Here is a 142,870-nt window from a genome sequence, read left to right as displayed (position 1 = left end):
GATTGGTACCTGATTTCCCGATTTTTCGATTGGTACCCGATTTTTTTGACACCCCTACCACAGTCATACATGTAGGAAAAACACCAACTACCATGGATTAGGACTCATCCAAAATGCCTCCCCATCATCGTTATTGTGTACCGCCCCACATTTTATCCTAACCAAGCCACCAGTACCAAACCATACGATTCGGAACTCGGAGTGGGGTGATAGCATATTTAGCTTTGGACGACGACGTTTCAACGTGTATATTTTCAAAAAAACTGCTTTCCTTAGAGAAAGGAATGTTTGAGCCTGGGTTCGAAATTGAAATCTTAGACTAACTTGATAACCTAGTAACCAACTGCACCACACAAACTCCTGAAATCTGAGACTAACTTGATAACCAAGTAACCAACTGCACCACACAGGCTCCACGCCATTTGGCTTGCCTAGTGACAGACTCCACGCCAGCCAACTGACAACAAGGATTATATAAAACATAATATTCTTTAATTTTGTTTTGAATCCTACAACAGAACCACCCCTCTCGAGCACTTTGATTTTCAAAATTGGTTACTAGCAATTTTAGAGAAACTGCCCTAGATCCTGATTCCTGCCGTCATTCGCAGCCAAATTCGGAGACCCATCGCAACTCCTCTTATCCTCCATCATGGATGACTCCTTAAAAAAGCCCACAGAGATAGAGTGCGCCATTTTCGATATTGGAATCTTGTGAAAAGGTTGGTGAATAATATGAAATGTTTATTAGGAATTTTTCTGAGTACTCATAAAACTTTTTGGTTAGTGGATTCAGTCTAGGTTTATATTTCTTATGAACACTGGGACATCTTTATTGAAACAATGAGGTATCTGCTACTGGGTTGGATTTTGTTTGTCATATGTTGAGATGTTTGTTGATAGATGCATGTTTTTTTGTTTCTTCTCTTCTTTTCCTTTCCTTTTTTTGTATGTGTTTCATGTGTGCAAGTGTGCAATATGTGCTATAAATATTACATATATCACAGCTCGAACCCAAATCTAATGTAATTCACACAACTATTTAGAAACTGATGGCTAATAGTTTGGCTCGTGTTACGTTGATATTGTACGAATTTAAGGTATTCTGCCCGCATTATCGTCGAGGTAGAGCACACGTGAAGAGATCCTTCCCATTCAGCTGGAGCGGTAGTCCTTGAGACGAATGTAAATCTGTAAAGTTGAATTTGGTGAGATGTATTTGGATATTATACTAAGCTTTTATTGCAGAAAGTTGTGATTGGAACAATGCCTATTATGTTACGGTGTTCCTACTGTATCCTAAATGGAAAAGATGAAGCTGTACTTGCAAAACTTGGTTGTTCGCACAAGATTCAAATATCAGACTCTTTCTTGATATCTTATAACCATTCTCTCTTGAGATCTTTTAATAGCCATTATCTCTTGAAATCTTGTAACCATTGTCTATTGAGCTATTGAAACCATTCTCTTGATATCTTTTTTTTTAAAAAAAAAAAATCTAAAGATAATTCTACCTATAGCTAGTAAAGTATGTCCTAGATGGTGTTGTTATTCTAATTATCCTAGTAACGTCTAGCTAAATCACTTTTTGAACGGTTGTGTGAAGTGTCTTGTGGTACAGATTTAAAATTTTTATTTTTCTCTAGCATTCATATAAAATCAGAATACGATTTAGGCGTTCTAACACTAGAATCCGAATCTAAGTTTTTGTGATGTAAGATGACTCTTCCATTTAGGAATCAGGGCTTCTTTCATCAAAATAGATGGGCAAAATTTTCAAGATATTAAAGCTTTCATCAAAATAGATTTAATATTTTTATTTTTCCCCTAGTTGAGTGTCTCTCATGTATTTGAGTTGTCTCTTTGCACTGTTTAATAAGATTGAATTAGTTATAATAATAAAATTTATTTTTTTTTAAAAAAAAAAAATGTATGATGGTGGGTGAGCAAAGTCTGGTTGTTGCGTACAAAAAAATAAAAAAATGCAATCTCACACTCGAACTAAGTTGAACCAAAATTACAAAAATATTATTGTTATTAATTTGTTTTCCTAGTCTATGGAGGCTGAGCTGAAGGTTCATCTAAAAATTATGACAGGGCCTTATTGTGGAAGGGAAGCCACATTGACTTTACAGATCCTTAGGGTTCCATTCCAAATCATTATCATATTATTTTGTTAGAATATTCCTTGATTTGAAAATATTTCATGTATTTTCATTTCTCTTTTTTTTTTTTCTCACATATGTAGATACGGGATGATGATGGAATTGCTACACCAAAGGAAATTATTAGGCTAAGTGACATATATATAATGGAAACTTGTCGCCTCTGAACTTCTATCACTTTTGCAATTACCTCCTAAAGTTTAAAAACTCTCAATTTAGTGTATTAAACTTCTGCCACCCTTCAGTTAGGGTTTTTTCGTTAAATTGAGAGTTTTTCAAACTTTATGAGATAAATTGCAAAAGTGGTGGAAGTTTAAAAGCGTTAAGGCAAGTTCCCCTTAAATATATGTCACCTCGCCTACTAATTTCAGTGTAACAATCCCATCATCATCTTGTATATATCTACTTATGTGTGAAACACATATATCCCATCATCATCTCGTATGTATCTACTTAAGTGAGAAACACATATGTAGATAGATACGGGATGATGATGGGATTGCTACACCAAAGGAAATTATTAGGCAATGTGACATATATATAAGGAAAACTTGCCTTAACGCCCTTGAACTTCCATGACTATTGCAATTTTCTTGAGTATAACTACGATAGTACGTGCATATACTGCATAGGAAAAACGGTGTTCTCTCAAGTTCAATTAAGAGCATGTTAGAATGGCGTTAGAAAGCTTAAAAAGAACGTACATAAAAAGTTGTGTCAAACAAAAAGCTGACTTATTTGATAAAAAATACTTTTAAAATAACCAAAATACACTTTTGACATAAGCTTAAAAATAAAGTTTTTACCAAAAAAATTGTTTTTGACTTCAAAACTTTATTTCTCAAACGCAATCCTAAACATACTTTAAGTCATAGCCTAACTCAGTCTTAATGGAACATTAGTGACACACATGTTAGCTTACACTAGAAAATATCTACAACGGAATTCGAACAAATGCCCACTCTGAATTTTTATTTTTTGAAACTATTGAAGTACCACCCTAGATTCTAGGGTCACAAGAACCATATATTAGGTACGCCAATAACTTGTTTTAATTTTTCAACATTAGGCACCTGAAACCTAAAATCAAAGCTTCCGAATGTGCAAAGGACAGGGACACTGGAGATCAAATAGAAGGGAACAGCACTTACTTAGCTGCTTAATTCATCATGAAAACCACACAACACGGTTACCATTACTGACGGAAAGCATTAAGGGGGGAAACAAACAATTTGGATCCATGAGAAGACAACCAAGAGAAAACAGCAGCAATAGGAAGCTATACAAATGCAGCAAACCAGGCCAAGCAGATCTACTGATTCCCATTAGAAATGGCATTAAGATAAGTGTACCTATCTCACAAATTATTTAAGATAAACTTAGCATGCCTGAGCATGTAAAAGCACCATCCTAGCTACCCATTCCTCACATTCCCAATTGTTCTCCAGTCAACAATAAGTCAGCTTTACAGGTTGGAGCTCCCTTTCCTTAGAAGACTACTTGGGTCTTTAGCAGACACACTACTAAGCAATTGAACCAACTACTTAAATGGACTCTGTAGGCATACATTCTTCCACTAGGAGACAACCCACTACTTTTATCCCTTCTTTTTTTCATTTTTTTTTTTTTTTTTTTTTACAGAAGGTACTTTTAGAAAACTTAGGATACGACCATGAGAGATTAAGAGAAATCTTCTCATACTCCCAGTCAGGGAGAAACCCATTCAAAGTAATGGCAGAGGGCTCCTCTAGCAGCAGTCCAGTTCCCACACCCAAAGAAAATGCTTCCTAGCTTCGGCCCTGGTTTCCGGACCATCCCTCTGCTGCTCTGCACCCCACAGAAACAATAAGGGTGAAAGTGGAATACAGGAGCATGCATATCCTTCAGTTTCTGTGGTTGACGAGGAGAAAAGGACGGAAGCTCTGGGGACTGCTTCCACATCAATGAATGGTCAGTAGTCTGACACATCAGAGAGTTCGTAATGGAGAATTTAAAACCCTTGTGCATGAGAAGTGCAAGTAAGCGAGCAGTGTTTTTGGCATCATCCAGGCCACAGTGAGCACGGCCCTGCCATACCAAACCAGCCATCTCAACCGCCTCCTTAAGATTGCACCTCACACCACCAAATACCTCATGAAAAGGAACCTTCAAGTTGATCCATCTAAGAAAAGGAGACCGATACAGAAATTAGATTAGATCACATCCAGATGTAATAGTTCAAATTAACAATGCTTGCATTATCTGATTATGTACCGGTTAAAATAAGGGGGCTTTCTAATCTTCTTGAATCGACACTCAGATTCCAGCATAACCCGACAATCCCAATTCGACCATGTCACTACAGCGAAGTTGGTATTCTTAATCCCCTTCTTCTCAAGCCACTTATCATGCCTAAGGAGAGCCTCACTTAGAGTAACACCTCTGTCAACCTGGCACCAGACAATATTGTAAGAACAAAGTAAAACCCAACATTACCAATTGTTTAGATGACATAAAATTGAACATTAAGAGCCATAATTATAAATAATTTATAATACATTACAGTAAATAGTATTGTTCTCATCTCAAACAAGTCTTCATTTCATCCATCATTTAGTCACACATTCCATTAGTTTCAGCAGTATCCAGATACTTCTCCCAGTAATTATGACCCAAATTCAATCCAGTGTCCTTTCCTATCAGACTTGTTTAGTTACTCCTTCATATTATTTGACTAATTTACTTACAGCTGAGCCCAATCAGTTGGGAGCTAAGTTGAGTTGAGTAGTATTTCTTGTTTCGTACTTGGATTTCATAGAAAATGTTAAGTCTATATATTTGAAAATAACTTCTGAATTTGGGACAAACCAAATCATTTGTGTCCTCCAATAAGAGAATGACACATCAGAGTGGAATAATAAAAATGAGTAGACAAAAAAATCATATCTTTACCTATTCTCTATCACTCACTATTGTCATCCACTAAACCTATTCTCTATCACTCTCTTATTTTCTGAGAACACCGAAGCATCAGTGAGGGAAACAGCCCACATCTGAGGAACTTTAGAACAGTTGAGCCAACAGCTCCAGTGGGACTGCTAAAAAAAGAAAAAAGAAAAACAAGTCTCAGCTGAATTCAACACGCGCACACACAACTCTTCAATGTTCTTATGGAATAACAAATCTCAACTTTGGTCATGAAGTCTCTTTATCTTCCTCCATTATCTAATTATAGACCAACAAATAAAGATTTAATTCACATATCATGAGCTATATCATTATTGGAAAAATATCATAACCTAAAGTTGGTACCACCAATATTGGCTGCTCAGGTGGTCTGATCATTCATCTTTAACTCAAAGTACCAAAAACAGTAAATGGAAAGTAAAGGACAGGGATCTAAAACATAAATAACCACTTCCAATAAGAATGTTTTCCTCAGGACTCTAACATGGGTTTAACTATCTGTCATATCTCCAGATTTCAAAAATCCACAACTCGGAGACAAACAAACATAGCTGTACCAGTTTGAAGTAGAAATTTCCTTCAGCAAGTAAAATTGACAATATCAAAGATTGCTCATGTCACAGAAATATCGACCAACATCCTAATTAGGATAACTAGAAATGTATGAGTTGCTGAAATTAAAAAAATAAATAAAAATAAAGGTCTCTCAAAGCAAAGCATATGCTTGTCTATCCTGTTGTTTCCACAGAACAAGTCTTCATAGGGAAGAAGTTGGAGCCCACTTCTTGACTACGATTACGACATCAGTGGCATACTGCAACTGGCCACCCCACATTTAACATCTCCTTTCTACGAGTATAGGTAAACCGAGTTCTGAACAAACCTGAATTTGCTGGATACCAGTAAGACCCTTGCAGAAATCACTCAGGAGCTGATTGCATGTTGGCCGCACATATGTCTGAAAACACGCTTCCAGCTGGCCAGTTACACTACTCACAATAACAGATGGAAACTCGATTATCTCTTGTGGGTTGGGAGTTCTATCCTTCTCGCAGGTAGCCTCAAAGTCTATGACCACAAAATACTGAAAATCTTGAAATTGGAAATCATACGGATGACCTTGAGCAACCATATTAAATGGAACATATTGAAACCGATGCTCCACAGGAAATGGATAAAGCTGGCTCTCAAAAGCATTTATTTGGCACTGCTGCACCTTTTGAGGGTCAAAATGGAAAGTCGACCAGGTGCCAAAATCATGTTGGTAGGTGGTTTTGTTGTAAAAATCATTAGGTGGCTCAGGAAACTCACTACCCAATGGTCGGTCTGGTTCAACATCCCCGCCATGGTGAGTACTTATTTCATCTTTCAGCTCTGTAAAGCCATCTATAGAATTCCCATTACACTGCAGATTGTAAGGCACTCCCTGGCTCTGGAGGCATTTAAAGGATGCCTCACAGTTCCTTTGCATAGTTTCTGCAGTAAAATTGAGAAGCGACAAACACATTATTCATTGAATGTTAATTTTTCATGAGCACCATCCATAACTAACCCATTTTTTATATAATTACAAATATAAAAGTGTTACCAGATCAAACTTTTCCTGTAAGAAAAATTAGCAAAGCACAAACGAGGAACTCAAAACTTTATGTCAACTTTTCCATCGAAAATGCTAGAAAAGCATGTAGTACCATGACAAAAAGGATGCTAAAAATGAATTCAAGATATCTGGCAAGCAAAAGAAAAGGACCCTTTTATGCAATCTTTCCTCTTTTCCCAATTTTATAAACTCATTACATTTCAAATTTCCTCTAAACTTGGCTTTTCTCTTGTATACTTCTCGTGTTACATGAGTTCCACACCCTTATCTCTCAATAAATTTCTTATTGAAAGAAAAAAAGAAATTAAAAAAAAAAAAAAAGAGAGAAAAAATAAGCGAAAATAAAATGTATAAAAGCAAATCCCTCTAGTAAAAGCTTCAAAAGGGATCACTAGATCAATAATTTGGCACATATTGAATCTGTCCATCAGCTAAACTGAACTCAACAGAACACGATCACGTATCTAAACAGTCTGAATTGGTCCATCAAAATTTCTGTTTCACTCTATCAAGGTTCAAAATCATTTCTTTAGTCATAAACCCTCATCTCAATGCGTCAAGTGTGACATTTTCCTGTCAATTTAAACTGGCACTACCAGGAGCTAACCCGAAACAAGTGCTAGATAGTTGTTATAGACCGACAATAAAAATGGCAAGGGCACAATATGTAATAGGGGCTTCACAAACTCCATACTAGAAGCAGCTTCTGCTAGCCTCATGCATGCCAATTGTTTGATTACAATGCCCTGATTTAAAAATTTTCCAAGGACACAGCACAGTGAATTGGGTACGTTTTAGGTTCGAATTTCACATTCTCGATTAACAAAAAAACTTGATACCCTATTGCTTCCACATCTCAATTCAGCATTAGAATAAACCTCTCATAGCCCACTCCAGTATACACTGAAGCTAAAAGCTTGTAACTTTAAACCCGAAACTGACTTAAATTTGCTCCTGCCACCTCAAAATTCAGAACCCATATCACAATTATTGATCACATTCCCACCATCAACAATTATTATCCCAACAGTGAAACTATGACCCATTCCTTTTCTCAAACAAATACTAATAATTCTTAAACAAAATCTATATATAAGACACAATCAAACAAAGAAGCCATGTTCATTCAAACACCATTCAACAAGAACTAAATCATACCGATCAAAAAATCAGAATAACACTGAAACGCGGGAATCGAACTAGTAACCGCCAGATCAACAACCAAAAATTAATGATAAACAAAGAAAAAAAGAAATAAAAACCTGTAATTTCAAGGGCCATCATGATCTTGTGTATAGTTGAGATCCACTGGCAAGTACATCAGATCTTCCTCTGTGAATTCCCCACCTGCACAAATCCCACACAAAAAGAAAAAATAAATATCTCACACATACAGACATATATAACACCCATATACTTATACGAATATATAAAACGACTCAGAGAAAAAGAAAGACGGAGAGAACAAGACGGAGAGAAGACCTGGTCGCTTTGGGGAGGCGCGAGAGAGAGCGAGAGAAAGATAAAAAGAGAAGGAAAGGGAGAAAGATGTAAGTTCTGCAAATAAGAAACTCTTTTTACTTTTTTTTTTTTTTTTTTTTTACAAAAAATTATAAAGTATCTCAAAATATAGATTTTGTGCTTAATTATATGATAACTTTTAATTTCCTCCAACTTCACGGATTATTTCCATTTAATTTTTCAAATTTTAGAAACTAACCTAGAAAAAATTATACATATCCCGTCAAATTACCACACCATTGTTAATGTCATCTTAAACTAATGTCACCCTCAAATTACAAGAAAATGTCAATGTCCCCTTTCCGTCTAGTAAAAAGGCAAAAAATAGCCGTAATTTTTTTTATTAAAATAAAAATACCTCTATTAATACTTTTTAAAAAAATAATCTAAAACCCATTTTATCTTATCTTTTTTTTTTAAAAAAAAAGAAAGGTAGTTTGAAAACCACCCTTAAGTGGTGGACCAGCAACCACCAAAACCCGTAAGACTAACACAGCGGGTGTTTGAGGGTGGCCCACCCTTTGTGTTGTTGATGATGTTGTTGTTGTTGTTGTTTTTTTTTTTTTTTTTTTTTTAAATGTTGATTGCTTTTTTCTTTTTCAAATTTTTATTATTTTTTATAGAACAAAAATTTTCTCCAAACTAGTATGAAGGAAATATTCTCCAGCCCATGTAAAATAATGCTAAGTGTCTATAAACATTTAATATGCACATTAAATTTAGTCTAAATTAGTAAACTGTTATTAATAAGGTTAATAATTTAATTTGCCTTTTAAATGTTTATAGATACTTAGCACTATTTTACATGGGTTGGAGAATATTTCCTCCATATTAGTTTGAAGGAAATTTGTGTCCTTTTTTATATTAAATGTATTTTTGTGATTATAGGGACATTGACACAATTTACCATTAACTTAATATTATTGTCTATTTTATCATTTTATCATTATATAAGTACAAATTATTAATATGAATGTTATGTAAAATATTTGTGCAATACCTTATAGTGAAAAGAATCTGCTATTTAAATTTTGTTTTATTACATCATTATAAATAGGTTGTCACGTTATTTTGAAATTCTTAATGATGTAACGTTATATACACTAATAAATATAATAAAATAAAATTAATAAGCCAAGTCATAAGACCACCTCTTAATTTGTTCCGGACAATGGCAGAGTTACATAGAGACCAAATCATAGACCAATGAAAGCCATTGCCCTCGCAATAACTAGGATTTACAACCTACTTATTAAAAAAAAAAAAAATTAGGATTTACGATACCATGGTGGCAAAGTGAATATTTAATTGTATTATTTTGTTATTTCCGTGACGTCATGACTTTTAAAATTATAATTTGATTAAAATTTAATAATAATTTATTTTAAATTCAACAATAATTTTAAAAATCACTTAATAAGATCGACAACTTCATGGTACACTAAACAAGTAAAAAGACAATGAATATATAGAAAGTCATAATGTCTTATAATCAACTGATAAGATGTGTTTCTACTTTTAAAAAAAAAAGAAAAGAAAAAAAGATGTGTTTCCCATGGAACCATTGTTCATTGCATCTCAAATTTTATTGCACTTGCGCCTACATTTTACCTTAATAATCTATCAATATTAGCACATATATTTTTTATAATTTGATATATATAGGCTATAGCTTTTGTGATGCTCATATTGTATTATAAAATGCTTCATTTTTATTTTGAGTTGTGTTTTTCATTCTTCGTATATATAGTAAAATATAGCATAGAAAGAGAAAAAAAAAAATCTTATCATTATATTTTGGTTCGTTCACCTCAAATATAAATTGAAGGCTGCTAGGCATCTCAACACTTTTTTCTCAAATAATCTGGACCTCATATTCATTTATATATATATATATATATATATATATATAAATCTATTTATTTATTGAATGGACGAGATCATTTTGGAGAAAGAATTTATAAAAAAGTGTTGGGATGTCTAGTATTATCCATATAATTTATTGGCTCCCCTTCTTTCAAAGAAAGAATTATTTTAGAAATTAATTCAATATTATTGTCTATCTTCTTATTATATCATTATTATTAATATAATAGATTTGTCTCTAAGGAATAGTTCAATGGCTAAAATCACACCTCACTAGTTTGAATCCATTTCTTCTTCTCTTTGTGTGGACATATAATATATATATATATATATATATATATATATATATATAATTTTATTTTTTTTCATTTATTTATTTATTATTATTATTTTTTTTTATGTATAACATTTTTATCAAAACTAATTGTCTAATATGTATTAAAAATATTAACAAAGCAGGAAAGTAATAGGGAGAAGATTTGGAGGGTACACGTGTCCAGCATGCGGTGGATCGTTACGGTTGAGGGGCAGTTGGCGCGGGTTGAGATATTTTGTTTATTTATATGTTTATTATATGAATTTGAGTAAAGATTTCCTCCATTTTTTTTAATATTAAAATATAAAATTGCAAGGATCCTGATCGACGGGTGCCTTTACCAACGCTTTCTTTTTTCTCTCACGTGTGCTTTTGTTTCCCTCTCTGAGTCTGAAGTGAAAAGCAGAGAGTGGCCTTCAGTTGAAGGGAAGCGGTTTTCCGAGAGCGGTTTTCCGAGGTATTCTTGTTTCGGAGTTCCCATTGGTTTTGATTCCAATAGTGCATATTTTGTTTTGGTTCTGTAAAATTTGGTTTTGGTGTATATTGCTGTAGATCTCAGTAGTTTTAGACCGTTGTACTCGAATCTGTTTGGATCGTTGATAGTGTTGTGTTTTGCATTTTGTCGCCCCCTTTTGCAGAAATACGAGAGAGAGAGAGAGAGAGCTCCGGAAACCGTAGGAGTCCTTCGTCCATCTCCCTCTCGCTCAGTTCGGCTGCTGCAAATTCTCCCCAACGACTTCAAATCGTCTCTCTCTCTCTCTCTCTCTCTCTCTCAATTGTTTCCGCTTTCTCTCTCTATATTTTGAAATGCTGTTAATTCTGTTTGTTTTTGCCTTTTCGTTTCTCTGTTTTTGGACTTATGTGTTTGTTTGAATTAATTGTCAAAACCTTGTCAACTTCCATGATTGGAATCTGGACTGGGTGGTTTTGGGAAAAAGAATTTCAGAAAATATTTTTCGTTTTTTTTTTGTTGGTGTTCGGTTATTCTACAAATAAGTAACAATATTGAGAAATCTTAGTTTATGTTCCTAGTTTGTGTGGGTTTTGATGAAAACCTTAAGAGGAAATATTTTCCATTTTACTTTGACAAGAATATTTGCTTTTGATTTCTTTCTAGTAATTTCCCCTTTAAGGGCAAAGAAGTATTAATACTAAAATAGATGAGCATTGTGAATGAGACCTCACATATAATCTGTTTGGTGAAGGGTAAAGTCGTGGGTTCATAATCCGTTTTGTTCATGTTCTAATGTTTTATCTGAAAAGAAATGTTTCTTTGCATAATGACATTTGTCTTTTTTTTTTTTTTTTTTGACATGTTCGCACAAGAGGGGGAGGGAGATTCGGATTAGTAACCTCCACATCATGAGGCGTGATCCCCAGCTGATTGAACTACCCATTGGGGACATAATGACATTTGTCTTGAGTACATCAAAGTTGGCATGTTTGATCCACCATTAATCAAAAAGGAAGAAGAAAAAAAAAACACAAATGGTGAATGAAGCATGTTAATTCATTGGAGATGCACGCTAGATGAACATCAGAATGTAAAAAGTATTTATCTTGTCTAACCTAGTGGCCCTTTATGTTCTAGAAATGACAATCTATCTCATCTAAATGGATCTTATGTGCTGCTCTCATTAGTTCTTTTCAGTTCATTACATGCATTATGTTCTGGTATTTCCCCTACTTGCCCTGCTGAATTTAAATGTTCTGAGGCATTTCCCCAGTGGCAGTTGTGAGCTCCAGCACTAGGAAATCTCCACAAAAACCCAGACGAACCTAAAAGGTACCAAATTCTGAGCTTTCCCCATTTCTTCCTAGAGATGATTGTATCGAATTCCATGCCTAATGCCTATAGATTTGAACTTCTCGTTCAGATTGAGCAAAGGCATGGATCCCAATGCTGCGCGAACGGCAAGGGAGTCACTAGACCTGGCATTCCACATGTCGAACGTTTTGGACACAGGGCTCGACCGCCACACCCTCTCTGTGCTCATAGCTCTCTGTGACCTGGGTCTCAACCCTGAGGCACTCACCGCTGTCGTCAAAGAACTCCGCAGAGAGCTGCAGATCTCTTCTTCACCCCCTACATCTACTGCTCCTTCTTCTCTTTCCTAAAACAGGTTCGTTCGTCGTATTTATCTTAGCCTTTTATTTTTCATGATTGTGAGCATCCCTTTACTCAATTTGGAAGTGAAATGATGAGGGTTTTAGTTGTTTGTGTGTTGTGGGTGTGTACTGTATCTGGTTGTTGAAATTCCTAGGGAAACTGTGCATAATTGCATAGTATGTGCTCCATTGTCATGGCTGAAATCAATCTCTAGATTTTTCAATGAGCTCTTCCTTCTGACAAGAGCTCAAATTTGGTAATTCTAAATGATAAACTAATGCAAAGGAACGTCCTTTTCCATGCATGGTTGCCGTTTTATTGTTCTGCAACCTATGAGCAGAGCCAACTCTCCTTGATTCTGGGAGATTACAAAAGGAATAAACAACTAAGGAAATCTGTGGTCAATGCTTTATTGAAAGATACATTTATTTGAGGGTAATTGCTATTAAAGCAAATAATCAGGGAATTAACTAAGGAGGATTTTGAGGGTGACCCATACCTTACATTTCCTTTCCATGCATGGTTGTCTTTCCATTCAAGGACTGATCTTAGGCAACAAACGGGCTGAATTTTCGGAATGTGCTGGGCATCCAAGATTGCTTGTATGATTCCAGCCTCCTCAAGCTCAACCTTGTAATTATGATTGGTAATTCGGAAACCTAGGTTATGTTTGGTAGGTAGAATGCTTATTTCATTTGGAAAAGAAAAAATAATAGCTTTTATTAATAATGGAAGAAGGTGAGATAAAATAACCTTGAAATTGCCATTCTCATTGCCCATGAGAATGGCTATTCAAAGTGTTAGAGTAACACCAAAGCTATTTTATTTTCTGTTGTTTCATTCCTTACAAAAGCTATTCGTTTTTTCTAACGGAATAAGCATTCTTTGTACCAAACATACCCTACGGCTATTCTATTCCACCTTATTTCATTCCTTATAAAAGCTATATATATATATTTTTTAATTGAATTGCTATTTCTCATACTAAACATCACCCTAGTATGCAATGAGTTCATACCTTCCTACGTGGCATCTTCCTTAGGCTTTTACAAATTACTGGACGAGCCGACACGATTTTACTCGTATAGTTTTACATTTCAAAGTTCCTCTTTACCTGGGTTTTTTCTGGGACATAACTATCTCGAGACTTATGTCTGCATGCAGGTTTCTTCCACTGATCTGTCGACCAGATCAAGAAATGGAATGGGATTCAAAAGGCAGCATAGCTGTTTCCGCTATTCTCTTACATTGTACAGTTTTTATAAAATTCTGCGAAGAATATACCTTAGCTGCCTTTTCTTTCACTTTTATTTTTTTGCAATGTGTGTGCATTAAACATTGCTATTTCAAAGACAAAAAAGTGCAATTTTAAACTAAATCGCAGAAAATTGTTCGTTTGAAATTGTGTTTTTAAAAAATTTCAATTTGAAAATCCATATTTTTTGCATTATTAAAATCCCAAGTAATGAAGCAGAGGTCACAATTTCGAATCTTCATTCTCTTTCCCTCCCTTTATGTAGACATATAAAAAAAATTGAAAAATTATGATTTCAAAGTACACATTTTAAAATTGCTATTTTAGAGTAGTAGACCCAAACGGGTCTTAATTTGTGTCATTGAAGTTTGGGAGAACTCTGTCCATCTACAATTTTTTCCTTGAGACCAACCCCTAGAACTTGCTAATGTAACAATGACAAGAAAATTTAACAAACGAAAATCAAATTGCAAATTATTAATCGCATTGGACCAGCTAGCACTACCATTAGTTTCCCTCGACAATTTTCGCTTCATGTGAGAGAGAAACTCTTGGACTTTTCTGTGTGAAAAAATGGTATATGTTATATATACTTCCTTATCTTTCATTTTATCAAAGTTTATATGGGATGATTTTTCATACCATTTAGTTCATTGATATTGATTTTTTTGTCATTTTTAATTTTTTTAAAAGGACTACGTTACTTAGGCTTTAAGGAAATGGAAATGAGGTGGTGTGTAGCATTATTCTAATGGTAAAGAATTGTGTTAGTCATGTTAAAAAACATGTGATAGCATTTTCACATGTACTTAAAAGGATGCATAATATTAATTTTATTCTACTGGGAAAAAAAAAATTCAAACCAATTTAGAAAAAAAAAAAAACTTTTGTGCGCGCATTAGCCAAATGGTAAAGCTAAGAATGATTAATAAGAGTAATTTTTTTTATTTTTTATTTCTTATTTTTTCATATTGTATATATTTTGGTTAAATTAGCATGCTCTATTCATCATTAATTGTTTTTTTTTTTTTTTTAATTAATAGTTGATTAAACATGCATGCATGCAAATGTACGCACTTTATCACGTATATGAATATGAACACATCAAAATATAAAGAAACATCTCTCTTTCACAATTATTCTTTTTTTTTTTTTTTTAAATTCGTATTCATTTATTTATTTTGTTTTAATCTTGTTCATTAATTGAAGCTTCGAGTGTCGGCTATAATTAATGACCCATGCAAACCAAATGATCCAGGGAACGAAAAAAAAAAATTCCACGAACGCCTCTTCCATGCATTGTGTTAGGAAACGTGGTCATTTTGTGATTCTAAAGTAGGAAGACAATTTCCTTTAGGAAACGTGGTCGTTTTGTGATTGTTAACAGTTAACACCTTCTCCGATTAGGTTTCGCTGTCTTCTCGGTTTGCATGCGGTGAGAATGAGATTCCTAGGGTTCCTATAAAGTTATAGAAGTAAAAATCCTTTCTTTTTCTACACGCCAGCCACCAGATTTCACCCAGAATGTCGATCTATCTGCCGGAGGAAGTGGTGTTGAATATACTCGGCAGCCTGCCACCAAAATCCCTATTCCGATTCAGGTGCGTTAGCAAAACCTGGCGAACTCTCGTCGGAAATCCTGATTTCTTTACCCCAAACTCCATCAACCAATCCATTCTCCCGGACCCCAATTGTGCTGCTGCTCCTCTTCTCCTCTTCGAAGCTAGATCCAGGTGTTCCAAATTCAATTATAAGAATATTTTTTATTTCCTCTCTGGCGACACCCTGGAGCGCCACTCTCTGGAGCTAAGTACAAATCAAGCTTTTAAGATTGTGGCTTCCTGTAATGGCTTAATCTGTCTCCACGAACACTATGAAAAAATCTATCTTTGGAACCCCGCAACTTCAGAAGCTATCAAGCCTCTCCCGCGCCTCCCACCCTGGTAGTATGAGACGGGTGCGAGAATGAAGTTTTGTGCCATTCTCATCACCGTCGGATTCGGTTTCGACCGGAGATCCAACGACTTCAAGGTGCTGAGGATTTCTAACATTGTGCGCAATAATCGCAGTTATTTGTGCTACGATATTAGAACCGAAATCGGGAAGAAGACGACCAATCGCCAGGTGGAAGTGTACAGCCTGAGCACTCGGAGATGGAGACTGATTGACGTCAGCGTGCCGTTTGATGAACTTTGCATACGCCGGCCGTTGGATGACCTATTAAATTTTCCGACCACCGCTTCAGATGGGTTTTTCTTCTGGTGGGTGGGGCCCACTAAACATCATGGCCGGTAAACTTTATGATAAGGAGGAAATTGTTGCTTTCAACTTCGGGGAAGAGATATTCCGAACGACGCCGCTTCCTCGTCGTGCACGTTTCTCACATTACTCCTCCGTTAATTTTAGAGTGTTAAATGGGTCCGTTGCTATAATGGGTTTTCGCTCAACAAAGCGAAAGCGTATGCAGAGGGAGAAAAGCAATGCATCTTTCGTTATATGGGTTTTGTTTGAATTTGGTGTGAAGGAGTCTTGGACGAAACTCGTGAATATTTCAGTTCTCCTAGACCACCCAAAAAGGCCATTGGGGTTTTGGAGAAATGGGTTGATCTTGGAGAAAGAGAAAGAGAAAGAGAAAGAGAAGGAGAAGGGGCATTTGGTGTTGTACGATATACTAACCCATACAAAGAAGGATGTTCTTCAAATTCATGGGAATAAAAGATTGTTGCAAGTTTTTTCCTATACAGGTTTGGTTTGATGAAGTACTTTGAGTGGCATTCATGAGTTGGATTGGAAGAAGTACTATGAAGTTGGTCTGCCTTGAGGAATGGCTGCATACATTCTTGTCCTTTTGTTTGTTTTTGTTGTTTCTGATTATTATGTTTGGTTTAATATTATGTTTTCTCCTAATTAAATCCATAATGAAATTTCAATTATTTGGTCTTATGGCTATCCAATCTATATGAACTTACTTTCTGCACTCCAATTTTTCATAATTATTGGTCTGCGTCTAACATTAGATCAACTCAAATTCTTGGTGAGCATAATAATGAAAAGAGAAGTGTTGCATATCCATCTTTTTTTTGCAAATTTATGTACTATTGAATTCATGAGACCTATATGTGGTGATCCCATGGATTCAAGGGTGGATTTCTCTGATGGAACCATACGAGGTTCATGAAGTCTAATAGTTTATTTCCTCAATCTTGTAAAGGAATATGTATAAGATTATTTAAAAGAAGAGGAAAGAAAGAAAGATGAAAAAGATAGTTTGTCTACTGCTAAATATATTGAGAGCAGAAATGTTAATCCTTATCGTGGTTCTTCATTTCTATTTCCTCTAAAACAAACATCATTGCTTTTTCTTCATATGTCCTAACGGTTGAAAACCTTTTTAGATTTGTGATAGAATCAAATTAATGATAATTTTAAAATAAATATCAATTTTTGGAGGACTCTGTCATTTAACATTACTCTAATTAATGCACAATACTTCTCATGATGATCTTCATTGACGTTGCATCATTTGTCCAATAGGTGCGTTAAGAGGGGTGAAGCTAAAGAGCACGCGGCGTGCCAAGCACACCGGTGCAATTTTTTTTTTTTTTGCTGCATTAAAATATTAAAAAAAAAAATTTCTACACGGCGTACTAAGCACACCGTGTGCTCTGAATCATGACTCGCGTTAAGAGTATTATTGATATCAGTATGGTGATATTTTTGTTTGATTCAGGCATAAATAAAAAGGCATCTGGAGTGCTGGTTAGAGTAGTTCGATCACAAGGTTTTTATTAAATTATTAATAAGAAGCATTTTTTTTTTTTTGCTACAAGAAGCATATTATATATCAATGTATTTTTGTTAAATAATTTATATTTTAATTAAAGTAAAGTATTTTGGTATTATTATAGATTAATTGCTAGAGTGCTTTTGATTGTGCTTCCTTTGCACTTCACTCCTTGCTATACCTTAAATCTTTGAATCTTGCAGTCGATGTTATTGTTCTTCCATTTTCTAGGCCGCCGTGCCCCTATAAAAGGAAATTGATCACTTAAACCTGCCTTGATGTAAAAGACTACGTACAAAATATGATTCCAATTTGCAACTCCAAAAAGACAATTATGAGTGGAAGACTCTCAAGTTTTTCTATTTGGGCTTCGCTTTATTTTCATGTCTTAGGGTTTAGAATGCCATAATAACTCTCTGCCAACTTTTCTCTATTTTACTCGGAAAAAAAGAAAAAAAAATTTCTATTTTGTTTTTTTTTTTTTTTTTTTTTTGAAAGGTTTTTGATTACGGGGAGCTTAATTTGAATGAAATAGGATTTTCTCTATTTCACTTGGAAATGGAGATAATTCATTTCAAAATTAAGATTTTATTTTGTTTCATATAACAGTATACAGAATGTCATGTGGTGAATGTGTTGTCACCCAAATGTCTATAACCATAAATACACAATGTATATATAGAATCCACAAGGACCCACAATGCGATAGAAGAGAATTCAAATTTTATTAGTAAAGTGATTGTCTCAATGTAAGCATTGAAGAGGTTCTAATTAATGAAGTCAAAGCAATTAGCTAGCAAAAGAGTTTTTTTTTGCGGTGAATGATATTAAATAATCCCTACATGAACTTTTTATCACTAACTTATAAATAATGTAATAATTGAAAAGTCTTCTTTTTGGAGAGAGACAAAGAAAAAGTTTAGAGCTCTTTACCAAATCCAAAGCCCACTTAAGCTCATGGATTATGCGTATTAACGACATTTAAGGGCTAGCTTTTGAATATAATCTTTATAGCAGCCAAATAAACAACTCACAAGAGCGCTTCCTTTCTTTTTTTGGGCGCAATCATGTGCGCAGCTTTTAATGTTACGATAGATAATTGGGTCCTCATGCTCTTTGACATTACGCAAGCAGTGTACAAAGCCTTTCATCACACATCGTTGATACTCCAAGTCCCCACTTTCACCTCTTTTATGCCTACAATCTTCAATTTTACTTTCAAGGCATAACTCCATTGGTCCCAAAAATTCATCATGGACCAAAACTTTCTCAACTTCATTAGCTTTTACGTTGATAAGAATAATGATAAACAACTCCATCATCACCGATACAAGTTTTATAATACAATTCTTAGCCATTGATTACACCCGACCTCCTTTGAAACTTTCTTACGTATTATGAAGTAAATTTCAGAATGATAATTATAATGCATAAACCCTTTACTCCTCTCCTTATATATACAATTGAATGATTAGACACACATGCAATCTTGAAAATTTGGTATATATATATATATAGGCTTTTCATAGATCAGTAGTATTGTAATTTGGATTATATATATTCTTATGTGACGTTATATATATATTGTGACTATTGGATAATCTCTCAGCTCATTACTTGTTGATTGGAAATTAAATGCATTATTACGAGTATACTTTACATTTGCAAAAATCAAAGGTTAACATAAAAGCTTTTTTGCAACCTTGTGGCAATTAATTGAAAAAGTTGTAGCTCGAGAATTCACAACTACTACATAATACTTTTTTGAATAAAATAATTTTAATATCAATGCTTAAGTAATATAAAAAAATAATATACATGTCATATAAAATTGCCCTAAGGAAAGTCTTGTTTAAATAGAGAGCCATTTAGGAATTGTAACTTTGATAGAATGACCAGATTGATCATTAGTCAAGTGTTCCTGAAGGGGTTATTTATTTTTAAAAGCTAGCCATAATTCCATCTTTATATATATATATATATATGAGGGGTCAAGATTTCCTACAATTTAAAAAAAATTATAAATTATCATCAAATTAGGGAATTTAGGTCGTTCCTTTCCATGCATGGTTGTCTTCGATCTTTCCATTCAATGGCTTATCTTAGCCAGGGAACAAAGGGGCTGAATTTTCGAAATGTGCCGGCATCCATGAATACTTGTATGATTCCAGCCCCGTCAAGCTCAACCTTGTTCTTATATATGGTTGGAAATTTGGAAACCTAGTTTACGGGTGCGTTTGGGAATGCGTTTTTAAAAAAATAATCTGCGATTTTAAACTAAATCGCAACTTTAGGATGTTTGGGATTGCGATTTTAAAAACACAAATTTTAAAATCGCAAAAAAATCTGCGATTTCCATAAGCTGATTAGAGGGTGCTTATTTGAAAAAGTGCGAATTTAAAACAAAATCACAATTTCTATTAAAAAGCTATTTGGTGCAATAGTTACCTTTTTTAGAACGGGAATGAAAAAAATACCAAGAATACCCACCTAAAATATATTTAAAACCTTTCTTTTCTCTTTTTTTTTTTTTTTTTTCCTGTATTGTTCATCCTTATTGGTAATTTGGTCATGAAACCGCAATTATATGGTAATGTTATCCAAACACTCAACTGATAAAAAAAAGTACTTTTTAGTATGTTTTACCAAACGCCTGTGCGATTTTAAAAAGTAGCGATTTTAAAAACGCAATTTTTAAAATCGCACTTATTGAAATCGCACTCCCAAACGGGCCCTACGTTTGGTAAGCAAAATGACGATTACATTAGAAAAAAAAAATAATAGTTTTTATTGGAGATGAAAGAATAGGAAATGAAATTGCTTTGAGAGGAATATATATTCCTCACTTTAAAGAATAGTCATTCCAAGTGTTAGATTCTTATCATATACTAAAGCTATTATTATATTTCACTTTTTTCCCTTCCTAATAAAAGTTATCCATTTTTTTTAGTGATAAATGCAAAATTGGTCTATGTGGTTGACCTAATTTACAAATTACTCCCTGTAGTATAAAAAACAATTTATAAGTCTATATGGTAGGCCAAAATAACATTTTACTCCCTAAACTTATTTCATTAAATGACTTAACGGAAAACGTTTTATTGCTACATCACACCTAATAAAAATGCGATACGTGTTTTTTTTATTTCCGATTTTAAAAAATGGCAGGTAACCTTTTCGACTCATGTCATCCTGAGGCGCCAGTACACAATCTATACATCAAATTAAATAAACCTAATCTATCTATATTCACACCTGTGCCGCCGTCGTCTTTATCTTCCCAATCGATTTACTGTCCATCTCCATGTAGCCTTTTATTTATGTGCCTCAATTTACAAATCTCTGATGCAAATTTGAACATAAATAAACAACAAATGGAGCCTTGTTCTTGGATGAGCTTTTTCTATTATAGATTCTAGTGGCTCAGGTGATGAGGTATTTCACTATGGAATAAGAAACATTATTGACAACTACAAATAATTTGTCCATCATGCCAGTAAGTTCTGGAGCCTGCAAATTGTAACATTTTCACCATAAATTGGGTTCAAACATTTGAAGTTTCAAATAAAGATATTACTCCAAAATGATATCTGATGTTCATCATTGTGCCTACCAGTGAACAACACAATTGTGCTTGCCATAGATAAAAAAAAAAAAAAAAAAAAAAAAAAAAAAAAAAATACAGAGAGAGAAGGACAGATTGTTTCCGATGCCTAGAAACAATTTTCGAAGATGCTTCAATGTCCAAAAACAAATTTGAATTTCTATAGAAAGACTGCCCAAAAACACACTAATCCAAAAACGCAGATGCCCAAAAATATCAGAGTAACTCATAGATCGAAGATGCCCAAAATCTTAAAACTAGAAGTAAAAAAGCTCCAAAGCAAGGTGGCTTATCGTCGTGACATTTTCGGCAATTCTCTAGTGGCGATTTCAATCGTGCTACGAAATCCAATAGCTTGCCTGGAGATGGATAGTGAATCGGTGGGGATATAGATGGATTAGATTTATTTAATTTGATGTAGAGTGTGTGCTGGCAATGACATAGAAAAAGTTACCTTTCATTTTTTAAAATCATAAAAAAAAAAAAAAAAAAAAACCTGTCACATTTTTATTGGGTGTGACATGGCAATGAAACGGTTTCCGTTAAGTCATTTAACGGAAAATGAGTTCAGGGAGTAAAATGTTATTTTGGCCTACCATAGGGACCTATAAATTATTTTTTATACCACAGAGAGTGATTTGAAATTAGGCCAACCATATAAACCAATTTTACATTTATCCATTTATTTATTTATTTATTTTTTTAATGAAATAGTTATTTAGTGTACAAAATGCAACTCTAGTCTTCAATGAGTTCACACCTTCCTATATGTGCCGTCTAAGACCAGTACTGTATCAATAGTTGTTCAGGTCCATCTCCCCTTTTACAAATTACCTAACAATTCGACACATTTTTACTTGCATGGTTTCTGCAGTAAAGTTGAGAGGAAAATGCTACACTTACAAAATTTTCTCCTAAAAAGTTGGTTCATAAATGATGTGTCATCATTCTACGATACTTATTATTTTGGAAAATGTGTCACCATCTCATAGAATGATAACTAATCACTTGAAAACCAACTTTTGGTAAGAAATTTTGATAAGTGTAATATTTCTCAAATTGAGAAGTGACAAACACTTTAGTAAGACATTGGATAACTTACGCAGCACAGAAGGAAAATAATAGAAAAATAAATAACAAAATAAAATAAAGATACATTCCATGTTGGATAGAGTCTCACCCGCCATTAATGGAATTTGGCCGAGTCTCACCACCAAAGGTAAAAGGAGTCACACCTCAAACAGAGATTTATTAGAGAAAAGTATCTCACTCGCAAATTATAATTCTTCATTGATTTCAAAACTGTTATAAAATGTCCCTAAGAGATGGCTCACTCGGCTGAAGACAACACCTTATGAAGCGGATGTCACTAGTTCAAATCTCCTTTCCCCCTTCCCTTTTGTGGACATGTCAAAAAACTGTTACAAAATAACATTTAAATAGACTGACAAAATCCTTAACCCTAATTTGACTGACTTTAGCCCAAATCCATTATTGAATTACAAAATAATTTAAAACTTTGGGTCAAACCCATTATTGAATTATAAATAAAACTTTGACTTATAACCTCGTAGCTTCGGTTATAATTTTATAAGAGCTTTTACTCTGTGATATAAGAGCTTTATACTCGTAATCCTTCACAATTAATGAGACCATAATGATTTTCCCTTAAAAAAATATATAGAAATAAAACTAAAATACCCAATTTTTTATTTTTCATCTTGCATCAATAACGTACACTTTTTTGTTACAATTAAAAATATAAAAAAAGTATTATGAGATTGTTAAGGATATAAATCCTTTAGAATAAATGTTGATTTTGTATTCCCTACATTAAGGGATTTAGATAATATTTGTTAATGGATATCGTTGTATTTGAAATATTTCAAATAACATGTAAAGCTCTATAAATAGAGTTGTGTACTCATATCATATAATCAAGGAAATATGTAGCCTATTAAGGATTTGATGTGTGGATGTAAGCTATATGCTTAATCACATTGTCTTTCTATCTTTCCTTTATTTCATATTATTCCGCTTTATATTTATCTTATTATATGTTTCTATATGATATCAGAGCTAACAAGCTAACGCCAATTGTTAGATCCTGGATTGCAATTTTTTTTCTTTACTTCATTTTTCTCGTCTAATTGTTTTCTCTCTGATTTTAACATGTATCAGAGAAAAAAAACTATCTATGAGATCCATTGCTTGACTACAAAAAAAAAAAAAAAAAAACAAAACAAAAACAAAAACAAAAAACAAAAAACAACAGGGGAAGGAAGTTTTTTGGTTCATAGAGAAGATGTAAAAATGACATCTCATATTCTTACTTTTGTTACATCTTCTCTATGAACCAATGATACTATCTATGAAAGTTTTGTGATCAAGTTGAAATGTTCTATTTCCTTGAAATGTCTCTTCATAATCCCTAGAATATTTCAACTTGATCACAAAACTATCAATAGTTACAACATATTATATTAACGCACTCATTTAAAAGGTTTTGAAAGAAAAATAGGGGAAACTTCACTTTGGCTTCCTGAATTTTCACCCGATTTTACAAACCTCCCATGAACTTTCAAATCTCTCATTTTGGACCCCTGAACTTTCAATTACTCTCAATTAGAACCATTAAGTTAATTTTAGCCGTTAAAAAAAAAAAAAAAAAAAAAAATCAAAATGTTCTTGATTTTCATTTAAAAAAAAATAAAAAAAACATTTTGGAAGTTAAAATTTTATACAAAAGTCAGGGGTATAAATGTCATGTAACGTTTAAAATCTGACAGAGTGGTCCACATTGAGAGTAGTTGAAAGTTCAAGAGTCCAAAATAAGAGATTTGAAAGTTCAAAGGGGGTTTGTAAAATCGAGTAGAAGTTCAAGGGGCCAAAGTGAAGTTTTCCCAAATATTAGTTTTAAAAGAGTGTTAACCTTGTCACATAGGAATATATAAATCCAAATTACTATACCACTGATTTATGAAAAGTCAATATATGTGCAAGTTACTATTCAAAATATGGCGTTTATGAGAAAGAGAAAATATAGAAGAAAATGAAGTTCTAGGGATTATGAAGAGACATTTCAAGGAAATAGAACATTTCAACTTGATCACAAAACTATCTATGACTTTGGATTGAAATAGAATAATTGATTCAATGCTTAAGCAACGTAAGATTTTATATGTTGTATAAGATTTATGTGACTTTTAAAATAATTATTAGATCTCCAATAGTGATTTTAAAAGTTACATCAATTTTGGAAGGACACAATGAGGACATGAATATTCCTTTTAACATTACTCCCATTCGAAACCAATAGATAAATCAATTAAATTGAATTGTTGAATTAGGTACAAGCAACTGATTGATGTAAAAACTATGAGAAATAGTTTCCAGCCATATTATGTGGGGCATGCAAAAAAAAGAGGCTAAAGAAACCCCTCACTACTTAGTGAAAGCGGCAATCAATCAATCCTTGAAGCAAGTAGATAGAGGAATTTCATGTATTTATTCGAAACATAATTATTAAAAAAACAAGTTGTATTTCCATGATTATTTATTCGAAATCCCTTTTCTTTTTCCTTTTTTTTTTTTTTTTTTTCTTTTCTAAGGTGTATGATTTAGAATGGGAATAAATGTATTGATTAAATGCTTAAGCGAGCCCAAATGCTATGTGGTACAATCTCTTCCTAAGAACGGTTTAAATATGGTACTTTTTGGTGGAGTAATATAATATTGTAAATTTTTTTTTTTAATTAATAATATTGTAAGTTCTTCTGTGTTTTATATTATTTTCTAAAAAATGGGTGAAAGAAATAAGGGTTATTTATTTATTTATTTTTATTTTTTTTGTTTTTTGCAAAATAATATTCACTTAAGACCATAAAAATAAAGAAGAGCACATAACATTCCCCAAAGTTAAGTGGCTTGCTTGCTTTATTTTTTACTTGATGACAGTGATTTACCTTCTTAGGGCCATTCACCTTCCAAAAACTTTATAATACAATTAATAAATATATTTTTTGTGCAAAGTGGTCTAAACTAGTAAGGGACAGTCATTTGGTGCCTTGGTGGTATGAACATTTGACAAGTTCCTGTCCAAAAGTAACGGCATATTAAATCAAACCACCATTGAAACGTTTAAGGGATCATTTCTTTTAACCTTTGGTCGTAATTCCATATTCAAACTAGGAGAATGAAACGTTATATGGTTATTTGTCGTGTTTATATTATTTTATATTTGTTGATGCATATTTTTACACGGCTAGACCATCCGGTGAGTAATTTGCAAAACTAGGAGAAGGTCACCATAAAGAAGCAGGCCCGTGGGAGACAAGGACTGCATAATGATCGTTTGTCGTCTGCCTTTTGCTGTCTATCGACCGACACCGCCCCACTACCAATGGTTGGCGAGTCGCAACTGGTAGGCAATCAAATTTTTTGATTTCGAATGTTGTCAGGTCGGTAGGTAGAATAATGTATGGAAAGTCAGGGTTATGACCCGACCCGGCCAACCTGATTCAACATTGACACAATCCTCTCTATCCCTCTCAACGCTTACTGAGCTCAACCCCCCTCTCAGTCGTAGACTCACTTAGAAAACAATTAAAACTACTTCTACTTTTATATTAAAAAGCAAAAAACATCACTCAACGAGCATTATCAAATTAGCCACAATTTCATAGAAGAGAATTCAAATTTTATTAGTAAAGTGATTGTATGAATGTAAGAGATTCTAAATTATAATGTATAAACTCGTGGGGATTACCAAAAATAAATAAATAAAGAAATAGAAAAAACATTATAAAGGTCTGATCCGAGTAGGATGCCTGATTTGGTTGTACACTTTTTTTCTGTCAATGAAGAAATTCGTAATACTATCAATATTAAATGCGAAAATAATAAAATAATAAGATATTTTATGTGGTTCGGTTTATAACTTACGTCCATAGATAAAGCTTAAAGGGCTACATTATGCTCTTATTGCTTGATTTGTTTACAATACAGATAATCCTTATTTATAGGGATGTGGAAAGAATACAGAAGGATATGATTGATAAAATCAAATCAGTATTGAATATTTCTGATTTGATTTTATCAATTACAATCAATACAAAAATATTCTCATAATATCAAATCTTACACCATATACTATAACATTCTTCTCAAACTCAAGGTGGAAGATGTTGAAACCTTGAGTTTGATTTTCTTCGACGGTAGTGGTTGGAGGCGGTCGGGGACTGTGATATGAAATGCGCCTTCAATAAAATTAGGCCAATTTTGGGCCAAAATGAAAAGCCAATTATAAGCTGAAACGAGTCTGAGTTTTAAACAATACCACAAAGCCAAAAGAGAAATAGGCCAACTATAGGCAAAAAATGAAGCCAATTGTAGACTTAAGAAAGAGACAAGTTGGCATATATCAAAAACTACACCTTGCATTTATTCTCCTAAATGGAGTAAAATTAAGCAACAAGCTAGCAAAATGGAACTCCATATGCAAAATAGTTTGTGCGGTGAATGAAAATAAATAATTTATTAATGAACCTTTTATCACTACCCCACAGATAATGTAACAATTGAAAAGTCTTCTTTTGTAAATCTAAAGCTAGACCTCACCGATTCTGCCTTTTGATATGCTTTCCATAGCACCCAAACAAACAAGTCACAAGATAATTGCTTCCTTCATGTTTTTTTCAAGCAATCATGTTTGAAAACTAATGAGCTGCATGTATCTACTCTGTAGGATTTAGCTGTCTCCAAGTTTTTATGGAGAATGTTGAGTTTAGTTTTTGACGGTTTATTATAATAATAATAATAATTTTATTATTATAAAAAGATGCATTATAAACACAAAGGAAATGCTTTTCAGCCAACTTTTACAACTCAATATAAATACACAGTGTCTAGAATCCATAGGAACCCACATTGCCATAGGAGAGAACTCAAATTTTATCAATAGAGTGTCTGTCTGAATGCAAGCATTTGAAGAGGTTCTAAATTATAACATATAGACTAGTATGGATTTCCACACAAAAAACCCTTAGACTTCATAATCTATGTTGGCATCATATCATTCTGAAGGTCTGATCCGAGTAGGATGCCTTATTTAGCTGCCCCGCTCCACTCTTTTCTGCCCACAACCAAAACAAAAAGGAAAAAAGATAGCATTTACTATTGAAAATACAATAATCAAAATGAATTATCTGAGATCAAAGAATCTTGCATGTATCAAATATTTGCTTAATCTCCTTTTAAGAATCAAGAATCTACTTAATCCTTCATCAGTAATGCTACATCTTACACTTTTATCATATTCTCATTTTGGTACGTTGATGGGAATTACCACATCAGGCCTTAGATTTTATTTTTTATTTTATTTTTTTAAACAAAGGTCAGCTAAAGCTGATGGGCACTGTAACATTAGTCCAGTAAGATGGGGTGATCGAGATGAAGTGTAGTATGTAGCATTACTTATCGCCCATTCCAAGTTTGTTAGAACCCATATTTTTATCCCACAAGTATCTTATAATACTGATGTGGTAGTCACAACCAATCATTGGATTTTTTTTGTTTATGTTTTTAACAATGATTGATCCAAGAGTTGGTTGATACTGCTACACGAGTATTGTGGGACAATCATAAAATAAAAATGTACTTGTATAATTACTTATATCAAAGGAAAATGCTATAGGCTCATAACAAAATCTACATCTTACATTTATTTTCCTAAATGAAGTCGAACCAACATGCTAGCAAAATAGAACTCCATATGCAAAATAGTTTTTTGTGGTAAATAAAAATAAATAATTCATCACAAGTCCCTAAAAAAAAGGCAGAAAATAATATTCACGTATAACAAAAAAAACATCAAGAAAATAATATATATTAAAGAGCGATAAAAGTTAGGAATTCATTACAAAATCTAAAGTTGGAGCTTGTGGATGCTGCGTATTTGGTGGCTTGTTTACGACATGCGTTTTATAGCAAAAATAAAAACAAGGCACGAGATCGCTTCCTCGATGTCTTCTCAGGCAATCATGTGTGCAACTTTTAATGTCATTGTACATAATTGGGTCCTCATGTTCTTTGACTTGAAGCAGGCAGTCTTTAACGCCGTTTATAAAACACACTTCATACTTCGACTCCCCTATTTCCTTCCTTTTTCTCATACAATTCTCAGTTTTACCTCTAAGGCACTTCTCCATTGGTCCCCTATAATTATCGAGTGCAGAAAAATCAGGAAGCAGGGCGGGAAGTGAAGACGGACCGAGAGAAGTAGGAGCAATTTCATTAGCTTGTACTTTAAGAAGAATAAGTATGAGCAATTCCATTGTCACCAATATAAGTTTTTTAATATATTTCCTACCCATTGATTCTCTCTCTACTTTGAAGCTCTCTTATTCTGAATTTCAGAATGATAATCTGTGCTTAAACCCTTTAAAATCCTCTTTATATATATGCAAATGAATGATTAGATACACTTGCAATCACGCCAATATGAATTGATTTATTATTTAAATAAGTGTTATTAAATAGTTTGGCTTTTCGACTACAATATATATATTCAATTAATTAAGTGTCACAAGGTTGCCAAAAAGCTTTTATGTTGGCCTTTGATTCTTTGAACTCGTAAATCATGCATTTAGTTTCCAATCAAGAAGTGTGAGCGGAGGATAATCCAATAGTCACAGTATACTCTATTAAAGCACCCATTTAAAAGCAATATCCCTTGTAAGGATTACGAGCTTCCAAAAACGCTATTATGTTAACTTACACTTCATTTTTTTCAAAAGATAAACTCATTTTTCAGATAAACATGTGAAGAGTTTTTATCCAAAAGTCAGAATATAATGAAATTGCCCATTTGAAAAGTTGAAGGGATCATTTATTTTTAACTGTTAGCCATAATTCCATTTTCAATTGCAAGTATATATGTAGAGCCATGTGTTGGAATATATATAGAGTCATGTATATAAATATGAAGCCAATAGATAAATCAATTGAATCACATTAAGGTGTGCGACTTTGGATGGAAACAATTAAACAAATGCATTGATTCAATGTTTAAGCGACCCCAAGTGCCTTGATTCAATGTTCAAGTAAAATGAAGAGTCGTTATTTTATGGTTTAGATTTAATATTATTGTATCTACAGTGTAAATAATGTCACGTGATAAATATGTTGACATGCTTTTTTAAAAATTTAAATGAATTTTATCATAAAATGACTCATCTCTATTTCATTAACAACATTTCCATAAGTAAATGGATTGATTCGAATTGAAACAAGGCAGGCACTTCAGGAAGAAACAATAGTATCTTGTAAAAGTAGTGAATCTAATCTTCTTAGAAAACCTTTTCTAATATAAGAAATTATTTAATCTTCATGGAATTTATCATATGCTAGGCCACAATTAAGAACTCATTTGTACAATAAACCAATGTTTCAAAAATGGGACTGCATTTTATTCAGTTAAGACCATTTACATTCCGTTCATCAAATTTTAGCTAAAGAATTACATTTTTAAATTTTAAATATTAACTTTTCTAATCACCTATATTTCACTTTCTATTTTAGGCTTATAGCTATCCACTTTCACTATTTTCAAAGATGCAAGAGAATCATATTATTTTTTTATCAGTTTGGTTATACATTTGTTGAGCTACATTGCTTAATAAATTTGCTGGATTATAGCAGCTAGCCTAAACTGCATTTTTTTTTTTTTTTTTTAAAGCTAAAATGGCTAGTAGGATGGGGTTACTTTTTTGCCCATTTTTGCTACCGGGCTAGCTAACATAACATTTGGATAGCTCAACCTAGCCAAATACGTCAAGATCCTTTCTATTTCAAGTGAAATGAGGAAGCGCCATTTAATGATCAAAATTTTATTTTATTGTATTTAACTATATACATGATATCACATCATTTGAAAATTATACACCGTTATAAAACAAAATCTTGATTATAAAATATCTCCCCTCCATTTGAATAATTAGATCAAAGGTCTATAATTCCAAACCTAATATACGTAAAAGATATTGAAGATATTAATTATAAGTACGTTAAATCACCACTTATTCTGAAAGCTTGAGCTAATACAAATAAATAAATTTAATTATTTAATCAATATTTTAACAAAGTAAACTTATATTCTCTAATGTCTATATGAATCTAAATTAATGGACCTATTACGTGGGATTCGTAGGATTTAATTTTTGAGTAATGCCATGGACCATCTTTTTATCCTTCTGACCCGATTTACTTTATGTATCCTATACGCCTATACGGTATGCCTATATGCGATGATGGGTATTGAGTACTTGGGATCTGCAGTATTCCAAAACTACAGAACAAGCTGTTTTCACTCCAGGGAAACAAAACATCCGGAGGCCAGAGCAATATCCCAGACAGTCTAGTTTGGAGGATATCTGGAGAAAAGGTATACTAATAAGTACTCTAATCTTTTGTAGCTACCCTTGGTGTAATGCACCATGAAATCTTTGCTAGGCCACTACTCTAGTCTGTCTTGACATGGTAGTCGTCCCGTCCGTTTATTTGTGCTTGTATGTACCCAAATTTTGTATCGAACGGTAGGAGCAGGATCTTGTTCAGATTGACATCTTCAAACCAGCAATTAATTGCCACCTGCTTTTATCTTCTGAGTTCAAATTAGAACTACATTTGATTTAATTGACAAATGAGTTTATCGCCTCCAGTGAAAAAATAAAGTGTAAATTGCCTTTCCCAATCATCCCATCTCTACCGTTTATTTTTTTATAAGAGATCTATAATGAACAAGCTTATAGTTATAGCTATTTGATGAGTGCGTACTCGTCTTAAAAGCATTCAACAAAGGAGAGGATACATGGCGCGGGTCGGGTCTGGTAAACCGGGCCTTTTAATAACCCTTACCGAATTTATACCCGGTGATTTCCACTGGACCCAACACGTGAAGCCCTCAACTCTTTTTTGTTTTTTTTTTTGTTTTTTTTTTTTTTGTGAGAGCTCTTATACCAAGCCACCCATCTACTTTCGTTTCTTACAAATTTTTAAGTATTTCCTCTTTCAACAGCCTGACCTGAAGTGCCAATCTCAATGTTTCTTTTTGAAAAAAAACAAAAAATGGAATGTTGATCCAAATTTGAGCCATATATGTCCCAGGCTTAGTATTTGTATTATTATTATTATTATTATTATTATTATATTTGAATGTTGGATCCTACTTGCAATAAAGCATAGTCTTCACAGTTAATTAGACAAAATTGTAAAAGAAAATGTAATATAAGAATAAGATCTCAACACAGAATATCAGTGAAATTTATGTTATGTTGATTTTGATACATGCATGGAATTAAGAAAGGAAAACTTTATGAACGCAATAAAACGTAGAATAACATAAAGGAAAGTTTTCTTCTTTTCTCTCCTCAATATGCTTCCCATTCGATATGTATGTGATTGCTATTGATGGTTGAAATTTTGGTTTACTGTCTGTTGGGTGACCCAACTGGGTACCTTGGTGTACAAGTTTCTACATCAAACCAATATAAAAAATAAAAAAATAGTCATCACTTGGCTGTAGACCACACCTCATAAAGTCGTGTCACTAGTTCGAATCCCTCCTCTTCCCTTTACAAACCTTCTTGATGTTCTCTACATCTTCAACCAGAGAAAATTGCTCGAGAGCAATCCTTGTAAAAATCTCAGTTCACTAGTTTTGTGATTCCAAAATTAATTCACAATATGCTTGAGGTGTTTTATGAAATTTCCTTCCAGAAGAGAAGAGGGAAATCAAACAAAAAAACAAAGGTGTTTGCCAAAATCATCACTCAATTGAGGACTCCTCCACACCAAATTCAAACAAAACCCATATAACCAAGAATCGGTTGGTTCTGTACACCAATATCCAATCCTTTCAAGTAGAAAACCAACCATAGCAAGTAATCGTCAAATTAACAGAGTAAAAACCCAAAAAATGAATACCATCAACAATGGGCGTAGTTCGGAATACCTCGTTGTTGAAATCGAATTCAACAAATTTCTCTTGCCTATAATTTTCCTCACAACAAATTTGGTGTCTACTAAAGCAAACAATTCCCGACAGGTACGACGGCTGGAGCTTGAAGGAGGAGCTGTAATGAATCTCTGAAGAGGTGGTGTCTTATTTAGCGTTTGTGCGTGGGGAGATCGAAACACGTGGCTTAGGGCTTTTGGTTCATCAAACCTAAACCTAATAGATGATGATGATGGGCCAATTTATAATGAGGGTCAATTTAATGGAACAGGACCCTCTGCAGTCTATTATGAACTGAAGAATATTCAGTTCATAGCTAGAATTTCATTTCAGAAATTCTATGGCCACAAATAAGACACATATCCCACTAATAAAAATAATAATAAAATATTATTTTAAATTAAAAAAATTAAGAAAAAAAAAAAAAAAAAAAAGGGGGATGGCCGGCCACCCCCATTTTGGGTAGGGGGTGGCTCAATGGCCAGCCAGGGGGTGGCCGAACCACCCCCATAAGCCATGGGGGTGGTTCGGCCACCCCCTGGCCAGCCATTGAGCCACCCCCTACCCAAAATCCACCCCCTGCTTTTTTTTTTTTTTTTTTCTTAATTTTTTTATTATTATTTTTTAAAAAAAATTTAAAATAATATTTTATTATTATTTTTATTAGTGGGATATGTGTCTCATTTATGGCCATAAGATTTCTGAGATGAAATCCTAGCTATGAACTGGATATTCTCCGGTCCATAATGGACTGGAGAGGATCTTGTTCCCAATTTAATGGCGTGAAGAATTTTTTAAGTAAAAAAAAAAAAAAAAACTGCTTTTATTATTATTATTATTTATTTCTCTCTTAGGACACCATTTATTATAATGAGATTTGGGTGATGGAGGGGGAAGTAAGGCTAAGCGTAGGTTGGTAATGTCGGTTTTGGTAAAAAAAATTTATTTTTGCCTTTCAAACCGACAATGTCATTAAAATCGGTAATTTCACTGACTTATTTTACTAAATTTTATTTTATTTCGCCTTTCGAACCGAATGGTGGTCGGTAAAGTCGGTTCGATCGGTAAAGACGGTATGTGAAAAAAATGTAAAATTTGTCGGTAGAGTTGGTTTGTATTGGTCTGTAAAGTCGGTTCAGTTAGAAAATTCTCTTTTGCCTACCACACCGAAAAATTCAGAATATAAAAAATTATGCCACCTCCTGTCTGCCATCTAGTCGATCGAAAGTCGGTCGGTTGGCCGTTAGTCAGTGAATTTGCTCAAACCTAGAGGGAAGTAACAATTTTTCTTTAGAGTGAACCTCTTTGGATATGGATAGCATCGGCAATATGTCTTTCTTCTAAATATTTATAGACAAAGTTTTCTACTTTCTCCAAGAGTTTATTCAACTAACTCGTGTAAAAATGCACGTGAAAATAAAATGTATTTTGGGCACATAATAATTTAATAGACTGAAATAGAGAAAATTCCTCAAACTCATTTGAAATAAAACTCTGTTCAATATTCCTTTGTTTACTAAACTTATTTAAGATAAGTTTTTTTTTTTTTTTTAATTGAATGAGAAAATGGTTATAAGGGAGGATCCTTCCCTTTCTTGATCCTAATAATTAAATTCTCTAATGCCATACAAAATTGAAACTTATAAATTAACTCATCAATAGCAAATCCAAATCGTACAAACTAAATTTTGTGAGTGTCACATGTAGACCAGTTCTCTTGCATGTCCAAATAACCAAGCTGATAGCAATATCTCCTGTCAACATTCCTCATGCACCTGTTGAACAAAGGATGCCAAGTCAAAGGTCATCATTAGAAATATTATAAGGATTTTATTATCCTTTCTGAAATTAAACTATTTGTTTACGAAATAGCAATGCCAAACACTAACTAAATAAAACGCCTTGCCAAGGGACCAATGTGGTGGCCATAGTTGCCAACTTACATTACCAAATACCAACCATGTGTGCAGTTTATAGTAAAGATATATATGCTCTCAAAAAGTATAAATACCCGCAAGACCTCCATGAAACCCGTTTTCTTTAGATCCCAACTTTGCTAGGTGTAGCCCCATCCCAAGGTGTAAAAAGCTTGCAATTTATCCTCATCCGTGCAGGAAAACTTCCGAAAGTGTGGTGCACAGATCGAAAGGGCTCTGAGCGAAGTCGCCGTTATTAAAAAATAAAATTAAAAAAAAAAAAAAAAAAAAAAAAAAAAAAAAAACCTAATCTAGTCATACTTACTTACAAGAGGGAGAAAGTTAAAAAGGTTTCTTTTAGTCTTAATACTTATGAGAAAAACATAGACAAAACAAACAAAAAGACAATGAATGCAGCCATACCTCAAGATTGTAATGCAAGTGGTGCGTGTGCTTCGATAACTCCAAGCTCAAATTAATCAAGCTCGAATACACGTAGGGAAATACCTGTAACACTAGGTTATCCCCATCTACATCCAAATTCAAAATCTCATCGTCATCCTCGATTTTTTCTCCACCAACTCTATTCCTATGAAATTGAAGAACATCCTTCTCTGAATGGGTTAACAGATCATACAACACCAGCTTCCCCTCTGCATTCTGCATAAATAATGCATTTCCCCAAAGCCCCAACGGCTTTTCCGGAAAATCTAATGAGAGTGGAATATCAATAAGTTTAGTCCACGAATCCTTCACACCAAATTCAAACAAAACCCATATACCCAAAGATCGGGAGGTTCTTTCCCAGAGTCTATACCCAAGAGCACCAGTGATTAGCCTTTCCTTTGGAAAACCTATTATAGCAACAAACCCATTGAAGACTGTGAAATTGACAGAGTAGAAATCATTATAATGAAAACCGTCGGGAAGTGGAGTGGTACGGAACACCTCTTCGTTGAAGTCGAAAGCAACAATTTTCTCATTATCATACTCTGTATTCCGATGAAATTTATTACTACTTTCACAAAGCACCACCCACCAGAAAAAAAACCCATCGGAAGCAGTGGTAGGAAAATAATTATAATAATTATATTTCTGATTAAAGGGCACAAAGATGTCAAGCCGCCGCCAAGTCCGAGTGCTTAAGCGGAAGACTTCCGCCCGGCGTTTCGATCTACCTTTGCGATCAACAAAATCATAAATGCTCAACACCTTGAAGTCGTTGGATCTCCGGTCGAAACCGAACCCAACGGCATCGGGAGAAACAGAAACTGGACACCGAGTAGGATCGAAAGAAGAAGAATTCATCATATAAAAATTCATCTGAGCGTGGGGAGGGAGACTATTGAGTCCCTCCGACGTGGCGGGGTTCCAAAGGTAGATGTACCGCAAGCTTCGGTCGCGGAGACAGAGCAAACCGTTACAGGAAGCCACAAGCTTAAGATGTTGAAGACATCCACCCAAATCTTCTAGAGTAATTTTAGCCTGGCACTTCAGGGTGTCGTGAGAGAGGAAATAGAACATGTGCTTCAAGTCGTCTGGTCCGTGTTTAGCTTTGACGAGAAGAAGAGGAGGAGAATTGGGCTCTCGGAGAATCGATCGGATTTGGTTGAAGGGGTTGTTTGGGCCAAACAAATCAGGATTTCCGATCAAATTTCGCCAGATTTTGCAAACGCACCTGAATCGGAAGAGCGATTTCGGAGGCAGCCGGTTGAGTATTTCCGTCACCAGTTCCTCGTGAAAATAGGAGGTTGACATTGGAGATGAAGGAGCTGGTAGCGAGAAACGACGAATATCTTATTTAGGGTTTGTAACTGTGGTGGGTAGGAGATTGAAAGGAACGAGAAACACGTGGGTTTATAAAAGGAAGGCATGGGCCGTTGTTGGGCTTCGACTCTCACCAAGCAATAAGCATGCAGTGCACCATCTCTTTCATGTTAGGTAGAGACTCTGATCCGAGTAGGATGCCTTATTTGGTTGTACGCTTTTTTCTGTCAAAAATAAAAAATAAAAAAAAAATGCTACAATCCAATCATATTCTCATATTTAGTTTATCAGAAGCTGATGTGACAAGTATTTTGTAATATTTTATTATTAAAATTAAAAAAATAAAAATAAAATAATAATAATAATAAATTTTAATTTTCTTTTGTCATTAGGGGTGGCCGGACCACTCCCAAGAGCCGAAACCACCCCTAACCAGAACTGGGGTGGCCGGCCACCCGTTATAGGTGGCTGGCCACCCCTTGCAATTTCTTTTTTAAGTTTTTTTTTTTTGGTTTTTTATTGTTTTAATTTTGATTTAAAAATGAAAAAAATTTTAATAATAAAATATTGAAAGATGCTTACCACATCAGCATCCGATGAACTAAATATGGAAATATTATTACATTGTAGCATTTTCCAAAAAAAATTTTAAAAAAGGATAGTCAACAAGTTGGCATATATCTAAAACTGCATCGTGCATTTATTCTCCTAAATGGAGTCAAATTAAGCAACTCCATATGCAAAATAGTTTTTGCGGAGAATGAAAATAAATAATTTATTAATGAACCTTTTATCACTACCCCACAGATAATGTAATAATTGAAAAGTCTTCTTTTGTAAATCTAAAGCTAGACGGCCTAGACCTCATGGATTCTGTCTTTTGATATGCTTTCCATAGCACCCAAACAAACAAGTCACATGATAATTGCTTTCTTCATGTTTATTTCACGCAATCATGTGTGAAAACTAATGTGTTGCATGTATCTACTTTGTAGGATTTAGCTGTCTCCAAGTTTTTGTTAATAATAATAATTTTATTATTATAAAAAGATGCATTATAAACACAAAGGAAATGCTTAATTTTCAGCCAACTTTTAGAACTCAATATAAATACACATTGTCTAGAATCCGTAGGAACCCACAATGCCCTAGAAGAGAACTCAAATTTTATCAATAAAGTGTCTGTCTGAATGCAAGCTTGAAGAGGTTTTAAATTTTAACATATAGACTAGTAGGGATCTCCACACAAAAACCCTTAAACTTCATAATCTATGTTGGCATCATATCATTCTGAAGGTCTGATCCGAGTAGGATGCCTTATTTAATTAGCTGCCCCTCTCCACTCTTTTCTGCCCACAAAAATAAAAAATAAAAATAAAAGAGGAAAAAAGATAATCATTTACTATTGAAAATACAATAATCAAAATAAATTATCTGACATCAAAGAATCTTGCATGTATCAAATATCTGCTTAATAGCCTTTCAAAAATAAAGAATCGACTTAATGGTTCATCAGTAATGCTACATATTACACTTTTATCATAGTCTCATTTTGCTAGGTTGATGGGTATTGCCACATCCGGCCTTAGATTTTATTTTTTTAAAACAAGGGTCAGCTAAGGGTTGATGGGCACTGTCACATTAGTCCAGTAAGATTGGGTGAGATAAAAGTATAGTATGTAACATTATTTATTGTCCATTCCGAGCTTGTTATAACCCATATTTTATTATTTTTATCCCCATGCGACCCCAAGTGCCATGATTCAATGTTCAAGTAAAATGAAAAGTAGTTATTTTATGGTTAAGATTTAATATTATTGTATCTACGTACAGTGTAAATATATAATGCCACGTGATAAATATGTTGACACACTTTTTTAAAAATTTAAATGATCTTTTATCATAAAATGACTCATCTCTATTTCATTAACAATATTTCCCTAAGTAAATGCATTGATTCGAATTGAAACAAGACAGGCACTTTAGGGAACAAACAATAGTACGTATCTTGTAAAAGTAGTGAATCTAATCTTCTTGGAACACCTTTTCTAATATAAGAAATTATTTAATCTTCATGGAATTTATCATATGCTAGGCCACAATTAAGAACTCATTTGTATGATAAACCAATGTTCCAAAAGTGGGACTGCATTTTATTAAGTTAAGACCATTTACATTCCGTTCATCAAATTTTAGCTAAAGAATTACATTTTTTAATTTTAAATATCAACTTTTTTAATCACCTATATTGCACTTTCTATTTTAGGCTTATAGCTATCCACTTTTACTATTTTCAAAGATGCAAGAGAAACATATTATTTTTTTTATCAGTTTAGTTATACATTTGTTGAGCAACATTGCTTAATAAATTTGCTGCATTATAGCAGCTAGCCTAATTTTTTTTTTTTTTTTTTTTTTTTTAAAGCTAAAATGGCTAGTAGGATGCTGGGGTTACTTTTTTGCCCATTTTTGCTACCGGGCTAGCTAATATAACATTTGGATAGCCCAACCTAACCAAATACATCAAGGTCCTTTCCATTTCAAGTGAAATGAGGAAGCGCCATTTAATGATCAAAATTTTATTTTATTATATTTAACTATGTACATGATATCACATTATTTGAAAATTATACAATGTTATAAAACAAAACCTTGATTATAAAATGTCTCCCCTCCATTTGAATAATTAGATCAAAGGTCTATAATTCCAAACCTAATATACGTAAAAGATATTGAAGATATTAATAAGTATGTTAAATCACCACTTATTCTGAAAGCATGAGCCAATAGAAATAAATAAATTTAATTATTTAATCAATATTTTAACAAAGTAAACTTATATTCTCTAATGTCTTTAGGGTTTAGGGTTTAGGGTTTATGATCCATATATTCTCTAATGTCTATATGAATCTAAATTAATGGACCTATAACGTGGGATTTGTAGGATTTAATTTTTGAGTAATGCTAGGGACCATCTTTTTATCCTCTTAAAGCTGATTTGACTTTTAAAATCATTATTAAATTTTAGATAAATCTTTAAAAAAAAAAAAAATTTATATTCGCAAGGCACATTGAGTAATCTATGCCCCCAACATTGTTTTGCATCTAATGCAAGTATTCCCAGCCTGTAGGAGAGATTTCAGTACCAAGCGGTTCTTTCGGAATTCCGCTCCGTCTCAGGGCTGAATGGCAACCTCAATCCAAGCAGAAGTGCAATGTATCTGGAAACTTGGTATCATGCATTGGGTTTTGGACAAAAAGCAACTTGAAAATATTTGATTTCAGCCCTGTAGTGAGAGACATTCATCTTCAGGAGTTAATCATTTCAGACAATTCTTCTGACCCGATCGATTTAATCATTTCAGACAATTCTTCTGACCCGATCGATTTACTTTATGTATCCTATACGGTATGCCTATATGCGATGATGGGTATTGAGTACTTGGGATCTGCAGTATTCCAAAACTACAGAACCAGCTGTTTTCACTCCAGGGAAACAAAACATCCGGAGGCCAGAGCAATATCCCAGACAGTCTAGTTTGGAGGATATCTGGAGAAAAGGTATACTAATATGTACTCTAATCTTTTGTAGCTTCCCTTGTTGTAATGCTCCATGAAATCTCTGCTAGGCCACTACTCTAATCTGTCTTGACATGGTAGTCGTCCCGTCCGTTTATCTGTGCTTGTATGTACCCAAATTTTGTATCGAACGGTAGGAGCGGGATCTTGTTCACATTGACATCTTCAAACCAGCAATTAATTGCCACCTGCTTTTATCTTCTGAGTTCAAATTAGAACTACATTTGATTTAATTGACAAATGAGTTTATCGCCTCCAGTGAAAAAATAAAGTGTAAATAGCCTTTCCCAATCATCCCATCTCTACCGTTTATTTTTTTTATAAGAGATCTATAATGAACAAGCTTATAGTTATAGCTATTTGATGAGTGCGTACTCGTCTTAAAAGCATTCAACAAAGGAGAGGATACATGGCGCGGGTCGGGTCTGGTAAACCGGGCCTTTTAATAACCCTTACCGAATTTATACCCGGTGATTTCCACTGGACCCAACACGTGAAGCCCTCAACTCTTTTTTGTTTTTTTTTTTTGTTTTTTTGGGAGAGCTCTTATACCAAGCCATCCATCTACTTTCGTTTCTTACAAAATTACCCTTCAAAAATACAATTTGTCTCATTACCACATTTGTCTTTTGTCTTTGCGGTTTATTACTATAAAATAAATCTCCAAACCTTATTCATTCCAAAATAAATCCTTTAATACTAAATAAAATTGAAACCAATTAACTCCTCAATAGCAAATCCAAATCATACAAACTAAAATCACCAATTAAAATCTATCATGATAAATATCAATTTATTAATTCCTAAGACATCTTCAAAATAATTATCTCCTCCAAAATTAATATCTTAAGAAATAATTTCGAGGTATTACAAATATATCGATTTATTTACTAGCGAAAAAAGAAAAGAAAAATAAATAATAAAGAAAAAAGAAGAATATACATGGAGATCATATTTGTGCTTAAGCTTAATACCATCGGCGACAATTTCTTTATTATTATTATTATTGTAATTTTTTTTTTAAAGTATTTCCTCTTTCAACAGCCTGACCTGAAGTGCCAATCTCAATGTTTCTTTTTGAAAAAAACAAAAAATGGAATGTTGATCCAAATTTGAGCCATAAATGTCCCAGGCTTATTATTATTATTATTATTATTATTATATTTGAATGTTGGATCCTACTTGCAATAAAGCATAGTCTTCACAGTTAATTAGACAAAATTGTAAAAGAAAATGTAATATAAGAATAAGATCTCAATACAGAATATCAGTGAAATTTATGTTATGTTGATTTTGATACATGGAATTAAGAAAGGAAAACTTTATGAACACAATAAAACGTAGAATAACATAAAGGAAAGTTTTCTTCTTTTCTCTCCTCAATATGCTTCCCATTCGATATGTATGTTATTGCTATTGATGGTTGGAATTTTGGTTTACTGTCGGTTGGGTGACCCAACTGGGTACCTTGGTGTACAAGTTTCTACATCAAACCAATATAAAAAATAAAAAAATAGTCATCACTTGGCTGTAGACCACGCCTCATAAAATCGTATCACTAGTTCGAATCTCACATCTTCCCTTTACAAACCTTCGTGATGTTCTCTACATCTTCAACTAGAGAAAATTGCTCGAGAGCAATCCTTGTAAAAATCTCACTTCACTAGTTTTGTGATTCCAGAATTAATTCACAATATGCTTGAGGTGTTTTATGAAATTTTCTTCCAGAAGAGAAGAGGGAAATCAAACAAAAAAAAAGGTGTTTGCCAAAATCATCACTCAGTTGAGGACTCCTCCACACCAAATTCAAACAAAACCCATATAACCAAGAATCGGTTGGTTCTGTACACGGATATCCAATCCTTTCGAGTAGAAAACCAACCATTGCAAGTAATCGTCAAATTAACAGAGTAAAAACCCAAAAAATGAATACCATCAACAATGGGCGTAGTTCGGAATACCTCGTTGCCGAAATCGAATTCAACAAATTTGTCATGCCTATAATTTTCCTCAGAACAAATTTGGTGTCTACTAAAGCAAACAATTCCCGACAGGTACGACGGCTGGAGCTTGAAGGAGGAGCTGTAATGAATCTCTGAAGAGGTGGTGTCTTATTTAGCGTTTGTGCGTGGGGAGATCGAAACACGTGGCTTAGCGCTTTTGGTTCATCAAACCTAAACCTAATAGATGATGATGATGGGCCAATTTATAATGAGGGTCAATTTAATGGAACAGGATCCTCTTCAGTCCATTATGGACTGAAGAATATTCATTTCATAGCTAAGATTTCACTTCAAAAATTCTATGACCACAAATGAGACACATATCCCACTAATAAAAATAATAATAAAACATTATTTTAAATTAAAAAAAAATTAAGAAAAAAAGAAAAGAAAAGAAGGGGGTGGCCATTTTGGGTAGGGGGTGGCTCAATGGCCGGCCAGGGGGTGGTTCGGCAGCCCCCTGGCCGGCCATTCCTACCCAAAATGGGGGTGGCCGGCCACCCCCTTCTTTCTTTTCTTTTTTTTTTTCTTAATTTTTTTATTAATTTTTTTTAAAAAATTAAAATAATATTTTATTAGTAGGATATGTGTCCCATTTATGACCATAAGATTTATGAGATGAAATCCTAGCTATGAACTGAATATTCTCCAGTCCATAATGGACTGGAGAGGATCTTGTTCCCAATTTAATGACGTGATGAATTTTTTAAGTAAAAAAAAAAAAGCTTGGGTGATGGAGGGGGAAGTAGGGCTAAGCGTAGGTTGGTAATGTCGGTTTCGGTAAAAAAAATTTATTTTTGCCTTTCGAACCGACAATGTCATTAAAATCGGTAATTTCACTGACTTATTCTACCAAATTTTATTTTATTTCGCCTTTCGAACCGAATGTCGGTCGGTAAAGTCAGTTCGATCGATAAAGACGGTATGTGAAAAAAATGTAAAATTTGTCGGTAAAGTTGGTTTGTATTGGTATGTAAAGTCGGTTCAGTTAGAAAATTCTCTTTTGCCTACCACACCGAAAAATTCAGAATAGAAAAAATCATGCCACCTCCTGTCTGCCATCTAGCCGATCGAAAGTCAGTCGGTTGGCCGTTAGTCAGTGAATTTGCTCAAACCTAGAGGGAAGTAACAATTTTTCTTTAGAGTGAACCTCTTTGGATATGGATAGCATTGGCAATATGTCTTTCTTCTAAATATTTATAGACAAAGTTTTCAAATTTCTCCGAGAGTTTATTCAACTAACTCGTGTAAAAATGCATGTGAAAATAAAATGTATTTTGGACACAAATAATTTAATAGACTGAAATAGAGAAAATTCCTCAAACTCATTTGAAATAAAACTTTGTTCAATATTTTTTTGTTTACTAAACTTATTTAAGATAAGCTGGTTTTTTTTCTTTTTCTTTTTTTAATTGAATGAGAAAATGGTTAAAAGGGAGGATCTTCCCATTCTTGATCCTTATAATTAAATTCTCTAATGCTATACAAAATTGAAACTTATAATTAACTCATCAATAGCAAATCCAAATCAAACAAACTAAATTTTGTGAGTGTCACATGTAGGCCAGTTCTCTTGCATGTCCAAATAACCAAGCTGATAGCAATATGTCAACATTCCTCATGCACCTGTTGAACAAAGGATGCCAAGTCAGTGAATGAAGGTCATCATTAGAAATATTATCAGGATTTTCAAAAAGTATATTATCCTTTTTTAAATTAAACTATTTGTTTACGAAATAGCAATGCCACACGCTATCTAAATAAAGGCCAACAATTAGATTTCATGAATAGACTTCCGAAAAATATGAGTAAATCTATATTGAAATTATAGAAAACAAACAAAAAGACAATGGAATGCAGTCATACCTCAAGATTAAGATTGTAATGCAAGTGGAGATTAAGATTGTAATGCAAGTGGTGCATGTGCTTCGATGAAGCCAAGTTCAAATTAATCAAGCTCGAACACACGTAGGGAAAAACCTGTAACACTAGGTTATCCCCATCCCTAGTATCCAAATTCAAAATCTCATCGCCATCATCGATTTTATCTCCACCAACTCTATTCCTATGAACTTGAAGAACATCTTTCTCTGAATGGCTTAACAGATCGTACAACACCAGCTTCCCCTCTGCATTCTGCATAACCAAGAGCACCAGTGATTAGCCTTTCCTTTGGAAAACCTATTATAGCAACAAACCCATTGAAGACTGTGAAATTCACAGAGTAGAAATCATTATAATGAAAACCGTCGGGAAGTGGAGTGGTACGGAACACCTCTTCGTTGAAGTCGAAAGCAACAATTTTCTCATTATCATACTCTGTATTCGGACGAAATTTATTAGCACTTTCACAAAGCACCACCCACCAGAAAAAAAAACCATCGGAAGCAGTGGTAGGAAAATAATTATAATATATTTTCTCATCAAAGGGCACAAAGATGTCAAGCCGCCGCCAAGTCCGAGTGCTTAGGCGGAATACTTCCGCCCGGCGTTTCGATCTACCTTTGCGATCAACAAAATCATAAATGCTCAACACCTTGAAGTCGTTGGATCTCCGGTCGAAACCGAACCCAACGGCATCGGGATAAACGGAAACTGGAGAAGAATTCATCCGATAAAAATTCATCTGAGCGTGGGGCGGGAGAGTATTGAGTCCCTCCGACGTGGCGGGGTTCCAAAGGTAGATGTAGCGCGTGCTTCGGTCGCGGAGACAGAGCAAACCGTTACAGGAAGCCACAAGCGTAAGATGTTGAAGAAATCCACCCAAATCTTCTAGAGTAATTTTAGCCTGGCACTTCAGGGTGTCGTGAGATAGGAAATAGAACATGTGCTTCAAGTCGTCTGGTCCGTGTTTAGCTTTGACGAGAAGAAGAGGAGGAGAATTGGGCTCTCCGAGAATCGATCGGATTTGGTTGAAGGGGTTGTTTGGGCCAAACAAATCAGGATTTCCGATCAAATTTCGCCAGATTTTGCAAACGCACCTGAATCGGAATAGCGATTTCGGAGGCAGCCGGTTGAGTATTTCCGTCACCAGTTCCTCGTGAAAATAGGAGGTTGACATTGGAGATGAAGGAGCTGGTAGCTAGAAACGACGAATATCTTATTTAGGGTTTGTGGTGGGTGGGAGATTCGAAGGGACGAGAAACACGTGGGTTTATAAAAGGAAGGAATGGGCCGTTGTTGGGCTTCGACTCTACCAAGCAATAAGCATGCAGTGCAGCGTCTCTTTCATGTTAGGTAGAGACTAGAGACTCTGATCCGAGTAGGATGCCTTATTTGGTTGTACGCTTTTTTCTGTCCAAAAAAAAAAAAAAGGATAGTCAACAAGTTGGCATATATCTAAAACTAAATCTTGCATTTATTCTCCTAAATGGAGTCAAATTAAGCAGCTCCATATGCAAAATAGTTTTTGCGGCTAATGAAAATAAATAATTTATTAATGAACCTTTTATCACTACCCCACAGATAATCTAATAATTGAAAAGTCTTCTTTTGTAAATCTAAAGCTAGACCTCGTGGATTCTGCCTTTTGATATGCTTTCCATAGCACCCAAACAAACAAGTCACAAGATAATTGCTTCCCTCATGTTTTTTTCACGCAATCATGTGTGAAAACTAATGTGCTACTCTGTAGGATTTAGCTGTCTCCAAGTTTTTATTAATAATAATAATTTTATTATTATAAAAAGATGTGTTATAAACACGAAGGAAATGCTTAATTTTCAGCCAACTTTTACAACTCAATATAAATACACATTGTCTAGAATCCATAGGAACCCACAATGCCATAGAAGAGAACTCAAATTTTATCAATAAAGTGTCTGTCTGAATGCAAGCATTTGAAGAGGTTCTAAATTAAAACATATAGACTAGTAGGGATCTCCACACAAAAAACCCTTAAACTTCATAATCTATGTTGGCATCATATCATTCTGAAGGTCTGATCCGAGTAGGATGCCTTATTTAATTAGCTGCCCCTCTACACTCTTTTCTGCCCACAAAAATTAAAAAATAAAATAAAAAAGGAAAAAATATGATCATTTACTATTGAAAATACAATAATCAAAATAAATTATCTGAGATCAAAGAATCTTGCATGTATCAAATATTTGCTTAATAGCCTTTCAAAAATAAAGAATCAACTTAATGGTTCATCAGTAATGCTACATATTACATTTTTATCATATTCTCATTTTGCTAGGTTGATGGGTACTGCCACATCAGCCCTTAGACTTTTATTTTTTAAAAAACAAGGGTCAGCTAAGGGTTGATGGACACTGTCACATTAGTCCAGTAAGATAGGGTGAGATAAAAGTGTAGTATATATCATTACTTATTGTCCATTCCGAGCTTGTTATAACCCATATTTTATTATTTTTATCCCATAAGTATTTCATAATGGTGATGTAGCAGTCACAACTAATCATTGGATTTTTTTTGTTTTTGTTTTTAACAATGATTGATCTAAGAGTTGGTTAAGACTAGTACACGAGTATTGTGGGACAATTATAAGATAAAAATGCAGTTTGTAGCAATATTACTTATATCAAAGGAAAATGCTAGGCTCATAACAAAATCTACATCTTACATTTATTATCCTAAATGAAGTCCAACCAACAAGCTAGCAAAATAGAACTCTATATGCAAAATAGTTTTTTGTGGTAAATAAAAATAAATAATAATTCATCACAATATATATATATATATATATATATATATATATATATATATATATATTCAATTAAATAAGTGTCACAAGGTTGCCAAAAATCTTTTATGTTGGCCTTTGATTCTTTGAACTCGTAAATCATACATTTAGTTTCCAATCAAGAAGTGTGAGCGGAGGATAATCCAATAGTCACAGTATACTCTATTAAGGCACCCATTTAAAAGCAATATCCCTTGTAAGGATTACGAGCTTCCAAAAACGCTATTATGTTAACTTACACTTCATTTTTTTCAAAAGATAAACTCATTTTTCGGATAAACATGTGAAGAGTTTTTATCCAAAAGTCAGAATATAATGAAATTGCCCATTTGAAAAGTTGAAGGGATCATTTATTTTTAACTGTTAGCCATAATTCCATCTTTAATTGCAAGTATATATGTAGAGCCATGTGTTGGAATATATATAGAGTCATGTAGATAAATATGAAGCCAATAGATAAATCAATTGAATCACATTAAGGTGTGTGACTTTGGGTGGAAACAATTAAACAAATGCATTGATTCAATGTTTTTGCGACCCCAAGTGCCTTGATTCAATGTTCAAGTAAAATGAAGAGTAGTTATTTTATGTTTAAGATTTAATATTATTGTATCTATCGTGTAAATAATGCCATGTGATAAATATGTTGACACATTTTTTAAAAAATAAAAATGATCATTTATACAAGGCAGGCACTTCAGAGAACAATTGAGTCACCAATGGGTAGCTCAATCGGCTATGGACCACGCCTAATAAAGTAAATGTCACTAATTCGAATCTCTCACTTCCCTTGTGTGGACATGTCAAAAAAATATAAATAAATAAATAAATAGTGAATCTAATCTTCTTGGAACACCTTTTCTAATATAAGAAATAATTTAATCTTCATGGAATTTATCATATGCTAGGCAACAATTAAGAACTCATTTGTACGATAAACCAATGTTTCAAAAGTGGGACTGCATTTTATTAAGTTAAGACCATTTACATTCCGTTCCGTTCTTCAAATTTTAGCTAAAGAATTACATTTTTAAATTTAAAGTATCAACTTTTCTAATTACCTATATTTCACTTTCTATTTTAGGCTTATAGCCATCCACTTTCACTATTTTCAAAGATGCAAGAGAATCATATTATTTTTTTATCAGTTTATTTGTACATTTGTTGAGCTACATTGTTTAATAAATTTGCTGCATTATGGCAGCTAGCTTTTTTTTTTTATTATTATTTTTTTAAAAAAATTGTCAAAGCTAAAATGGCTAGTAAGATTGGGTTACTTTTTGCCCATTTTTGCTACCGGGCTAGCTAATATAACATTTGGATAGCCCAACTTAACCAAAGGCGTCAAGATCATTTTCATTTCAAGTAAAATGAGGAAGAGGCATTTAATGATGAAAATTTTATTTTATTGTATTTAACTATGTACATGATATCACATCATTTGAAAATTATACACCGTTATAAAACAAAATCTTGATTATAAAATATCTCCCCTCCATTTGAATAATTAGATCAAAGGTCTATACTTACAAACCTAATATACATAAAAGATATTGAAGATATTAATAATTATTTAAATTAAAGCTTGAGCCAATAGAAATAAATAAATTTAATTATTTAATCAATATTTTAACAAAGTAAACTTATATTCTCTAATGTCTATATGAATCTAAATTAATGGGACCTATAATGTGGAATTCGTAGGATTTAATTTTTAGTGTTATGCTTACCTCTCGGAGCAATATCCATTAAAAAACAAAAAAGGAAAAAAAGGGTCAAAACAATATCTAGATTTTATAGTTGAGCTTAGACCGGTTAAAATAAGATGTCAATATTAAATCCATGTTCATATTAAAATAAGACTTATATTTTTATAATTTTTGCGACAATAACCTTTAAATATTTAAATATTCTTAAAAGTAGAGGTGTTTTTTTTTATTTATTTATTTATTTATTTTTTATTTTTAATGCCTGGGAACCTCTCGATGGCACGACCCTTCGGATCCACCCCTGCAGAATAAACTTTGATCTCGTGCACCGCACCCTGGGAAAGAAAAAAAATAATGATATAAATACTTTTGACATGTGTTAGTATGTGATTGAAAGCACCTCAACAACTAAAAAATAATTTTAACATCTCCCAATCAGGCAATCACATGTTAACACGTTGTAAAAATAGTAAAGTAATTGTAAGACATTTGGAAGTATACCAGCTTTCAAAATAGAAAAGATAAAAATAAAGAAAAAAGTTATACCCTTTTAACATTTTATCCTACAAATTAGAAATCATTAGATTTATCAGGTCTACCATTAACTTATATGAGATCTACATAAGCCTATAAATCTAATAATTGATTTGTAAGATGAGATGGAAAATATATATATATATATATAAGGGAAATGCCAAGTGTTCTTTTAATGTTCACTTGGTGTCTTCCCAGCTGTGATATGAGTTTTAAAATTATCGTTGAATTTGAAATCATCATTATTGACTTGTAAAACACCTAGCATTTTCCTAAAAAAAAATTGACAACTATCATTTTTCTTAACTATTTTACAACTTGATTACATGTGTCACGTTTGTTAAGAACGATGGGCCCAAATAGTAGAGGTGGCTGGTACTGTTACAATCTTAGCCCATACCTAAAGCCCATTTCATACATCAACCCTACGCCTCTCCCACCCGAAAACGGTTCATGTTCTTGTTTCCCCTTCCAAAACCTCCTCAAAACCCCAGGCTCTAGTCTCTCACTACTACACAGACCAAAGAAGAGAAAGCTTGAGGAGCAAAGATGGTGGCCAGGTCTAACGCGACGCCGGATTTGGAGCCGCTGCGCGAGCTATTCAGACACCATATAGAATCATTTGATTATATGGCGGATAAAGGACTCGAAATCCTCTTTGAAAGCGTCAAGGCAGTACAAGTTGACGATCCTTTTACCAACAAGAAGCTCAGAAATATCCTTTGCTACTCACCGATTCTCTTTTTGCTGTTTGTTTGTATGAATTAATTGAGTTTTATTTTTTTATTTTTTTTCAATGTAATTTACGTTAATTCTTGACTTGAGCTTACTCTGGTTGGCCGAACCTAAGTTGTCGAAGCCAGATAAGGAGCTGTTATCGAACAATATGGATTACAAACCATTCCCTTACAAAGTAAGTTTTTATTTTTATTTTTTTAATTCCCAGGGAGTCATTGTTTATTTGTTTCTATTAATCTCTCCTCCATCGTTGATTTTCTGAATACAGTTCAGGCAGGCTAAGATTTCGTACACCGGGAGTTTGACGGCGAAGGTTTATTTTCAGTTGAATGATGGACCTCCCATTGGAATAAATTTCAAATTTGGGCAGTTTCCGATAATGGTGAAGGTTGGTATTGTGTTCCTTTTGGTTTTGGTTTCTAAAGTTTATCAAATTTTGTGTTTGTATAAATAAGTTCATGTGTGAGTGAATGGTTTGCTTTTCTGGATTGGTTCTTTTCTCTTACAGGAACAAGAACTATGAGTATACATAGCGATTATAGTTAAAAATAATTGAAGAAAGTTTAAGTGATATATAATGCACTAGTTACTGAAAAACGCACTAGGAAAATAAAAGAAGCTTTTGCTTACAGATTTGGATGGCAGTGTGGTGGGGAATTTGTTCATAAGAAAGTGGTATGTTTACAGTTTAATATAAGTGTGTGAAATAATTTAATTTAGTAAATAAGGCAATGGGTCTAACAGTGCCCATAAGTTTGCTACTGATACAAGACTGGGGAATGGTAACATTGATGAGTATAGTTGTGCATGGAGCAACTTTGGTTTTGAGAGGCCAGAGGAAGTTGGACTGGAAAATTGTTTGGTGTCTCTAGCACCATATATTTGTGGTGATCTCATCTGTATCTTATTATCATATTCAAATATCAGTGTAAGTAAATATGTATGGTTGTATACACATTGCTGAGTATAGTTGTGCATCGACATCTTATAGTTTAAATGCTTATTATTTTTTTTAGTGGCACTATGCAATAAAGATAACTAGACAAAAACTAGTTCCTTTTTATTTAAATCAACCCATAATGTATTCCATAGGGTGAAATCTACTATATTATCATTTTCTTAGTGTTGCCTGAATGTGTTCTATGCAGTCAAAACTTTGTTATTTGAGAGATGCTGAACCCCAAGATCTAATTTCCTGCAAAGAAGAGTCATCAGAAATGGGTGGGTAAGTGCTTCGATATCTCTTCTACTTACAATGTATTCGGTCCTTAGTTTAGGATAATCACATTTCATTTAATTGGGCTTTAGATTAAATTTTATGATGATGGAAATTCTGGAAGTAGATTTTGTAAGCAAGTATATTCTTCTAAGCAGAATAGATTTGCAGTATATAATTACTTGTAAAGAAATATATATATATTTATTTATTTATTTATTTTGTATCATCAGTAAGCTATTTAAATATGGTAAGAGCTTGACACAGTGTTTGTTTTCTTCTTGGATTGTGCAATAATGGGTGTTCATGTAGTCTGTTTGGAATTCAAGTATTAATTAATGTCATATTTGGCTTAATAATTGCTATTGAGGTCGCAAATTTTGGTAAATAGATTTATTTGTCCCTTTTTTGAATTATTTTTGTTTAGTCTATATAATTCCTACTTCACTAAATTGTTCTTTGGTTGTTTTGTAGTTACTTCATATTGAATGGGCTTGAGAGAGTTGTTCGACTTCTTATATTGCCAAAGCGGAATTATGTAAGTGAGCTGAGTTTTATGCATATACTTTTCTATAGTCAAGTAGGCTAATTGTTCAACCTTGAATTATGGCTGCAGCGAGGATTTATAGTAAAATTTTCGGTGAACCTAAAAAACTAACCTAGTTAGTTGCCTAGTAGATGCTATTCTTCATGTTTAACCAAAATTGAAACTTTTGGTGCATCAATACTTTCTGAAGCGAATCAGTACTTTGTTCAATACAATCTTTTCTTTTGCTTTTGATGCTTATGAATGTTGCATAGCTGAAATAAGTGCTTTATGGTCCAGCCAATGAGTTTGGTGCGGAATTCTTTTAGTGATCGACGAGAAGGATATACTGATAAAGCAGTTGTCATAAGGTTCTCTCTCTATACTATGCACATAAAGTTTATTTTCGTAATATTCATTTACATATGCAGTTTCCATATTCTTATCTTCACTTATAAAAAAAAAAATTTCCATTTACTGATCAGATATATTGTGCAGATTTAGGACCTTTAAGTGGTTAAAGATGGATCTTTTTAATGTTGAACAATGGAAATTGATTTGATAGCATATTGTTATTCTAGTATATAGCATTTTTTAAAGATACAATAATATCATGTTTCGAAAACCTGTCCAAAGTCCAGATTGGCTAGTCAAACCAATCCAACAGTCAGCTGTGCCCTAAAACCAAGATGTTAAAAGCTGGACCCTATTGGGCATTTGGATTAGTGCAACCATGAACTGGCCCTAAAACAGTTGGATTAACCCCTCAAAACTGTTCTACTAAGAAGAAGAAAAAAATCCAGCAAACTGCATGTGAACTCCTAGTGCAATATAACTTGTTCCAGTTATTATTACTTGTCACAATTTTTTTTTATTCCCGTTATCATTTCAGCCTTCATGTGACTGCTTACTTGATTGTTTTCACTTTTTGGCTATGATTGCTCTTTAATTGTCATTTCAGGTGTGAAAGAAAAGATCAGTCTTCTGTAACAGTCAAATTGTATTACCTTCATAATGGAAGTGCAAGGCTTGGATTTTGGTAAGCCAGGTTTGGGTCTAACAAAGTAATTTATGGCTAGTTTTGAATATAACTGGAATAATTTTTCATATATTTTATTTTATAGGATACAGGGGAGGGAGTACTTGCTTCCTGTGGGCATTGTGCTAAAGGTGGGTGTGACGCATATAGTTTCTTTCAGATATCCTTGGCCTTTTTGATTTTTGTAGAACCATTCATATTTATGAGGAACTTTTTCCAGTTAACAAGCAAAATGATTTTTGCTTAAGCAAATAGCTGTTCATTTTGTTGTGTGCGGAAGGGCCTAAATACTGTTGCCTTTGCATACTCCTTGCACCTATGCTATGGTGGTCAAATAGTTGAATGGAGTTCTATAGAAATGAGAAAGAATAATATTTGGCTTGTCTAAGTTGGAATAATCGAGAAAGTTTCTTCATATTAGATTGTCATTCTAGTGTTTTTTACTGATACATGCTACTACTATTAAGAGAATATTAATATATCCCGAATCATTACTTTTATTTGATCTTTAGTATTATTAGTTTAGAAATTCGATCACAACAATGAGGAAAATAATCTGCTTCATATTTTAATTTTTTTACTAGAGAAAATACGCCATCTACAGTTAACGATCATAAAAGAAATGTTCCTTGGTTATATTAGTAGAAAGGGTTTCATATTTAATTCCTATATAGTCCAAATATTGCCTTCGCACTTAAGGTGTGCGGCCCTTGCATGGGTAGGGACCGGGGTGGTTTTGGTCCTAAAAAAAATAGCAAAAAGTTCATACATACTAAAATATTCACAACAATGATATAGTGGGTGTTTTTTTTTTCCTCCAAGTTCAATTTTTGGATAGAATGTTACATAATGCGCACTTTTGGTTTTATTGTGTAGTTAACCTTCTGTCTTGTCATGCTTCATTTTCTTTTTTCTGTTGGGCTATGGTGGTATAATAGATTCGCTTCTTGTTATAAACAGGCCCTTATTGAGGTGAATGATCGTGAAATTTTTGAGAGATTGACGTGCTGCTGTAGTGAGAGAGATGAGAGAGAAAAGGGTGCTGTTGCCACTCAGCTTGTGCGTGAAAGGGCAAAAATTATTCTTGATGAAGTTCGAGATCTGTCTCTTGTAACTCATCTTCAATGTCTAAAGCATATTGGTATTTATTATGAAATGTTTTCATTGTTATTTGATTTTCAGATATTAATCACCTATGTTAACTCTGGTCATTACAAATTTAGGAGAACATTTCCAACCTGTTATGGATGGGATGGAGAATGAAAGTTATTCTGTTGTAAGTTCTGATTTTTTTCCTATTACAATTTTCCTTAAAAAAATGAGTAAGAATTACTTTGCACATTCAACCTGAAGTGTACTTTTTATAGAATTGATTTTTCTGTTAACTGGTTCCATATTCCTTTTTTGGTAGGTTGCTAATGATGTTCTTAAGGAGTACATATTTGTTCACCTTGATAACAATTACAAAAAGTTCGATCTACTCATGTTAGCCACTCTCGCTCTTTTATCTTGATTCCTACATTATCTTTCCCAACACAGTGGTGCCACTTTTCTTTTTTTTTCACACATTTTTTTTTTGGTAGAGAGGTTTTGTTCTCACATATTTACTTGAATGTTGGCTCTTTTATTTAGCTTTATGCTGCAGAAACTTTTCTCGCTTGTAGATCAGACGTCTGTGCCAGACAACCCAGATTCCTTGCAAAATCAAGAAGTCTTACTCCCTGGTCACTTGATTACCATTTATCTCAAGGTAGAAAACTAGAATTGCTATCTTCCAAAGGAAGCTTTTGTTTTGGGAAGAAAATACATTCCCTCCCTTTAGGGCTAGGCAGTAAAAAAACAAACCATAACACCTAAGCCCCTCATGGTCATGACAAAAATACAAAAGTCAACATATAAGTTACACATTACCCTGTATTGGAGAGTGGCATGAACTACTTCACCTGTTTCTACTTTTTCTAAGTTTTTAGATTTATTTCTTCTTTTTCTATGGGTTAGGGGTTCTCTTGTATACTTTATGTGTATTTGGGTTCCACCCCTCTGTGTTTTAAATGAATATACATTAGGAAGGCCGTGTTACAACCATTCATGGTTTTTTGTTCTTTTCTTTTCTTGTCTGAAATGCATCTCATATGTAGCATTTGTCATTTTTCTGACTTGGGATAAAGGCTCAAGCTTTCAATTACTTCAGTTCCACCTTGATTTAAACAGGTGTTAAGTTGATTGTCTTTTTGTGTGTGTTGGGGGGGGGGGGGGGGTGTGCAGGGGGTGCGGGTGGGGGGGTGTCTAATTCTAAACAAGAGTGTTTTGTCTTTTACCTCTTAATACTCTTATTCTGTTTGATGCGGGATTTGGAATTTTGTGTCCATGTCTCTGCAGCACTATTTGCAAAGTAAATGGTTGTAACTTTTTGCTGCATATCAAGTGATATAAAATGTAGCAATCCTTAATATTACAAATATGTGAACAAGTGCTGCCATAGAAGTCTAATGCTTATAAAGTAATCGGCACCATCTCTCTCTCTCATAATTTAAACTTTCTATATCCAAAGGAGGAGGAAACTCAAATATACAGTGTATCAAAGCCAACCCTAAACTATTACAAAGGGAAATTTAAAAGATCTTAAAACAAATTGTGGAATGGATGCTGCTTAAAGCAATCATCCAATCATATGGCAGTCTAAAAAAATAAAGACTTGGTTACATGCTGTGGAAGTGGTTATCTTGCCCCATCTTTTCATATATTATTCAGTTATTTGAAAGAAACATAATATCATATCTAATACCATGGGCCTAGAATTTCTTCCTTCCTGTCTACTCATGCTAATTTTGTCATCTCCTTGCTGATGCATGCCGCACAGGCTGACATGTTTATCACATCAAATTTGCATCCACCATATTGTCGTGTCAGTTAATTTAATTGTTGTTCAGTGTTATAGAAGTTCCATATTGAATACACTTTTTTTCTGTGTTTCTAGGAAAAACTAGAAGATTGGCTACGTAAGGGAAAAAGGCTTCTTCAAGATGAGATCAATAACGAGAGTAAATATTTTGATCTTGGCAATGGTATGTCATGTTTTTAACTGTTTAAAGAATCTCTCTCTCTCTCATTTTTTTATGCTATTTGGATTCTATTTTCATTTAAGGTGTTTCGTGTAATCTTTTCATCCACCCGAGGAATTAGTTTGTACCATTCATATTGAAACCAACAAATGTATGTATTCTGATACTCCTAAATTATATTATATAATTGAAGACATAGCAGAGCTATGGCCATAGTTGTCATCTTCTATTTGGTGCTAACTCTTTTTCTCTCTCCTTTGTTTGGGGTTCATTAATGTTTGAATGTGGTATTATGGAGCATGTAGGTAAAATACTTGTAGACAATCAGACCTCCTTTTTAATCAAATTTGAATTTATGTTTCTTGAAATAAAGTAAACTTGTTTACAGGAGAGGAGAGGAGAGTATATCACTATATCTTAACCGTTCTTATTACTGTTAATGAAATGCAATCTACGTATATCACTATATCTTAACCATTCTTATTACTGTTAATGAAATGCAATCTATGGCATTTTTCTTTATATTCTGGCAATTTCTCTTCTGCTGTTGCATTTGTATACTGGAGAGGAGAGTACTGTGGAAACAATTAAGGATTTAGGCTCTTAATGTCTTTATTTATTTTTGATGAATTTTTTATTTTTGTAATTAATCTGCATATGATCATCCCTAAGGGTGGGACCACCCCACCATCACTGCCTTGCTGTTTGGCACATGTGGGATTTGTTTTAGTTTTTTTCCCCCTTTTCTGTGTGAACAATAATTTTGTCCTTGTTCCTTGAGAGGAGGAAAATGGGAAAGAAGAGAAAAAGTTGATTTTGGGAGCTATTGGGCTAGGATTTAGTGATAAGTTGTTTGGCGCTTGAGCTAGTTTGTACATTTTTTTTGAATTGGTAGTGGAAATACTCGCCACTGGATATTTCCACATGTTAAGGTTACTATTTTGAATATCTGCCGGTGTCCTTACTCATATTGTGGTGGAGAACAATGTTACAATAAAAGCATTTTCTTGTTAAAATATTGTACAGAAAAGTTTCAATGGTTTCCTATATTGAAATTTAGGTTATTGTTGATGGATTGGTGACATTGCATCTTGTTTCATTGGATAATGCAGTAGAACATGTCAAGAAGGTTTTGGATAAAAATCCTGCGAAGCAAATTAGTTCTGCTGTTGAGAACATGTTAAAAACTGGAAGACTGGCTACACGAGCAGGTCTAGATTTGCAGCAGGTATTGACTTTCTGTTGATCACCTTTGTTCTTTCCATTCAAAAATTTCATTGGTCCCTCGTTATTTTGGTTTTGCAATGCATCCTTAACTTGTACTGATACACCATCGATATTTGAAAATCTGTGAGTAAAGTTCAATTGCATTCTAATATCTAATTGTGGCCTTCAAACCATTGTCAATGGTATGATCTTTGTTGGTCTTTCTGGGGTATTGCAAAATGCCAATTTCTCCTATTTACACACAGACACATATATATGTTGGCTCATTTCTTCTCCGTGATTATATCCCATTTCCCCATTCAGTGGTTAACTTGCTGTTTGGTTCAATGTTGACCTTTTGTAACTTGAAATGAAAAGTGTGTTTTTCAAGCTCATGGTTAACTCTAACTTAGATTGTTTTTTAGTAGGAACAAGTCATTGGATCTTTGGGAAAATGGACCCTTATTCAATTCATTACTTGAGCATCTGTTTGCACTTTCTCATTTCAAGTACTAAATTTTGACCGACGTAGATCCTTTGCAATTTAATTGCATAAAACCTTCTGTGTGCTTTGAAAAGATCTTCTTTAATGTTTAATGTATCAGAATAAGGAAAATAATTAAAAAACATGTTGTACTCGTTTATATGTCTGCCTTTTTCTATGTAGTTTTTTTTTTTTTTTTTTTTTTTTTTAAGTCTATAAGCTTGTTGTTTATATTAAACTAGAATTGTACTTTACGGATTATGTTTTGCTTCACTAGAGAGCAGGATTTACGGTTCAGGCAGAGAGGCTTAATTTCTTACGTTTTCTTTCGCACTTTCGTGCTGTTCATCGAGGGGCTTCATTTGCTGGACTTCGAACCACAGCTGTGCGGAAGTTGTTACCTGAGTATGTTACTTGCTAATTTAATTAGTCACGTGTATTTCATCTTGCCTTATATTTACATACTTATTTTTTATTTGTAGATCTTGGGGTTTTCTTTGCCCTGTGCACACACCTGATGGGGAGCCATGTGGTTTGTTGAATCATATGACTAAAAATTGCCGTAAGTTTATATATATATTCTCTGTTTTTCAAATAGAAATTATATTTCTATAACTCTATGTAAATTACCTTAAAACTAATACGATGCCTTTTTTCACTCTCTCTCGTGGTGTATCAGAGATGAATCAAGTGAATGCAAGTAAAAGTTGTGTATATATTTTAATGATATTTCGATTACTTTTGAAAAAAAATTATGTGTATATATTGTTTTCTATACATTGGTTCAAGCAAACAATTAAATTTATTTGCAAAGTATCAGGTGATAAACAAGTGAACCGCACAAGAGATGTTCCTATTTGAGAAATGGAGTCACATGTTGTTGTTATAGCCAATGAATGTCTTGATAGTAGGATTAGATCCGATGAGTCTGGGGTTCTTTGTTAAGTTGGTTATTGAGAAGGCTTGTGATCATGTCGATTGAAAGTTCTAAAGTATAGATTAACTTTTGGAACAAATAGTGGTTTAGCATGGTATCAAAGCCAAAGATCCTGAGTTCGAACTTTAACTCCGTCAATTCACCCCCCATTTAAATTAAATAGTCTACATGTTGGGTCTCCTATTAAAAGGAAGTTTGAGCTCACACGTGATGGGGAATGTTAAAGTATCGATTAAATGATTAAATTTACCTCTTCTTTGTAATAGAATCCACTAGTAATCCTCCTCGACCCAGAAATGGCAATCGACAACTCGCTGGCAGCTCTGGTCCACTCCCAAAAATTGCCGGCAGCTTTAGTTCTCTCCCAGATTTTGCCGGAGATTTCATTTCACCATTCTCAGGGGGCTTCGGTTCTCCCTCTCCCTTCCAATGGTGTTCTGGGTGGACCAGCTTCCTCCGGTTACTCAGATTGGGTTCTGCATTGCATTGTGTAAAGGAGATTTGTCCTATTGTGGGGATCTCTTGTGTGGGTCGTGAGGAGCATACTTTGGCTCTTTGACAACTATTGAAGAGACATCGTAGTGAGGAATTGGCTTCTCTCTCTAATATTGGTATTAAAGGCAGCAAAGAGCTTCCATTAACTATGATGCTAGAGGCGAGTGTTCAAGTTGTGGAAAAAGGCAAGGCTCATGTGGGGCTTTCTAGTTAGGTGTTTCTTTTTGTATACTTGTGCACCTAGCGACGTCTTATTCTTTTAATAAAATTTTCGACTACTTGTCAAAAAAAAAAAAATTAAGGATTATGGTTTAGTGGAATTGGATTTAGTAGGTGGAAAAGAGAATGATATGATTCATCAAGCAAAATTACCTTAAACAGCAATTACAATCTAAAAGTGAAAGTAGTGGTGCTTTCTTGTTCCTACCGAAGCCTTTGGGGGTGGGGTTGTGGAAGAATATCAGGAAAGGGTGTGATAATTTGTTCAGCTTTACTAGATTTGAGGTGGGGGATGGCATCAAAATTAGCTTTTGGCATGACTAGTGGTGTGGGGAAGCGGCTCTAAATGTATCTTTTTCAATTTTATTTGGTCTCGCTTGCGCAAAGGATGCCTCTATAGTAGCTAATTTGGAGCTTATGGGTGATTCCAACAAAATGGAATGTAAGCTTTGCTAGAGCGGCATAGGATTGGGAGGCAAGATATCTTTACTTCTTTTTACTACTTGTTGCACTCAGTTAGAGTGAGAAGAGGATGTGAAGATTAGCTAGGTTGGGCTTCCTCCAAAAAAGGTTTGTTCAAGGTCAAATCGTACTTCTACTCGATGGTTTCTCCTGTAGGAAGCCGCTTTCCTTGGAAGAGTGTTTGGAGAACACAGGCTCCTTTGAGGGCGGCAGTTTTTGTCTGGTCGAAGGCTCTATGCAAGATCCTCACCTTGGATAATCTTAGGAGGTGGCACATCATCGTGATGGATAGATGTTGCATGTGCAAGAGGAATGGGGAGTCAGTGGATCACCTTATTCTCCATTGCGATGTGGCTTCCGCCATTTGGAGTGTTTTTTAGTCATTTTGGGATGTCCTGAATTATGCCTAGAAGTGTTGTTGATCTGCTTAATTGTTGGAGGTCCTATGGTAGGCCTAGGAGTGTTGTGGTATGGAGAATGGTGTCTACGTGCCTCTTTTGGTGTGTATGGAAGGAAATGAATGATAGGTGCTTTGAGGACAGAGAGAGGACGTTGGAGAAAATTTTATCTTTGTTCTATGAAACTTTGTATTTATGGACGGCAGCGTATGAGTCTCCTTTGTCAATTGGTTTTAGTGATTTCCTTGTTCATTTTGCCCTTGCTAGTTATGTGGTTTCTTTTGTATACTTCCGGTGTACTTAGGAGTGCCTTACGCTTTTAATAAGATTGGTTTATTTACTTTTAATAAAAAAAACACTCTGAAAGTGAAATGATAGCATCAATATGAGAAAATAAAAGCACAATTTTTTCAATAAATAGTATAATCCAATTGATTGGCATAACCTGCTTAGAAGTGGATTGTGCTTTCCAATTTATGTGCGAAGTTATATCAATGCCTTTATCATATAATTTTCTATGTAAATGGTGTGGGAGTAAAATAAATATGTTATATGTCATGTTGTGTATCACATAGTTGAATTACAGTTATGCTTAATGTTCTTCCCTGGTAATCTTTTATGTAGAAGATGTTTTGTAATTCAGTCTTAGACAAATGCGTCTGTAATGGTGTCGTGTTTGTTTGTTTGTTGTTTGGTTGTAGTTCCCTTGGAGTCAGTTTGTAACGAGGGAACTTGAGTAGCTGTGGTGCTATGTTTGTTCTTCATAGCTTAATGAATTGATTATTCATCTCAAAAAAATCTTTTATGTAGAAGCTATATTTAGAAATCTTGGTTGCTTTTGATGTTTATTTACTAGTATTCATGATGATGTGTTGTTTATGCGCATTCTCTTTCAGGTGAACATGACACCTAATACTTTTCTCTTATATTTTTCAGGAATTACATCATATTTTGATTCTCAAGAAGATATTAGAGATTTTGAAAAAATAAGAAATAATGTTGTCGATTTTTTGACAAATTTTGGAGTGACACCTCTATGGCCATACCTAGATAAACGTGGTACTCCTGCAGTTCTTTCTGTCCTTCTAGATGGTCATGTTGTTGGCTTTGTACCTTCTAGTGAAGTTGAGAATGTTGTGGCTGAGTTACGGCGATTTAAATTATCTGCTACTTCAAAGGTTTGTTTTTGTCAAATTTTATTTGCCTTTACTCCCTAGAGTTTCCTTCCTTGGACGTGTTGCTGATATTTTTATGTGGCAGATTCCTGGTGATCTGGAAGTGGGATATGTTCCTTTGAGTTTTGGTGGAGCATATCCTGGTTTGTACCTCTTCACCTCTCCTGGTAGATTTGTTCGGCCAGTTAGAAATATTTCAATACATAGTGAGAAAAGTCAGAATATTGAACTTATTGGGCCATTTGAACAGGTAATGCAGAATATCCAAATACATTTCGTACCTCATAAAAGTTAGTAGATAAATTTGGGCTTTATAAATTAGTAGCTAACTGGTTTTAATATTCCATTTCAGGTGTTTATGGAAATAAGCTGTCCTGATGGTGAAGATGGTGGCAGAAAAAATGCTTCTCCTGCAACTCATGAAGAAATCCATCCAACCGGAATGCTCAGTGTGGTTGCAAATCTTACTCCTTGGTCAGAACATAATCAGAGCCCACGCAATATGTACCAGTGTCAAGTACTTTTCTTTTTTTCTTTTTGTTTTCCCCTTTTTTGAGTAGTTTTTCTACTTGTGTAGTGTTGTATATTGCTCCTGCTCGTTATCAAATATCTTTTTAATGTTCAATTTTTTTACGTTCCTTATTTATTTATAAATTGTAGATGGCAAAACAGACAATGGCTTTCTCTTCACAAGCAATTAAATTTCGTGCGGATCAAAAGTTGTACCATCTTCAGGTCAGCTCATATCATTTCTGACCTTCTTTACTTATTTAATTATTATTATTATTTTAGTAAGAGTAGAAGGGCCGCAACTTATAAATATAACTGTCTCTATTTTGTGTGTAGTAGGGTTTAGTTGAGTTCTTGTTTAGTAGGGTTTAGTCCTCCATCCATGTGACTTCATAAACTGAAGGGTCATCAAGGTCATTACTTTGTGTTGGTCATGAAATAATTGCAGGAGTTATATTAAAGAGAATTTTGTGGTAGTGGAATGGTGTTGTATGTATAAGAAGAACGGAGAGTTTGTCGATCATTTACTCCTTCATTGCGAGGTTGCTAGTGCTTTGTGGCATTCTTTCTTCAGTCGGTTTGGGTTGCATTAGGATGTGGAGGATTTATATGCTTGTTGGTGGACGGGAGGGCGTTCCCCGGAGTGCAATTGTGTGGAAGATGATTCATTTATGTCTTATATGGTGCTTATGGAGCGAAAGAAATGCAAGATGTTTTGATGATTCCACTAGAACTCTAGAGGAGCTTATCCACTTTTTCTTCTTTACATTTTTCACCTGTTCTGCCGCTTGGTTAGCTCCCTTTAGTGATTAGTTTCTCTGATTTTCTCTTTCTTTTCTCTTCTTCTAATTAGGCGCCCTCTTTTTATACTTCTCGTATAATTGGGTTCCCCTCTGCGCTTTTGATATATACAACATTACTTATCAAAAAAAATATATATTAGTTCTGTTGTAAGGGGTAAATGTGTAATTTTTTGCAACTTTTGCAAATTAAGGGCATTTGTTAATGATGTTGAGATTTGAACTTTTTAAGAGTTTCCAAGTGTCCTGGGTTTATCTTTTAGACTCAAGTTAGTATTTTATTAGGTTTTATTACATATTTGCTTAGTTAAATAGGAGTTTTAGTCCAAAATAGATTAAGAGTCAATGTGTCTATATAAAAAGGTTTCATTGTATGAAAAAAAATTAAAGATTTCATTAATGGAACATGGAGCATTTTGAACATTGAGGCACGTTGGCTGTAGTTTGCTCTCTCTCTCTCTCTTCTTCTTCTTTGGCGCATTAGTAATCTTGACGGGTGCTGTTCATAGCTCCTAAATACTCACAAACTTTTCTCTTTTCTTTTCTCTTTTGCAATTCCCAATTACGACCTTGGTCCTACCTATCGCGACCCTAAAACCTCGCATGTTTCTTCTACCATACATAAATTCCTAAACATAGCATCTGTCTGGGATTTTCCAGCAACTTGTTTGCTTCATGATATAATGCTTTTGCCCTCCTCCCCATTGTTTCAAAACCCTAGTCAATATTTGATTTCTAACCCTTCTAAAAGTATATATCTGAGAGTCAGTTGATCATCTCCACAACACCATAGTGGTAGTGGAGTAGTGTTGTATTGCAAGAAGACCGGAGAGTCAGTTGATCATCTTCTTCTCCACTGTGAGTTCGCAAGTGCTCTTTGGCACATGATTTTTAAGCGGTTTGAGTTGCATTGGGTCATGCCTTGTGGGGTGAGGGCCTTGTTTGATAGCTGGTGGTCGGGAGGGCGTTCTCGAAGTGCGGTTGTGTGGAAGATGATTCCTCTGTGCCTTATGTGGTGTATTTGGAATGAAAGAAATGCTAGATGTTTTGATAATTCCACTAGGACCATAGAGGAATTGACTCATTTTTTCTTCTTTACTCTTTACTCTTGGACGGCCGCTTGGCTAGCTCCTTTAGTGATTAGTTTCTCTAATTTTCTTTTTCATTTCTCTCCCTCTTAGGCGCTCTCCGTGTATACTTCCCGTGTATATGGATTGCGCCCCTTTGCGCTTTTTATATCATCATTACTTATCAAAAAAAAAAAGTATATATCTGAGATCGGCAAAATCTTCAGTGGTCAAGTTGCCCACACTGCAATTCTCACTGGAGTCCATTATTCACTTCGGCAATGCAAGATTCTGAGTTGGAAACTTGGTTTCTTTTCTTAATATTATGTGTCATTGAGTTTTAAGTTTGCAAGGCAGTGTTTATTTCCATGAACCTTGAAGGGGTATTTTGAAGGTTAAAGCTACAGTAACAGTGGCTTTTTTACATGGATAATGGAATTAGAGGATCTTTAAGACTGTTTGAGAGCAAAACTCCTTTCTTCTATAAACCAAAGAATTTGTACCTTTTACCCAAACTGGTGAAGGTGAAGTGACTTCATAACCCATTGGATGCTCATGTAAACTTACCTACGAAAAAAAAAATGGTTGTCACAAACTTCAAGATTCTATTTTTCTTTTTCTAAATTCCTTGTGAAAGGTGAACTTAGTGAGCGGTCATTTTCTAGAAATGACACTATTTAATTTGAGTGGACCTTATGCACTGCTTTCATTAGTTTTTTTTATGCTTATCGCATGCTTGTTGCAATGGTATTTCTCTCATTTTCATTGTTATTATTCTGAGGCACAGACTCCCCAAAGTCCTATTGTACGAACAAGTGCTTATACAAGTTATGGCATTGATGAATATCCAACAGGCACGAATGCAATAGTTGCAGTGCTAGCATATACAGGGTAGGAACTTTAGACTCTCTCTTTCTCCTTTTCTTTTTCTTCTTTAGTATCATCTTAAAATTGTATTTCATTATGATGTCACAGATATGACATGGAGGACGCCATGATCCTTAATAAATCATCTGTGGAGCGTGGAATGTTCCATGGGCAAATATACCAGGTTGCTTCTTCTATCTTCACGGTTCTTATTTGCAAGGTTAAGTTTTCTAGATATATGGACGCGTGAGAAATAATAGCTCGAGATATGCACTTAGTTAAAATCATAAATGTTTTTGGAACTTAGTGTATTGCAAAAAAAAAAAAAAAAATCCTTAATTTTGGTCTTTTTCTTTAGTGTCTTATATTTACCTGTTTTAACTATTGTCAAAAATCTCTTTGTTGCCTGAATATCTCTTATCCAGATATGTGAATTTCCATATTGAAAGTTTTAGTTGGTGGTAATGAAATGAAAAAACTCTCAATAGAGTTCTATTGGGAATAATTTATAGGGCTGAAAGCGAATTTTCCAAATAATCATGATGTCTGTTTGAGAGTGCCTGAAACTTAAAATTTGTGTTTTATACAATGTGAGCACGATCAATTGTGATTTTATGTGATTATATTGCATGAATGAGTGTATGCATGTATTTATGCATGTGCATATATAAATTATTAGAATTTCTATTTGTCGTACTTCCATCCCACTCAGTTGATGTGGCAGTGCCCATTTTGATTATTTTTTAAAATAAAGAATGACATGGTAGTGAAAATGGGCACTACCACGTTAGCCCAGTAGGATGGGTGTGGGATGAGGGTATGAAAAATAACACAACCCATAAATTATAGAGGCTAGCTATCTTGCTTGCAATACATATTTATTTAGTGTTCTCATTTTTATGATAGATTATGTTGATTTGGTAGCTCACATTGTTGAGTGTTCTCATCTTATGCTAGAGGCATAGGGTTCAACTCTTCGGTCCTTCGCCCTACTAACATTTTACTTATCAAAAGAATAGATTATGTTGATTTGTTGGTCTACATGCTCAAATGTATGGTATATCCTTTTGTTCATCCCCATAACCCCATTTTTATGCAGACGGAAACTATAGATTTGTCTAATAAGAGCAACAGGTCAGAACGTTCCAATAGAATTTTCAGAAGAAGTAATGTCGATAAATCGATGCATTCCTTAATTGATTCTGATGGTCTTCCATATGTTGGTCAGGTTGGTCTTCCTTTCGTCTCTTCCTCTTATTTCAGTACTAATTTTTTTACTGTTATGGTTGACCATCTACCAACCGATTTTCAGATGATTCGACCAAATGAACCCTATTGCTGCATTTATGATGAGGTAACAAGTTCCATAAAACCCAATAAACGAAAGGGTTCGGAACCTGTAATCGTTGACTATGTCGCTGTTGATGGGAAAAATAAGAATCGTCTTCAAAAGGTAACTGTATATCTGTCATCTCAATGATACTTGTTGTTGGACATTGAGTCAAAAAAAATTAATATATTGACGCTTGTAAAAGAATGTGGCTCATGTCCCTTTTTTTAGTTCTCCCTTTTTTCAATATCTGTAGGCATGTTTTGTTTACCACCAAAGAAGAAAGTAAAATGGAATTTTAAATATATTTTTTAAGGGTCCGTTTGGGAGTGCGTTTTTAAAAAAATAATCCGCGTTTTTGAACCAAATTGCAATTTTGGAGTGTTTGGGATTGCGATTTTAAAAATGCAAATTTTAAAATCGTGGAAAATTTTGCGATTTCCATAAGCTGACTAGAATGTGCTTATTTGAAAATGTACGAATTTAAACTAAAATCACGATTTCGCTTAAAAAAATATTTGGGGCAATATTTATCTATCTAGTCATGAAACCGCAATTATATGTTAATGTTATCCAAACACTCAATTGATAAAAAAGTACTTCTTAACATGTTTTACCAAACGCTTGTGCGATTTTAAAAAGTAGCGATTTCAAAAACACAAACTTTAAAAACGCAATTTTTAAAATCGCACTCCTAAATGGACCCTAAGCCATCCAAGCCTATTTTTTAAGGGTGTGCTTTAATCCATAAAAACTAGTATGCATCAAACCCTTTTCTCACATCTTGTTCTAAGTGACATTTTCAAAGAGTCAATACTGTATTTCACTTTTGGCAATGTGCCCTGCATTTCTTCTCAAAGTCTCCATGAGATCTCTTATAGTGATGTTCTTTCTTCTATACTTCTTTTAATCGTCTTAAGTCTACAGAAATTATATGACCTTTAGATATTAAAAAAGAGGATCTATTATGCCATAAACTTCAATTTTCTTCTTAACGTTAGAGTAGCCACATTGTTGGGCACTTGCACACTTCTTTTAATATTTCCCAAGCCTATGTGGAAATTAAATGACCTTAAATATTGAAAAAAAAAAATTAGAGTAACACCTTATTGGGCACTCAATGTTAATTTTAGTGTTCTTTTTTTCTTTAAAACACAATTTGGACCGTTCTTTTTACTTTATTGGGAGGGAACTCTTTTTGGAACTTTTTTACCATTCGAAAAAAAATCCATGCTATCAATCAACATTCTTCGCAAGATCAGTAGGATGCCTGGAAAGTGATGATTATCAAGAGCTTTTTCTTTTCTGAAATAAAAATATTTAAGGAGAACCATACTTGACTCTTATTTTCAATTAAATGTTGAGGTGGCTTGAACTTACCCATTTTACACCGTCTTTCTTTGGTGAACACAATTACCATAAACACATTAGGTCCTCCCTTGAAATTGATACCCCACGAAGTATATTATTGTCAATACATATATTCATAGAGTATATAATTCATATTTGAATTGCTTCTTGTACTCATATTCAGGAACTTTGACATTTTTCACCCAACATTTTTGAGCAGGTGAATATCCGATTTCGTCATCCTAGAAACCCTGTCATTGGTGATAAATTTAGCAGTAGACATGGTCAGAAAGGTGTTTGCTCCCAATTGTGGCCAGATATTGATATGCCATTTTCTGGAGTTTCTGGGATGCGTCCAGATCTGATTATCAACCCCCATGCATTTCCATCAAGGATGACTATTGCAATGCTTTTGGAGTCTATTGCTGCTAAGGTACCCTCAACTAAGAGATATATCATTGATATTTTCATATGACAGTCTTCTAGATGAGAATATATATATTGATACCATGTGGTTCAACTTTGGATATTGGTAGCTGAGCATGGAAATTTCTTAAATAACTCTCATAAAGTGTTACTAGAGACAAAATCTCACAATTTTGGCGAGGAAGTGGCATAAAAAATGTCATTTGGGAGGGGTATTATGTGCAAATTATACAAGGCGCACAATGGGGTCTGGATTTTATGAAGTTCCATAAAAAAAATTATCATTATGGCTTTGATATTGGTTATCTTGTCACCTGTCGATATTCTATGTCTTGATTGTGATATTGACAATCTTAATTAGATCTTATTCTATTTAACTGATATACATTATTACACTAGGTCTTTGTAAGTTTAGTTACATAAAGTGAGATCAGTTGGGTGCTCATTCACAATTTGTTGTGGTCAAATTTTTTTATCTAGGGTTAAAAGGATATTTGTTCTTCTTAGTGGAATAACAGTTGCATACTGAGCTTTTCTAGTAGCATTTTAAAACTTCAAAAGATGTTTAGAAAATTTTCATCTCAGGGAGGTAGCTTAAATGGAAAATTTGTAGATGCAACACCATTTGCTAGTTCAGTCAAGAAAACAGAAGGAGAGACAGGATCAAAACCCATTTTACTTGTTGAGGAACTTGGTGAAATGTTAAAGGAAAAAGGGTTCAATTACCATGGTGTTGAAGTACTGTACAGTGGGGTTTATGGAACTGAGCTCACATGCGAGATATTTATCGGGCCTGTTTATTATCAGAGACTTCGGCACATGGTTTCAGACAAATTTCAGGTATGAAGTTTTTCATTTTTCTATTATTTTATGGTATTAAGGATCTTGAACCTCAACTTTATATCTATGAATTTTTTTTTTTTTGGTACTTCTCCTTTAGTTAACTATGAGTGGTGTTTTGTGCATTTTGTCGAGAATAGAAATGATTATTAGTTTTTGCAAAGTTTGTATTTTTCATCCCCCAAAATTTAATTCTCTCTTGACCTTTTTTGATTTATTTGTTATTCATTTGTATACATAATTTTTATGGATTTATCATTATCGTCCATTTTCTTCCCATATTCTAGAGGGGCCTCTTGCGGCATTTTGATTATGTGGGATAGGAGGGCGGTGGAGAAGATCAACGAGTGCATGTGGGAATTCTCATTGGCTGTCACCTTTAGAAATGTCGAAGATCATTTCACTTGGGCTTTTGCCGGTTTTTTGACCCTAATTCCGAGTGGGATAGAGGGCTCCTTTGGGATGAGTTGGCTGGTTTACTCAGCTGGAGAAACTTGCCTTAGTGCATAGGGGGCGACTTCAATGTTACCATATTTTATAGTGAGAGATCGTGTAAAGCTCGTTTATGCCCAACTATGGTGGATTTATCTGATTTTTTATTAGGGCTAATGGATCTATGTCTCGTGGGCGAAGCTTATACCTAATCGGCTAATCAGATAATCGAGCTTGGTCCAAAATTGATATATTCTTGGTTTCTCCAGAGTGGGAAGCCTAGTGTCTTGGCGTGCCACAGAGGAGGCTCCTTAGACTATGCTCGGATCATTTCCTAATCCTCCTCGACTATGGTGACTTTCATTGGGGTGGTGGGCCCTTCAAATTCAAAAATGTGGTTCTAAAGTTTGAGGGCTTTGTGGATAGGGTGAAACAATGTAACGAATCAGAAAAAAGTGTTTGCCACATCTCTGCTATCACTACAAAATGCTAGTCAATTTTTGGAGCTTTCCTATAATCCTTATAAAGCCCAGTTTTACTTAGTAATTAAGCAATAAGGGACTTAGCACTACAAAAAAATTGAAGTGAACCGCAACACCCCTTGCACAAGCAATACCACATTGCTTTAACAGCCCCACAGCTTTAACTAAGCAATGTTGAGGTTGCTTGTGCCATTTAGATTCTTTTTTTCAGTTGATTTAGGTTTTCTTGGTTTATGCCTAATCGAATAGCCGACTTGTATGCTTGTTGGTGGATGTTGACAACACTCGGAGTGCTGCTGTGTGGATGTTAAAGCATATCCTCAAGTATCCTACAATTCGAATATAGAAGCAGATAAAGTCCAAGATAAGGTTGCAGATAGAGACCAAGTAGAAGTAGATAACTCAAGATTCAGTTCTAGTGTAAAGCAATAATGTGTAGATCGTATTCTAGTCTGTATTTATCTCTACTCTAGGTTTATCTCATGTACTGGAGTTGATCTCTATAACAAACTCTTGTAAACCTCTGATTATAAATAAAAGTGGAGCCACCGTTAAAGGTACGGTGAACACAATATTCAGCGTCTATACATGTTCTTTTAGTGGAAGATAGTGTCTTTGTGCCTTGTGTGGTGTCTATGGAGAGAAAATAATGATAGAAGTTTTGAGGACTGCTATAGGACTTTAAAGGAAATTAAGTCTTTATTTTTCAACACTTTTTACATTTGGACAACTACTTTTGTTTCTCTATTGGAGATTAGTTATCACGATTTTGTTCTTCGTTTTGCCCCTTCTAATTAGGTGGTTTCTTTCATATACTTCTTGTGTACTTGAAGGCGTCTTATGCTTTTTATGAAATCTCGATTACTTATCAAAAACCAAAGACAAAAAACTGTTCTCTTGTTTATTCATTTTCTTTTTTTTCTTTTGCTAAATCCAAAAGAGTACAGTAATGGTTGTTTCTAGAACATTGACCATCGAAAGTAGTAGAAATCTTAAGTTCTACAGGGTATTGAAATAAATTTTATCCCCATTATGAACAATGAGCGATAAATTTTGTATTTTCACATACGATTATAAATTTTACTGTAATAAGGGACAATAATGCAAAAGATTACACTAATGGCGAAATGCATACAAAGGTAAATTACTCGGTTTGAGATTAGATGATCCATCTGGTTAATGTTATGAAAATCATCCAACTGATGGGTCAGTATCCTACTTGCATGTAAAAATTGAGTGTGTTTCACAAGGCCATCGCCAAACAGAAGCTAAATTCATGTTGGATCTTGATGGGATGTGTGAGACTCTGGTCGTTATCAAATTTTGTTCCTGCTTCCTGAAATCAGATTACAGTGATGTACGGTTTATCTCTTCATAGTTGCATGTAAATCTGCTTGTGCTTTCAATATCATACTTGTATGTCATGAGCACCTAAGATTATTTTATATCTGTGTTTAATCAGTTTAAAGTAGCACCTATTTTATTTGGTCCATATATGTTTTTTGTATCTTCCATTACCTATGAGTAATGATATAAGGAGAACTAGAGTCCTTTCAAATGCGGCATGGCTTTTAAAATCACTATTGAATTTAAGATTATCATTATTGAATTTTGATCTATTGGTGATTTTAAATGCCGCATCATATTTGAAAGGACTCTAGGAGGACTCTAATCCTTCTTATATCATTACTCATTACCTATTAAACAGCTGTTGGAGTTTGGGTTATGGGCCAAATGAGCTAATCCTTTGACATACCAATCATGATATCCTTCCCCCCAATCACCTTTTTTTTTTTTAATCCTTTCCCCGAGCAGAGGTCTCAAAAAGCATGTCTGTGAAATTCATTGATCTCTCTAGATTTTCCTCTCCCGTTTTCTTTCTTCTCTACCCAAGCGGTGGCGCGTTAGGCGCTGCGCGCCAGGGTCCGGCGAGTTTTCCATGGAACGCAGCTTCTATTTTGAAGCTAAAACTTTCTGCCTTTCGGCAAAGGATGGGTGTCCTCTCCTTCGTCTGGAGGAAAGGAGAAAAGGTTTTGTTGGGTATATTTTCGCAAGCAACCAATGTTCGTTGTGGTTGGTGGATACAGTGGATACGGTCTTGGGGCTCGGGTTTCTTTTGGCAATTCTTTGGTTCTTAGGGTTTTTTTGTGGGTTTTCCTTTGTATACTCTTTGTGTACTTAGAGGCGCTTTGCGCTTTTTTTGACATATACTTTTTACCTTATCAAAAAAAAAAAGCATGTCTGTAAATGACCTTACAAAATGATCTGTTTGGTATCGTCAGTATATTGCCATTGTTGTTTTTTTATTCAATCATGATGATATCATTGAACAGGTTCCAAGAGTTTTTTTAGGATGGGTTGCTAGATGTCATCCCCCTGCCCAGCGATCTATGGACTGATTGATTATTATTTTCCTTGTTTATAAATTCCTAATTTTGAGATCCCTTTTTTTCTTTAAGGCCTCTTAAATTGCAATTTTTAGATTGATCGTTTAATTCTCTTCGAACTTATGTTTGTATGCAGGTTCGCTCTACTGGAACTGTTGATCAGATCACTGGGCAACCTATCAAAGGACGAAAGCTTGGTGGGGGGATTCGTTTTGGAGAAATGGAACGAGACTCCTTGCTTGCACACGGGGCAGCATATTTGTTGCATGACAGGCTCCATACATGCTCTGATTATCACATTGCTGATGTATGTTCTGTATGTAAAAGCATCCTGACAACGCTCCCACTCCCACAACGAAGGCGAGCTACAAGGGAGATTCGCGGGCTATCCCTTATTAGGGCACCGAAAAAGGTCACTTGTCTTGCTTGCCAAACAAGTCGGGGGATGGAGAAAGTTCCAATGCCCTATGTGTTGCGATATTTAGCTGCAGAGTTGGCAGCTATGAACATCAAAATGACATTCCAGCTAAATAATGAGTTCAAATAGTATAGGTTAGTGTGCTAAACACTCTCATAGTTATGTGAGATATTGGCTTTGATTCTTTGCTTGATTAAGGTATTTGTTTGTGCCAGAATTTATGATCTAGTTCAACTTTATTCTCTCCATTTCTTTTGGTTCTCGAGTATGCTCTACTTCTGTTTGGCGACTTTTGGTTGGTTCTCTTGTAATGGTATGGTTGCCTGTAGAATTTGATTGAACAATATTAAGAATTTGTGGCGATGATTAGAATATACACATAGGTAGCCCTGGGGAATGGCATTACGGTTCTTTTGACTCAATCCCACCATTTTGCTCTAAACTACCCCATTATCTCATATTGATAAAATTGTCGTTGATAATATGTTGTAATTAATGGATAAAACATCTTGTGCACATGCCACACTTACTATACATTGACCTTGCATTTCTAGTTTTTTTTTTTTTTTATCTTCTTTCTAAAATTGAAACCCAAATATGAGTGCACTGCTTTAGCTCTATTATACGGCTCACTACTCCATGTTAGCTTCTTTTGAAAGTGATTTCAGTTACTTTTCCAGCTTCTATTTGACTGGAAAATGCAGGTCCACTACTCTTTCCATAGGTCTCATTATTTTGTTACTAATACAAATTTGTTATCTGTTAAACACAGAAAAAGGATAAAGGTAGTATAACTAGCAAAAAAACAGAAATCAAATGGTAAATCGAGTACTGAAGCGACTGTCTGTGTTGGAAAAACAATGAATGAAAATTGATCTGCATCAGATTGAAATTCTTGTTTTGTTGAATGGGGTTATTCATATGGATAAACTTTGTAACATAAATGTTGTTTCCACTCGTTGTTGCAGGTCTTAAGTCCAGAATTTGTAGGAATCATGCCTCGCAGACTATCAGCATCAAGTGGCAGCCTTCTAACTTGTGCAGACATAGGGGATTCCTCCAGTTATACTTCCTTTTTGTGTTAGTTTTTTGAAGATTGGATTGGGTTAGCAAAAATGAAAAGGTACCTGAGAAGAATTTTTGTAGCATTAAGTACTTTGTACTGATAGAAGAGTGAGGTTCTATAGTATGCTTGTAAATATTACTATGCCCTTAAAACTGTTTCTCTGCATAACAGAATGCTAATTTTTGATTCTCAAATTATATGGGCATATATTAGTTGTTAGATGTCGGCCGGTGAAAGAGTGGTTCATGAGTATTCCCTTAATCGCGAGGAATTTAGCTCTTTTAACTACTGGAATGGAATATAAAGAGTAATACTAGAAATTATACTTTTATTCCACTATTATTTCACCTTATTAGATAATATTATAATAAAAGTGACATTCGAAAAAGAGACATACTACACATCATTCTCTTAACCATCTCTTTTTGCAAATCTAATGGATTCACTATTGGATTTGTGGATTCGTGTAGGTCTCACAAAAATTTAATAATAGAATTATTCATTCACTATAAGGAAATGATTGAGAGAATGACTATTATCATTTCTCTTTTAAAAAATATTAATGTTATATATCACACTACTATCCCACCAATATTTTGTTATATTGGTGAGTCATTTTCAATTCACCATTGGGAAATTTTTTTTTTTTTTTTTTTTTTTTTTTTTTTTTTATTAAACCATGGCTGATTTGGGGATAAATTGGCAATGCTATAACGTCCTAATGAGATAGTGGAGTGGTTTATTGAAAAAAAGTCGATGGTTGATTAGCACTACTACGTTAGAAGGGATTGTGGTACAATAAAATAGTAATTTATAGCATTACTCAAGTATAAAACAGAAGACAAAAACATACATTCAAGTGATGCGAAGAGACATTTGGGCCAAAGACTACTCCTCCAACTAAGGCAAAACACTACACAACGTTTTTGGATGTTAGGGTAGAACGTTGCGACAGTAATTGGATTCAATCCAGAGAAAATAACATAGCACATTTATGCTTCTTTATGACTAAAGGATAAGAAACTTTGTTTCGAATGACTGAATAGAAAGACAACGGAAAACAAAAATTGCCCTTTAGTGATCTAAGCTGACACTTTGAATCAACGTTGGCTACTAACATAACAGGGTGGTACCTTACCACACCGCAGGCGAACACATGGTGGTGCTTTTGATACCATGTAAAGTTTTGTGAAGAAATGTCAAATAAGAGAAAATAGGGGAAGCAAAGATCCAAGATCTAATTTAGGTCATGAAATAAATCTTCTCTGTTTTACTTGAAATTGAGAGAACTTTTATCCCCGTTAACCGACTATGTCAAGAAATAGTGATGTAACTTTTAAAATTACCAATAAAGTAAAATTCAATAATGATCATCTCAAATTCAATTTCAATCATGATTTTAAAAGCAAGATCACATTTGAAAAAACTCAAAGAAGACTATTGAAGGCAGTCCTTCTAGTATTACTCTGAGCAACCATTGAGTTTTGCTCAACACGGTTTCACGGTTTCTAACTCTCTAACCACTAAATTTACGTCAAAAGACAATTGAACACAGCCTGAGCACCTCAATGCTCAACCTGGCCAAACAGTATTAATTGCAAGATCAACTATAATATAATATAATATAATAGTGAAAGCTTTTAGAAGACTGAATAAATTATAGAAAAAAATTGGATACTGAAACAACAAAACAAAACGAGGCAAAACTAATCCACACTGGCTGCCAAAACGGAAAACGCCAGTGTGATTACCCCATCTTTTGAATTACCGGCTATGTCCTCACGTAGATTAAAATGTTGTACAGGCTACTCATGTTTTCTACCACCAGGGCCAATCCCAGCAGTTTCTAAGACAATGTCCATGCTGCAATGTTCAGCAGCAACGATGGATATGTCCTTAGTGTAGGGTAAAAAGTCGTGCAGGCCACTTGTGTTTCCTACCATCAGGGCCAATACCGGCAGTTTCCAAGGAAATGTCAATGCTGCGATGTTCAACAGCACGAGCAATGCTAATGCGCAAATGAATTTTCGTAGCGGGACAGGCATCGGTGCCGACTGCTGCAAATGTGTCGCTACTCGGTTTTGCTGATGATGCTATGGCAATCGGCTCTTGGAATGTAAGGATTGTTTGCGACCAATGCGTTTTGGGTGTGTACGGGGATGTGGACAACACAACTGGCATTTCTTTGCAGAACCTGCTGGTAAAACCAGTCTCAAACCACAAGACAACCCCATAACACCATGTTGTTCGGCATTCCAAATCATTTGAGAGGCTTTCCAGCACAGCACTTGCAGTGAAATCCACTCCATCGGGTTTCATTGTTGCCAAGTCAAAAGACTGAAGCCAAAGAAAAAATTGCATTTTAACACATACTAAAAACCAGATTTATACATCAAAACGCCAATATAAAATCTATGTAAGGTATTTTTATTTAAGAGAAAAAGATAGATCCATCAATTTCATTTCTGGCGCACAACTGGAAAATAGAATCAGGAAAAACATTTTCTAAAAATCACTGATTAGCATGCTTCAGAATTCTTCGATTACTAAATACGCTTCTACTGATATCAGTACATCATAGAAGTATAATAAGCATGTATAGTTAGTATGTGTAGTATCCAAAAGTTCCCGACAAGAAAATTAGTCAAGGTTTACCACTAATCTAGGAATTAGACTTGGTCCAGAATATTTGTGACCTAAAAATGGGAATGACAAACCATAGTGCCAAAATCAATTTTGTCATAAAGAATAGTGCGAGAAGTTAAGGGAATTACGCATCCAAAAAAAATTGTGTTTAACCAAAAAATTCATCCAAAAAGAGAAGTTTACAGAAACGATTTTTTCTTTGGTGTGTGTGTGTTTGGGGGGGGGAGGGAGGGGATGTCAAAACAATTTTGAATATGCTGGCACAATTTTGCAGTTTTGAGGACCGTGAACTTGGAATTACAGAGTTGAAGAAAAGGGTGCTAAAAAAATCTCTTCCAACTCTTTTAAGGCAATTCCATAAGAGTTTGTGCCTGCCTTGATGATCATGCACAAAGAACTCGGTGACTCTTAAAAGAAATTTTAGAGAATTTGAAGTTAAAGGGGTACCCAAGAGAATGAACCAAAAGAAAAAGAAAAACAAAGACAGCCAGCATCATTTCCCTATTTTTGAAAGTTTGGCCAGTTCTAAATAACGTAGGTGAAAAAGAACTTCAGAAAATTCAGGCCAAAAGATACTAACAAAAGGTCTTAAAACCAGAATATCTCTTTATCCTTTTTACCTTCAAATATTTCAAAGCATACAACTCTCTGGATGTAGATGACACTATCTAACCAACTGGATGCAATAGTTCTTCCACATACTCTGGCAACTTTACCTAAGTTTGGTCCTTTGGGGTGAAATGGAAAAGCTGAATTTAAAATACTAATATTTGCTTGAAGTTTTAAAATTCATGAACAATATGAAGAAGTTTCAGAAAATCCAGATTCATTACACAAGCCAAAGTAAACTGATAGGGAAGCCTTAAAAGATACTAGGTCATATCCCCACTCCACACCACCCCACCGCCCCCCCCCCCCCCCCCCCTCCCCCCCTTCCAAAAAAAAAAAAAAAAAGAAGATAAAAAGAAAAAGGAAAATCAAGTTTTGCCCGATCTATTTAAAAAGGAACTGGTCACTTTTAATGAGGTAACACTAACCTGAAGAACTGCAGAACTAGTCACTATATCTCTATTATCCACAATGTCAACAATAGGAATCTGTGCAGCATCTCCGACAAGTTCCTTGCCAATACAAGACATGTTGAAACCATATACATTTTCCCAAAATGAAAGGCTAGTACCACCCTTACCAAATCCGGCAACAAACTGCGAAGATAATGGAAGAGAAATTGATAAGCTCTCAAGAACTAAAAAGCACTCATTTGACAAGCAAAGGGAATATTGTATGGGACTCACAATAGTTGCAGTGTCAGGGAGGATGGCACCTCCAGGCTTCAACCATCGGTCCCGTGCAAAGAGCACCGAGCTGAGCATTGACTCGTAAAGTAGGCAATACCCCATCCATTCACTCAATAATACATCAACACTTTGAGGTTGAACTTGTAAAGATTTATCAAGCTCTTCAACCATCCCATGAACCACTTTTATTACCCCTGTGGGATGCTTATTACTTTCATTTTGGCTTTCACTCCGCCAAAGGCCATTATCCATTGCAATCTGCAAACAACAAACAAAAGGAGGGCAAAACTCAGTGAGAGGAAATACAAAGGAGACTTTAACAGCTATAAAACTAGGAAAATTTACCTGAGTTGCAACTGTGGCCATCTTCTCACTTGCATCAATTGCAATTACCCTTGAAGCCCCAGCTTGAGCTGCAAATAGACTGGTGAAAGAAAAAGAAGGGAAAAAAAAAATCAGTTAAACAACCCTAGTGGAAAGAGAGACATATAGACAGGTGAACTACATAATGAACAAATAGATGGCCTCACATATCATTAGTAAATGTAACCTTTTTTTAACTTCTAGTTAAGTGTTAGTATATGGAGATTGGCCATCCCAAGTAAAGGACCTTTTTTTTTTCTTAAAGAATCTCAAGTAAAGGACTGTTAAAATAAAAGTGAGCCTGAGTTAAAAACTTTTAGGCAAATGCACCACATAAATGGTTCACTTATCCTAGTGCATCAACCATAGATGGAACATACCAATAGAAACAGCCTACATGGTTAATGGCATCTGCCAATAAACCGTAGCAATCTGATGTGGTATCTAAAACCAAAGCCCAATTTATTTCTATATAACACCATGAGAAGACTCCACTCAAAGATGAGTGAGGATTAAGAAAGAGCAGTAAACACAATTTTGAAATTATAGAATGGTTTTAATGATACAACTTAGATCTAGAACATCTAAAAGAATCCCAATGTCAACTGGGTATAGGGACTGGCAAGCCATGGATCCCATTAATGCACGTCACACACGATTTTATCAAGCAAAATTCAGCTAGTAAGACAAACATAACTATACAACATATTTTCAAATCAATAGACAGGCCATGAAACTCTTTTATTGTTCAGTCATACTATATCTTTCTCTTTTACCCGATAGGAAACCATGAACAACAAAAGCTTAAAGTCAAGAGATTATCCAACACCCACAAGCACGTAAGCAAAAACAAAGATAAACAGATACTAAAATGGGTGAAGTTTTCCCAGGATTCAAAGGATTCCAACAGAAAACCTTTTAGACAAACAACACACTGCTAGACTAAAACTATGTTGAAAACCATTAGTGCAAAAGGCATAAGCTGTCAAGAAGTGGCCCAACAGTGTATACAAGCACACAATAATAATTCCTTTATTAGATTTGTCTTGCATAGGTACTCTTTTTTGATAAGTAATGTATATTCATTCAAAAGTGCGGGCGCAACCCTAATACACAGGGAGTATACAAGAGAACACCTAAATTATAGGGGGAAAAAAAAACATAATTCCAAAACTCAGAAAAAATAGAAAAAATCAAACTATTCCATGCCACTATATATAGGCTGCATAGGTACTCTTCAAAGTTTATTATTTTATATTAAAAAAATTCTTTGCATTTGTGACTACTCATATCATGAAGGTAATTCAATTATCAGTTACAACAACCCAAAATCATAGCCAAGGTTTTAGCAAACAGATTGAAGGTAGTTCTGGACAAGATTATATCTCAGTCGCAAAGTGCTTTTATTAAGGAGAGGCAGATTCTAGATCCTATCTTGATTTCTAATGAATGCCTTGATAGTCGGTTGAGATCTGGGGAGCTAGGGGTTATTTGCAAAATGGATCTGGAAAAAACTTATGACCATGTGAATTGGGATTTCTCGTTACATATGCTAAGGAAGTGTGGTTTTAGGGGGATTTGGTGCTCTTGGATAGAACATTGCATTTCTTCGATGCGATTCTCAATTCTAGTCAATGGTTCTCCTTATGGTTTCTTTAGCAGTTTAGCAGTTTCAAGGGATTGCAGCAAGGGGACCCCTTGTCTCCTCTGTTGTTTGTTTTTGTGATGGAAGCTTTGAGTAGGATGATTTCGGCGGCGGTTAATGGGGGACTGCTAGATGGATTCAAGGTCGGTAATACTACAGTCTCACACCTTCTGTTTGCTGATGATACCTTGATCTTTTGCAATGCTATGCCTGCTCAAGTACGATATTTGCGGAGTCTATTTTTACTATTTGAAGCTGCATCCGGTCTGAAGGTTAACTTGGCTAAGTCGGTGTTGATTCCAATGGGGAATGTGGAGCAAGTGGGCATGCTAGCCGGTATTCTAGGGTGTGGGGTTGCCTCTCTGCCAATTAAGTACCTTGGTATGCCATTGGGGGCCACTTATAAGGCTAAGCATATTTGGGATGGAGTTATCGAAAAGATAGAACGTCGGTTGGCCGGTTGGAAAATGTTGTATTTGTCGAAGGGTGGCAGGGTCACGCTTATCAAGAGCACTCTTACTAACTTGCCTACTTATTATCTGTCTCTTTTTCCTATTCCGGTTAGCGTTGCCAAGCGCATTGAGAAGTTACAGCGTAATTTCTTATGGGGTGGGCTAGGCGAAGAGTTCAAATACCAATTGGAGAAGTGGTCAAGGGTTTGCACTCCGATTAAGGAAGGCGGGTTGGGTATTAAAAATTTAATGGTGTTCAATCGCGCCCTGTTAGGAAAATGGTTGTGGCGTTATGGATCGGAAAGAGATACTTGGTGGAGGGTTGTGGGGGATGCGAAGTTTGGAAGCTTATGGGGAGGGTGGTGCTCTATGGAGATTTTAGGTACTTTTGGGGTAGGGTTATGGAAGAATATTAGGAAAGGGTGGGACACTTTCCAAGGCTTTACGCGTTTTGAGGCGGGGGACGGGACTAGGGTTCACTTCTGGCATGTTTTGTGGTGTGGAGATACGGCTTTCAAGACAGCTTTCCCTGGTTTATTCAGTATTGCCTGTGCGAAGGACGCCTCAGTTGCGGTTCATTTGGAGGTGCGGGGTGGCTCTAATCAGTGGAATGTTAGTTTTTCTAGAGGGGCTCATCATTGGGAGGTGGATGTATTTGTCTCTTTTTTCCAGGTGTTGCATTCTGCCCGAGTGAGACGAGGGTGTGAAGATAGGTTGTGGTGGATTTTTTTCCAAAAGAGGCCGTTTCAAGGTCAAACTTTTATTTGCTTCCTTGGCATGTACTGAAGGGAGGCAATTCCCTTGGAAGAGTGTGTGGCGTATACAAGCTCCCTCGAGGGCGAGTTTCTTTGTGTGGTCGGCGGCTTTGGGCAAAATTTTAACACTAGACAACCTAAGGAAGCAGCATGTGATTGTGACGAACAGGTGTTGCATGTGCAAGAGGAATGAGGAGACGGTGGATCATCTTCTTCTTCATTGCGAGGTAGCTTATGCTTTGTGGTGAGCCTTTTTCGGTCAGTTTGGGTTGTCTTGGGTGATGCTAAGACGGGTTTTCGATTTGCTCGCCTATTGGTGGTCTTCGGGAAGGAGGGGGAGTGCTGCGGTTTGGAAGATGGTGCCTACTTGCTTTTTTTGGTGTCTATGGAGGGAGAGAAATAATAGGTGTTTTGAGGACTTGGAGGGTTCCTTGGAAGACTTATTATCCTATTGCTTTCATACATTGTACCTTTGGACTGTGGCACTTGTCTTCCCGGTGTCAATTAGTTACGATGACTTTCTTATTCGCTTTTCCCTTTCTAGTTAAGTGATCCTATTGTATACTCCTGGTGTACTTTGGGGCGCCTTTACACTTTCAATAAGACTGGTTATTACTTATCAAAAAAAAAAAAAGTTTGTTCGAAATTTATTAGAACATTGCGTATAGAAGCAACTCATGATATGGCTCATTTTAGGCATTACAAAGTTGTCATCATCTGTAGTATAAGTACATCTATTACATAAGGATCCTTTTGACCAACTAGTAGATTCACATGTATTGTAGCTCAATCAAGTCATTAAAAAGCCAGAACCACCTGAAGTAGAAAGAAACATCCAGGGCAGGTTAGCAGGTAAGGATACTTTTGACCATCCAGATTATAAGTTATTGCTTAATTATAATTTCTAGTAGAGTACTAAAGGAAACTAAGCCATCGTCATATTGTTTTTTTTTCCCCAAACAACAGGAAAGGGCTATAATTTACATGAATTAAGCGCGATAGCCTTCTAACCGTAGCCTCCCATCGTATCACGCAGAAATGTTTCAAAAGGAATACTTCCATATATCAATTATCATGAGATAATTATGTGATCACTTTATGTTTCCTTCTTCTTTTTCTCCTTCTTAGTCGCTCTCTTGTATACTCCATGTATACTAGGGTTGCGCCCCTCTGCGCTTTGATTAATACATCTTTTTTACTAATCAAAAAAAAAAAAAAATATGTGATCATGTGCGGGTATAGAACAAAAGTGTTTTACATTTAAAATACACTTCCCTAATACAAAAATAATGATGATCAAGGATATTTATATAACAGGAAATGTTACGATGAATGTTTGCGATATAGAACACAGAGTCAGGAAGTCAAAACTGTAATCTGGTTCAGAACTTCTATTAATGGTCTCAGCTGCATCAGCACCTGGTAATGGAATAGTGGACTATGATGCAAATAAATAAACAGCTAAAACTCTTCTAATCATAACAACAGTAAGACAAAGCATATTTGTCATCTAACCTTAGTATGCCAGTCCCACAACCTACATCCATCACAACAGCATTATTCAGGAGAGAAGGGTTTTTCAAGATAGCTTGTCTATAAGCATCTGTTCTTACCTGCAATAACCATTATATATGAGATAGCATTAACAAGAATCTTGCACATTTTTCCTCCGAGTCAAGCTTTTTTACTAGCAAAAATTGACACAACTAAAGTTCACATCTACCAGAAACCAAGAGATAAACTAAGAACCTTATCACTTATCATCTCTCTGTGGATGCCAAATGAACTATAAGCCCCAAAATAATTCTTGTTCGCATTCTTGATATCCTTTGCAATAAGAGTAGGAAAAGAAGCTCTTAAAGGTTTATCTTTCAATTTTCTACCAGATGAGTCAGCATGTTCTCTTGAATCCACACCATTGACCACCACCTTCTCCAAGGAACTTGCTGTGTGTGAACAGTCATTGGAAGCAGAAACAATTATCCCTCCATTTTTGTCACAGGTATCTGCACTAAATACGGTAGTGTCCCCTGCATTCTCGTCATCAATAGAAATCTCTTCAAAATTTTCCAAATCCCTCATCAGTTCTTCTTTGTCAGCTGATGCAGTACAGTCATCTTCACCTGCTTCATCTTCACCGAAACTGTACAAGAGTGAGTCATCTTTAATGAAAGGATTCAGATATCTATCATCTTCCCAAAGCGACTTAATGTCCTCAACGTTGACTGTTTCATGTAAATGATTCTGAAGATCTTGGTTAGACTGACAGGTAACACCGCAACTCCAACATCTGTTTTTGGCCACCTGGTATGAAAAAGGAATGATAGATGATTAGAAAATATCACACCATGAACTTTTGATATGCACTAAGTTATTAACCTTGCAATCTCGCACACAAATCCTCAAATCCCTATACTATCTCAATTAATCTACGCATGTGTGTGTATGCAATCAAAACCCTTGACATGGTTTTCATCATTGGACTTCGACACGACAATAACCATTAAACTGAGCGATTTGCAATAATAGAGCACATCGATTCCATTTTTCTTGACAGCCAAGCAGAAGAGATTACAAAGCAAACCAAAACATCTTCTCTGAATGCTGAGAATATGCAAGAAAAGACAGCACAGAACAATATTTTCCACTAAACTGAGCTTTACACGGTTATTTTACTTCATTCGGCATGAATTTCCGTCTCGTAATTTTTCTGCTTTCTCAGCAACCAAAACTCAATACACGCTCATAAAATACTGAATTTTAATCCAGCGTGAGTTTTATTACTCTACTTTCGCTCGTCTTCTCAGGAACCAAACAGATATCAAACCAAATAAGACACTCACCTGAGAGCGGACGTAGTTGATGAGCTTAAACGCACCGTAGAAGTCCAAACCCAAGCTTGTCCGAATACCGCGAAAATCGAAGCGGTGTGAAGTACTGCAATGCTTGAATAGCGCATCGCACGAACCGTACTTGGAGTCGCAGAAGAAGCAAAGTAAGTCGGAGTCGGAGCTGTCTCCTTCTTCTTCTACGTCGTCCTTTTCGGCTTCCCAGTCGTCCCAGCCTTCGAGCACTTCGTCTTCGCTTTCTTCTTCGAGTTCGTAGTCCATTGATTCTGTTTCGTTTGGTGGGAGAGCTTTGGCCATGTGTGCTGTAATGGAGGGTTTCGAAAGAGCAGAGTGGCACGGTTCGCGTGGCGGTTTAAGTGTTTAAACCCTAAGGCCTATGCAGAATCAAAAAAACAAACAAAAATATTTTAAAATATATATATATATATATATATATATATATATATATATATATATATATAAAGTGTTTAAGCCCTAAGGCCTATGCAAAACCAAAACAAAAAAACCAAAAAAAAAAAAAACTTCCACATATGTGCTTTGCCCCAAAATAAAAAGTTCACAAGGGTGTGAATTGATTTATGATAATATTTTTTTTCATTTTTTTTTCATCTTATTTTATAAATGCAATAAATCAATCATTAAATTTGAGAATTTATTTGGATTTCACACAAATTCAATGATAGATTCATCCATTTACTATGATGATGGTTAAAATATAGTTAAGAAATTAATGAATTTTATCATTTATCGCATTAAAAACATTACAAAAGTCAATTTTCTCTCACTGTTATTACCGCCATTGAATTACTTTTCTCTTTTTTTTTTTTTTTTTTTTATATGTCCATAAAAGATGAGAGTGAATAAAAAGGGATTCAAATTATTAATTTTCGATTCACGAGGCATAGTCTCTAGTTGATTTAGTTATTTCTTGAAGACCATTATTGAAGTATTGAGATTGAAAAGGATGGGTTCCATCCAAATGTGTTAAATGTAAAGTCAAATGTATTTTATTTTGAAAATAATTTTTTTTTGTAGTTTTAGGTTTTTTTTTTTTCTTTTTTTGAGAGAGAGAGAGAGATAGGGGTTTGGTGTTTAGTATGAAGGCAAATTTGACTATTTCCTAGATTATTAGGTTTGGTAATGGCATTTGACCAATAAACAATCTTTTATTATCAATGGTAGACCAGTAGTTGGACAATAAGGGGAAGACAAAGGAAGAACAATATAAATTCAAAGGGAAAACTAGGGACTTGAAACTATAGGAACCACAATTTATTTTTTAACTCCATCTTGAAATTTTTTTTGCAATTGAAATGTTTAAGATTTCAAGACTTTCTATTAGTTAATAAAGGGGAAATTAGTTTTAGTTAGCAGGTCTTCATGCGAAATTTAACTTAGCCCATCAATTTTCAATTTCAATAATTAAGTTTCTAAATTCTATTCTCATTGTAAATAAGTTCATTTATTTACCATTCAATTAACTAACAAAACATGCCCAGGAATTAGAATCCTCAATTGAACTGGAGAATATTTCGTTAGTTATATTGGAATAGTATTTTTGTCCCATCGAAAGTGAAAAGACAAAAATATATATTCAATATAATTAACTATATATTTTTTAGTTCGTTTTAACTGGAGAAGATCTTGTTCCTTCTTAAAGAAGGTCGTCCACTATGATTGGTGACGTTCCCTCCGTGATTTGGGACATTGCCCTTAATAGGACAAGGGCATCCACCTCTCATATGGTGATGGGCACCCCCCTCGTAGGTTAGGGGTGAGCTACCACTTATCTTTTAATTATTATCATGACGTGTCAAATAGGAGAGATATGGTATCAATTGTTTTGTTCAGCGTGGCATACATTTAGGACATGTTTGGTACGCATAATGACGATTTTCATTAGGAAAAACAATAGATTTGATTGAGAATTAAAAAATGTGAAATTAAATAATTATTCGTATTCATTAATTTGATGACGACACCTACCACCATGGTATAACCACAGGGTGATCGTATCACCTTCAAAGCCCTTTCGTGCTGGACCCTTGAGGAGTTTCAGGGGCGGTGTGACCACCCATGGCGCCATTGGCGGTGGTTGTGACCATCCCCAATGTTATTGATGATGGTTGTGGTCACCCTAATATTGCTTGGGGTGGCTAGGTCACCCCAATGACACTCGGTATGATGCGACCATCCTATAGTTTTGTCAAGCTATGGTGGCCGGCCACCCATAGAATATCTAGGTTTTTTTTTTGTTTTTTTTAGAAAACTTGACTTACACCTTTGGAAGTATAAAGCGGTTTTAAAATTATAATCTTTAAAATTTAAAATTTGCAATATCGATATTTCATATTTATCCCCTTTTAATTTCACACTTTTTGGTTGTTGGTTAAAATGCCCCATTTTTTGTTAAAAATAATAATAATAAAAAAATGCCTTGTCATTATATATATATATATATATATATATATATATATATATATATAAAGGGGGTATTTTGAGCATTATAACCAAAAATGGGTAAAATTAAAAGGAGTTGAAACATGATGAGATACCAACATTAAAAATTTATAAACTTTGATGTTATGATTGCAAAATTGCTCATGCATCAGGGGTGTAAGTGAAGTTATTATTTTTTTTCAATCTAGGTCGTAGAAAATAAATGAATGGGCCTTCGGGGAAACCCATTCAATTCCTCAATAAATATATATTTATCTAATTTTTTAGATTAAGTATTATTTTCTGTAAGTGAAGAGCTATTCCATCATATAAATAAGGAAAATGATAAAAAAAACTGCACGTGGAGAAGAGAGAAAGCCTTAAACTAGAGAGAACCTTTCAAAAAAAAAAAAAAAAAAAAAAGAGAGAGAGAAATTTGGTCTAGAAGTTGGGCTAAAGTTGGGTTTAAGTTATGACTGTATCACACCTCCCACCTAAAACTTTTATGGACAAAAAATGATATTTTTATTACACTATAGCATATCTCTTAAGTATTTTACCTGCTAAAAAAAGTATAATTCTTTACTTTAGCTAGTATTTTTTCACCACACTCCAACAGATTTTCTATCTCATTATCTATTTGCTTTAAAATATTATTTATCATTCATTTTTTATTATATTATTGCCATCACTTAATTGAAGGGAAAAACAAACACATATATATAAATCATTCATAAAAATAAAAATAAACACACATGAAAAACATTCATCTCACATGTAGGTACTAATTCTTAAAATTATTAACATAAATAATTTTTTTCATCCACCTGCAATTGATTTGTTTCCATCCATGTGTTTTTGTGCAGTGAATTTTTTTTTGCATTAAATTTTTTCATCCAACTGCAATTGATTTGTTTCCATGAAATAAATTTTTTCTGCATTCAATTTTTTCATCCAATTGTATGAAGAAATTGTGTGAGCGAGAGAGATAAATTTTGTGTTTGAGAAAGAGACATAACAGATATGAAGAGGTGCTCAGAAAAAAATAAAAGATGTTGGGTGAAAAGAGCTGAAATAAAGATATAATAAACAATATTTTATTCATCTAGTGTGCTATAGTGAATAGCTCCAAATTGCTATTCACTGTAGCAATGTAGCTAATCTAACTAATGACAAGCTATTCTGTTGAAACTAAAAAAGTAGCAATAATAGCTAAATATAGCTGATGTTGATCTTTTAGCGAAGATATTGGAAATACTCTAAATAATGTGTAACTAAATGAAATAATAGATATTCTATAAAAAAAAAAAAAAAATTCAAAAATATCAAACGTGCCCTTAATTAATTGAACTGTGAGATGACAAATAAACTATTTAAAATTGAAAGAAATTATAAATATCTAATTGTCGAGATTAAATTCAAATTGCATAAAAAATGAATTGTTAAATTTCATATATTTTTTAATAAAATAAATAAACAAAGAACACCAAATCGAGATATCCCATCTGTCAAAATCATAAATATTATCAATCGCATTTCAAATGATTGGAACTGTGGGCATAAAAGAGTATTATCTTAAATGTCTTTGTTTAAGTTTGGAATTATACTTAATACAGGTCGTCCACTCTCCTCTTTTCTTTTTTCTCAAGTTTACTAAAAAGCAAAAAGGATTAAATAATAAATAGGATAATAATTAGACTGGTCCATAGTCAAGCAGGGTATTGTTGTCAAACCACATTTCAAAATGTCCGACAAAACGGCGCAGCACGTGCCTATATTTTCAAATCATTATCTTCACAACCACACGTATATATACAGCTTTACTATTTAGCTCTACAAATATATTCCAAAACACAAAAATAAAAATAAAAAGTTTATTAGATCTAAATCAATTTTCAACTCTGACTCGCTACCCCTTTCGCTCTGTGTCTGCTCCGGGCTCCGGTGACGGTCACCGGAACATTTGCTGCTGATAGCAGCCAATAGTCTTCAAAACTCACCGTTTCACTCCTATTCTAAATTCTACTTCCATTCACGTCACCGTCTCTCTCTCGGAGGCCTCCTTCGCATTTGACTGTCATTCTCTGCTATTCCTCCAATCAAAAGCACCACTTCGATTGCGTGAGTCCCATTGACTTCTATATTTTTTCACTCTTTTTTTTTTAAAAAAATTTTAATTTGAGTTCGAGATCTCATGGATATTGAGCTTTTGCTTTTCACATTTTCGCTTTGAGCTTATAGGCTCGGTTTGGTTACCAAGGAAAGGTTTTAGCAGAAGAAAAGAAAACAGATCTCGGGTGAAAGAGACTGAGAAGAATGAAGTTTTCAGCTTAACTTGCAAATTCTTTTTTCTTTTCTTCCACTTTCCTACCTACCAAACAGAGCATATAAAAGCCACTGTTACTTGCTAGTGGAGTATCAGCTGATTTATCGAGATCTAACTATATTCGAAACAATGCAATGACAATAAATATGTGTGCGTGTTTTCAAATTAATTTGTTTTGTAGATTATTCTTGGGTTGTAGAGATAGCATTCTTGAGGAGCTGAAATTCGTGGCATTCGATTAAGAAGTTGTTCAGTTTGCCATGGAAGAGTATGTATCCCTCCATTATGAATCTTCTTATCTGAATCTCAATACTCACACCGTTGTATATATAGATAGATACACACATATGAATGAATGTATTGCATATACAATTTATAAGTATGAACTAATTCATAGTGTGAAATTGCAAGTGACATTATATATATCTGTGTATGTATGTATGTATGTATGTATGTATGTATGTATGCATGCGCGAATTCATGTACTTGTCTATCATACTTATGGATTATGACATGTCTAAATATAGGGAAGATGCTGTGGAGGTTCTACAAAGATACAGACGGGACAGGCGAATACTTCTTGATTTTATACTATCCGGTAGTCTGATAAAGAAAGTTGCGATGCCTCCTGGTGCGGTTACACTAGATGATGTGGATCTGGACCAAGTTAGTGTCGATTATGTCCTCAATTGTGCTAAAAAAGGTGGCTGACCATGTTTCTAACTTCCTTTGGGCTAGATTTTTACTAGAATTTGTTATTCAAATGACACTTTTTTAGTGCAGGTGGGATGCTTGAACTATCTGAAGCTATTAGAGATTATCATGATCACACCGGGTTACCTCAAGTTGTAAGCCTCGACTCACTGTGTGCAATTTGTGACATTGTTTACTGGCTTTTTATTCATTACATTAATCATGTAGGTGATTGCACATGTGTTGTGTGCATGAGCTGGCCTGCTAATGATTTATGTACCTGCTTGCCAATATCTGTTAATTGTTCATCGATCATTTTGTTTATCTTGTTCTTGCTGTTAATGTTTGAACTTTAATCCTTTTGCCTTTATCAGAGGAATACAGGTTATGCTGGTGAATTTTATTTGGTTACAAATCCTGAATATTCAGGTTCACCTCCAAAACGGGCACCACCTCCTGTTCCTGCTTTCACACCTCCTCCTGTATACACACCATCTCCTGTTTCCATGCCAGCTCCTGTTTCCACACCATCTCCTGCATTTGCACCATCACCCATTGTATCAAGTGTGTCGAGATCCGAGTCTTTTAACTCCACACAAGTTCAAGAACTCACCGTAGATGACATTGAAGATTTTGAGGATGATGATGATGCTGAAGAGGTCAATAGTCTCAGAATTTCAAGAAGGAACACAAATGATGCTTCTGATCTTGCACTCAAATTGCCTTCTTTTGTTACAGGTAAAAAGGATTAAGATCTTGGTGTATGTAGTGGGAGGATAGGTTCTTTGCAGCTCATCCCATGCTGCCCTGGTATTAAATCTTGATTCTTGACTAAGTGCCCCTTTTAGTCAGATTAGGGAAGGAACCATCTCAAGAACTAGTAGGAATAGTGAAAAAATGGGATTACTTTAAGTTGATAGTATGACCTATGTATATTAAGCATAAATAGTCAATGTTAAAGACCTATACCTATACTTGAATTATTCTCTTTGTGTGGAGCCCCACAGTTTTACTACTTAATTGGTCTAATTAATGGCTAGCACCTTACAATTACTCTTGGACTTGGCTCAGGTGGTAAAGGTTTGGGTGGGTTAGGCCAAAAAAGAAACAAGGAAATATTCTTTTATATTAATATTTTTGACATTTAACAAGTTTTAATAACATTCCTACCTTGTAAAGTATCTTGATGATATATATGTTCTTGTGCACACATAATTATCTGACCACAACTTGACTTTCTTATATTTTTTCAAAGGACAACATAAGACATAAGATAGCATCAGATAGACATAAGTTTGCAATGAGTTTAGTAAGTTATATGAAGTCTCACAGTTAAATGATCTAGACGTTACATATAATATGAAAAACCTGTTGTCGACACAGTAAAGGGACAACATGGTATGTGATATGTTGCATGGCTTTGGCTAGTTTTCGTCTGCAGTCCCAAGCTCTTGATTGTTTTACTTTGTTTTTTCTCCCACATTTTTTTTTAAATGCAACTACCCTTGGGGTCCACTTTTTTTTTTTTTTTTTTTGAATTTATGGAGTCACTTTAAAAATAAATGTATTAACCATTACATACAATATGCCAAACCTGTTGTCAGCGACAGTAAGGGCACAACATGGCAGTAAAATATGCTGCATGGATTTGGGGAGTGTTTGTCCACAGTCCCCATTTGATTGCTCTATCTTGTTTTATCTTCCACATTTATTTAATATAAAATCCCTTGGGCCCACTTTGTTAGAATATAATTAAATGATTGAATTCATCTCTTCTTATTAGCTTAAACTTTTGGGATAAATGGTGATTTAACACACTCTTCAATTGCATCCATCGCCAATCATCTTCTCTCTTTTTGATTTTCTGACTCACTTTGAAAAGAATATATACATGTCTAAAACCAAACCCAATACCTGAAATCGAATTACCAATTTGTTGTATCAAATTCTATGCATTGAGTTGGGTTAAGAATAGTCTAGATGCATGGGGATTGACTGATTTACCTAAAGAAAATTGGATGCTAGAATAAGAATGTATTATCATCATCATCATGACCAAGCAATAATACGATTATTTAGCTTTGATAAGAATTATATTGTGCGGGAGATGTAACTTGGAAAAAAAAAACTATGTGCAATATTGGTAATATCAAAAGAATCTTGTTTATTGAGACTCTTTGCAAGTATCTTTTTTAAATGGATTGCCATGTTCTCTAGAGTGAGATCTATTCATTTAGAATCCACTCTTTGCTGGGTTTTGAAAGTGTAGAGATTTTGCTTTGTCTCCTTTGATAATTGATATAAAAACATGTTATAGATTTTATGAACGGTTTCGAAAAACACTTTTAAACCTTAGGGTTTGAAAGTGTATCAAAACCTAAGGCTTTGATACCATGTTATAGTTTGTATGAATGGTTTAGACACAAAAGGTGAATGCTATTAAACTTATTCTCTTGTAGCCTACCACACATATTATTATATAGGGTTAGAGAAATATTGCAATGACCAAAATACCCCCAAACCCTAATAACTCTTCAAACAACTCTCATAGGGGAATTTTTGCATGTATCACAACATTTCAATATTACAGCTGTACTATCAATCATAACTCATAAGGTCATGCTTATGTTAATAAAGGAGACGATGGGGCAAAGTTAGAAATAATGAAATTTCATTTAATGTTTAATCATGTGATTATGTAAATGCCATGTTTATCTTTATGGTTAGTTGCCTTGGGTAATATGATGATCAAAAGTAAAACATGCATTCCTGGGATGAATTTTATATAAACTGTGGCATGAAAGGAAAAGTTAAAATGCATGAAATGGTTGTTAATAACCTTTGTACTTCTACTGCTTTCAGGAATCACTGATGATGACCTCCGTGAAACTGCATACGAAATCCTCTTGGCAGGTGCCGGGGCTATGGGGTATGCTTCTATCATCTTGTTTGGCATGCGGATCATTCTTCTTTTGTTAGATGAATGAGGACTTGCCAATGAACTTTGTCTCCTACTTTGTTTATGTTTTTTTTACATTTTGCACCCTGTACTGTTTTTATTTGTTACCACTATGTAAACAGGGGTCTCATTGTACCATCAAAGGAGAAAAAGAAAGATAAAAGGTCCAAGTTGATGAGGAAGCTTGGACGTAGTAGAAGTGAAAATGTTGTGACACAGTCACAACGTGCACCTGGTTTGGTTGGCTTGTTGGAGACCATGCGTGTCCAGATGGAGGTAATTTTAAGAGAAACTCTTATGTAGGAGTTTTCACATCTTCACTCCTTTCTATTCTATTTTAGTTTTTGTCTCACTCTCCAAACTGCTAATTACACAATACACACCATGCCTTGCAGCCCACTGTAAGAATTCTATATAGATTATACCCTTAGCAAATGTTTTACCATTGTTTTCCTTTTCATTTCATGGTATTGTGGATCTTAATACCATGTGACCCTGATGTGACGTAGAATATCACTCTTATACTGATATCTGAAATTAGACTGCCTTGCAGCCCACTGTAAGAATTCTATATAGATTATACCCTTAGCAAATGTTTTACCATTGTTTTCCTTTTCATTTCATGGTATTGTGGATCTTAATACCATGTGACCCTGATGTGACGTAGAATATCACTCTTATACTGATATCTGAAATTAGACTTGTAGCATGTTCAGTGCAAGAGAACTTATTGATGGAGGGCATAAATTCAAAGAATGCAATGAAGCAAATAGAGATTTATCTCCTTTTTCATTGTAATGTTGCGAGAGATTTGTGGAACATGGTATTTTAGATGTTTTGTGTAGAGTGGTTTATGCCTAAACAGGTGTTAGATCTTTTGGCTTTTTGCAAAGGAAGGGTTATTCGTATTGATATTAAAATTGTTTGGAATGTAATCCAGCCATGTTTAATGTGGTACATTTTGAGAGAAAGGAATGCTTGAAGTTTCAATGATTGCAAGAAGAAGAGTTTGGACCTACAACTATGTTTTCTTAAATCCCTTTTTGAGTGGATCTCTGCTAATGCCTCTCTTAATATCTCCAATTTTGTTCTCTCTGTTCTCTTTCTTGATTTGTTGGGTGTTTTCTTTTGTATACTCCCGTGTACTTGGGTTTTGCTCTTTACGTTCTTTAATGAAATTGTTTTACGTAAAAGGTAAAAACTTATCCCAAAAACAAAAGAAAAAGGAAAAGGAAAAGAAAAATTGTCGTAGTAATAAAGCTACATAAATATAGGGGCTTTACAAAACTTTTTCTGTTTTGTAATTTATAATTTGGATCCTTTTCTGCAAGTGACTCCTTTATGTGAATCACTGATTGTCAGCCAGAATAGATGTGGTGTTAGCCAGAGGGTTTTCATAGTCCATGCTGGCTCTTTTATGTAATTTGTCGTGCAATTCTGTCTACTAATTGACTTTGGGGTTTCTGAGTGAAGTGATGATTCTTGCCATTCTTATGCATGAAAACAGATATCCGAGGCAATGGATATTAGAACAAGACAAGGGCTACTTAATGCACTTGGGGGAAAAGTGGGAAAAAGAATGGATGCCCTATTGATTCCTCTGGAGTTGTTATGTTGTATTTCACGCACAGAATTTTCTGACAAGAAGGCATACATAAAGTGGCAGAAAAGGCAGGTAAGTTCTTCCCCTTTCTCTGTCATTCTGTTTTTGGGGCATATAAGTTCTCTTTTAAGGAAAATTTGGAGTGGTTGTAATATATATACTTAACACTGATGGTAAATTTTTTCAATTTTTTGTTAGTTCAGTTAAATATGTTGGAGGAGGGGCTTGTTAATCACCCTGTTGTTGGATTTGGAGAATCTGGGCGCAAGGCGAGTGAGTTGAGGAATCTTTTGGCAAAGATTGAGGAATCTGAGGTGTGTGTCTTATTGACTTATTGTTTATTGTTGTTTGCCTATTATTAACATCAGACCATGCTAAAACATTGCTTACCTGTGTATTCCTTCCGTGATTGGCTATTAAAACCATTCTCTTGTAAACTGTTACTTCAACTGGTTAGTTTTGAGCTTTCAATTTTATGTTCTTTTTGAATTCTGCCAGTTATATTTCTTGGCTAAAAGAGGAACTTTGCTTTTGGGTGTTTAGACGCACTCTTTTTTTATACTCCCTGTGTAATTGTGTTGCGCCCCCTTTTGGGTTTTTGATATATACAATTTTACCTATTAAAAAAAGAAAGAGGAACTTTGCTTTTGAAGATTTTAAAAGACATCTATGTCCTTGAAGAGGTTTATTTTATTTATTTAGTCTTTGGGACTTGTTTCTTGTTGGATCAGATAGGACCTTTTTATTATCTCCGTTTTATTCAACTAATGGAGTTTTGCTTGTGATTCTTAGCTTGTTATTTCTTCCAATTCTAGTTAGGTACAGCATATCATGAAGAAAGAAAAGTAAATAATATCATGTTGCTAATTTGAATTTTACTAGAACTTTATTGTTGCCTTGTTTGAAGTCTATGTTATATCATCTGCTAAACGTGTTGATGCACAGTTCTTCAGAAAATCTAATATTTCCTCTATCTGTCTTAGAGTTTGATTTTCTATGCTTGTTCACTGTTTAAAGTCGATATAGATTTTTTTTTCACTCTTCAAAAGAACCCCTATATAAAGAAGGAAAAGGGAGTTTTTCTAAGTTTGAGTAGATGAAGAAGTTTTAATAACATGTGAATGTTACTGAATGATGTCACCTTAAATGTCGGATTTCCCAAAGATGGAAAAACAAAATGGAACCGAGAGTCTTAATTTTTTGCTTTTGTCCTTGGCCTCTGCATGAATTTTTTTTTTCTTTTCCTTTTCATAAATTTGTGTTGATTGGCAATTGTGCATCGTCATACTTTCTGAGTCATGATGCTCAAGTTTTCTACCAATATTACGTAAGCAGCTTTATGATCATCCTTGTGTATCTTTTACGCAACTCCTTAAAGCCTTTGGCATAATCTTGCTTCTGGGCTGTATTTCTTAAATGATTGTACATCATTATTATTATTTTTTTTAATGGTAAATGACTATATCTCATTTATCTTCTTCATTTGCTAATTTCTGAAAATTCTGGGTTGTTTCTCAAAGAAATTATTAGAATATTAATTTAAATGACCAAGTCCACAATTTCTTATCAGTTTAAGATTTTTGGATGAATGATGATTTAACATGGTATTAGATCAGAGGTCATGAGTTTAAACTTTGACTTTATCTCCATTTCACTTAAATGTTTTACTTGTTGGGCCTCAGTTGTTGAGGGGGAGTTTGAACCCACACGTGAGAGAGAGAATTAAAATATTAATTTAAGTGATTAAAACTTAAGCTTTTAGGATAAATGATAATTTAACATAAATAAATGTACTTGTCATTGTATCAAAACTCTTAAGGCTTTTCCAGTTTCTCCTCCAATTATTAAGTAACAAGGTGGTAACTAAATGCTCCACCTTATTAAATGTCTGTTTATCTGTTTCTTTTCTTTACTTATCAAAAATAAATAAATAAATAAATGTCTTTCAAGCTTAGATTGGTTTACATTTTTAGCACGCTTCTATCTCTCTTTTGCATCTTTTTATTTGGCTTGCTGCTAGTGATCTTGATAACTTTCTTTTTCTTTTCATTTCCGATTTTAGTCTCTTCCATCTTCCACGGGTGAACTCCAACGAACGGAATGCTTGAGATCTCTGAGAGAGATTGCCATTCTACTTGCTGAGAGGCCAGCTCGTGGCGATTTAACTGGTGAAGTATGCCACTGGGCAGATGGTTATCCCCTAAATGTTAGACTATATGAGAAACTGCTTTTCAGCGTCTTTGACATGTTAGATGAGGGAAAGCTGACAGAGGTTAGTAGCTTTTTTGTTAGGTGAAGAAAGAAGTCCTCAAATTTTGAAGTTTTAGATTTCTTTCATAGTTTTGAGTTAGTTTCTGCTTGAAAACTGGAATTAAAGCTCCATGGAGGTAGGCTTATGTTTGAGTTCTGTTCGAAATTGCTTATAAAATTTAATGTCTTGTTAAATGTATGATAGTTTTTACTTATCAAAAAAAAAAAAAATGTATGATAGTTTAGACATGCTTTGAAATTTTGGATTTATTATCAAACTTTCATTAGAGATGTTAGTCGGAGTTGGACTGTGATCCGATTACTTATCAAAAGAAAGAAGTCAGACTGTGATCCAAGAAATTGTTTTGTAGAAAAAACACTATGATGATTAATTTTAGCTACATTTTTCATAATTTGCTTGATCGGACCATGCATAGCTTATTTTTATTGCCAGGAAGTGGAGGAAATCCTTGAGCTCTTGAAGTCAACATGGCGTATTTTAGGAATCACAGAGACCATACATTACACCTGCTATGCATGGGTATTATTTCATCAGGTATAGTAGTTTAGAAATAGGCCTCAACGTTCTGGTTTCCTTGAGGGAAAGCCTACAGGGAAAACTCTCAAGTTGATGAATTACCTAAAAATTGATGAATTACCTAAAAATTCAAGAGAACATTGTTGATTTAATCTCCCTTTAAATTCCCTCTTTGGGTAGAAATATTTGCAAAAGAGTTTCATGTCTGTCAAAAAGTGTAATTGGGAATAATCAGCTGAGTTATTGTTTCTCTCCCCCTTTCTTCCTATTCGTCTCATCAGCCACTTCTTATTTGCAAGCTTTTGTTTCTTGAGACTGATTTACTGCTCTCTGTCTCCACTAATGATCAATACTACAAATAAAAAATTGTTCATTGTGATTAGTTGTTTTTCTTTTTATGTGATTGCAGTATGTCATCACAAGTGAGCAAGGAATCTTGCGACATGCCATGGAGCAGCTGAAGAAAATACCATTGAAGGAACAACGGGGCCCACAAGAGAGGTTACACTTGAATGGTTTGCATTCCAAAGTTGAACAAGGGGGATTTCGGGATATGTCTTTCTTACAATCCTTTTTATCACCGATCCAGAAATGGACTGATAAGCAGCTAGGAGACTACCATCTGCACTTTTCTGAGGTTTGATATACCATTGGTATTTGGTAGCAAAATATGTGGATGTCTAGTTTGATACATCGTCTGGCTGGTCTGAGATTGCTTTGCATATGAGCTTGTGATTCTCTTTTTGACATCCAAACTGTTATAAGATAGGTGTAATCAATTTACTGCATGCATATTCTCCTTGAGCTATTATTTTTGCTCATACATTAACGATTCACAGTTTGTTGTGTTATTGTTGCTTTTGTCCAACTGTCACCTTTGTTCCTTCTGTGTCTTGTTTTAAAAAGAATCGCCTCTTCTTCAACAGTGCGCACAACACTTCTCTTATTGTTGCTTCTGTCCAACTGTCACCTTTATGTCTTCTGTTTCTTGTTTTGTGCTTATATCCATATCTCTACAATTTTTAATGTGTGCTACAACATGAATGATTCAGTGTATATTTTATGAACTGATATGTATATAACTATGATCCAGCGTCTGCTCAGCATCTTATGATATACATACAGTAAATGATACAACACATGCTACGTGTATGATACAATAATCATGCATGCAAAAATCTCTCCTTTTAGGGATAATTAAAAGTAAATCAGTTTTAGAAACTTTCTCCTAGAAACTTGCCATATTTTCAAAGCATTTGAAGATCATCTTTTGCTTTCTGTTGCCTTCTCTACTGAAAGATCTTCTTTAGGGTGCTTAATATGTACAGCCATTTTATGTAATTGTAGAAAGCAAGCCTAATTATTGTTGTGTTCATTTGATTATGAAGCTCTTGTAAGCTAAGGCAACTATTTGTTTCTTCAATGTATCTTGGTTATAATCATTTATCAAAAATATATCTTGGTTACAATCTCTTAGACTTTGTTGTTTGTTTTCCTCTGGTGAATTGTTTTGCCCTTTTAGTTACTTTTATTGTAGCCATCTTCTTGGTTTTGCAACTCAGTTTCATGGTCTAATGTTTCTTGAAGAAATCAGCAATGATGGAGAATATTGTAGCAGTTGCAATGGTTGCTCGAAGACTTCTTTTGGAAGAACCCGAAGTAGTATGTATAACCTTTCTTCTGAAGCACACATTTTTCACTTGAAGTAAATTTTTTCTTGAAAACAATTAAATCAGGTTTTATGAAATTGAAAGATAGGGGTTGTGATATGACTTCCTTACAATAGTCAAAACGCTTGTCCAGGACTGTTTAATTTGCATCTATACATTTTTACGTGTAGATTGTTGAATGTTTAACATCTCATTTTTCTGTAGGCCATGCAATCTTTATCCATCACAGATCGAGATCAGATAGAATCCTATATATCCTTGTCCGTTAAGCATGCTTTTTCCAGGGTATGTGTTCAACTCAATTGTAGTAAATTTTCTAGTTGTAGTAGGTCCAATTAATGTTATTTGCTCAAATGATTAGTTGGCTTCCCTCAATAGTCTTATAACTTTTTTGCTTGCTTATTGATGCTTGGGCCCAACTTCAATTGATGCCAATCATAAATGCTTAGTATGACTGTGATAATTTCAGCTGAGATTGGCTTTGGTTAGTTTAGGAATCAGTTAAATTGATAGAGTTATAACCTGGTATCAGAGACTCATGGTTTCTGCCTTTCTGGTGTATCAATTTACATTAATTATTATGTTTTACTTGAATTGGATAGGCATTAACATATTATTATTATTATTATTATTATTTTTGATAAGTATTAAGAGGTTTTATTAAAGAAAAATGGGCCCTAAATATACATGGAGTATATAAGGGAAGCCAAAACTCACCCACAAACCCAACAATCCCCACCAGAATCACCCCACAACCCACAGAAGCACTCCAACAATCCCCACAGAATCACCCCACAATCCCCACAGAATCAATATTGAACTCCTCATCGATGGCACAGCCGCCCTAGTACCATGGAAGTATACAAGATAAAATTTGAAAGGTAATTTAACATATTGAATTTAAGTAGTGGATTTAATCAATAGGAAGGCAGTGATTAATTTGGATCAAAGGTGAGACAGTGCAAAAGCAATAAATTCACATTACAAATTAAGTGAAACTTCCAAGCTAAGATTTTAAACCTATTTTTACCCCCCTCAACCCCCCCAAAAAAAAAAAAAATTTATCAAGCTGTTAAATAGTCTCTATATTATAATGTACTATTACTATTATACCAAGGAGGGAAATGTCTCCATGACTGTCGATCTTTATACTAACACTCTTAACATATACGGAGTACTTTTCATTTATGGATGCTTTGATAGTTACTGATCATCACATCATAAATCATGATTGATATACTAAGTTCAAATGTAGATGTGCCCTTAGTTTTACCTTGCAGTTTTTGGTAAAGAAATTGAATAATATTTTTCAGATATGTTTCTTTTCTTGGTACAGTTACTGCACACTGTTGAACAATCAGACTCAATACATGGACATCCTTTGGCATTGCTTGCAGAAGAGTCCAAGAAATTTCTGAAAAAAGATTCTACCATGTTTATGCCAATTTTCTCTCAGAGGCATCCTCACGCTGCTATTTTTTCAGCATCCCTAGTTCATAAGCTGTATGGGAACAAGTTGGTAAGCTTATATTTACTTGGTTTATATAAGCATATGTTCTCATATTTTGTCCTTGATAAAGTATTAATCACACCTCTTATTTTCAGAAACCTTTTCTTGATGGTGCTGAACATTTGACCGAGGATGTTGTATCTGTATTTCCGGCAGCTGATAGCCTTGAAGAGTATATACTGTCTGTTATTGTGTCTTCATGTGAAGAGGAGACTGCAGAGGTCTACTACAGGAAACTAATTCCATATGAGGTGAGATAAATGAATTAATTACCCAGATGATTTCCTCTCTTTTGTACTGGTAAGAGAGTTTTAATGGTGTTAAGAAATGGTAACTAATGAAATCCTGCCTATTAGAGGCTGTACAATTGAAATGCACAGAGTGATGCCAATTAACTAAATCTTTTTTTTTTTTTTAATTAGTAATTTCAATATCTTTAATAAAGCGCAAAAGGACGCACTAGTAACTAAATCTTAATTTTTCTAAAACCCTCAAACATAATTGATATTTAAGCTGCATGCCATATCCTAGCTTTTATGCACCTGATCGCAAAAGAGGCTTGCAATTTTAAGAAGGGTGTTAGGTGTTGTTCTGATATTGCAGGTCTGCATTTAATTTTGAGGCATCAATCAGGAATGTTACCTCCTCGTGCTTTCCTCCAAAACCCTCCACCTTGATATATGAAACAGCAAAAAAACTAAGATGAAGAGTTTTCATACTTTTAGTAGCACTTAATGATGTGCACTAAATTTTGCAGTTTGAGATAGCTCATATTATGTATATGCTTTTCAATATTAGCTTGCTTGAGCGTGAGGTTGTGTGACCAACCTTAGTTCAGTGTACCATATATTATTTCTTGTCTCTTGATGGTTTATAATTTTCCTCTTGATCTTTTTCTGTCAAATTTAATTTTCTTAACTTTTTCATTTCCATGTAGATTGAATCTTTATCTGGAACATTGGTGATGCGCTGGGTCAATTCACAGCTCGGAAGAATTTTAGGTTGGGTTGAACGGACTATTCAACAAGAGGTGAATTCTCAAGTTAACTGAAGGGATATTTAATGCCTAAACAGTAAAATACATGGAATTTATTTTGTGAAGGAATCAGAATCCAGAGTGGATTATTCATTTCATCTACAATATTTATCAGTAAGCTGAGATTCAATGGTAGCTGATTATGTTACCATTGACGTATGTAGGCTGCTTTTTTACAGTGAGAAATTTGCTGTTATGAAAACCCAAATCTACTAGTCAGCGAAACCATCCTTTCTGTTATGGTCCTGTGTTCTGCATTACGCTAATTTGTAGAATTCTGGATGCTGCTTGCTTCCTTACATACAGCAACAATGTGTGCTTCATAACAAGTAGAGAGAACTATAGGAGGTTTCCTACAACTTGGTCAGCGTGTTTGGTAGAAGAATTAGGCTCTGTTTAATTTGGTTTCAATTTCTCTGATACAAAAGTGAATGCTAACGTATCTAGTTTCTACTGACAAGCCAATTCTGTAGTATTTGTGAAGGTGGAGACCCTAAGATAGCAATTACATGCAATAACGGTGCTGTTCATGTCTTGCTAATCTATGAGCATGGTCTGCTGCTTAAAACCAATATTGAACTGAGTAAGGAAATAGAAGTCATTTATTCCCATACAAATTGCTTATAATGTTGTGTCCATGTTGTAACTTTTTAAGGATTGCTTTTGATTGGCATCAGATGCCTATTAACGACCGGCATGTCAGATATTTGTGCACATTACAAAAATTCATCTGCAAACATTAATACTATTTTGGTTAGTTTCTCAGACACAGACATGCACACAATACTAGAGAACACGAAAAACACACAAAAGCAACAAGCAGAGATGCATTGCTGCGACCTTGTCTAGATTTTGGGGAATGCCCTCCTCATCTCTGTCTTGAAGGGCATCAGCCGCTTCAATGTTCAACTAGTATTACCTTAGAGTATGTTTGAGTACCAAACTCTCCATTAATGATTTTATGATCAATGGAGCACCATATGTTTTGACAAAGACACATGGTGTCCGACATGATTTCCCTTAGTCTAAGCACAGGAAATGACTATACGTATGGATGTGCATTAGATATACATTAAATGTCTCTCTTTGACATTTTTTAAGAATTTGTTAGCATCTAAGTTTTAACTATGATAAAAAGTTACTTGGTGATAAGTTCCTCAATGTCAAGGCGTAATGTAGGTATACTCCATTTTGTCAATCTGGTTCAGTTTTTCTTTTGTGGTCCTGCCTACTGCTGGAAATATGATATTGGTTAACTATCTATATATCAAGTAAGACCTGATGTCGAGCAGTTATAGTGTAGAATTGTGCACATAAAGATGGATTTTCCCACTTCATTATGGCACTTATAAGGGGTTTTTGGGGGGAGTGTGGGTGCGGTGGGTTACCAAATTTTTGTCCTCTTTTCAACATCAACAGACTTATAAACAAATTAGGTTCCTTCAGGTGGATTACCTTTCAACCAGCACTTGGACAGTTGGCTATCCAGTTTTCTTCAGAAAGTGATCATATATGTGATCATTTTCATAAATAATTGGCACTCTGTCTTGCAGCTACCTTGTTTCTCCTGCTTATAAATGGTATTTATTGTACTAACAAATAATCTGCTTAGAAATTGATGTAAATTCACCATAGTTTCAATTTCGAGAAGACTTGTTCTTTCTTCATCTTCCCTCCATCGAGATATTTTATTCACTATATAGCTTAATGGTCCTGTTCATCCTTTTTCAGAGGTGGGACCCAATATCGCCTCAACAGCGGCATGGGAGTTCAATTGTTGAAGTTTATCGAATTGTGGAGGAGGTATGCATGTGTTTGTTTGTCCTTACATTCCCTTGATGATTGATTTGTTAGTTTACATGCAAGATATGTTTATATTTGGTTGGATTTGTATGAAGTTAATTGCCAAAAGTCTGTTGCTTCATATTTAATTAAATGCAAAGCATGTCGGTTGAATTTGACTAAATTTTGTAATACTTCCTGTGTACATAGGTTGCACCTTTGTACTTATCAAAAAAAAAAAACATAGGTTGCACCTTTGCTCTTTTTAATGAATTTGTGATTACTAATCAAGAGGTTTGAGATAAGGTACCTTTAGCATAGAATAGCTCAAAAAATGCATCCAACAACTCTATTCTGCTCCTTGCCCTTAGAAACTGTCTCTCTTCCCCACCCACCTGGCCTTCTTCTGGACATCTGCCTTGGGCAAAATCCTGACAGTGGACAATCTAATCAAAGGAACATTCCTATTGTGGATTGGTGCTGCATGTGTACATTGAGTGGGGAGTCTATCATTTTCTACTTCCTTGTCCTGTTGCAAGGGATTTGTGGTCATTTGCCTTTTCTCTCTTTCGGGTTCACTGGGTGATGTCAAAAGGTGGTTGATATACTTCTTTGTTGGACAAGAAATATGCCATTAAAAAAGTAGTCTGATTTGGAAAGTTGTATAACTTTGTCAGATGTGGGTCACCTGGTGAGAAAGAAACAAAAGGACTTCTAGTGAGTTGAAATCTCTACAAACATGTTGAAGGCTTTATTTTTTATGTGATTGGACTTCTACTTTGGTAAGTAATGAAAAACTTTATTGAAAACGTAAGGCGCTCTTAAGTACATAGGCTGTATACACATGGAGCACAAGCCTGAAGCCCAAAAAACAGCAAAAACACCCACTACTTAGCCCACAAGACAAAAAGCCCAAAGCCCGCAAATGCTAACGCTCCTTGCCTTTCCCACGCTTTTGTTGATTTCTTAAACTTATGTTATATTTTTTTTGGAGAAGGTCCGAGGTTTACTCTGTAAGGGTGGGTCTGAAGGGCTCTACCTTGTCGAGGTTCCCCGTCATCAAATTTTTTTTTTTGGAGAATCTCTTGTATGCAGCCTATGCATGTGAGGTTATCCTTTCTAACAGTATTTTATTTACTCATAAAAGGAGGGGGAAATGGGGGGTTCCCTTTTTCAAACTGATGAATTAATGACATAAGACATGGTTTTAATCTTTTGACTGGAGGTCAGGCATTATGGGGATGGAATTGACTGGTGGAAGCTTACAAGTATATAATCCCATACTTTGGTCAAAATTCCTTCACTTTTATGGAAGCATTTGTTTGTGGAGGTTTTGGAATCTTGCAGTCTTAAAAGTGCTTGTCGGCTTGGTGTTCATATCTTTTTATGTACTCTTGCACTGTAATCTTTTGTAGCACTTACAAATACATTAATAAAGCCTTTTATGATTTATATTTTTGATGCAGACAGTTGACCAATTTTTCACTTATAAAGTTCCAATGCGGGCTGCAGAGCTGAATAGCTTGTTTCGTGGCATTGACAATGCATTTCAAGTGTATGCGAATCATGTAATTGACAAGCTGGGTGAGTGTGTGCAGTTAGTACATAGTTGAGTGTTCTTGTTATAAGAATCTGGATGTCACTTTTCCAGGGCAATTACACTTTGAGTCGAGAGAGGTGCATTTGTTTTTCTTTTTCTGTTTTCTTTATGTTAAATCATCACTTATCCCAAAAGCTTAATCTTATAGAAAGAGGTAAATTTAATCATTTAATCAATACCTTAACATTCCTCCTCACTTGTGGGCTCAAATTCTCTTTTAATAGGTGAAGTCCAACATGTAGAATATTTAATTTAAATTGAAGGGGAAGGGGAAGGTGGGGGGGGGGGGGGGGGGGTGAATTGACGGAGTCAAGATTCGAACCTAGGATCTTTGGCTCTAATATTATGTTAAATCACCGCTTCTTCCAAAAGCTTAAGCTTATAGGAAGACATAAATTTAATCATTTAATCAACACTTTAACACTTTGTAACTCATTTTCAAGTTCTTTTAATTTTGTTTTTCCACACCATAGTCATCATCTAAGTAGCATGACTTATATATGGAGTTGTATCCCTGTTGAATATGTACCAGCTCAAGATGTTATATGTAAAGTCTGCGGTAGATCTTTGGACTAAATGACATCTCTTTCGCTCATAAATAAGGATTGCAGGGTGAGGTCATGAGTTCTATCCTGTCGGTGCGTCCATAAGTTGTATCTACCTTTGAATTTCTTTTTTTTTAAAAAAAAAAAAAAATTGGTGAAGAATCTTATTTTTTAGCTTAAAAAAAGGGAAAAATAGTCAAGATAATAAAGGGTGAACCTCTGTATTAGAAAAGGAAGCCTTATACTCATTTAATAGATGAAGAAGCTGAAGTGAATTCACGGGTAAGATGGTCAAGGTTTTTTTTGGCTCTATTGTTTCCTACAATCTTCTCTGTCAGCAGTTTGCTTAATTTTCTTTTCTGCTGTTCTTTCTTTTATTTTAGGCACTTATATTCAAAAGTAATTTTGTGAAAAGTCTCTCATATATGCCTCTCTCTCTCTCTCTCTCTCTCTCTCTCTCTCATAGTTGGAAAATTCACATTATTCCATACATAGTTACGAAGAATTATATGTGTCTTCCTATGTTCTTTTACATTTCTACCATTTCCAATTTACATTCTTCCATACTTGCTCTGCTAATAACTTACTCATTTCCTTTAAATTTATTTTCCACCTTTTTATACTAATATGGTCCTTGAGTGTGATTTTGGTCATGCAGCTAACAAGGAGGACTTAATTCCTCCTGTACCTATCCTCACGCGATACAAGAAAGAAGTTGGAATAAAGGCTTTTGTAAAGAAGGAATTCTTTGACCCTAGGCTGCCAGATGAGAGAAGGACGACTGAAATAAATGTCTTGACGACACAAAGCCTTTGTGTTCAGTTAAATACTTTATATGTGAGTTCAAACCTAACTTTATCTTTGTATCAAGTGAATAATGTCTGGAAAAACTTTTCTGAGAGGGCAAGTTTTTTTTTTTTAAGAGTAGTGATTCTTTATTCTGAAGTTAGCATAGTCTCCTCTGAGTTAGAAGTTTATGAGTTCCAAATTCACTTTGTTATGCTAGTCTTGATCTTTTGTCAAAATCAATTGGGTGTTTTCTTTCTTGCACTATTTGGGTCAATGGTGTTAACTAGGCCTGCAGTTGTATGTAATGTCATAGTTACCTTGTTGGATTCTTTTTTATTACTTGTTACTGATTGTCAATTTGTCATAACTAAAAATAACTAAGATTATTTTTATTAATGTTAAAATAAGATCCATTCTTGTAGACACTGACAGAAGAGCAATTGCGCTAGTGTGCAAATTACTTTCGAATTAAGTTAAGTGGCTTTCCTTTATGCCACATCTTAAAAATATCAGATGTCCAATTCAGCATAAATCTCCAATTTCAGTCGGTGAATGGAGTGATCTTTATGTAGATATTGATAAACTATCAGTGATTCAGTGAGGAAGCATGGATCTATCCTGGTGTTTGAATGCTTTTCAAGTATTTTTCCCTAGATTGACTTTACAAAAGACAAGGGGCCTGTTTGGTAAAGCTTTTGGCAGCCACCAGCTGCTTTGTAGAGCAAAAGCAGCTGCTGCCTTGCAGCAGATTTTGATAAGCGGCCAGGAGGCTGTGATCCAGGGCCACTTTCCAAGCAGCAAGCCCTAGTTTAATTAATTATTTTTGAATGATCAAATTTATTCGTATTATTATTTCCAAAATTCCTATGATAACCCTTTTGTTTTTCTTCAATCATTCCAAGATATGCGTTTTGGTCATCTTATACATTCATAACACATTTACAACAATATTTACCAAAAACTAGGCAAAGCATTTGAGCTGCATATAGCTGCATATGCAACACATTTATCAGACAAGCTTTTAGCCAAAAAAACAACAACAGCAGCTTCTTCACAGTAACTTTTGCAAAGCAACAGGATTACCAAACTGGCCCAAGAACATGACTAGTAGATTAATTTATCATAGCTATACTCATCCATTGGGAAGAGATGTTCACAAGGTCAATTGTCATCGTTTTCCAAATAAAAAATAGCAGCATGAAAGTTACTTTCCGAAAAACTTTCATGATGTTTTTCTTTCTTTGGTTGCTATTCTCATCCTCCAACATAGGATGCAAAAATCCTTGAGACCACCAACGATGGAATATTTTGGTGCTTTTTCACTTCCCAAACTTAGTTGTGGGGAAATTCTTGAGACCCCTAATAATGTGGATTACCTGTAGTAAATTGAAGAAGTGATGGCCATAGTTAATTTTTTATTCTGGAAAACATTGGCTTATTTTGTCAGACACAACATCAACATTCCTTAAATTTCATATAATTATATTGTCACTCCATCATAAGTAATTTGCTGACATTACTCACATCATATTTGAACTTCTTGTTAGTTTTTCTAATTCCTTATGTTTACTACATTTTCATCTCTCTATTATATGATATATTCTGATACAGGATTTTTTTTTTTTTTTTGGTTATTAATAGTATGCGATTAGTCAGTTGAATAAGTTGGAAGATAGCATTTGGGAGAGATGGACAAAGAGAAAGCCCCGTGAAAATTTTATCAGTATGTATATTAACATATAAATTTGTTTTTATCTGTTTTTGTGTGTCTTTTGCGATTACATAATTTATGTTAGAATACCATCCATTGATAAAGAGATTTTAGTTCTCGGAACTTGAACCCATATACTTGTGTGAGGCAGTTCAAAATTTTTACCATTTGACCAGACAATGACCGCTATTTCTTTATTGCTAAAGCCAACTGAAAAAAAGAAACACAAGGTGAAGGTTTTGTGTTTCCATGAGCTGGGAAGTGTTTAGTAGAACTAGTTATTGGTAAGTGTTTCCATGAGCTGGGGAGTTCATTATGTAGTGCGGATAAATTAGTATAATTTCAACTTGACAGTTGAATCCTTTTGAAAGATTTATCAAGCAATATATGACCTCAACCACCCCTATATTGGACCTTTCCAAGTTTAAATAATTGTTTTTTTTTTTTTTAAAAAAAAATCTGTTTAAAATCAATGGGATTCTCAAATAATTGTGATCTGTGATTTATGCTGTTCTTTGGGAGTGGAAAGATGTCCACTTAGCTTTCGTTTACAACAGCTAATGCGCACTGCAGCACTTCAAATATTATTTTTAAACATTTTATTAATTATTATTCTTGATATCGGATGGTCCCTGGTTCCATTTGATTACCAGTGGCTTCCATTTCTTGACACTTAGTTCCTGACCATTGTACTAACCCTTTGGTTAAACATCTAACTGTCGTAGACACAATTGCTCATTGGATCTACTTTGGTAATATCTTCTTTGAGAAGAGCAGCATAATGCAACAGTTTCTAAATCTTTTTATTAGTGCTTACTATGTTAAACCTTTTGTCTAGAGAAATCCATAGATAAGAAATCCAAAAGTTTCACTCGGAAGGACGCATTTGATGGGAGTAGAAAAGATATAAATGCTGCCATTGACCGGATTTGTGAATTTACTGGTAAGAAAAGTTCCCTTTTTCCCTTGTCTATTTTCTTGAGAAACAAATTTGATTAATGAACAATTTAACTTTTGCATGCTGCAGGAACTAAAATAATCTTTTGGGATTTAAGGGACCAGTTCATCGATAACTTATATAAGCCCAGAGTTTGTCTATCTAGGTTGGAAGCGCTGATTGAACCACTTGATGTGGTAAGATTTGTCCCTTCATGAAGCTACGTTTTAATTTTATTTGATTATTTAATGCTGCTCAAGTGCAATATATCAACTTAATAAACTATGAGTTAGACTTCTTTATCATCTGTGGCAAAAAATTGGTCGAAAGCATAGGGTCTATAGTGCTATTCCTTTATATGAATCTACTCCATTTATATGACATTTCTTTCTCAACGTTATTAAATTTTGGGTCACCTTGGCAAACAAAGTTGCAGATGATTTTGAATGCTGTGGACTCCTTCAATTCATTGCCATGTGCATGGTGGTAGCGTTAGTGGGGATTTCCCACTCTGAGCATTCTAGGGTTTAGTTAGGCTATAACTGAAATTTGCTCCCTACAGAGTACTCACATATTAGAGACGTTATTCTCACTGCAGTTATTACGCCCACATATACTTATATTTTCTTTTAGAGAATTTTGACATTCAGATATAACAGTCAGTAAACCTGACTCTTCAACTTACAGTTCAAATCTTTAAAAGTATAGCATGTATACATTAGATCCTGTGCTACATAAGAATTTGGTAATTGGATTAGGCCAATTCTAACCTTTCTGCTTTTCCACCTTGGTACATCTGAGTATTGTTTAGCACTTGTTAGGTTTATCACCATTTCTGAGATGAGTGACAAAATGAATGCTTTGTGTATGATTGTTGACATCAACCTGTTTTCACTGTTAAAAGATTTAAGATCAATTAATAAAAATTTGAATTTGAAGTTACCTATCAAATAAATTCATGGTGATCGGTTAAACTTTGTATTGATTGATGTTGAGATCCAGTGCTGTCTGTCATTGTCAACTGGTACAGGAACTTAGTCGACTTTGTGATATAATTGTGGAGCCACTCAGAGACCGCATTGTGAAAAGTCTGCTTCAAGCATCCCTTGTATGTGTCTTACCCCTGCTCTTTTCAAGAAATCTGTCACAAATACTATAATTTTTGTGACTGAAATCGTCTCTTTTTCCAGGATGGCTTACTTCGTGTTATCTTAGATGGGGGCCCATCACGAGTTTTCACCCTGAGCGATGCAAAAGTATTTGAAGAAGATTTAGAAGTCTTAAAGGTATTTGTGACCCTTCAAGGGTGAAAGGAAACTTGTGGTTCGTTTGGCTGCTCATTTGGGCATCTCTTACTTGTGGCTAGGAAGGAACTTCAAATTGTTTGAAAAAAACAAAAAAAAAAAACCCTGAAAGTGAATTTTCCTATCTGAAGAATTCTTTAAACTCAATAGTAGTTTTTAATTTTTACGCTTTATTATTTTACTTGCAAGGTTTATTATTGACTTTAGTTTTGAGACAAAACTAATCTTATTTTACATCAACGTGGGCGTTTGTCTTAGGAATTTTTCATTTCTGGGGGAGACGGTCTCCCTCGAGGAGTGGTAGAAAATCATGTGGCACCTGTTCGGCATGTCATAAAGTTGCACAGCTATGAGGTTAGTTCTTTTTTTTAAAAAAAAATAAAAAAATAAAATAATAATAATAATAATAATTTACAGTGAAATCAAAATAATAAATGACAGACTGCTGAAAGGCATTCGAAGTACTTAGTTTATACAAAATTTTGGGTGTCATTGTCTTAGGAGTGGTGGCAACAGTCCAGACTATGCTTGCCTTTAATAAAAATGCATTATGTTAGTGTTTTAGTCCGACAAGGTAACATATTCAAGAGTTGAGTCGCACTTTTACTTGTGTCTTGTGTTTAATCACCCATTTATTCCAAAAGTTTAAGCTGATAGGAAGATATGAATTTAATTATTTAATTCATATTTTAATACTCTTCCTCATTTGTGGGACTAGACAACACGTGGAATGTTTGTAATTGAAAATTTTGGGGGTGGGGGTAAATTATGGGAGTCAAGCTTCGAACTCACAACCTAATTTTGGTATCATGTTAAATAACCACTTATTTCAAAAGTTTAAGCTAATAGGAATTGATGAATTTAATTATTTAATTAACATCTTAATGGCTTGACTTTTTATTCTGGACCCACATATTTCACCATCAATTAGGATCTCAATCGCACAAGGAAAATTTTTGAATGAATGAGTGCCACCATTAATTTAGTAATATTTTTGTTCTAGAAGTTGATTTATCTGGCATGGATTCTCCCTATGATCCATGCCAAAGGCATCTAAAAATTGCTTTTTTCCCTTGAATTGTTTGCAGACTCGAGAGCTGATTGATGACTTGAAATCTTTAAGTGGGTTGGAGACGCAGGATGGCAGAAGCAGACTAGGAACAGATTCGAAGACTCTTTTGAGAATATTATGTCACAGGGCTGATCCAGAGGCCTCTCAATTCATCAAGAAACAATACAAGATACCGAAATCTGCTGCTTAGGTAATACTGGTATCACTCAATTATTGACCAATGGAAAGTCAATGCAGCATAAACGCGTACTTTCAGCCTCTTGCTTATGTGAATATAATAATAATCTCTTTGGTTATGAGAGAAAACCATGGTACTTCTCTTGTATGTATTTTCCATTAATTTTGTCTTCCTTGTATGTATTTTCAATTTATTTTTTTGTATGTGTAAGAACTACTTTTGTATTTCATCTTGGTACTGTTATATGGTAGTTTGAACTCTCAACTGGTTTTGCTCTCGTATTTCTGTATCGCAGACGCATTAGTTGCCAAGAAAATAAAGCGATGGTCGGTTGAAAATGTTTTAGCCTGTGATTTTGCAGGCTAAATGTATTTTTAAACAAAATCATAGAAAATGTCCGGTTTGGAAGTGCATTTGAAACAAATTGCGGTTTTAAAACTTGGAAGAAAGAAAAATTTCATGTTTTTACAGAGAAGGCAAAGGATATATATATTTTTTTTTTTAAAAAAAAAAAATGCACGATTTTGAAGGTTGAACTTTGTTTTTAAAGGCAAAAATAACACATTTTTAAAATTTTTGTCAAACACATGCCTTTTCATTAACTGTATTTTGAAATTGTTATTTTTTTTTTGAACTGTCCTGAAACCGTTGAACCAAATTAATTTCTGACACTATTGATCTCCAATTGCCAAATGCATTCAACAGTCTAAACCTTTGATCTCCAGGATGTATATCAAGAAAGAGTATCCGTAAATCCACTACTAGTGAATTAAAAGCAAAAGGAACAAATGGTTGATTTAGGAGAATGCTAGACTTTTAACTAGTTTTTTATTTTTAATTTGTATTAGCAGGAGAATGATCCTCTTCATTTTACTTCATTTAGTGTATTTAGGGGGCATAGTTGTCTAAAAAAATTTGTTCAAAAACTAAATAGACAACTATGCCCTTCTAAACATACTAAATAGATCCTCTTCATTTCAAGTGAAATGGAGAGGATTTGTTTCCGAGTAATGTTAGAGACTATTTTTTTTCCTCTTTTTATCCTCCTAAAGTTGATGTGACTTTTAAAATCATCATTAAATTTTAAATGAATTATATTTGAATTTTGATTTAATTGTGATTTTGAAAACCATATCAGCTTTAAGAGGATAAAAAGATGGTCCCTAAAATTACTCATTAGCATATGATTGGAGGACGTTAAAATTATGTTTTTTTTTTTTTTTTTAAAGGGCCGATGTGCTTTCAATTCAATTATATACGGAAAAGAAGGGAGTAAATTGGGCCTTTTAGTGAAGCCCAAACCATTTCAAAGTCCAGTGGTTTTGGGATGAAAACATAAGCAAATGGAAAATATTTGTGAACACGAACAAAAACCCCACACCGAGTCACAGACTTTGCAAAGCAAAACCCAAAACCCAGGAGGATTCAGAGGCAGCTCTTGCGCACGTGCGATTTCGATGGCGTCAGGCGGAGGGAACACCGTGGAGTGGCACGTGCGGCCGCCGAACCCAAAGAACCCCATCGTCTTCTTCGACATAACCATCGGTAACATTCCCGCCGGCCGCATCAAGATGGAGCTCTTCGCCGATATCACCCCCAAAACCGCCGAAAATTTCAGGTACTCCCTTTACCTAAATTTACCTATAAATCAAGTAAGAACTATCGAAAATCTTACTTCTGAAACGAATTTACTTGTTTTTTGTTTGTGTTACGTGGCAGGCAGTTCTGCACCGGAGAGTACAGGTAAAAAGGACACTGTAATAATATTCAGTCTCTCGTATTAATTAAGTTGATACTAGTTACAATGGTGAGAGTTTGTTAAAATGTTAATTTAAATAATTAAGTCTACCATTTCTTTGGGGGAATTTGTTATTTAACATGTTTTCGTATTTCATTTCTCATTTCAATTAAATATTTAACGTATTGGGCCTCTAGAGATTGATGAGAAAGTTAGAATATTAATTGAACTTTGGCACAACTAATAATTTAACAGGGTTGATGTGGCATTATATATATAATTGGGTTGGATTGGCAGGAAAGCTGGATTGCCTGTTGGTTACAAGGGATGCCAGTTCCATAGGGTGATTAAGGATTTCATGATTCAGGCTGGTGATTTCTTAAAGGTCAGTAGTATCCTCATTTGGTAAATTTAAATATCAAAGTTTTCCTCCAAATTCCAAATCGATACATGCTCTATTAAAAATGCACACAACAATCACATCCATTTTAGACACACGTCAAAAAATCACATGTATTTTGGTTTAATAGACTAGGAAAACTTTATCTAAATTTAAAAGGTTGACTAGTTCAATCATTTTAGTTAAAGCTTTTGTATGTTTGGATACTTCAAAGTGTTTTACACCATAGTTGCTATGTAGTTAAACTATTGGTATCCAAACATCCTAAATGGGTACGAAACAAAACATGATTTTGGTGATAATTGGTATTTGAAGCATAATGTGAGCTTGTATACTATCTTTCTAAAGTGAATGTTTTTAGAGCCTATATGGCTATATGCCACCTCCCCAATCATATTGTCAGGGCAAAACCAGGATTTCTCATCAGAAAATAGGGGCCAAATTTAATTTTTTTGGCATATATATTAACTGTATATGAATATATATTCTCCCTCGGCTTCCCGTGGTTCTGTCCCTACACACTGTACCGAGATTATAGCCACGCTCCCATTCAAGGTCACTCTAGAAAATAAAAAACATACATGGGTGGACATTTATATCAAGGACAAATTTTGGAACCACAAAGGGAACTGGAGCTGAGAAAGTTGTCGGGTCAGTTATTGGAGTCGGTGATTTCTTGAAATCTGTGAAATGCAAGCCCTTTTTATCTGTATTCAATCTAAGGCTTACTTTGATTCTCCTCTCTCACAATGGCTGATGTTTTGAGTGAGGGAAGCCGAGGCATTGATTAAGAGAGAGAAAGGAGAGAAACTATAGATCAAGAAAGTCACATTGGCCACAATATACCAGACACACTTTTCGTTGCTGTCCTATTATTTTTTTAGAAACACATCAACTAGACCAGTAAGAAGGTTATTTCACAAAGACACCTGTTGCTAAATGTAAGATTTAAAAGCTACTGAAGAAGTTTTTTCAGAAAGAATGGCAAGCAAGATAAAGCTTTTCAGCTATAGCGCCCAGGAGAGCTTATCTACCTATCTGCACACAAAGACGGATAGAGATGCTTCCCCCTCCTAATCTGTAAATCCTACAATTTGCCCCTGATTCTATTCCTGTAACCCTGAAAACCTTTACTTCTACAATCATATGTATTCCTTTTATTACGGTGGTAATACTGAGACCTGTTTCCATATTTTTGTGCAATTCTTATTAAGTCGGTCTTGCTTTGCAGGGTGATGGTAGTGGATGTGTTTCCATCTATGGACATAAGTTTGAGGATGAAAATTTTGTAGCCAAACATACTGGTCCTGGTTTGTTGTCAATGGTATGCTTCTGTCTTAAGATTTTTTTTTACTATATTCATCTTAGCTGGAACTTGTTAATTCTTGGGACTTGGGATAACATCTTTGACTTGTGTTCTGTAGCACTCCAACCTTAGGAGACCCTCTCTTATTATCTTCCTATGTTAATTGTTCTAGACTTGTATATTTTAATTTCACTTAGGCAAAAATTGCTTGATACATTAATCAAATAAAATTTGCACACGCTAGGATGTGATAGTATTTACCTCTTTTGGATGGAGATCAGTGATGCTGTATGGAGAAATTCCTTTGAATTCTATAAGAATCTCAACTTTGTATAGCCTCTTGAGCAAAGTAATTCACTTAAACAGTTTATCAATATCACTGAATTTTGTGAGGCGTGTAAAGAGAATACAGTAGATTACCTTACAGAACGATTAGCGCACGGTTGAGTCGCACGGTTGAGTTGTAGAATCATCTAGAGAATGGAAAATAAGCTTTAAAGTTAGTCTTCTCATATATGAGTTAACATCACCACCAAACCTCATGGTCTTTTCCTGAATTCGGTACAAACTCTTGTTCCCGTATAAGAGTCTATTCAAAATGATAAAAAAGGCTAATCTTATTCCCTCTTTCTGCAGGCGAATAGTGGACCAAGTACTAATGGTTGTCAGGTAATTCATCAACTTCATTTCTCTCTCTCTCACACACTCTCACTCACACTCACACACATGCATTCTGAGAGATCATATTTGTCTAAGACTGGTTATTACTTATCAAAAAGAAGATATTTGTCCATCGTCATTCTGACAAAACACGAAGTACTGGAATGGGGCACTACATTGAATTTGCATGTTGCTATTACTCCAATAAGATTATTTTACCTTCAGCCTTGTTTAGGTTCATTAACTTAGTTTTTTAGCTGTAGAAAGGATGTAACTGAACTGGAAGTCCTACTATGCTTTGAAAGAATGCTTTTGTTTTTCTTGTTATTTGTGTTTGGAAGTGCATAACATTACTGTATAAAATTTGAGTTTAAACCTGTGACTCTTTTCCCTTCCTTGATATTCATAAAAGTATGGGGCAATCAACGTAATGTTTAAATGAGTTATGTTGAAGTTTTTTCTATATTTTTTTTTTTATTGTTAAGTATAGTATTTTGTGTTGATTAAACCTCACATTTGCTGCAGTTCTTCCTCACTTGTGCAAAATGTGACTGGCTTGACAATAAGCACGTTGTATTTGGGGTATGCTCAAATTCCTTTTGAACTTTGTTGTATCAATTATTCATCCAAAGAACAAAATTGCACTGGATAATAGAGTTTTCCCCTGTGGCGGGCAATATAGATCAGGTTAGGTTGGTTTGACATGCTACTTGAAGTGAAGAGGTACTAGGCATCTGTATGAAGACCGATCCAACCTGAGAACTGGATTGATTTTATTTACCCCAAGAACTAGACAGACACAAACCAAGATTTAATTTTAGCTTGGGTTGGCCCAGTTCAGGTCATTGTGTTGTGCTTGTCATTGCATCTGAAACTTGTAAATAATTGGCGTTTCTTTGGTGTGCTGATTCTGTTGGTTCTGGTTATTTTAGTTCAGCTTTGCAAGGAGCTGCGGCTCAAGGTGTTCCCCAAATTTTTTTAAAAATGCTTCTATAATCCTTTCAAAATAAATTTTTACCCCCTCCATTTTTTGTTTTTTTTGTTTTTGTTTTGCCCTCTACCCCAAAAATTCTTGTCCCGCCCCAGCTGCACGGCCAACTTGTGCTCCTCTTCTCATTGACAAGCCTGTTCTGTCGCCATTCCCAAAAGCTTTATTTTCCTGCTTTTTTGGCTGCTTTTCTCAAGTGAATAGTCTTTTTTACATGTTATGTATTTTTGTCAACTTCTATGCAGAGAGTGCTTGGAGATGGTCTTCTGGTTCTCAGGAAGATTGAGAATGTGGCTACTGGACCTAACAACCGGCCTAAACTCCCTTGCCTTATTGCTGAATGTGGAGAGATGTAAATCTAGCTCACAAACAGCTCTAACCATATGATTTCTGTAATTCATATAGAGTTGGTTCTTGTCAAGTGACCATTATCAGCAGTGCTTTGCTTTTTTTAATGGAAAGCATATTCTAATCCTTAATATCATGTTTCTGCTAAATAACTAAATTGTTATTTTCTCCATTCAACTTCAGGTTTCAGTGTCAATCTGATATTGTGTGTGCCTGTCGATTTGTAGATCAATCTTTTTCCCCTCTTATCTTTCAATGGGCTCATTATCTAGTCCTAGTTATACCTAAATGCGGTTGGGACCGGTTTTAACAGTTACATGTGTATTGAGAGATCTTTCAGAATTCTTAGGATGTTCAACCATGTGGATTTTTTCAAAATTCAATCATTGTTTCAAATTAGATGATTGAGATTTTATCATACCAACATTAATGATAGATGATGTCCGGGAGGGATTAAGACTCCAACAAATTTGCTAGTAATTTGGGCAATACTCACTTGTCTGAGTAGCTGGTTGGATAGTCTGAAATTTATTTGGGCATGTGAGTTCTCTCACAATATATTACCCAAATTGTTGGAGATCCTAATCTGAGTTAGGAGTATGTTTAACAAGAAGTTTTTCTTTTTCTAGGCTTTTAACAAAGAGGTTGTTATGTGTACAATCACTGCATATAATTCTTGGAAGTGAGCAAATTGATAGGCATATGATGAGTACGATTTGATGGACTTGGGAATCAGAACATGAAATACTGAGCGAGTTGCCATCACATCCTCTCCTACCATTACGCCATAACGATTTTTTTTTTTTTCTAAAAAAAAAAATTAAAATTATAGCAACTTTTAATAATAGGGTTTCAAGAACAAAGTTTTATTTCATATTGAATTGGAGAAAATTATATTTGTCATTAGATCATATAATCTTTGTGTATTTTTACACCACAATTACACTGTGCTGATGTGACATGAGTCGGTTACTCTTAGTTGATTTATTTTTTTAACCGAGATTGATACAAGAATTATTAACCAATGCAACATCAACATAGTATGATATTAATGCATGTGGAATTATGTGCCTTAAGGATAGATGTTAACATACTTTTATTAAAAATGCTTATGAAAATCATGTGTTAAAATAAGGATAAAAAATAGTTTAAAGAAAATTTTGTCCTAGAACAAATATAGTAATAATATTCATATTAAATTTTTGAAAAAAAAAAAAAAAAAAAAAAAAAAACAACGTAAACTAGTACACTTTGAAGCCCAATAGATATGGGCCATTCTGCTCTCAAAACGGCGTCGCATCCGTCGTGCAGAGACTACTTCGTCATCCCCAATAGACTCCTCTAAAACGGCGTCGCAACAACCTCCCCCTTGCTCGCCGATAGATCTTCATCTCCAACCTTAGTAACGCACACAAACAGAGCTCTCTCGTGGAGTGCAAGGAATGGCGTTCACACTGCGGAGCGTGAAGGTGCCACCGAACTCAGCAAGTCTGGAAGAAGCGAGGCATCGGGTGTTCGATTTCTTCAGGGCCGCATGCCGATCCCTACCAACCGTCATGGAAATCTACAACCTGCACGACGTCGCCACCGTGTCCCAGCTCCGCTCCACCGTCGCCTCCGAGATCCGCAAGAACTCCCACGTCACCAATCCCAAGGTCCACTTTTTTTTTCTTTTTTTTTTTTAACAATTTAATTTTTTTGCAATAGGCTTTGCTCCTTCCGATATATTATGTATATAGTATGAATTTGCTTATTTATCAATAATGGTGTTTTCAATTTTTGGTATATTTACTCGTTCTGACTGAAACAAAACATTAGAATTATTTGAAGTTTTGAATTTAAGAATGCGTGTTGATTTTGAACGTTAATCCGATGAAGATGATGTGATTGAATAGTTGAGTTTTACGTGCTATTTCGTCTGTTATAATTGAAGTTAATTGCAATTATTTCCTATTTTTAAAAAATCTTTTTCCTGGGAGAAAATTTTAGTCTTGAGATTTTTTTTTTATTTATGACCGGGAACCCTTCAGGGCAGGGTCACTTCTTCCTACTCCTGTTAGGTAAACTCGGGACCCATGCCTCGTACACCTCTCAGCATGAGCCGGTTAAGTCGGGGGCTGACCTCAAGAGGCAATTTGCATTTGGGTTTCAAACTTGAGACCATGAGGACTCAAAGTCCCAGGCTTCCACCAACTGAGCCAACTCCCTTGGGGTTCATTTTTGAAAAAATCTTTGCCACGAATCAAACAAACACTGGGTTTTTTTTTTTTTTTTTTTGCAATTGTCTTTATACCTTGGGGGATGTTGGTCTTGTTCACCTTTTGGTTATATCTGCTAGTTCTGACTTTCAAACATGCATTAGAATATCTCTACAATTTTGAATTTGGGAATGAATTTTGATGTTGAACGCTAATGTGATTGAAGAGTTGAATGAAATGCTATTATATAATAATTGAAGTTAGTTGCGATTTTCCTTGCGGTTATGCTCAAGGAATGTTGTAGTGCTATAGTGCAGATATTGCCCTTAATGTACCCATCTTTGTTTATATGAAGTTTCGTATGAGCTGCTTAGTAGCTGTTGTCATTGAATTGACATTTTTGGTTTTGGGATTCCATGAGTTGAATTGCTGGTTCATGCATCATCAACTTCGTTATTGGTGAATGTATTTTCTAACAACTGTATTGAGCAATCAAATCCTGTTTGAGCCATGAGAAAGTAAATCATTTTCCCAAGGGGTTGGTTCAGTGGTTGGACAGCCTGAGACTTTGAGTATGCTTCTCAAGGTCTTAGATTTAAAACCCACTAAGTGCAAACTGCTTCTTGGGGCCTTGAATTAACTGAGGTGCACTTGCGGGGAACTCCTTGCCGAGAGCCTGTGCACCTCCGGGATTAGTCAGAGCGAAGCACCGGATACCCAGTGCCAAATCAAAAACAATAAATCATTTTCCCCACTTTACTGGATTAGGTTAGTGGAGCGTCTTGTGGTATTTCTACGTTTTCAGAGTCTGGAAGTTTGCATATGGATTTTTCTAATAGGCCTCATTTAGAATGTGGGTCTGGCATTTGTACTCTCTTCAAGACCTCCTTCGAATCCTAGTAAGCAGATGTTATTTGTATCCATTCTTGAAATTATAATAGGTTCTTCATAGAAATCTAGTAAGAGCCCAGCCCTGGCTCCCAATCTTAGCAGTGAAAGAATCTGGTTGATTCTCCGTCATTTTTGGTGCAGGATTCCTACTAGGGCCTTTAAAGTATTGGCGTTCTTTCACCCAGGGACTTTGTGTTAAGCCTTTTTTTTTTTTTCTCAGTACTTAGCTCATGGAAATTGGCCTTGTGGAAAGATTCTCCACTACTTGGAAGAAAGGGCACGTTCCTTCTAAGCGTATACATCAGTCAGAATTCCAATGTACTACGTCATCATGTCCATGATTCCTCACAATGCGGTGAATGAATCGATGGTGTTGGAGAGCTTCTATTGCATTGTTTCTAGGAGTATGGAAAGGATAATTTGTTTGTCTCTAAGGAATACAATGATCTGTAGATTAAGAATGGATAGAATGGCAGAAAAGAACACAGGTGGCCAACTCCCATAGTTGATGGGCATCCATGGACCACAGTGTAATTAGGATTAAGGCTTTTAGTTGAGTTGAGTTGTTTGAGTTGAAGAGATCTGCCGCTGTCATGTTCCTTCTTGTGGCTGTATAGCCTTGATTGATGGTGTTTGATGCATGATATGAATCTGCTTTTGTCTTTTAAACTAGTGTCTGGTTATATGTCACTTTAGCGTATGGATCCTTTTCCTTCGTTTTAAGAAATCTAGGTCGTTTTGAGAAATCTAGGTACTGGCCACAGAAATTATGGGGACTTGGTTGTTAAAACGGTCATTGAATCAATTTTCCAAGCTGGATATTTTGAAATTTCAGCGGGTTACAAAGAAATTGTCCTTCATGGTTGATGCAATCGAAAAGATGCCTTTCACTTGATAGGCTCTTGCACAGAAGTTATAGGAACTCTGCTGGTTAAAGCAGTCCTTAGATAAATGTTCCAGGTGGGATATTTGAAGTTTCTTCAAGTTACAAAGAAATCAGCCATTCATGGTTAATGCAGCAAATAATTTGTTGTGCTTACCAGAAGGTAGCTAGGCTCTGGAATATGCTTGAATAATTTGCATATCTTTTATAGTGAATCAAATAGTTTCAATTAATTCAGATGGTTGTTGCACATTAGGAGATGCAATGGTAAGATGTCTGTTTGTTATTATGAATTCTGACTTGAAAAAATCACTCCCCCCTTCATCCTCATGTTTATAATAAATCTGCAGGTGATTGATATGTTGCTCTTCAAGGCAATGGAAGAGCTGGGTAACATTGCGGAGCACGCAAAGCAGCGGCACCATATTATTGGCCAGTATGTGGTGGGTCGTCAAGGGCTTGTGCAGGATGTGGGTACCAAGGATCAAGGCATCTCCAATTTCCTCAAAAATTTTTACAACACCAACTACTGAATCTTTACTGTTCAACGAATGTGTCTCCTTTGCTTCTGGAATTGGGCTCCTCAAATAAAGATGTACTAGGAGTTTTTATTTTTTTTGGTAACTTTCTGGTTGATAAAGATCCTTGTATCTTCTTTTATGGTCACTTTGTTGGAACTGTAGTACTATCTATGAAGCCTCGGTGTTTGTCCTCTCAAGAAATTTGGTTTATAACTTATAAGTGCTGCTGGATGAGGAAAACAGCATTGTGTTATGTTACCAATGTCGCATTCTATGAACCTGTGAGATTATTAATTAGATTGGGTTTATATATTTTTCTACATGCTGCATAGCATTTGCATGTGGGAATTAGCTTGTTTGATTTGGTATAATTATTTAAAATAGAGCAATGCTACAAACTCAACTCTTATACAACCCATGTATAATGGAGAAGGATCCTCTCTATTTCAAACGAAATGGAGGGGACTCATTTAGTTATTTTAAGATGGCATTTTTGTCAAAATGAAAAATAGAGTGCTCAGAAATGACAAAATTGCCCCTTAAAAACAATTAACTTGTTCCTCTCCATTTCATTTGAAATGGAGAGGATCCAAGTCCATGTATAATTGGGCTGATGTGTTGTGTTTATAAATCATTGGATCAACCTTTATTCAAAATGGTCCATAAATCTAATGGTTTATGGGTATTTCACATCGGGCCAATTGTACAAGAGTTGTATAAGAGTTGAGTTTTTAAATTTACTCTTCCAAGTTAGTGAAATGGAAAAGAGTCATTCCAGGATCAAGATTTTATTTTACAAATCTGATGGTATATATGATGTCACGTGATAAATATATTGCCATGTCATTTAAAAACACCTCCATTTTACTTGAGAGGATCCTATTCCAATTCGGTATGCTAAAATACGATACTTTGTCATTTAAAATTTTTAAATGATGTGGCATCATGTGCACAATTAGATGTTATAAAATTTAAACTTTTAAATAGAGTGAAATGGAGAGGATCTATATTCCCAATCCTTTTTTTTTTTTTTTTTTTGACATGTCCACACAAGGGAAGGGGGAGGGGGGATTCGAACTAGTGACCTCCGCTTCATTAGGCGTAGTCCACAACCGATTGAGCTACCCCTTGGAGACTATATTCCCAATCCTTAAACTTAATATAAACGCAATAAAAATCAATAAATAACTAGTGGAGATGAGACAAACCCAGTTGTCATGATGCTAAAGAAATGAGTAATATTTTTTCAAACTCATTTCACATCAGTTGAAGTAAGTGTTTTAAGAGGGTTTTTTTTTTTTTTTTAAATGACTGACATGAGAAGCTATTAAAACACGTCATGACATCCCGTGTGAAGAGTAATACTCTTTAGAAGAAAAGGGAAGCCGATCTGACTTTCCCCCATCAAATCATATGCTAAAGAGCATTGGAGTCATTAATTTAATGATCAACTCAAAGGATTAATATTTCCTTTATCCACAAACTCAAATTCACACCAATTAATTTGGTTGGTGAACCCATCAGTAGCTTTTACGAGACATTTAACACGTTCAAAAGTCAAATTCCTAAATCATGTGAAACATGTACTAACAAGATTATAGAGATTATCAAATTCAAGATAAAGATATGCAATGACTTTTGGCAATTCATACGAGCATGATTTAATGAGAATGTATGGGTCATGATCCATCGTGTGGGGATGATATACTTTGTTGATTATGATTGACGCGTCATTTAATAATTAAAAAAAAAAATTGGAAAAACTTCACAAAGTATATGACCCTCATATATTGAGCCTATCATGTAACAAATGTGTTTCCCCATGTGCAAACAATCAGTCTCGTTCCATTTCCAAAAATGGAATACCCCACCATACTTTCCTCTAGACTGTCAGATTATTTGGTCAAGAGTTCCGATATAACAAACCTACATACAAACATAAGTCCCAAGATTTAAATGATCAATCTAATAGTTCCCACTTAAAGTGCCTTGACTCCAAAATAAGAGGAAAAATAAAATTAATAAATTAGAAATGTACAAACAAGTAATTAAAATAATAATCAATTGAACACATAGAGCATACCAAGAGAAAATGAGCGAGATTGGTGATATAAGCAACACATTCCTGTAAAACCTTTGTTAAAAGTTATAAAAATGATATAATTATGACAGAATTAAAGAATAAAAAAATATTTTATGATATAAAACCTCAGTACCCAAGAAGCTCTCTATAATTAATTTTTTGAAAAAAAAAATATATATTTTTTTTAAATAAAAAGATTAAAAAATTATATTTTTTCAAAAATAAAAAATAAAAAATAAAATTGGGGGGCCGTAGTCACCCCCATCTGGCCGGTTTGGGGGTGACAGGCCACCCCCACGGCCAGATGGGGCCACCCCAAGGAACCAAAGGGGTGACCAAAAATGGAGATGGGATCGGTCCGATCGCTTCATGCTCCAAAGACGACAAGAAGATCTACCATGAATGGTTCAACTTCGCCAATTCAGTGAATGGTTTAAGATGTTGACAATCTGAAATGGCTACAAGCATGGAAGGACTCTTGAACAAGAGAAATTATGTCAAAACCAAAATACTTGATCTAATAGGCTCTAAGAGGTAAAAAATTCCATGAACTACCAGTCCTTTCTATAAAATACAAAGAAGAACCACATGTGAGGATCCAACCAGCTCCACCAACATAAGGGCAATATGCATATGTTTTAAGTATATCTTTTCTTTTTTTTCTTTTTAACTTTTATTGATAAGGACATTTTAAGTTTTCTTAAAATGTCATTGAAGTGGACATATAAATCATTTGAATTGGGGAAGATTAATAGCTGCGAGAATTAGGTCATACCGTCATCAATGCATTTGCTATAACAATAAATATTGATATAATTAATGTACATGAAAGCATTCATGCTTCTAGGTAAGAGAAGGATCGATGCACCACAAAATATCCAAAGAATGCCTCCAGCAGAATAGTAGGCCTTCAGGCGTTGGCCAGTCCATGCAATCTCCTGCAAAGTGTAAGTTAGGTATCAATAAAGCAAAGAAAACGTACAAATCACATAAATAGTTTCAACCAAAGAACTGAGTTTTGTAAGATTACCTGTAAAATCACAGATACGATAAAGCTGCAAATGTAGATTATGGATGGAACCTGCTCCCATCATTTTGACAAAAGAATCAGCCTTGCACTCCTTTTTTCAAAATGAAATAAGATAGAAAGAAATTAGGATTTGACAAGGTTTGTCCATGTACCAGAGCTTTAGCTGATTGGGCCATTCGTAGATCATTAATAACATAAAATGCAAGATACGCCTGAGCACAAGAAGCAATCTTTATATCAGTACTCTCAATCAAACACTATCAATATATGGGTGGTAGCCTGCAGGCTGCAGGGGCGGTTTCCAAGCCTTCTACAATTCTCTTTACTAAACATATATCAACTTGATTTAAAACTTGGACATTCAAATGGCTGCAACTTCATTTTGACAAACGAATTTCCAAATATTCATGTGATTCGGCTTAATATTACCAGTAATTTTCCCTCACCCCACCCCTCTTAATTTAGTCAAAAAAAAAAAAAAAAAAAAATCAGCAAATTTGGGGGTTATAAAATGACATTCAAAATATGTTAAAAAATATATTGATTAAATTTATCAAGTTTTATTAAGTTTTTTTTTAAAAAAAAAGAAAAAAAGAAAAAATAATAATAATTGGTATTTTAACGTATGATCAGGATAGAAATATTAAATTAATTTGAACTCTAACTTCACTTTATACCTTGCCATTTAACTTCAATCTTTCAAGTCTTAGGTTACTTTTTGAATTACTGATAATTTAGCTTGTAATTAGAATAGAAATCTTAAATTTGTGCTCTAACTTCACTTAATACCCTCTCATTAATTAAATTCAATCTTTTAAGTCACAGGTTACTTATTGAAGGGAAGTTAAAGCCAAAACGAGAGGGGAGACCAAACTAAAAATCTAATTTTGGGAGGCCTTTTTTTAAAAAATTTTTTTATTCAAATGAGAGAAAAGCGGAAAGAACAAACAAAAGGCAAGTTATAAAGGTGGCTTTTTGCCGCTCTTAATCCTAAAAGAAGAAAGGAATGGGGAATTGTCGGGAATGCGTCCAAACACTGAGTGAAAAATGGCTCATTTAGCAGCCTAGGGTGCCAAAAATTGTCAAATCCAGAGACTTTAGAAGCGGTTTAAAAAGGAAAAGAAAAGAACTACTGTCGGCAGTCAACAATGATTGGAGCACACGGCCAGTCCGAGAAGAGGTGACCTTTGTTAAGAACTAAAATGGTGAGAATGAAATCACCTTCAAGCAAGACGGAAGAGCAGCTATGGAACAAAGCCAGTCAAATTGCAAAGAGGGAAACAGAAGCTTCACCACAGGAGGCATTCAAAGGCGGTGACCTAATTAGAGCATGGCTGGCACAATCTACCATTCATGGTTACTAAGAACAGACGAGGCCACACTGAAGCGAGAATGCACTGCAACATCAAAATTAACTTGGAAAGACCCAATAGGAAGGGGAACCCAGGAAGCCGGCAGGGAGGGCCAGGTTGAATTGCAAGCTTTTTTTTCAACAAATTTAATTTGGGGGTTAGGGCCCATGGCTGATGATGATGGCTTTCCTTGGTCCATCCATACATGAAGAGGGAAGTGTTAGAAAACAAGCACAGCCATCACACCCCATACCATCAACCCCATTCCATAATTGTCTGCCAATGCCCTATCTCATCTTTCTGATAAATGTTGGAGCACTTTCACTTCTATATTTTTAGATGCATCCTTTCTAATGTGCTGTTAAAAATTATCATTAAATCTAAAATTTTATAATAATTAATTCAAAATCTAATAGTAATTTTAGTATCACATTTGGGAGTGTGGGAGTGGGAGTGGGAGTGTGTAATATTTTTCCATCATTTAATCAATTCACTAGAATCCTCTGCATTTCATTTGAAACTGATAGTATCTATTTAATTATTAGGAATTATAGTTTGTGCATTGAACAATGTATATATGTCATATTATTTAAAAAATTTAAAAGACATGTCAACATTGACTTCACGTATATTGTTAGATACACAAACTTTAAATGTTAGCTAAGAATGGATACTATTAATTTCATTTAAAATAGAAAATATTTTTGTCCTTGATTCTAAGACCCTTGTTTTCTTCTCCATGAAGATCGATCATGTTATAGAATGCAAAGGGCAAAGTTGGTAATTGAAATATTGTTAGAAACCACACTTTTATCTCATCGCTATTCCATTTTGCTAACATAATAGTGTCAATTAATCTTTGGATTGGACTTGTTAAAACGTCGAGACTTTATTAGCAGTACCATTACATCACACTACCAGTAATGTGAGGGAATTCGCTAGGTCTCATGAAAATAAATATAAGTAAATGCATATATTCAGTTCTCTTAGTTGACGATATACACTGACAGTTAACAACAAAATTGAACTGGTCATGCTATAATAAATATGGTCCATGTCTTGACTTATCTTTAGTCAATTAAGGACAAAGTTTTTTAAAATGCATATCTAAATCTTATCTTTTTTTTTTTTTTTTTTTGTCTCCAAGAGATAGCTCAATCGGCTGAAACCACGTCTATTGAGGTAGATGTCACAAGTTCGAATCCCCATCCCCTTCTTGTGCGGACATGTCAAAAAAAAAAAAATCATATCTTTTTTTCTTTTTTCTTTTTTTCTAAATCACATCTTTTTTAAGAACAAGTATTTCTTACTCTAAAAGAATATTTCTTACTCGATCTAAAAATGGTCAAAACGTATTATTGAAAAAAAAAAAAAAAAAAAAAAAAAAAAAAAAAAAAAAAACTTAAAATTGAAACTTTTTTTGAAAAACTTTTTTTTTGAATTTAAAAGCTCTACTTCCTAACACAATTCTAAACATGTTCTAAGATTCTGAAGCATACCGTGCACGGTGGTCCGTGACTTGGGAAATAATAGTCACTACTTGACATAAGGCCAACGACTCCTAAATCTATAGCCACAGCTGTAATACATCTTGGCAAATTATTGTGTGTTGCTCGCATAATGTTTGATTAATTGGTTGTGTGATTTTTATCTTCTACATATATGTTGGTGCATGTTTTATTCTCAAGTGGGCTGGACCACATGTACAACGACATAACTGAAAGTCTACACAATACAATGACTGAAATTTCCTCCAAATTCTGTTGATATGTTAATCAACTTTTCTGTTCCAATCAACGGAGGGAGGCTAACTCCTAAAAGAAAAGAAAGTGCAAACATAGATGCTAAGAAAATGTTCAAGTCTTTGATTCTGTTCATTCTCTTCTTCTTCCCATTTTGCACGTCCATTGACACCTTGAAACCAACCAATCCATTGGCCAATGTGGACAAAAGAAAATTAAAGGGGTCAGATATGGTCGATGTTTTGACTAATTATCTTTAGTGAATTAAGGACAAAATCTTAATGCATATCTAAAGAACAAATGTCACATTTTTAGTTAATATTTTTATTAAAAAAAATTTATGAGAATTACATGTTTTAAATAAATATCAATTTAATGAATTGAATTGTAAGAATTTTTTTTTAACCCAATTTAAAGAAAAACTTTGCGTTGGTACTACTCATAAAGTTTTGGAGATGAACAAAATTTTGGTTCTAGTTGTGCAAGGAACACGCGACAAGTAGACCAATATGTTCCAAGTTGTAATCATCCTTGGAAACAAAAGCAAGAACGATTTAAGAACATACCGATGAAGTGTTAGGACACATGTAAAGGCTGTGGCATTATTTGCCATTTGGATTGGGATCCATGCATGGGTTTTTTCTACTATAATAAATGAAACCGACCACTTTGTCATGTAAATATATATATTTCTACTATATAGGTAGATGCATTTAATAAATGTTCTACTCAACAGAAATTATAGGTAGATGCATTTAATAAATGTTCTACTCAACAGAAATTATAGGTAGATGCATTTAATAAATGTTCTACTTAACCGAAATTATAGTTAGATGCATTTAATAACTATTCTACTCAACCGATGGGCCTCATAAGAGACTTCGTCAAGGGGTTCACGATGAAACATAGTACATATATAGATATATATGAATCAGAATATCATACACTTGCATCCATCACTCCACATGATCATGTATTTTGCAAAGCGGTTTCTCTTTCTGCAAACGTTGCTTCATTTCCTCCTCTGGTTTGGCACATCATCACTAGATGCCATAACTAGCGGCCAAAACATTAGAGATGGTGGTGATCACGAGCCAAAACTTCATGAGGTTCTAGTCTCTACCGGAAAAACCTTTGCGTTTGGTTTCTTTACTCCCGGTGAGTCTACCCACCGTTATGTTGGGATTTGGTATTACAGCGCTCCAGGAAATACGGTGGTGTGGGTTGCAAACAGAGACAATCCTATTCAAGACAAGACTGGAGTTCTCTCAATTGATGTTCATGGAAACCTCGTACTCCACGACAACAGTCGGAGCACCACACCCATCTGGTCCACAAATCATGTTTCCAAACCAAGCCGCAACAACAATACTCTCGCTCAGCTCGAGGATTCTGGAAATCTTGTCTTGAAGAGTGAGAATGGAACAGGGGAGGTACTATTACTATGGCAGAGCTTTGACTATCCAACACACATCCAGCTTCCAAATATGAAAATTGGGATTGACCGAAAGACGGGCCTGAACCGGTTCCTAACATCTTGGAAGTCCAAAGATGACCCGGGAACCGGGAATTGGTCGTACAAGATCCACACCAATGGCTCCCCTCAGTTGTTCTTGTACAACGGCGACATTCCGCGGTGGCGCTCCGGTCACTGGACTGGCGTTGGATGGAGCGGCGTACCCACCTTAGCAGGTAATCAACTCTTCAAATTTAGTTTGGTAGACAACCAGAACGAGACTACCACGACCTGGAGTTTCAATGCGCGCTATCAAGTAGTCCTAGCAACGTCAGTCTTAAACGAGTCCGGGTCGATCCAGCGGTATGTCTTTGTGCAGGGAGAGAATAAATGGACTATTCTAGGCTCAGTACCTTATGCGGATGCCCATGGGTGTGACACATACCGCGAGTGCGGTGCGTTTGGCAACTGTGATTTCAATGCAGCTAATGATTCCAAGTGTTTGTGTCTGCCGGGGTTCCTGAGAAATGCGTCAGGGGGGTGCTCAAGGAAGCGCGGAGAGGCATTCCTTTGCCGAAGCGACGAAGGTTTCAAGAAGGTGGTCGGCGTGAAGGTTCCGGATACTTCAGTGGCAAGAGTAAACAAGAGTGTAAGTTTTGAAGCGTGTGAAGAATTGTGCTTGCAGAATTGTACTTGCTTGGCTTATGCCAGCGTGGATGTGAAAGAGGAAGGCGGGTGCATTACGTGGCATGGTGATTTGGTAGATACACGTGTGTTTAAGGAAGGGGGCCAAGACTTGTACGTGCGTGTTGATGCGCTGGAGTTAGGTACTGAGCAATAATTTTCCTACCATTTTTTTTTATATAGTAATACATATAAAATTAATTCTTAGATTAGTAATTATAGAATTAAATAAAAAAATAAAAAAAAAAATAAAAAACAAAAAAAAAAACAAAACAAAACAAAACAAAAGTAATGCATGATTATTTGTATGTAACGTGTGTCTATTGTTGCATGACAGGGAAAGTAAAGAAATCAAAGGGGTTCTTTGCAAATAAGAGGAGGCTAGCAATTGTGGTGGTGGCCATACTTTTTACTTCATTTCTTCTTCTCCTCTTTGCAAGCTGGTTGATAAAGAGGAAGAGAAAAGGTTAGCAGATTTTTATACTGATTTTACTTTTTATTTTATTTTTAATTTTTATTTATGAGAATGAATATCTTCCTTATCCTTCTCTTATAGGCTGTGGTGGCCACATTTATAGATAATTTTTAAAATCATTACATAAATATCACAAATTTAATGATAATTTTAAAAATCATCTTGTTTTACTATCATATATATATATATATATATATATATATATATAATTGCTGAAAATTTGTTACAACGAGGATTTGTAACTATGTGCTTGCATGATTGGACAGGGAGTAGAAGACAAGTCGCATTGTTTGATGATGGTACAAATGGCTCAAAATCCTTTCTTCGGGATTCTGCGAAGCTTGATGAAACTAGAAGGATACCAGATGTCCAATTTTTCGATCTGAGCACCATAATTGCTGCCACATACAATTTCTCCCCATCTAAAAGGCTTGGACAAGGTGGTTTTGGCCCGGTCTATAAGGTTAGTTTCTTGCACACATTAATTCTAAATATTTACCAATATTACTATTCCTATTTCACTACATGTTGAAAAATGTTAGAGAGCCTATCTCGGCCCTTCTTTTATCTTTTTCATACCTTTTTTTAAAAAAAAAAATTAATAATTAGATTTGGAAGATATACGAGATATTTTATGGATACACATAGAACTACGAAGGAATCGAGGCTTACACACTGACTTGGCAAGAGCTATGAAGTTTTAAAAAATTCATGCTCATATTTGACTAAGAAATAATAAAATTTATTTTTTCGACCATCTTCATATAGTGAATGGATGAATCTACCATTGAATTTGTGTAAGACCTATATAAATTCAAAAATCTAATGATTTGTGAATTTATCCCCATTATAATTGCAGGGTCAACTAGCCAATGGACAAGAAATAGCGGTGAAATCACTCTCAAGAAGTTCAAAGCAGGGCACTGAAGAATTTAAGAATGAAGTTAAGCTCATAGCAAAACTCCAACATAGGAATCTTGTCAAGCTTTTTGGTTGTTGCATTCACAAAGAAGAGAAGATGTTAATCTATGAATACATGCCAAACAAAAGCCTTGACTTTTTCATCTTCGGTATGCATTCTCTTCAATCACCACTCATTTTCAACTATATAAAATGTGAGAGTAAAATTTTATATTTTTTTGGCATGTAAGTACTATTTTCACTATGTATTATTGATGGACGCTTAATTTCATGTTTTGGGTCAGATGAAATAAGAAGGAAATTGTTAGATTGGAGAAAGCGATTTGACATTATTTCTGGAATTGCTCGAGGAGTCTTATATCTTCACCAAGATTCAAGGCTAAAAATCATCCACAGAGACCTAAAAGCAAGTAATGTTCTACTGGATGCGGCAATGAATCCAAAAATTTCAGATTTTGGGTTGGCTAGAATGTTTGGTGATGAACAAGATGAAGCAAATACAAGAAAAGTTGTTGGCACATAGTATGTCTCTCTCTCTCTCTCTCTCTCTCTCTCACACACACACACACATGGACCTACAATACTACTAAAAGCAAAAGTTAAACAACCATAATTTTTTTTTTTTTTTTTTTTTTTTTTTTGGTGCAATTGCAGTGGATACATGTCTCCAGAGTATGCAATGGAAGGGTTATATTCTATAAAATCAGATGTCTTCAGCTATGGCGTCTTGATACTAGAGATAATCAGTGGCAAGAGAAACAATTATTATCACATCGGAAGTCCCTCCCTAAATTTGATTGGATATGTAAGCAAAAGCCTACATTTGATTGAACTTCACCCCAAGTGGCAATTACTCTAAAGATAAAAACTCTTAAATTTATTGCAGGTATGGGACCTATGGATGGATGGAAAAGCCATGGATGTAATCGATCCATCATTGGGTCAGGAATATCCTACTCATGAAGTTCTAAGATGCATTCAAGTTGGGCTCTTATGTGTGCAAGAACAAGCCACAGATCGGCCAACCATGCTTGAAATTGTCTTCATGCTTGGAAATGAAGCAACTGCTCCATCTCCTAACAAGCCAGCATTTATCAACAAAGCCATAAATTCTGGTCTGGATTCCTCAGGCTCTAAAGGACCACCTGCTTCCTTAAATGAGCTGACCATCACCATGCCTGAAGGTCGTTAAACTTGTGTACAACTATTTGATCTCTACATTTGTAAAAGTTGGTCTGTAAAACTATGAATGTTAAGTAACATGATGCTTCTGAGTTTTATCCTTAAGGTCAACCTTATTTCTTTTGTTGGTTTAATGACGGACATTGGCCGTCGATAACGAGTCAACAATTCAGTTTCCATAAAAGCTTAGAATTTATTTTCAGACACCATGAGTTTTATATTTAGTAAATGTAGAAACAATAAAAATGATTCACACTCATTAATACCATCGATCCCATGTACTTAAATAGTTTTATCCCTTGTACAAAAGGGGGATACAAATGCATCGTCATGAAAAGATATGGCGGATATTTTTTCAGGAAGAAAATTAAAGGATATGGAAATTGGGTGGTGATGTAGACCGGGAGCTATTGAACCCATAATTTTAAAAATCTCTTCAAATTTTAAAAATAAATCCTCTAAATTTTTATTTTTACCCCTTAAAAAGTTTTTGCGTTAGTTTTGCCCACCTAATTATTGATATTCGGGTTTCACCCCTAAATGTAGACCAGATTGCCCACAGCTTTATACACGGCATGGCCTCCCAATAAGAATAGTGTGACCTCCCTATCGGTGTTATTTATCAGTTTTATCAATAAGAAACATTTTTGAGAGATTTTTTCACTTATTCCCCATAATTCTTAAAAAAAAATAATAATAATAATAAAAAAAAAAAAATTTAGGATTTATAGAAAAGTATGTTATTTGCACGTTTTTGTTTTCATCACAACACATTTCACCGAATGGGATTTTTATTTATTTATTTTTTTTGGTTAATGTAAATTAGTCCAAATTTAACTGCAACATTAAATCACCATTAAGTCCAAAGAAAAACTAATACTTTTAGCATTAGCAACTAGTGATGGGTAATACCATTGACTTTCTAAAAGGCGACCAACTGCCTTCTAGGCCCACGGGCCATCGGGCCCCTTTAACCTTCAGCCCACAAGCCTTGATCCGTGGGGAAGATTGAGTGACCTCTAAAGTCCACACTAGCCGATGGCCCTTAAGAAAACCATAAGTTAATGGCCCCACGATTTGAGCATCGAATTGGGCTATCAGCGCATGGCTCTGGTTTTGGCCGATCTACCTACATGGCGGGTTAACATTAATGGTTGATTTGTGAAGAGAAAATTTTATTGATTTAAGCATCGAAATGTCTCTATTGATCTCTCTAGCGAGTCACCCCTTGTTTTAACTGAGACGAAGTTTTCTTTCAAACTGGTGGAGGAATTTCCTTCAACCTATTCTATAAAAATGACATGTGTTTTTTGAAAATGTAAAAAACACATGTTTTTTTAATAGTAGGGACAAAGTTGAAATAAATTTTATTAAAAACTCATGTGCATCTCACATGTTATTAAAAAAAATGACACATGTCATTTTTATAAATTAGGTTGAAAGAATGTCTTCCAACCCAGTTTAAAAGAAAACTATATACTTTTAACTGTCACATCAAAAAAATATGCACTTGAGAGTGTGTAACATTTCTCATTTTGGTTCAGCGGCCTTGAAAGACGACACTACTTCTGGTTAGCCCAAAGATCGAGGAAGGAATACCACATGGCTAGAACTACTGAACTACCAGTGTAAACACAACTGCCGAGACCTGTTGTTGGACTTCCACTGAATAAAAATAGTGTTCAGAAATATCAAAGTATCCAAAAATTTTCAAATTTCCTACTTCTATAGAAAGACACTAGCGAGAGGGTTTGCATTCAACCTTTGGTCAAGAGTGCACATTTATCCAGTCAAGTAGTTGCTGGTATCACTTTTTCTTTCTTTCTTTCTTTCTTTTTTTTTTTTTTTTTTTCAAAACAAAAACATTAATAAATAACTCAAAATACAAAACACTCAAAATTATTTTTACCTTTATATCATATCAAAATACCTTTTCAAAAGAAAACACCCTCCGAAAAGCATTAACAAGCACGCTAAATGGAGTTTGATGGTAAAGCTCCATAATAAAACAGTCACACTGGTCATGGCTCCACATTTCATACTCAGTTTCCAAAAATTCCACTTACTGGCATAAATAATAACATTATTATTGATAGCAAACAAGATACATGTAGCTCATCAGCAATAACATTTCTAGATCATACAGTGACTTAATATGATGAACAATGCCATACTGATACATGATACACCTGAATTCTGCAACTACAGCACAAGAAAATTTTAGAAAAGAAAATTGTAATGATCACCAAGTACCACCAGTACTGGATTTGGAGGGTCAATTTCACAGTGAGATTTTTTTTTTCTTCTTCTTCTTTTTCTTCTTTTTTCTTTTTTTTTTTTTTTTTTTTTTTCCAGGATGGAACTTTTACCAATCAGCTTTGGAGAAGAAAGTTTTCACTCTCTTGGGCGGGCAAGCCAGAGGGAACTAAGAGCACGTAGCCTAGAGAAATAGTCATTTATCGCAAGGAGAGCACGAGCAGACTGGCGGGTTGTCAATATCCGGTGCATTTGTTGCAGCGTCTGTTGCCGGAGATTGTCAGCCTGATCATAATAACCCACCCCCAAAAAAAAAAATTACTTGAAAAGGTTATACCAAGAAATAAAATGAAAGAAACAGAAGTGGAGAACAACTCCTAGGATGTCTATTCTCTTTTTAGTGCTAACCTCCTAATAATGACAATGAATCCCATTTTTATAAATATATTAGAGAACTCAACACATATTTTCCCATGAATAACCATAAATTACGAATTTACATACTTCAAAAACGTCTTAACTGTTCTAACTTCTAACATTTCCGCATTAGCAATTTTTTGGTGAAGAATTTATAACAAGATTATGGTTTCTAGTCCATGACAGTCGAAACTGTAGTACAAAAAGGAACTTGCAAAATTAGATCACAACAGAATTGTGTGAGTTAATGCAGTAGGTAAGAAGGGGGGAGGAAAACAGAAAGGACTAGAAAATACCTGGCGAATGAACCCCTCAAGGGTCCCTAGCTTACCCATGGCCATGGCCATTTGACCCATGTAGTTTGCTACATTCCCAGATGAACCTGAGGAACCAAGATTTCCACTAGACAATGTCTCAGCCAGGGATTGTTGCAATGCTTCCATCCCTTGAGATAATGCATCTTCTGCCTGTTGGGAGGACTGCTGCAAGTTGGTAATCCCCATCAGTTGCTGCTCTGTAAGAGGCTCCAATTGATTTACAAGAAGCTGCAACCAAAACCAGTCATTTCACTTAAATTAAGGGCTGGAAAACTAAGCAATGGTGGGGGAGACCAAGCACAAAACATCCATGACTTCAGATATAGGAACCAATTAATACAATCGCAACATGGAAGCTATTGAGAAATACAATCATGAACAGACAAACAAAAATACAATTATCTACATACAAGCGCAAATATAATTATCAACTTCTGGACTTTGCTGATGAAATATCCATATAATTATCAATTTATGTCAAAACCAACCAACAAGAATGTAAGAGAGTATAGAATGGTACAACTTAGTCGGAGAATTGATGAAGGCAAATGAAAGAAGAGGCAATTATGCACAGAACCAGTAATGCAAACTGTTCATTGAAATTATAACTTGACCTCTCCAAATTTCGGTTAAAAAATATTGGTGCTTATAGAAATTATAATCCAAACTAAGTAGCAGAGTCCAAGGGCAAGATATATGCAAATACAAATGAACAGGTAACTATGCAGACTTTAGAAGTCCACATTAACTCACAAGAGAATACCCTATTTATGGACTAGTCAGTTACTTTGGATTCAGTCCAGAATATCAAAAAATAGGGGTAAAAAAAAAAAAAAAAAAAAAGGAGAAGAAAAAATGAGGTTAGTTGGATTAAAATATGAAAAATAAGACAACAAACAAGAAATAATTCGAGTTATTCGGACTAATTTCTCTCCATATTAAGGGGCCCCAAGAGAAAACACAAAATATCACCTACAAAACCGAGTTAGGATTCAGTAAAATATAAGTTAAAATGAACAAATCTCCCGGAAAAGTTTAAAACAAAGCAGTAATCTGTCTAAATCCTACGCTGAACCGGAAGAAATACAGAACTACTTGGTTGTACTACATAAAACTTGCACTTAAATTACAATAAATTGAGAGGACTATAAATAACTATATAACAAGGCTTTTACCATTCCTTTTTCAGGGTAAGATTACTATTACAGGCGTTTTATAACTTCTCCAAATTCCAGTAAATCTTCTAGAACCAACCCTAATCCATGGAGACCATCAAAACATCGAAATGATCTCACCTTCAGGAGCTCAGACGAACGGAAACCACCAAGCCACAAGAAACACCTCTCAGCAGGTGTTTTCCACATGCCAGACAACAAATGGAAAACATCAGCCTTGGCTGCAATACCCTTCAACCTAAAAATCTCATCATAATGTGCCAAGATATTATCAACAATGATACGTAGCTCTGCATCACTTGCATGGGAATTGACTGCTGATCTGAGTTCATTAATTTGTCGATTTTGCTCTTCCATCCACCTTGCGTATTCTACATCAAATGCCATGGCTCCTGCAAAAGGACGCAGCTAAAGAGATAATCTACCTCATGTAATGAAAGTTAACTAATAGAAAGAGGATCAAATTGAAAGACAAATAAACTACATCATAGTCTCTACCTGCCCACATGCACATGGAATGTATTTGCATTTACAATGCCTATTTGGACAATGTAAAATGTGGCATTGTTTAATAATAAAAAGTGAACGATCTGCCAAAAATGAACTTTTTATTGGCTAATACAGATCAATGAACTCAATGGAGGGGAGCTAAATGAAACTATGCAAAAACTCAAAAAAGTTGAGGTGGGCCACTCCCCCCTGTCGCAACCCCTTTTCCATTCCACCCCATTCTTCCCTATCCTTCCACCCAACCTCTCTATGCTTATGACCCCAAGAATTTCCAACGTCATCATGATGCACCCTTACACTCTATTCAGTTGCAGTAACACAACCAGCATCATCACCAAGACTACATTGACCATCACTGCCACTATTGAAACTCCAACAATTGCCTAAGCAACTCTACCTCTCCATTGCACATGCACATCAAAACGTGACACACTAGAAGCTAACAAATAAAATAAAAAATAAAACCAATCTTGCATATGTGTGTGTATGGATGAGAGCTTGAACACATGTTAGAGGGAAAGAGAGAGAGAAACTGCAAATGTAGTAAGTTGACACTAAAAAAAACAGAGTATAGTGGAGAATTTAAGTATAAACTTTTCTTGATTAAGAAAATTGAAGTTGCAAACTTCAATGAAAGTCTGCACCAAATTACTCTCATACAGCTCATAATTGTTCTATTAAAGCATTAGCACTGGGGCATTCATGCATTCACAAAAAACATTAATTAAAAATATTTGTCCAGAGTATGAAAGAAAAGTCATTGACTTACTGTCATTCCAAATTTTAGTATTATTACACAAGATAGCTAAGACCCTGAATTTGTTATCCAAATAACTTGTCAGAACAACACAACACAATGCAAAACTCATCCTGCAACCATCAGGAACCTGTCCAACTTAGTTCCAACAACAAATTTTAAAATTGAATGATGCTGAAGGAGATGGAATAATCAAGTTGAAGAAAGGAATACCATTTCCACTCATTGAATGGGCTTGGTCTCCTGAGCTTGATATGAAGATTCCCTACAGGAGAGAAAAACAAAGCATAAGTTTCTTTTCTTTTCCTTTTTCCTTTCTGGTTGGTAAGACAAACCTAAGACCTACCACAATCCAAAACCTACCCCTTTACCGGCTAAGCCAGAGGCCAGGGTCCAAATTTTTTTGAAAAGAAATGAACCAATATACAAGCTATGCACACTGAACAAGGAGATTAATTACCAAAAAGGAATAAACAACTAGGCAATATAATGATGAAAAACATAAACAAAACCAACCTGCTGTCTTGCCCGCTGCAGCTCCTGCTCTAGTTGGGTCAGCTTCAAACGACTACTCTCGAGCTGTTGGACATATGCCTACACCAGGATGGATGCAAATCAATAAAGGGAACTCATAGAAACAAGGGATGCATGCAACAATAGCGCTCCACGGCCAAACAATACAGAACATGCTCTGTACAATAGCGCTCCACGGCCAAACAATACAATACAGAACATGCTTTGTTTTTCTTTTTGGGCAATAGAGGTCCCAAATCATCAAAAGCTTGCAAGGATGTGGCACAACAACATTACTACGGACTCACATGTAACAACTGTACTTACTAAAAGCCTAGAGAGGTACTTACAAAGATTGATTACATATAATTTCTATTTTTGCAGCTTGCCTTTCAACTGTCATAGGTCAACCAATGGTTTCTATATTAGCTGTTCTTCCTTTAAGAAAGGTTTTTGCCACCAAAGTAAATTACATTTTTTTTTATATATAAGTAATGTCAAATTATATAAAAAGCGTAAAGCGCCTCTAAGAACACAAAAAGTATACAAAAGGAACACCAGCACAGAAAAAACAAAAAGAAGACCCAACCAAGCAACAACAAAGCACCCACAAACTAACACCCACACAATAGCCCTAGGCTTCATCAAAACACAAACAGAACCCTCTTGCCTTTACCCCAACTAGAGCAGTCACCCTTAGCATCAAATTACGTGTAACCTATATGTTCCATGGTGCTCAAATGAAACTATTCCATTACTGAGAATGTTTTTGTCATATGGCCTATGAAGACTAAATGGCCAAGTTCTTTTTTACATCTCCTCTCTATTTTGTCATTGCCCAACAGACTTCCACTACCTTCCATAACCTCAAACATTCTAAACCATTCTGCATCACAATTGTATATTGCAAAAAGAGAATCAGACAACCATAATTAGTACATTTGCTCTAAAACACGTTATGAGGAATGCCATCTTTCACTTTCTTCATTCTGAGTAGGCTTGGGTGCTAACTTTTCTAGCACCATGATGAAGTTTCTAAATGAAGAGGAGATTTATCATCATGAACTTGAGAAAAGTAGGATTCCCCAAATTGCAGTAAGTTTTGCTACAAAAAGATTTTGGGATCGCATAATATAAGTGTGTGCATGTGTGTGCGCACATGCGCATGCATGCGTGCACGTGTGTGAGATAGAGAGAAAGAAATGCAAAAATTTAACACTTATGTCCTACCGCAGAATTTCACCAATTCATGGTACTCTTTTTTAACTTCCAAATGCAGCTAGGAAACTAATTGACATTTACTTTTATTTGCCTTACATGAGTTGCTATTTTGAGCCCAATTCCATTTGAAATCCTATATTCTATAAAAGACTACATTATAATTCTTTTTTCTTTTTTTTGATAAGTAAGACTACATTATAATTCTCACATCGTACCAGTCATAATGATTTCCATAGATGATTTTGAAACCCGAAACCACACATAAAAAAAAATAAAAATAAAACTATCACTAAAATTCCTTAAATCAATCAACCTATATACTATCATCCAAACCAGCATATAAACAAAAAAAATTTTTTGATAAGTAGCATATAAACAAAAAATCGAATCTATAAACAAACAAACCTTGCCTAGAAGACAACAAGCTCTTGAATATTGTTAGGCTAAATTAGGCTACCTCAACTTATTTATAGCATAAAACTGTTCTAGTGCCAATGTAAAGAAAGTAGCCAGAATTCCAGAAATAAACAGAACTCCAACTAAAAATATTAGAAACAGTAGTATCTCTTATGAAAAAGAAAATTCACAAAAATGTAAATGATCCTGGTCTCAATAAAACTTAGAACTAATGAAATTACTTGCTGGCAATTGACTGCCAAAAAAGTAGTACCTGTGTTTTTTCAGTTGTATTCACTACTAAAACGAAAATATAAGTGAAAAAAAAGGATGGCTAACTGTAGAAAGAACTACAGAACAAAACACTCAAGATATTAAGTCCATACTTTTTTTCTCAATCGGCTTTTTCTTGCAGCCTCCCGATTTTGAGCAAGCCTGCGGAGAGTCTGCAATCAAGCAAAAGATCATGAATCCCTTCTCAAATCAGCACATATATAATCCATGTAAACAATTGAAAATACACATAACCTTCTGATCTGATTTATCCTTTGATCTGTCGCTGGAATCAGAAGCCCCAATAATAGCGAGAGATTGACCACTATCAAACTGCACAAAGTCAGAGCCTAAATGTCAGAATTATATCTAGATTGATTAATATCAGCTGATATTCCAATTGAGTACAAAAGAAGAATGCTTCTGCACATGAAACAAGAGAACGACTAAGAATCTAAACTGCAAACCATAGACTTGTGCAACATCACTTTTTATATTCAGTACTATCTAATTAGAACTCTAGATATGCAGAATGTACAAGATAACATTTATCATAACTAAAAGGAAGAAAATAACATATTGGAAGAGGAGGTGAGAGAAACATCACCCTCTGATTCTTTTCATCTGTATCCACATCTGTTGAGATATCAGTCCTAGGACTGGCATCAGCCATGTTGGACTCTTCCCAGTTCTCTATATTACCACTTGATATAGAAACCAGATTGGATGGTTGACCCTTTTCCAATGGTAATCTCTGACGATCCACTCGGAAAGAAGATGGATTTATATCACGTGAAGTTGGTGACTGTTTTGGCCACAATAAAAACACAAATAGAAGCAATTAAAAGATGTAAGGCTATTAGAAGTCACCTAAACCTCCAAATAAAGAAGTTTACTACTATAAAGAACTCACCTTATCGGAAGTGCCAATATGGAGGGGATCGGAAGCAACTGCTTGAGTACTTACTTTAGTAGAACTAAACACAGTATCTGCGCGCACGTCATAAAAACTTCCTCCTCAGAAAAGTGAGAGAGAGAGAGAGAGGGACATTATTTTTAACTGGAATAATGTCAGGTACTACTAGTATTATCCTCAAGTTTCTTCTTCTTAATTAACATTAACATACTAATTGAAAGGACTTAGGTCCATCATTCCATGCTACATATAAAAGCTAGTAAGGTCGTCTTTTAGATACAATATCTTCAGTTATCTTTTTTTTATTTTTTTTTGTTATTTTAAAGGTACATAGTTTGCAATGAATCAAGTATTCCTGCAGTTCAGTTGAACTTTTCTTACTTAATTTCTATGTGTCAAATGAGTTTTTTGTCTCATTGAGACAACATATGTCTCTCTCTATTCTTTCATTGGAAGTTCCATTCAAGAAAAAGAAACAATCACCAGTATAGAGAGATTTTCCTTATTTTCTCCTGTATAAAAAAAGTTGTTCTAAATATACTTTGTTGTCGCGGATTACTTAAATAGACACAATCTTCATGGATATTGTTTTTATTCTTGATTTTCTTTGCACTATATATCATTCTAAAAGAGATCCACGTGAGTTTTTATTACATGTTTTTCAAAATTACATACTACGATGTTACTTTGGTATACTTTCTTCCAATATATGTTAATGGATTGCTCAGAATATATACAATAGATTAATTAAAAAAAAAAAAATTATGTGAAAAGTCAAGAAGCAAAGAGCCACTAAGATCGCCAGATGCAGAACAGTTCTTCTTATCCTACAGATAAAATAATAAAACCAACTAAACGTGCTTTCTCTTAATTAAATCAACTTGGGCTCAACTACTGAATACTTACTTCCACTCAGGTCAACAGCATTCTCTAAGCGAAATCCAACTGATTGCTCAAATGTCCCGAAATCAGAAATGCGAAAAGAATGGATTGTATTTCCCTCCGTGCAACTGAAAACCATATTCCAATTTATAGCCAACTGACTTGTTACACTCAAGAATGCTAAACTAACGTCATATTGGGATGCTATACTCATCAAAAGCACTCCAGAATTACAACATTAGAAAATTCGTGCAAAATGTGAATTACAACATTAGCATATTTAAGTTAAGAACTTAGGAAACTTGTGCAAAATGTGAGAAGCAGTATTGGAAATGCTTTGAATTAATTAACTTGAGAAGAATGAGAATAATGGGAAACATATTGCTCGTGACTTTTATAAATATTAAATTTTTGACATTGCTATTTGTGATGAATGTGTTTCTAATTCCTTTCTTAAAGTTTCTCTAACAACTCTGAAACATTTTCAGGTGTTTAACTAATTGTGCTCTGTCAGAATCAAAGGTTGTTTGCCACCACTAACCAAAACTCCTAATATTATTAACCTACCTGAATTCAACAAGCTAGTAGAAAGTAAATACATATTTTGGTAAATATAAATATGTTAAAAGAAAACACCAAGGGGTTAAGAAGCCAAGTACGCAAGTAGCATACAGGAGAGAAACACCATGGAAAAACAAGAAGGAATTTATAGAATTTATAAAACCCCCACTGAAAGAAAAGTACTTCATCTATGTTATGAAGCATTATATTTGCACCTTCAGTTTCTTTTCACCTCAAGAATAGTGTCAGCAATAGCAAATTAGATAGAATTCTGGTTCAATCATTTTTCATATCCTAACCCCGTTAAAACATATATTTACAGCAAACATGTAACTCGTGTCATTGACCAATAACCAAACATGAAAATTTCCATATAAATGATTCTGCTTATTTTTCATTTTACAGAAGTGTAAATAAAGCTCCCAAATTCTCACACACAAAAATAAAATAATAAATAATCGAGTTTGTCTTTAACAGAACTATGTTAAGTTGTTAAGAATGCATGGAAATGAGAAATAGAAGATACTCATAAAACATACTAGGAAACAGAGAGCTCCAGTGCAGTGAGAATTTTTAAGGACGAAAACAGGGAAAAAGATTACTCCATAAAAAATTCAGATTATAGATCATAGGGTGGAGAGAGAGGAAATATACAGTGCATTGGAACTAGGTAATTGAGAATCGAAGCTCGGCATCACGCTGGCTGCTCCCGTCTCATCTTCTGCACCAGCCCGAACTATTCTACTCTCCATAAATCAGCATCTTCGTCAACTCTTTAGTCCCCCTCAGACAAAGAATAAACCCCAAAACCCTTCCCCTGAAGCAATCTACAAAAACTGAAAACACAAAGAACAAATTTAAAACCCACCAAACACAATCCAAATAGCTAAACCCAACACAAGAACACAGAAAACCAGTAATTACAGAAACACTTGGAAGATTAAAAACACTTGCATAGGTCAGTAGTCACCCACAAGTACCAAACCGGCAACATACAGAATCCCGAAACAGAAGCCCTTGAGAATTAAATCACCATTTGGAGCCTCAAAAACACCCACGTTTAAACCCAAACCAACAATACCCAGAAATCAAACTTCACCCAAAAAAAAAAAATTAAAAAAAAAAATAAAAAAACGAAACAGAAAATCCCTAATTACAGTAGCAGTTGGAAGTCAAATGCACATGCTGAGGTGAGAAAAGCACAAACTTTGGCACCAACCCAACAATACTCGGAGGCCCAAGTTACGAAAATTCACGAGAATATCCAACTAAAGAAGCTCTTTCAAGTCAAACTCTCCTATTCTGACAAGTCACAGACTAATCTGGCCACAACCCAACAATACCCAGACGCCCAAATCAACTAAAAAGACCCCCTTAATTCCAAGCTTAAGAAGATCAAAATCACCTACTCTAAGTTGCACAGTAAATTTAGCATGGAAATCATGATTTACTCGAATAACGGCAAAGTTTGAACCAAACCCACCTGGGATTTTGATGATGATGATGATGGTGGTAGTCTGTGTATCATTGGACTAAGTGAGAAAGTGAACAAGAGGGAGGGATTGGATAATTCCAATCTCTAGACGTCCTCTTCTGCGGAAATCTTCCACTTGCCGAGGACTAATCGTTTTTTATTTGCTTTTTCTAATGTTTAGTGCTTTGACATGAATTTTTTTTTCTGTTTTTTTTTTTTTTTTAAACAAAAAAATATTTCACAAAGTTTTCTTCGCTGTTACTGTGTCAGAGATCCCTGACACAGTAAGAATACGACCAATCTAGGCTTGAGGCAATAAGGCTTGGTATCAGTCGGGGTGTTTTGCTCGTCTGCGGTTAGTTTCAGAACCAGGTTGTGACGTTGCCCCCCTACCGTTTTGCCACGTCAGTATGAGATAATCAATCTGCTTCATTTGATTCGATCTCATGGAGGGACCTTGCCCGTATTCAATTTTTGCACCTACGGCTACAATCCCATGATATAAAAATTGAAACTATTCATTGAGTACCATGTGAGCGCGAGCATGCATCTTTAGATATATAAGGATCTTCTTATTAAAACATTATTCTCAATAAATTTACTTTTGATTTTACTTTTTAAAAAATTATTTTCTTTTCTGTTTCCACTTTTTCACAACTTTTATATTTAGCTATATACTTTTGCTTTTATTATTTCTTTTTTTTTTTTTTTTTTTGAGACGAGAATGTCATAAATTTTTTAATGCTTTTTTCACATTTTGTGAGTACTATAATAGTTCATTAACATTTTGATAAGCTGAATATAGTTTATTTTAATCTGATTTTAGCATATTTGCTTAGGCAAAATAACTAGCTGAATGAGAAAGTTGTTCGAATAACATAAGCAGTTTAAGAGAGAGTTATAGGTTATTTATGTTGAGTATATATGTGTGGGTGTTATATTATAACTCACTAAAAGACTCTCTAACGTATCAATTTCCTTAACAAGTGGTATTAGAGTCAATAGTGATGTGCGGTATGGTGAAGTGGCGCAGGCACAGACAAAAGTTTCCTGGAGTACGGACAA

At 34.7% G+C, this 142,870-nt stretch overlaps 10 protein-coding genes and 1 pseudogene across 19 annotated transcripts; 7 read left to right on the top strand and 4 right to left on the bottom strand.

The window, feature by feature from the left end:
• Window positions 1-3,453: 3,453 nt before the first annotated feature.
• Window positions 3,454-8,271, bottom strand: LOC132190596 (uncharacterized). The gene is made up of 5 exons (XM_059605635.2): window positions 8,194-8,271; window positions 7,974-8,058; window positions 5,995-6,587; window positions 4,419-4,594; window positions 3,454-4,326 (listed from the first exon to the last, which is right to left on the bottom strand). Exons 2-5 carry the CDS (start codon window positions 7,993-7,995, stop codon window positions 3,873-3,875), a joined length of 1,245 nt encoding a protein of 414 aa, XP_059461618.2. The 5' UTR covers window positions 7,996-8,058; window positions 8,194-8,271; the 3' UTR covers window positions 3,454-3,872.
• Window positions 8,272-10,740: 2,469 nt separating this feature from the next.
• Window positions 10,741-13,828, top strand: LOC132164285 (mitotic-spindle organizing protein 1A-like). 5 transcript variants are annotated; one of them, XM_088513593.1, is made up of 5 exons: window positions 10,741-10,871; window positions 11,053-11,159; window positions 12,142-12,200; window positions 12,292-12,537; window positions 13,689-13,828. In XM_088513593.1, exon 4 carries the CDS (start codon window positions 12,305-12,307, stop codon window positions 12,530-12,532), a length of 228 nt encoding a protein of 75 aa, XP_088369719.1. In that variant the 5' UTR covers window positions 10,741-10,871; window positions 11,053-11,159; window positions 12,142-12,200; window positions 12,292-12,304; the 3' UTR covers window positions 12,533-12,537; window positions 13,689-13,828. The 5 variants fall into 5 exon arrangements, with proteins under 5 accessions (XP_088369719.1, XP_088369718.1, XP_088369722.1 ...); XM_088513592.1 differs by lacking the exon at window positions 13,689-13,828 and having other exon boundaries at window positions 10,742-10,871; window positions 12,292-12,633; XM_088513596.1 differs by lacking the exons at window positions 11,053-11,159; window positions 13,689-13,828 and having other exon boundaries at window positions 10,742-10,871; window positions 12,292-12,633.
• A 1,446-nt stretch (window positions 13,829-15,274) lies between these two features.
• Window positions 15,275-16,534, top strand: LOC132172813 (F-box/kelch-repeat protein At3g23880-like; annotated as a pseudogene).
• Window positions 16,535-33,775: 17,241 nt separating this feature from the next.
• LOC132167647 (F-box/kelch-repeat protein At3g23880-like) lies at window positions 33,776-35,907 on the bottom strand. 3 transcript variants are annotated; one of them, XM_088513920.1, is made up of 3 exons: window positions 34,521-35,907; window positions 34,193-34,332; window positions 33,776-33,956 (listed from the first exon to the last, which is right to left on the bottom strand). In XM_088513920.1, exons 1-2 carry the CDS (start codon window positions 35,853-35,855, stop codon window positions 34,222-34,224), a joined length of 1,446 nt encoding a protein of 481 aa, XP_088370046.1. In that variant the 5' UTR covers window positions 35,856-35,907; the 3' UTR covers window positions 33,776-33,956; window positions 34,193-34,221. The 3 variants fall into 3 exon arrangements, with proteins under 3 accessions (XP_088370046.1, XP_088370045.1, XP_088370047.1); XM_088513919.1 differs by having other exon boundaries at window positions 33,776-34,332; XM_088513921.1 differs by lacking the exon at window positions 34,193-34,332.
• Window positions 35,908-48,844: 12,937 nt separating this feature from the next.
• Window positions 48,845-72,548, top strand: NRPA2 (nuclear RNA polymerase A2). Of its 2 annotated transcripts, XM_059588261.2 has the most exons (28): window positions 48,846-49,112; window positions 49,228-49,310; window positions 49,404-49,523; window positions 50,284-50,360; window positions 50,826-50,889; window positions 51,178-51,248; window positions 51,839-51,916; window positions 52,002-52,047; window positions 52,877-53,057; window positions 53,140-53,192; window positions 53,328-53,401; window positions 53,549-53,666; window positions 54,894-54,981; window positions 56,091-56,206; window positions 56,946-57,073; window positions 57,151-57,230; window positions 60,116-60,357; window positions 60,440-60,604; window positions 60,707-60,871; window positions 61,015-61,089; window positions 63,519-63,622; window positions 63,707-63,782; window positions 64,698-64,826; window positions 64,911-65,051; window positions 66,499-66,711; window positions 67,290-67,544; window positions 70,982-71,397; window positions 72,232-72,548. In XM_059588261.2, the coding sequence occupies exons 1-27, from the start codon at window positions 48,947-48,949 to the stop codon at window positions 71,390-71,392; spliced, it is 3,519 nt and encodes a 1,172-aa protein (XP_059444244.2). In that variant the 5' UTR covers window positions 48,846-48,946; the 3' UTR covers window positions 71,393-71,397; window positions 72,232-72,548. The 2 variants fall into 2 exon arrangements, with proteins under 2 accessions (XP_059444251.2, XP_059444244.2); XM_059588268.2 differs by lacking the exons at window positions 70,982-71,397; window positions 72,232-72,548 and having other exon boundaries at window positions 48,845-49,112; window positions 67,318-67,501.
• A 1,469-nt stretch (window positions 72,549-74,017) lies between these two features.
• Window positions 74,018-82,720, bottom strand: PRMT3 (protein arginine methyltransferase 3). The gene is made up of 7 exons (XM_059596597.2): window positions 82,332-82,720; window positions 81,238-81,792; window positions 81,004-81,101; window positions 76,619-76,697; window positions 76,271-76,531; window positions 76,013-76,180; window positions 74,018-74,666 (listed from the first exon to the last, which is right to left on the bottom strand). The coding sequence occupies exons 1-7, from the start codon at window positions 82,632-82,634 to the stop codon at window positions 74,226-74,228; spliced, it is 1,905 nt and encodes a 634-aa protein (XP_059452580.2). The 5' UTR covers window positions 82,635-82,720; the 3' UTR covers window positions 74,018-74,225.
• A 3,914-nt stretch (window positions 82,721-86,634) lies between these two features.
• On the top strand, window positions 86,635-109,543 carry LOC132181527 (plant/protein (DUF810)). Of its 2 annotated transcripts, XM_059594786.2 has the most exons (27): window positions 86,635-86,897; window positions 87,284-87,370; window positions 87,630-87,805; window positions 87,886-87,950; window positions 88,170-88,533; window positions 90,658-90,724; window positions 90,877-91,030; window positions 92,262-92,429; window positions 92,561-92,671; window positions 94,420-94,629; window positions 95,062-95,163; window positions 95,555-95,782; window positions 96,733-96,807; window positions 97,020-97,100; window positions 98,152-98,334; window positions 98,421-98,576; window positions 99,263-99,355; window positions 101,093-101,164; window positions 102,610-102,727; window positions 103,947-104,125; window positions 105,719-105,800; window positions 106,627-106,731; window positions 106,816-106,922; window positions 107,756-107,833; window positions 107,916-108,011; window positions 108,288-108,383; window positions 109,118-109,543. In XM_059594786.2, the coding sequence occupies exons 2-27, from the start codon at window positions 87,363-87,365 to the stop codon at window positions 109,289-109,291; spliced, it is 3,348 nt and encodes a 1,115-aa protein (XP_059450769.2). In that variant the 5' UTR covers window positions 86,635-86,897; window positions 87,284-87,362; the 3' UTR covers window positions 109,292-109,543. The 2 variants fall into 2 exon arrangements, with proteins under 2 accessions (XP_059450769.2, XP_059450775.2); XM_059594792.2 differs by lacking the exons at window positions 106,816-106,922; window positions 107,756-107,833; window positions 107,916-108,011; window positions 108,288-108,383; window positions 109,118-109,543 and having other exon boundaries at window positions 106,629-106,724.
• A 1,103-nt stretch (window positions 109,544-110,646) lies between these two features.
• On the top strand, window positions 110,647-114,896 carry LOC132167925 (Cyclophilin-like peptidyl-prolyl cis-trans isomerase family protein). The gene is made up of 7 exons (XM_059578971.2): window positions 110,647-110,897; window positions 110,999-111,022; window positions 111,315-111,402; window positions 112,649-112,741; window positions 113,360-113,392; window positions 113,909-113,965; window positions 114,617-114,896. The coding sequence occupies exons 1-7, from the start codon at window positions 110,737-110,739 to the stop codon at window positions 114,725-114,727; spliced, it is 567 nt and encodes a 188-aa protein (XP_059434954.1). The 5' UTR covers window positions 110,647-110,736; the 3' UTR covers window positions 114,728-114,896.
• A 1,115-nt stretch (window positions 114,897-116,011) lies between these two features.
• LOC132189930 (LYR family of Fe/S cluster biogenesis protein) lies at window positions 116,012-119,532 on the top strand. Its single transcript, XM_059604780.2, has 2 exons — window positions 116,012-116,374; window positions 119,042-119,532. The coding sequence occupies exons 1-2, from the start codon at window positions 116,162-116,164 to the stop codon at window positions 119,222-119,224; spliced, it is 396 nt and encodes a 131-aa protein (XP_059460763.1). The 5' UTR covers window positions 116,012-116,161; the 3' UTR covers window positions 119,225-119,532.
• A 6,839-nt stretch (window positions 119,533-126,371) lies between these two features.
• On the top strand, window positions 126,372-130,285 carry LOC132186923 (G-type lectin S-receptor-like serine/threonine-protein kinase RKS1). The gene is made up of 7 exons (XM_059601045.2): window positions 126,372-127,702; window positions 127,897-128,025; window positions 128,301-128,497; window positions 128,894-129,104; window positions 129,240-129,477; window positions 129,610-129,760; window positions 129,842-130,285. Exons 1-7 carry the CDS (start codon window positions 126,385-126,387, stop codon window positions 130,145-130,147), a joined length of 2,550 nt encoding a protein of 849 aa, XP_059457028.2. The 5' UTR covers window positions 126,372-126,384; the 3' UTR covers window positions 130,148-130,285.
• Window positions 130,286-132,198: 1,913 nt separating this feature from the next.
• Window positions 132,199-141,987, bottom strand: LOC132177164 (transcription factor TGA2.2). 2 transcript variants are annotated; one of them, XM_059589404.2, is made up of 12 exons: window positions 141,815-141,987; window positions 140,986-141,167; window positions 139,795-139,898; window positions 138,886-138,962; window positions 138,580-138,777; window positions 138,228-138,305; window positions 138,086-138,145; window positions 136,086-136,163; window positions 135,783-135,834; window positions 134,423-134,694; window positions 133,107-133,355; window positions 132,199-132,678 (listed from the first exon to the last, which is right to left on the bottom strand). In XM_059589404.2, the coding sequence occupies exons 2-12, from the start codon at window positions 141,081-141,083 to the stop codon at window positions 132,532-132,534; spliced, it is 1,413 nt and encodes a 470-aa protein (XP_059445387.1). In that variant the 5' UTR covers window positions 141,084-141,167; window positions 141,815-141,987; the 3' UTR covers window positions 132,199-132,531. The 2 variants fall into 2 exon arrangements, with proteins under 2 accessions (XP_059445387.1, XP_088369495.1); XM_088513369.1 differs by lacking the exon at window positions 141,815-141,987 and adding an exon at window positions 141,286-141,306.
• Window positions 141,988-142,870: the final 883 nt, after the last annotated feature.

The sequence above is a fragment of the Corylus avellana genome, chromosome 2 (assembly GCF_965113065.1).
Source record: "Corylus avellana chromosome 2, dhCorAvel1.hap1.2, whole genome shotgun sequence".
NCBI lineage: Eukaryota > Viridiplantae > Streptophyta > Magnoliopsida > Fagales > Betulaceae > Corylus > Corylus avellana.
This window is presented reverse-complemented; position numbering and strand designations above follow the sequence as displayed.

What these genes read in the sequence shown, in the direction of transcription:
- LOC132167647 (XM_088513919.1), bottom strand. Translation starts at nt 35,855, where the DNA reads ATGTCAACCTCCTATTTTCACGAGGAACTGGTGACGGAAATACTCAAC. An exon ending in ACTTGCATTACAATCTTGAG is followed by an intron (nt 34,333 to 34,520) that starts GTATGGCTGCAT and finishes CTTCGCTCAGAG; the next exon opens with CCCTTTCGATCTGTGCACCA.
- LOC132181527 (XM_059594786.2), top strand. An exon ending in ATTGCCTTCTTTTGTTACAG is followed by an intron (nt 88,534 to 90,657) that starts GTAAAAAGGATT and finishes TACTGCTTTCAG; the next exon opens with GAATCACTGATGATGACCTC. An exon ending in TGATTGAACCACTTGATGTG is followed by an intron (nt 106,923 to 107,755) that starts GTAAGATTTGTC and finishes CAACTGGTACAG; the next exon opens with GAACTTAGTCGACTTTGTGA.
- NRPA2 (XM_059588261.2), top strand. Translation starts at nt 48,947, where the DNA reads ATGGTGGCCAGGTCTAACGCGACGCCGGATTTGGAGCCGCTGCGCGAG. An exon ending in AAAAAGTTCGATCTACTCAT is followed by an intron (nt 53,402 to 53,548) that starts GTTAGCCACTCT and finishes TCTTTTATTTAG; the next exon opens with CTTTATGCTGCAGAAACTTT. An exon ending in CAGGTCTAGATTTGCAGCAG is followed by an intron (nt 56,207 to 56,945) that starts GTATTGACTTTC and finishes TTGCTTCACTAG; the next exon opens with AGAGCAGGATTTACGGTTCA.
- LOC132167925 (XM_059578971.2), top strand. Translation starts at nt 110,737, where the DNA reads ATGGCGTCAGGCGGAGGGAACACCGTGGAGTGGCACGTGCGGCCGCCG. An exon ending in TTCTGCACCGGAGAGTACAG is followed by an intron (nt 111,023 to 111,314) that starts GTAAAAAGGACA and finishes TTGGATTGGCAG; the next exon opens with GAAAGCTGGATTGCCTGTTG. An exon ending in GTCCTGGTTTGTTGTCAATG is followed by an intron (nt 112,742 to 113,359) that starts GTATGCTTCTGT and finishes CTCTTTCTGCAG; the next exon opens with GCGAATAGTGGACCAAGTAC.
- PRMT3 (XM_059596597.2), bottom strand. Translation starts at nt 82,634, where the DNA reads ATGGCCAAAGCTCTCCCACCAAACGAAACAGAATCAATGGACTACGAA. An exon ending in GAGAGATGATAAGTGATAAG is followed by an intron (nt 81,102 to 81,237) that starts GTTCTTAGTTTA and finishes TGGTTATTGCAG; the next exon opens with GTAAGAACAGATGCTTATAG. An exon ending in TGTGGGACTGGCATACTAAG is followed by an intron (nt 76,698 to 81,003) that starts GTTAGATGACAA and finishes TTCTTTCACCAG; the next exon opens with TCTATTTGCAGCTCAAGCTG.
- LOC132190596 (XM_059605635.2), bottom strand. Translation starts at nt 7,995, where the DNA reads ATGATGGCCCTTGAAATTACAG. An exon ending in GATGGCCCTTGAAATTACAG is followed by an intron (nt 6,588 to 7,973) that starts GTTTTTATTTCT and finishes ATTTTACTGCAG; the next exon opens with AAACTATGCAAAGGAACTGT. An exon ending in AAGCCCCCTTATTTTAACCG is followed by an intron (nt 4,327 to 4,418) that starts GTACATAATCAG and finishes TCCTTTTCTTAG; the next exon opens with ATGGATCAACTTGAAGGTTC.
- LOC132189930 (XM_059604780.2), top strand. Translation starts at nt 116,162, where the DNA reads ATGGCGTTCACACTGCGGAGCGTGAAGGTGCCACCGAACTCAGCAAGT. An exon ending in CCCACGTCACCAATCCCAAG is followed by an intron (nt 116,375 to 119,041) that starts GTCCACTTTTTT and finishes ATAAATCTGCAG; the next exon opens with GTGATTGATATGTTGCTCTT.
- LOC132177164 (XM_059589404.2), bottom strand. Translation starts at nt 141,083, where the DNA reads ATGGAGAGTAGAATAGTTCGGGCTGGTGCAGAAGATGAGACGGGAGCA. An exon ending in AGGATAAATCAGATCAGAAG is followed by an intron (nt 138,146 to 138,227) that starts GTTATGTGTATT and finishes GCTTGATTGCAG; the next exon opens with ACTCTCCGCAGGCTTGCTCA. An exon ending in GTTCGTCTGAGCTCCTGAAG is followed by an intron (nt 133,356 to 134,422) that starts GTGAGATCATTT and finishes TTTTGGTTGCAG; the next exon opens with CTTCTTGTAAATCAATTGGA.
- LOC132164285 (XM_088513593.1), top strand. Translation starts at nt 12,305, where the DNA reads ATGGATCCCAATGCTGCGCGAACGGCAAGGGAGTCACTAGACCTGGCA.
- LOC132186923 (XM_059601045.2), top strand. Translation starts at nt 126,385, where the DNA reads ATGATCATGTATTTTGCAAAGCGGTTTCTCTTTCTGCAAACGTTGCTT. An exon ending in GTTTTGGCCCGGTCTATAAG is followed by an intron (nt 128,498 to 128,893) that starts GTTAGTTTCTTG and finishes TTATAATTGCAG; the next exon opens with GGTCAACTAGCCAATGGACA. An exon ending in CCCTAAATTTGATTGGATAT is followed by an intron (nt 129,761 to 129,841) that starts GTAAGCAAAAGC and finishes AATTTATTGCAG; the next exon opens with GTATGGGACCTATGGATGGA.